This window comes from Mercenaria mercenaria, chromosome 1, assembly GCF_021730395.1.
Source record: "Mercenaria mercenaria strain notata chromosome 1, MADL_Memer_1, whole genome shotgun sequence".
In the NCBI taxonomy this organism is placed as follows: Eukaryota; Metazoa; Mollusca; class Bivalvia; order Venerida; family Veneridae; genus Mercenaria; species Mercenaria mercenaria.
Genome location: NC_069361.1, coordinates 1354942 through 1499120, shown reverse-complemented (window position 1 = coordinate 1499120; position 144179 = coordinate 1354942). Strand labels below are relative to the sequence as shown.

The window sequence follows — 144179 nt, the reverse complement described above, 5'->3', positions numbered from 1 at the left end:
CTTTTGGACTGTCTTGTTGACTTAAAATTTGCCAAACTTATGGTTTTTATACGCCCGTTTGAAAAACGGGACGTATTATGGGAACGCCCCTGGCGGGCGGGCAGCGTCCACAGACTTTGTCCGGAGCATATCTTCTTCATGCATGGAGGGATTTTGATGAAACTTGGCACAGTTGTTCACCATCATGAGACGGAGTGTCATGCGCCTAAACCAGGTCCCTAGGTCTAAGGTTAAGGTCACACTTAGAGGTCAAAGGTCAAATTCAAGAATGACTTTGTCCAGAGCATATTTTCTTCATGCATGGAGGGTTTTTGATGAAACTTGGCACAATTGTTCACCATCATGAGACGGAGTGTCATGCGCAAGAACCAGGTTCCTAGATCTAAGGTCAAGGCCACACTTAGAGGTCAAAGGATACAAGAATGAAAACTTTGTCCGGAGTATTTCTTCTTCATGATTGGAGGGATTTTGATGTAACTTGGCACAATTGTTCACCATCATGAGACGGAGTGTCATGCGCATGAACCAGGTTCCTAGATCTAAGGTCAAGGTCACACTTAGAGCTCAAAGGATACAAGAATGAAAACTTTGTCCGGAGCATTTCTTCTTCATGCATAGAGGGATTTTGATATAACTTGGCACAAATATTCACCATCATGAGACGGAGTGTCATGCGCAAGATCCAGGTCCCTAGGTCTAAGGTCAAGGTCACACTTAAGAGGCCAAAGGTCAGATGCAATAATGATCTTGTCCAGAGCATTTCTTCTTCATGCATGGAGGGATTTTGATGTAACTTGGCACAATTGTACACCATCATGAGACGGAGTGTCATGCGCAGGTCCCTTCTTTAGAATTACTTCCCTTTGTTGCTACTATAAATAGCTTATATTGTAACTTTTTCATTACTAGTTGTAGGGAAAAATCGAGACCACTTTTCTGTAGTACAACATGCATGTTACATCCAATTTTGAGGTGTATTTTGACCTATCTCTCCCTGGTGAGGATTTTTATGTGGACTTTGAAAATCTTGGGGGTGGGTGGGATTTTTTTTTTTTTTTTAGGATTCACTTCCCTTAGTTGTTACTATAAATAACTAATATTGTAACTTTTTTATAACTGACCGTAGGGAAAAACCAAGACCACTTTTCTGTGGTACAACATAGATGTTACTTTCAAATTTAAGGTGTATTTTAAGGTATCTCTACCTGGTAAGAAGTTTTTTGTGTGGATACAAAAAAAAATACAAAAGAATTACAATAATTACTACACAACCACAGAATTAAAATTCCATTTGCAAATACAGGTGCTAGTGTAAAGAAATTTGTTATGACGGGCGTATATTGTGACATCCTGGCACTCTTGTTGGACAATAATTTGTATTAGGCTTCAAAAATTTAAATACATTTTGGTACACAGGCATAATATCATAAAAATCAGATCAAGTTTGACTTTGCCTTCAAACCACCATTTTTATAGGCCCGAAGGGAGCGTATTATGTTATGATGACAGTCTCCGTCTGTCCGTCCATCTGTTAGTAATTTCAAGTCAACTCTATAACTCTTGAGAGCCTTGAAGGATTTCGTAGAAACTTAAAACAAATATTCAACACATCTAGACGACATGCAGAGCACATGTTTTGGATGGCTTGTTTCAAGGTTCTAGTTCGCATTTGTTTCATGTCAGCTCTGTAACTCTTGAACTGCTTGTAGGAAGCTTGGCACAAATGTTCTCCACATTGAAAGGATGTATAGAGTGCATGTTTAGGAGGGGTTGCTTCGGGGTCAGGGTTTCACTTAGGGGTCAAAGGTCATACCTTCGGATTGCATTGCGGTGCTCTTGTTTGACGATAGTTATGGCCCCATTCCAACTGAAAATTTGCCAAACTCATGCCATACTTCCATGACAAGGTCTTAATGAGGGGTATTATTTAAAACTCCTGTGACAGTTCTTGCTACTTTAGGGATTTGCTTCGAACTTGAAATAGTTATTTCTCATCATCACAATATATGACACAAGCACAATAACTCTAGCACCAATATTTTATGAGTTATCCACCCTTTTTACTTAGAATTTCTGGTTATACCCCCACAAAACGAAATTTGGGTGGGTGTGGGGGGGGGAGGGTTATATAGGAGTGAGCTTGGCGGTCGGTCCGTTGGTAGGTCAGTTGGTTTTCATGGTTTCTGGATGATAACTCTTGAAAGACTTGACCGATTTAAATAATTTTTGGTACACGGAACTGATGTAACATCAGAAAATACAGGTCAAGTTCAAATTTGGGGTCAGTAGGTCAAAGGTCAAGGTCACAGTGACCCTGAACAGTTTCCGGATGATAACTCATGAAAGGCTTGATCGATCTAAATAATTTTTGGTACACAGATGTAACATCATAAAATACAGGTCAAGTTCGACTTTGAGGTCTGTAGGTCAGAGGTCAAGGTCACAGTGAATCGGAACAGTTAAACGATTTCCGGATGATAACTTGAGCATGCTCGGGTCTAGGATCATAAATTTTTGTACACAGGTGTAACATAATTGAATACAGGTCAAGTTCGACATTGAGGCTAGTAGGTCAAAGGTCAAGGTCACAATAACATGAAACAGTTAATCGGTTTCTGGATGATAACTGGAGAATGCTTAGGCCTAGGATCATGAAAATTAATAGGGAGGTTGGTTATGACCAGCAGATGACCCTTAATGATTTTGAAGTAGTAGGTCACAGGTCAAGATCACAGTGACCAGGAACATTTAAACTGTTTTCGGACAATAACATCAGAACGCTTGGGACTAGGATCACGCAATTTAATAGGGAGGTTGGTCATGACCAGCAGATGACCTGTATTAATTTTGAGTTCCAAAGATCAAAGGTCAGAGTGACCCGGAACATTTAAACCTTTTTCGGACAATAACTTGAAAATGCTTGGGCCGAGGATCTTGAAACTTCATAGGGAGGTTGATCGTGACCAGCAGATGACCTCTATTGATTTTGAGGCCAGTAGGCCAAAGGTCAAGTAAGTTCAGCTTTGACATTGGCTTAGTTCTGTGACAAGGCCATATTGTAGGGGTATAATTCATCACTCCTGTGACAACTCTAGTTTTACACAAATGGTCCTTGTGTGACCCGCTACCAAGATTGTTCATGATTTATACCGATTCGGCAAAAAACATGGCCGCCAGAGGGCATGGTCACTTTTCCCTGTATGTTTTTACTGAAAACTTTAAAAACCTTCCTGTATGAAACTGCTTGGTCGATTTTAGAATAATTATTATTATACCCCCAAAAAACGAAGTTTGGGGGGGGGGGTATATAGGAGTGAGCTTGGCAGTTGGTTTGTCGGTCGATCCGTTGGTTTTCATGGTTTCTGGATGATAACTCTTGAAAGGCTTGACTGATTTAAATAATTTTTGGTACTCAGGTGTAACATCAGAAAATACAGGTCAAATTCAAATTTGGGTTCAGTAGGTCAAAGGTCAAGGTCACAGTGACCCTGAACAGTAAAACGGTTTCCAGATGATAACTCATGAAAGGCTTGACCGATTTCAATAATTTTTGGTACACAGGTGTAACATCATAAAATACAGGTCAAGTTCGACTCTGAGGTCTGTAGGTCAAAGGTCAGGGTCAAAGTGACTCGGATTAGATAAATTGTTTCCAGATGATAACTTGAGAACACTTGGGCCTAGGATCATAAATTTTGGTACACAGGTGTTATATCTTGAAATATAGGTCAAGTTGTACTTTGAGATCAGTAGGTCAAAGGTCAAGGTCACAGTGACTCGGAACAGTTAAACGGTTTCCGGATGATAACTTGAGAATGCTTGGGTCTAGGATCATAAATTTTTGTACACAGGTGTAACCTAATTGAATACATCTCAAGTTCGACATTGAGGCTAGTAGGTCAAAGGTCAAGGTTAATGAAACAGTTAATCGGTTTCCGGATGATAACTTGAGAATGCTTAGGCCTAAGATCATGAAAATTGATAGGGAGGTTGGTTATGACCAGCTGATGACCTCTATTGATTTTGAGGTCAGTAGGTCAAAGGTCAAGTAAGTTCAGCTTTGACATTTGCTTAGTTCTGTGACAAGGTCATATTGTAGGGGTATAATTTGTCACTCCTGTGACAACTCTAGTTTTACAAAAATTGTCCTTGTGTGACCCTCTACCAAGATTGTTCAAATTATTTTGATTTGTTAAAAAACATGGCGGATTGATCAAATTATTTTGATTTGTTAAAAAAGATCTTCTTGTCTGAAAGTTCAAGGACTGGGCCTTTGATATTTGGTATGTAGCATTGCCTGGTGGATCTCTAACAAGTTTGTTCAAATTGTGCCCCTGGGGTGAAAAGAGGCCCCGCCCCGGAGGTCACTTGTTATAATTATAAATACTTCAAAAAAATATCAGATCACTCTATTTCCTAGACTGTTTAATAAAAATTAAATGATGACCCCAAAGGGGTTAGGGATGACTTGACTGTGACCTTGACCTACTGAACTACTTTCTTGTTTTTAGCTCACCCGAGCACAAAGTGCTTGGGGTGAGCTATTGTGATCACTTAACGTCCGTCTTCCATCCACACTTTCCTTTAAACAAAATCTCCTCTGAAATCATTTGGTGGAAGTTGATGAAACTTGGCCTGGATGTTCCTTGGGTGGTCCCCTTCAAATGTTGTTCAAAGAATTGAATTCCACACAGAACTCTGGTTGCCATGGCAACTGAAAGGAAAAAGTTAAAAAATCTTCTTGTCCAAAACCGCAATGCGTAGAGCCTTGATAATTGGCATGTGACATCATCTAATGATCCTCTATGAAGTTTGTTCAAATTATGCCCCTGAGGTGAAAAGAGGCCCCACCCCCGGGGTCCCAAATTTTACATTGACTTGTATAGGAAATTTTTTTAAAAATCTTCTTGTCTGAAACATATATATATATATCATTGCCTTGTGGTCCTCTACCAAAATTATTCAAATTATTACCCTGGGTTGAAAAGAGGCCCCACCCTGTGGTCACAAGTTTTACATAAACTTATATAGGAAAAAACTTTAAAAAATCTTCTTGCCTGAAACCACAAGACGTAGGCTTTTGATATTTGGTGTGTTGCATTGCCTAGTGGTCCTCTACCAAGATTGTTCAAATTATGCCCCTGAGATGAAAAGAGGCTCTGCCTTGGCGTCCCAAGTTTTACATAGTTTTATATAGGACAAAATTTTAAAAATCTTCTTGTCTGAAAGTTCAAGGCCTAGGCCTTTAATATTTGGTATGTAGCATTGCCTAGTGGTTCTCTAACAAGATTGTTCAAATTATGCCCCTGGGGTGAAAAGAGGCCCCACCCGGGGGTCACTTGTATATGAGTTATATAGGAAAAAATACTTAAAAAATTATCTGATCAGATTTCCTAGACTGTTTAATTAATTAGGGGTCACTGGACTGTGACCTTGACCTACTGACCTACTTTCTTGTTTTTTAAGATACAGCCTTGAACTTTGGATGACATATGCAATTTTTGCACACCGATCTTAGCACTGACTTTCAGTGACCATGAGTGTGACCTACTTTTTAATATTTTAGCATCAGTTTGACATTTGAAACATGTAGCTCGTATTACTCAGGTGAGTAATCCAGGGTCATCATGACCCTCTTGTATGAGTTATATAGGAAAAAATACTTCAAAAATTATCTGATCATATTTCCTAGACTGTTAAATTATAATTACCTGATGACCCCAAGTTATTAGGGGTCACTTGACTCTAACCTTGACCTACTGACCTGCTTTCTTGTTTTTAAGATGCAGCCTTGGAATTTGAATGAAATATACAGTTTTACACACTAATCTTAAAACTGACTTTCAGTGACTATGCCTGTGACCTTCCGACCTACTTTCTCAATATTTTAGCGTCCGTTTGACATTTGAAACATGTAGCTCATATTACTCAGGTGAACGACCCAGGGTCGTCATGACCCTTTTGTTTAAGGTACAGCCTTGAAATAAGGATGACATATACAGTTTTGCATATTAAAACTGACTTTCAGTTACCTTGAATGTGACCTACTGACCTACCTTCTTAATATTTCAGCATCAGTTAGCCATTTGAAACATGTGGCTCATATTACTCAGGTGAGCGATTCAGGGTCATCATGACCCTCTTGTAAATCAATTTTGCACAAATGGTGACCCTCTACCAAGATTGTTCATTTTTTTCCGATTCATCAAAAAGCATGGCTGCCAGGGGGTGTGGTCACTTTTCTTCTCTGAATCAATAATAGCTAGAGCTTTGATATTTGGTGTGTGATATCAGATTTGTAATGTCTACCATAATTGTTCAAATCATTGCCCTAGGTTAGAAAATGTGTATGACATGTATATATATTATATAGGCTAATGCAGAAGAAACCTTACTCTGTACTTTAAGTACAGAGTTAGGTTTCCTCTTTAATATACAAACACACTTGAAGCCTTGTACACAGGTGAGCACTTTAGGGTCAGTTACCCTCTTGTTTCTTTTCTAGGTCAATTACCAACCCCACTGAGTCAAGTCCCATAACTCGGACATGTATTTTGGGCAAATTATGCTTCCTTTGGATGTAGAAAATCCTGGTTAACGTTTTGAATGCAAGTTACTATCTTCAAATCAATGCAGATATTGAATTGAAATTTTACATGTGTCTTCAGGGTTATAAAACTTATATAGAATGAAACTCTATAGATATTCAAACATTTAGGGTAATATTCCTGCTTCTGGGACAGCAATACGAATAGTCGAGCATTTCCTGTCTTACGGACAGCTCTTGTTTGTAATAAAGCGACTGTATAGCAAGTGAAAAATTGGCATTTCTAAATTGATGCCTAAGAACTTTGATGACTGAACTTTGAAGTCAACCATTTTTCTGATGATGATGATGATGATGATGATGATGATGATGATGAAGAATTCTCTCTTTCAGTTTATTGCCAGTGGTCATGCGACCCCTGCTGCTGATGCTTGAAGACTATGGTAACATTGACCTTAATGTAATCCAATGTTTGTCCAGTCTGACACATTACTCTTCCCCAACACATTCAGTGAGAAGCTATGTGAACAACTGTTGGTGAGTGGAGAAAAAGCAATATCAAAAAAGCCTGTTAATGTGGTCTTCAGAATGATCTAATACAGGGATATTTCAGTGTTACCTTAAATAGATTTATGAATTTTTACAGATTTTGAAGTGGAGAAAAATGGTCTTTCAGTATTTTCATCTCATACATAGGGGAGACATATTGTTAGCTCACCTGAGCCAAAGGCTCATGATGAGCTTTTGTGACCGCTTAATGTCCGTCGTGCTTAGTGCATCGTATGTCTGTCAACAATTCCTAAACAAATATTTTTTCTTGAAAACCACTGAAATTACTCCAAACTTCACAGGAATGATCCTTTGGTGCCCCCCTTTCAAAATTGTTCAAAGAATTGAATTCCAAACAGAACTCTGGTTACCATGGCAATGAAAGAAAAAACTTAAAAAATCTTCTTGTCCGAAACCACAGGGCCTAGTGTTTTGATATTTGGTATGTAGCATCATATAGTGGTTAACATTGTTCAAATTATTCCCCTAGGGTCAAATATGGCCCCGCCCCAGGGGTCACATGATTTATATAGACTTATATAGCAAAAAACGTTCTTGTCTGAAACCACAAGACCTAGGCCTTTCAGGGTTCGCACAGGCCTTGAAAAGTCCTTGAATTCGATGGTAGTCCTTGAAAACTCCTTGAAAATGACAAAAACCCTAAAAAACCTGGAAAAGTACTTGAATTTTGAAAAAAAACTCCTTGAATTTGACCTTTCACTCCTTGAAAATATTCTTTCTGTAACTTCGCATTGCAAAAAGAATTTAAGGCTTAAAGTAAATCGGAGAAAATGAAAATAAATTCGTGAAATTGCAGGATCGGGTCACTCGTATGCTATTATAGTGGTCTACGGCCACACTTTATGGATATTTACAGAGTGCTATTTCTACTGTATCACCGTTTGCATGTTTCCGTTTCCGTTTAAAAAAAAAATATACGGGGAATAACAACTCGCAATTTTTTCTTAGCTATTTGCGATTGTTTCCAGTGAAATAAAATGAGTAAGAAAAATAAACATGTTTACTCAAGTAAGCGGGGGACAAAAGACGAATATAAACAGTGGCTGAAGCCCTATAGAGCAGACAGAATGAAGTGTATTTGTACGTCGACTTTAACACCGACTTTAAATAAAATTTGTATCTTGTCGTGTGACAAAAGTTTGAGGTATCATCTGATCATTAGTAGGAGTGCGCTAAAAAATCACAAGAAAAGTGTTAAACCTCAGCAAAATAGTGAATCACATCAATCTAATAATCGAATTACGTCATTTTCAAAGGTGTGACAAGTGGTGGTTGTTTTATTTTTGCATTACATAATAAAAGTTGTTCAGATTAGGCCGTGGTTTTGAAAAAAAATAGTGCTTGAAAAATTGTAAAAAGTCCTTGAAAAGTACTTGAATTTTGTCTCTGATATTCTGTATAAACCATGCCTTTGATATTTGGTATATTATAGCATTGCCTTACTGCCCTCTATCAAGATTGTTCAAATTATGCCCCTAGGGTGAAAAGAGGACCTGCCCCAGGGTTACCAGGTTTCACATAGACTTATATAGGAAAAACTTTAAAAATCTTTTTGTCTGACACCGCAAGGCCTAGGCTTTTGATATTTAGTATGTAGCATTGCCTAGTGGTCCTTTACCAAGATTATTCAAATTATGCCCATGAGGTGAAAAGAGGCCCCGCCCAGGGGGTCCCAAGTTTTTTACATAGAAACTTATAATAGGGAAAAAACTTTAAAAATCCTCTTGCCTGAAACTGCAAGGCCAAGGCTTTTGATATTTGGTATGTGTTGAATTGCCTAGTGGTCCTCTACCATAATTGTTAAAATTATGCCCCTGGGGTGAAAAGAGTTTTACATATACTTACATAGGATTTTTAAAAAAAAATCTTCTTGTCTGAAAGTTCAAGGCTTAAGCCTTTGATATTTGGTATGTAGCATTGCTTAGTGGTTCTCTAACAAGATTGTTCAAATTATGCCCCTGGGGTGAAAAGAGGCCCCGCCCTGGGGTCACTTGTATATGAGTAATATAGGAAAATATACTTCAAAAATTATCTGATCATATTTCCTAGACTAATTATTGTACCCCCCGACAACAAAGTTGTAAGGGGGGGTATACTGGTTTTAGGTTGTCTGTCTGTCTGTCTGTCTGCCCGTCTGTCCGTAGACACAATTTTGTGCGCACCATCTCTCCTCATCCACTTGACATATTTTTTAATAAAACTTCACACAAGTGATCAGTTACAACAGTAGTTGTGCATGGGGCATGTTAGGTTCTTTCCGAAAAAATAATTGCAGAGTTATGGGACTTTGTTTTTTGTTACTATACTATATACATAGACACAATGTTGTGCACACCATCTCTCCTGATCCCCTTGACACAATTTAATGAAACTTCACACAAGTGATCAGTAACAATAATAGTTGTGCATGGGGCATGTTTGGTTCTTTCAGAATTTCTTTTTGCAGAGTTATGGGACTTTGTTTTTGTTTTTTTTATTATACTATATACATAGACACAATCTTGTGCGCACCATCTCTCCTCATCCCCTTGACACAGTTTAATGAAACTTCACACAAGTGATTAGTAACAATAGTAGTTGTGCATGGGGCATGTTAGTTTCTTTCAGAAAAAAAAATTGCAGAGTTACGGGACTTTGTTTTTTGTTACTATACTATATACATAGACACAATCTTGTGCGCACCATCTCTCCTGATCCCCTTGACACAATTTAATGAAACTTCACTCAAGTGATCAGTAACAACAGTAGTTGTGCATGGGGCATGTTTGGTTCCTTCAGATTTTTTTTGCAGAGTTACGGGACTTTGTTTTTTTGTTACTATACTAAATACATAGACACAATTTTGTACGCACCATCTCTCCTCATCCCCTTGACACATTTTAATGAAACTTCACACAAGTGATCAGTAACAACATTAGTTGTGCATCGGGCATGTAAGGTTCTTTCATGATAAAAATTTGCAGAGTTACGGGACTTTGTTTTTTGTTACTATACTATATACATAGACACAATTTTGTGCGCACCATCTCTCCTCATCCCCTTGACACATTTTAATGAAACTTCACACAAGTGATCAGTAACAACATTAGTTGTGCATCGGGCATGTCACGTTCTTTCAACAACAAAAATTGCAGAGTTTTGGGACTTTGTTTCTTGTTAACATACTATGTACATACAGTCTGCATATGCAATCTTGTGCGCGCCTAATCTTTCAAACCCTTGCACATAACTTAATGAAACTTTACACAAGCCAGAATTACATTCAAAATGCTCACCTACATGTATAATTGTTCAGTTGGAAACTCTCCAGAATATCTTTCTGAACTTCTCGTAAAACAAACACAGACAAGGAACTTGCGTTCTTCAAATTCCGTTACTGGGTGTTTCGTTGTTCCTTTCAACAAGCGCAAAACGTTCAGCGACAGAAGTTTTGGTACTGTTGGACCTAAACTCTGGAATGAATTGCCTCTCGAAATAAGGAACTCAGACACAATAGATGTTTTCAAAAAGAAGTTGAAACTCATTATTTTGGAAATTACTATGCACTCTTTTAGAAACTGTGACTGTATTTTTCTAAGAAATTGAAGTAACGTGAACTGGATGATTTTATTGTGTAAATACATTCGATTTCTTACTTGATAACAAACAGCTGTCTTACCGTATCTTAATGTTCTAATATTTTATTAATCTTATCTGATGTGTGATCTTTTTTTTTAATGCTTACTAAATAGTTTATTCACAATGATATTTATGCTCATTTATGTTATATGTCATTAAATATCTTACTTTTTTGTCGTATTTTTATGTATTTGTAAAACGCCATTGAATATGTTTTCCGTAAAAATAGGCGTTTAATCAAATTAAACAGTTTCAGTTTCAGTTTCAATGATCAGTGCCAACCCTAGTTGTGCATGGTGCATGTTATGTTCTTTTAGATAAATACTTTACGTGACCAAGTCCGTACCATGATATGATTTCTCTCAAAACACAAAGGCGTAGTTACGATGTGGTTGTCATAAGAATTGTAAATATGAAAAACCCAGGGTAAATATAGATTTTTTAAAGCAGCATGCCTCCAGCTTTGGCTAAAAAATAATCTTTATTTCAAATTGAAGGTTGGTCTTATTATGAACATTAGAATATGAATTTTTGTTTCTAAAATATTTTAAAAGTTCCAAATCAAGAAAAAAAGATGACCAGGTCTGGAATCGAACCCCGGACAGCAACGGCAATGAAGACATTTTCCCGTCGTCACAACAAATAGTGCTATAGCTGAAGTAGTGAATAATGACTTCAAATTATAGATGTTTATAATGGAGACAGTTTACATGGAGTAAAAGCGTGACAAACGCTTTTTGTTTTTCATCGTAAAAAGTAGTAAAAATAGCAAATTCTCATGTGTTTCCGTAACAAAAAGTTTGTCAGTAATTTTAAAAGTTTTAAAGCCTTCTTAAGAAATATAGCATTTATTTCAAGATATTAAAAAAAAATTTTTTTGTTGTCGAACGATCTGGAGGCATGCTGCTTTAAACTTATACATACAAAATGTTGCAAGTAAGGCTCTGATTGGCTAGCGGAAGGGTAGTCAGAACGAGACTATCAATAGCAAGTCTTCAGATCCAATGTGCATTGCGTTAATTGGAGATGTACTTTAGTCAGATTGGCTCTAAACTTAGTATACAGTAGAAATGTTTAATGGCCAATAAAGGACAAAACAGAACAATTTTCAATGTTTTAACATACAACTGTAGAGAATATATAAGAAGTGTCCAAGCACCTTAGCCATACCCTCAAGTATCGTAGCGTTTTTAGCTCACCTGTCACATCGTGGTGACAGGGAGAGCTTTTGTGATCGCCCTTCTCCCGTCGTCCGTCCTTCTACAATTTCTTGTGAAAACCATAGAGACCACATTTTGCAAGCAATTTTGATCAGACTTGTATAATACTGGTATTGGCATGATATCTCTGTTCCTTTCGAAAACTGGCCAGATCCCATCATGGGTTCAAGAGTTATTGCCCCTTAAAAGGCCAGAATTTGCGTGCATGCGTGTGTCAATAATTTCTTGTCTGCACGATAGTGGTTTCATTTATGATTTTATTTTAACCAAACTTGCGCACAACTTGTATCACCATAAGATCTTGGTTCCTTTCTTGAACTGGCCAGGTCCCATTATAGGTTCCAGAGTTATGGCCCCAGAAAGGGCCAAAATTAGCTATTTTGACCTTGTCTGCACAATAGCAACTTCATTTTATGTTTTGATTTTGACCAAATTTGCACACAAGTTGTATCACCATAAGATCTCGATTCCTTTTTATATGCCCGAAGGGACGTATTATGTTATCGCCTCATTGTCCGTCTGTCTGTCTGTCTGTTGGTTAGCAATTTCCCTTCTGCACTGTAACTCTTGAACCCCTTAAAGGATTTCAAGGAAACCTGAAACAAATCTTCACCTCATCGAAATCATGTGCAGAGCGCATGTTTCGGATGGCTCACTTCAAGGTCAAGGTCAAAGGTCATATGACTTTGTTTTGTGTGTATATTGCTCTGCATTTGCATTGCATTGCAGTGCTCTTGTTTTTGTTAGGCAGATCCTTCTTTTGTTCACTTACAATATTTTTATGCCCCCGAAGGGAGGCATATTAGTTTTCAACTGTCCGTTCATTCATTCGTTAGTCACAACGTTAACTTTTTGCATGAAGGCACTTTACTCGCGAACCACTGCACCCAGGACATTGAAACTTCACATGCTAATAGTACTTATTGAGTACACGACCCCTACTGACTTTGGGGTCACCAGGTCAAAGGTCAAGGTCACCAGGTCAAAGGTCAAGGTGCTGCGGGGGCATTTGTCACCATTAGTGACCCTATCAATAAGAACAATATCTTGATGTAAAACGATAGCACACAGAAGTTCCACTTGGACTCACAGACATTAGAAGAAACTTGACATGTAACATTATAAAACATTACAGAAAATATTAAAGAATGTGGCATTAACATTAATTTAATGAACTCTTACAATTAAGGTGTCGATAACTGACAATTGTCGGTATTACCCGACATTACTTTATAGCTAATATGAAAAAAGTATTGATGTTATTCTTCATTAGATACATACTAAACGATACCTCAGCACTGTACACATGAAATGTTTGAATTTTCTTCTAAAATTAGTATGAGAAACTTTAATTTTACCAGAGTACATTTGTTAGTATTGAAGAGCAAAGAATGACAGAAGTCCTCTATAAAACACCTTTTAACTCACCTGTCACAAAGTGACAAGGTGAGCTTTTGTGATCGCGCAGCGTCCATCGTCCGTCCGTCCGTCTGTCCGTAAACTTTTGCTTGTGACCACTCTAGAGGTCACATTTTTCATGGGGTCTTTATGAAAATTGGTCAGAATGTTTATCTTGATGATATCTAGGTCAAGTTTAAAACTGCGTCACGTGCCATCAAAAACTAGGTCAGCAGGTCAAATAATAGAAAAACCTTGTGACCTCTCTAGAGGCCATATTTTTCATGGGATGCATGAAAGTTGGTCTGAATGTTTATCTTGATGATATCTAGGTCAAGTTCGAAACTGGGTCACGTGAGGTCAAAAACTAGGTCAGTAGGTCTAAAAATAGAAAAACCTTGTGGCCTCTCTAGAGGCCATACTTGTGAATGGATCTTCATAAAAATTGGTCAGATTGTTCACCTTGATGATATCTAGGTCAAGTTCGAAACTGGGTCAACTGCGATCAAAAACTAGGTCAGTAGGTCTTAAATAGAAAAACCTTGTGACCTCTCTAGAGGCCATACCCTTGAATGGATCTTCAGGAAAATTGGTCAGAATGTTCATCTTGATGATATCTAGGTCGAGTTTGAAACTGGGTCACGTGCCATCAAAAACTAGGTCAGTAGGTCAAATAATATAAAACCTTGTGACCTCTCTAGAGGCCATACTTTTCATGGGATCTGTATGAAAGTTGGTCTGAATGTTCATCTTGATGATATCTAGGTCAAGTTTGAAACTGCGTCAACTGCGGTCAAAAACTAGGTCAGTAGGTCTAAAATTAGAAAAATCTTTTGACCTCTCTAGAGGCCATATTATTGGTCTGAATGTTCACCTTGATGATATCTAGGTCAGTTTCGAAACTGGGTCATGTGCGGTCAAAAACTAGGCCAGTAGATATAAAAAAAGGAAAACCTTGTGACCTCTCTAGAGGCCATATTTTTCATGAGATCTTCATGAAATTAGTGACAGTGTTCACCTTGATGATATCTAGGTCAAGTTCAAAACAGGGTCACATAGCTTCGAAAATAGGTCAATAGGTCAAATAATAGAAAAACCTTGTGACCTCTCTAGAGGCCATATTTTTCAATGGATCTTCATGAAAATTGGTCAGAATTTTTATCTTGATGATATCTAGGTCAAGTTCAAAACTGGGTCACATGAGCTCAAAAACTAGGTCACTATGTCAAATAATAGAAAAAACGATGTCATACTCAAAACTGGGTCATGTGGGAACAGGTGAGCGATTCAGGACCATCATGGTCCTCTTGTTGTTAATAGTTGAACATGCATCAGAGGGGCTCCTGGGGTCTTCCTCCTTTACCAAGGAAAGCTGGAAAGTTACCACAGGGCCTATAACTGTATGAGTAAGACATTGAATTGCAACAACAACAACAAAGTTGAGCTTGTATTGAAAGAGGGGGAGAAGCATCACTGCCTATAAATCTTAATAAATGCTCTAGCTGGTGACAGATCTTCCTCTGTAGTTTTTGCTAAGTATAAATTTAGGCTAAATAAAAAGAATTGTTTATGTTTTACAGTACCTACCGGGTCACAAAGATGGTCAGCCATTCAGAGATGTGATGAAAACACAGGTGCTTAAACTGGATTCCATGCTTACAGGAAATGCACAGGTATGCATTGATGGTTTCAATTCTGGTTTTAACGTCAGTACAGTCTGAAAACATACTTGTTACCATCTCCTAGTACGCTATTTTCAGTTCCATACTACACTATATTTAATTTTTAAAAACTTCTTATCTATACAAATAAAATCTGAAAAGTAGATCCCTCTGAAGCACCGAGAACAAGGCAAACAGTCGGTTTGATTGAGTCTGTTCATGAGCAGTAATTGAAAATGCAACACTGCCCACACCCCCTAGCACCGGCTTAAGCAGTATTCATGCATATTTTCATGTTAGAATTTCTAGGTTCATAAATTATGTATGTGGTAATTTTGCAATTCATTTAGCAGGGTATATCTCTTCACTGCCAGTAAGAGGATACAAGAAGGGAATGTTCCCTTAAGTATTACATAGAATACATTGGGTCTGAAGTATATTGGTCTCCACCTCTTATTCATGTTTGGAAGTTGTCTGTGACTCTCAGATGCTCATTGAATGCAGAACACTTTGCAGGTTATCTGACATAACTGAATAACTCGTGGGTCCATATTAATCAAAATTAGAATTAAAGATTAAAATGATAAATTTCCATTTTGCTCTGGTATCGTCAAATACTCATAAAGTGCAATGAAACTTTGCAGGAATGTGCAACTAATGATGGCTCATAAAATATACTATAGACATTGTTTTGGCAAATGAAATATTTGCCATTCTTATGTATAAATCAAAGTTTCAAACTTTAAACATTGATGAATATGGATGCTGAAGTATGGTGTTACACACATACCAAGCAACAAACATAAAGATATCAACCAATATCATAAGTCAGTAGGTCTTACTACTTATTTTTTTCCAGTCAAGCATTGATAGTTGTTTGAACTGACTTCTGTGTGGATCAAGCTGAGCTTACTTTGACAATACATCAGCAGCAACAGAGTGTGACACCTGCTGTACAAGGGGAACTCTAGTACCTGGGCATAGTCAGACATGAGGATGAATGGTTGTCAAACCATCCTCAGTTGGTAAGTTTATTCATATAGATTATATTGTTTGTGTTTTTAAAGCACAGACAGGGAGTTGGAGTACCCGGCTATAGTTTCACATACACTCTCAAACATTAAGATCAAATTGAATTAAATAAAAAAAAAGTTATTGTCAATGTAAATAAGCCATGTTTAGCTTTTTACCAAATGAAGGTGATTGTTTCTTTAACCATCCATGCGTGCTAAGTTGAGTTTTCATCGTTGGTGTTGCTAGATGTGTTTTTCAAAGCACAATTAAAAGAGAACTAAGAAATATCTTTGTATAGTTATCACTCTTGCCAGACATGAAAATAAAATTTCTAAAATTTCCCAGCTATTCAGTTGATATTGACTTTTGTTTTCAATGTGCATGATTCTGCCTTTGCGACCAGTGTAGATCATGATCAGCCTGCACATCCATGCAGTCTGATCAAGATCTGCATTGTTAGCCATTTAGTCAGTTTCTGTTTGGTAAGCATCCCTTTTAACAGTTAATGATACCATCCAAACTGAAAGACAGACAAGTCAATTATAGAAATTTAGCAGGGTAAGGGTGAAATACTGGTATGCTTGAGGACTGCTGATGTATCATTGACCAGTGCTTAGTGGAAAATTGTGAAAGCTGTGGTCAAATCTCTTACCAAGGAAAGTGTGGAAAATATGTTCCCTCCTTGATATTGAAACCAGAAGTCATTTTGATATTCCTGTAACTAACTTAAAGTTTGGATGATTTACAGGTACCGGACAGACTATACACTTTGGAAAGTCCCATCCCTGGTTGTCAAATGTTTGCTGATTTATTTCAAATAAATAAAAAAAAACTATATGGTCAAGTGTTAGTAACAAGCTGTGTACTCAAATGTTTGTAACATACTGAATATTAAATGTACAAAAACAAAAACAAAAATGTGCTAAAACAAGTGAAATATATTTTTAGCTCACCTGTCACAAAGTGACAAGTAAGCTTTTGTGATCGCGCGGTGTCCGTCGTCCGTGTGTGCGTCCGTGCGTGCGTAAACTTTTCCTTGTGACATCTCTAGAGGTCACATTTTTCATGGGATCTTTATGAAAATGGGTCAGAATGTTCATCTTGGTAAATTCTAGGTCAGGTTCGAAACTGGGTCACGTGCCGTCAAAAACTAGGTCAGTAGGTCTAAAAATAGATAAACCTTGTGACCTCTAGAGGCCATAATTTTCAATGGATCTTCATGAAAATTGGTCAGATTGTTCACCTTGATAATATCTAGGTCAAGTTCGAAACTGGGTCACGTGCGGTCAAAAACTAGGTCAGTAGGTCTAAAAATAGAAAAACCTTGTGACCTCTCTAGAGGCCATATATTTCACAAAATCTTCATGAAAATTGGTCAGAATGTTCACCTTAATGATATCTAGGTCAGGTTTGAAACTGAGTCATATGCGGTCAAAAACTAGGTCAGCAGGTCTAAAAATAGAAAAACCTTGTGACCTCTCTAAAGGCCATATTTTTCATGGGACCTGTATGAATGTTGGTCTGAATGTTTATCTTGATGATATCTAGGTTAAGTTCAAAACTGGGTCACGTGCGGTCAAAAACTAGGTCAGTAAGTCTAAAAATAGAAAAACCTTGTGACCTCTCTAGAGGCCATATATTTCATGAAATCTTCATGAAAATTGGTCAGAATGTTCACCTTGATGATATCTAGATCAAATTCGAAAGTGGGTCACGTGCCATCAAAAACTAGGTCAGTAGGTCAAATAAGAGAAAAACCTTGTGACCTCTCTAGAGGCCATGTTTTCCATTGGATCTGTATGAAAGTTGGTCTGAATGTTTATCTTGATGATATCTAGGCCAAGTTTGAAACTGAGTCAACTGCGATCAAAAACTAGGTCAGTAGGTCTTGAAATAGAAAAACCTTGTGACCTCTCTTGAATGGATCTTCATGAAAATTGGTCAGAATGTTCACCATGATGATATGTAGGTCAAGTTTGAAACTGGGTCACGTGCCTTAAAAAACTAGGTCAATAGGTCGAATAATAGAAAAACCTTGTGACCTCTCTAGAGACCATATTTTTCAATTCTTCATAAAAATTGGTCAGAATTTTTATCTTGATAATATCTAGGTCAAGTTCAAAACTGGGTCACATGAGCTCAAAAACTAGGTCACTATGTCAAATAATAGAAAAACGACGTCATACTCAAAACTGGATCATGTGGGAAGAGGTGAGCAATTCAGGACCATCATGGTCTTCTTGTTAGGCATAAATTTCTATTTTTGATTGATGTCAAATTGAAATTCATAAAGTTTGATTTTGATGTTTGAGAGTTCAATTTATAGACTCATCTATTGAATAGGGAAAACGGCATGTTTTAGCTTACTTACATAGAAAAGGACTATCGATGAAAAACGATGATGCACGTCAAGTTTTTTTTTTTTTTTTGATTGGTCAATTTCCCTTAGAGTTATTGCCCTTGATTTAATGAAAAATCTGTGTTTGCAGAAATTTCTCAGCAACTAGCAAGTAGAATTTCATAAAACTTGAAATAAACATTAATTAACATACTGCGATGATGAGCGTCAAGTTTTTTTGGGATTGATCAATTTCCCTTAGAGTTACTGCCCTTGATTTAATGGAAAATCCTCCTCTGCAGCCATTTCCCAGTAACTAGCAGGTAGAATTTCATGAAACTTGAAATAAATATGAACCAACATACTTTGATGATGGCCGTCATTACATTTTTAGCTCACCTGAGCCAAAGGCTCATGGTAAGCTTTTGTGACCGCTCAATGTCCGTTGTCCTGCGTGCGTCATGCGTCCGTCAATATTTTCTTAAAAAATCTTCTTCTTAAAAACCACTAGGCAGAATTACACCAAACTTCACAGGAATGATCCTTAGGTGGTCCCCTTTCAAAATTTTTCAAAGAATTGAATTCCATGCAGAACTCTGGTTGCCATGGCAACCGAAAGGAAAAACTTTAAAAATCTTCTTGTCCAAAACTGCAAGTCGTAGAGCCTTGATATTTGGCAAGTGATATCATCTAATGGTCCTCTATGAAGATTGTCCAAATTATGCCCCTGGGGTGAAAAGAGGCCCTGCCCCGGGGGTCACAAGTTTTACATAGACTTATATAGGAAAACACTTTAAAAATCTTGTTGTCTAAAACCAAATGACCTAGGTCTTTGATATTTTGTATGTAGCATTGCCTTGTTGTCCTCAACCAAAATTGATCAAAATTATGCCCCAGGGGTGAAAAAAGGTTCTGCCCCGGGGGTCTCAAGTTTTACATAGACTTTTATAGGAAAAAAAATTAAAAATCTTCTTGCCTGAAACTGCATGACCTGTGCTTTTGATATTTGGTATGTTGCCTTTCCTAGAGTTTATCTACCAAAGTTGTTCAGGTTATATCCCTGGGGTGAAAAGAGGCCAAGCCCTGGGGGAACCAAGTTTAACATAGACTTATAGAGAAAAAAAATCTTCTGATAGTTCAAGGCCTAGGTTATTGATATTTGGTATGTGGCATTGCCTGGTGGATCTCTAACAAGTTTGTTCAAATTATGCCTCTGGGGTGAAAAGAGGCCCCGCCCAGGGGATCACTTGTTATAATTATGGGTTATATAGGAAAAAATACTTCAAAAATTATCAGATCATATTTGCTAGACAGTTTAATTCTAATTACCTGATGACCCCAAGCAATTAGGGATCACTTGGCTGTGACCTTGACCTACTGACCTACTTTCTTGATTTTTAAGATACAGCCTTGAAATTTAGGTGGCATAACAGTTTTGCCCACCGATTGCAAAACTGACTTTCATTGGCCATGAATATGACCTACTGACCTACTTTCTAATATTTTAGCATCAGTTTACCATTTTAAACATTTGGCTCATATTACTCAGGTGAGCGATTCAGGGTCATCATGACCCTCTAGTTTCATTTTTAATATTCCATCAATATTTATAATCAATATTTGATTTTGTACCCTCACCAGGTCTACCCCGCTTCCTCCCCCGCACCCCCCTCCCCCAACCCAAAAAAAAACATTCATTTTCTGTTAAATTGATTTTGACTAATGAAATTATTTTCTTCTTAGTAACATCCTTAACTTTTTGCCGGATATATTTTTTTGCCATTCCTCACCACAAACCCTTTCGGCAGGGGATACTTATTAATCGAATTTGCTTGGTTCCAAATTACTTGATAAATTTTAATAGTAACCACATGATGTTTTAGGCAAATATTGATGACAAAATCCCATTCTTTGCACAATGAGTAACTTCCGTAATTAGTTTCTTTAAGAAAAGAATAGAAATAAAGCGATTGATTATAAGACACTTGGATATACGTTTTTGTTCAAATGGCCGATAATCGAGAATATATATATCTGTACGGTAATCGATAGACACGGCTCAATACGCATCTGTTTGGTAATTGATAGATACAGGGATAAACATATCCTTGGGGTAAAGGGTTGAATAATTTTTAGCTCACCTGTCACAAAGTGACAAGATGAGCTATTGTAACTGCTTGATGTCCGTCGTCAGTCGTGCGTCGTCCGTCAACAATTTCTTAAAAATCTTCTTCTTAAAAACCACTGGGCAGAATTACACCAAACTTCACAGGAATGATCCTTGGATGGCCCCCTTTTAAAATTGTTCAAAGAATTGAATTCCATGCAGAACTCTGGTTGCCATGGCAACCGAAAGGAAAAACTTTAAAAATCTTCTCGTCCAAAACCACAGGGCCTAGGGCTTTGATATCTGGTGTGTAGCATCATCTAGTTGTCCTCTACCAAAATTATTCAAATTATCCCCCTAGGATCAAATATGGCCCCACCCCGGGAGTCATGGTTTATATAGACTTATAAAAGGGAAAACTTTGAAAATCTTCTTGTACAAAACCACATGGCCTAGGGCTTTGATATTTGGTATGTAGCATCATCTAGTGGTCCTCTACCAAGATTGTTCAAATTATTCCCCTATGGTTAAATATGGCCCCGCCCCGGGGGTCACATGGTTTATATAGACTTATATAGAGAAAACTTTGAAAATCTTCTTGTACAAAACCACATGGCCAATGGCTTTGATATTTGGTATGTAGCATCATCTAGTAGTCCTCTACCAAAATTGTTCAAATTATCTCCCTAGGGTCAAATATAGCCCAGCCCCAGCGGTCCCCAGTTTTACATAGACTTGTATAGGAAAAAAAGTTTAAAAATCTTCTTGGTTTGTAGCATTGTCTTATGGTCCTCAACCAAAATTGTTCAAATTGTACCCCTTGGGTGAAAAGAGGCCCTGCCCTGGGGGTCCCAAATTTTATATAGACATATATAGGAAAAAGCTTTAAAAATCTTCTTGTCTGAAACCATACGACCTAGACTTTTGATATTTGGTATGATGCATTGTCTAGTAGTCCTCTACCAAAATTGTTCAAATTATGCCCCTGGGGTTAAAAGAGGCCCCGCCCTGGGGTCACTTAGTTATTATGTGAGTTATATAGGAAAAATACTTAAAAATCATCTGATCCTATTTCCAAGAGTGTTTAATTATAATTACCTGATGACCCCAAGTAATATGATGTCACATGACTGTGACCTTGACCTACTGACCTACTTTCTTGTTTTTTAAGATACAGCCTTGAAATTTTGATGACATACACAGTTTTGCGCACAAATCGTAAAACTGAATTTCATTGACCATGAATGTGACCTACTGACTTTCTTAATATTTTATCATCATTTTGACATTTGAAACATGCAGCTCATATTACGCAGGTGAGCGATCCAGGGTCATCATGACCCTCTTGTTGGTACACAGGACCTGGTGTAACATCTTAAAATACAGGTCAAGTTTAACTTTGAGGTCAGTAGGTCAAAGGTCAAGGTCAAAATGACCTGGAACTGTCGAACAGTTTCCAGATGATAGCTTTAGAACGCTTGGGCCTTGTATCATGGAAGTTGATAGGGGGGTGGTCATGACCAGCAGATGGCCCCAATTGATTTTGAGGTTAGTAGATCAAAGGTCAAGGTCACAGTGACCTGTAACAGTTAAACTGTTTCCAGAGGATAACTTGAGAATGCTTAGGCCTAGGATAACAAAACTTGAGAGGGAGGTTGATCATGACCAGCAATGACCGCTATTGATTTTGAGGTCAGTAGGTCAAAGGACAAGGTCACAGTGACCCAGAACAATTAAACCGTTTCCAGGCGATAACTTGAGAACACTTCAGCCCAGGATAATTAAATGTTATAAGAAGGTTGGTTATGACTAGGATCATGCAAGATGATAGGAAGGTTGTTTATGACCAGCAGAAGACACCTATTGATTTTGAGAAACAGTTCGACTTTGACATTGGCTTACTTCTGTGACAATACTCTGTTTAGGGGGTATAATTCGTCACTCCTGTGACAGCTCTAAGTTTGAATTTGTTGCAATGCATAAAAGTTTGCCAACTGAATTCTTTAATTTGCAAGCACAAAAAGAGGCAAGTTATTCTGTTTAAGGGAATCCCTTTTTGACTTGCAGACTGGCAGCCGACCTTGCCTATGTAGCTGATATGTTGATTCTGTCTTTCAGAGTTACTCTGTGGAACGGAAGAGGAAGGCCTTTTACAGATTTGTGGAAGTCTTTCATGATGTTTCATGGAATTAAATCTGCAAAGCTAAGGTATTTTGTAGTTTTTGTCATTGGGTCACTTTACTGACTAAACCTTGCTTTGTGAAACAATTAACATAAGCTCTGTAGAGCTTTTTAACAACCCTATTTTAAGAACAGTTAAATTTAATCATACCTTACTCCAAGCAATTTGCTAGTACCATTTACAGCTGGGTCGACTGAGGCAGTCGTGATAAAGTGCCTTGCCCGAGGACACACAGCATTGGGAGTAGCCAGGATTCGAACAAGGGGCCTTCACCTCCGTAGGAAAGCGTCTTAGCCCTCTCAACCACTGCGTCCACTTAACATTAAATATATGTTTATGATGTAGTTAATAAATAAGATAACAAGGCACACATTCAGGAGTTTTTTTAGCTACTCAGTTCAGTGTAAACTGTTTTCGCAAGTAAGATGGTTTTAAACAAAAGTTTAATTATTTATGACGCTGCTTACAAATAAGCTGACATGAAGTCCAATTTTTAGCTCACCTGTCACAAAGTGACAAGGTGAGCTTTTGTGATCGCGCAGCGTCCGTCGTCCGTCCGTGCATAAACTTTTGCTTGTGACCACTCTAAGGTCACATTTTTCATGGGGTCTTTATGAAAATTGGTCAGAATGTTCACCTTGATGATATCTAGATCAAGTTTGAAACTAGGTCAGTAGATCTAGAAATAGAAAAACATTGTGACCTCTCTAGAGGCCATATTTTTCACACGATGTTCATGAAAATTGGTCTGAATGTTCAACTTGATGATATCTAGGTCAAGTTTGAAACTGGGTCACGTGCCATCAAAAACTAGATCAGTAGGTCAAATAATAGAAAAACTTTGTAACCTCTCTAGAGGCCATATTTTTCATGGGATTTGTATGAAAATTGGTTTGAATGTTCATCTTGATGATATCTAGGTCAAGTTTGAAACTGGGTAACATGCAGTTAAAAACTAGGTCAGTAGGTCTAAAAATAGAAAAACCTTGTGACCCCTCTAGAGGCCATACTTGTGAATGGATCTTCATAAAAGTTGGTCAGAATGTTTACCTTGATGATATCTAGATCAAGTTTGAAACTGGGTCACATGCCATCAATAACTAGGTCAGTAGGTTAAATAATAAAAAACATTGTGACCTCTCTAGAGGCCATATTTTTCATGGGATCTGTATGAAAGTTGGTCTGAATGTTTATCTTGATGATATCTAGGTCAAGTTTGAAACTGGGTCAACTGTGATCAAAAACTAGGTCAGTAGGTCTAAAAATAGAAAAACATTGTGACCTCTCTAGAGGCCATACTTTTCAATGGATCTTCATGAAAATTGGTCAAATTGTTTACCTTGATGAAATCTAGGTCAAGTTTGAAACTGGGTCACGTGCCTTCAATAACTAGGTCAGTAGTTCAAATAATAGAAAAACCTTGTGACATCTCTAGAGGCCATATTTTTCAAGGGATCTGTATGAAAGTTGGTCTGAATGTTCATCTTGATGATATCTAGATTAAATTTGAAACTGGGTAAACTGTGGTCAAAAACTAGGTCAGTAAGTCTAAAAATAGAAAAACCTTGTGACCTCTCTAAAGGCCATACTTTCGAACTGGGTACTTTCAAATGGATTTTCATGAAAATTGGTCAGAATGTTCACCTTGATGATATCTAGGTCAAGTTCGAAACTGGGTCATGTGCCGACAATAACTAGGTCAGTAGATCAAATAATGAAAAAACCTTAGCCCTCTCTAGAGGCCATATTTTTCATGGGATCTGTATGAAATTTGGTCTGAATGTTCATCTTGATGATATCTAGGTGACCTTGTGACATCTCTAGAGGCCATATTTTTCAAGGGATCTGTATGAAAGTTGGTCTGAATGTTCATCTTGATGATATCTAGATTAAATTTGAAACTGGGTAAACTGTGGTCAAAAACTAGGTCAGTAAGTCTAAAAATAGAAAAACCTTGTGACCTCTCTAAAGGCCATACTTTCGAACTGGGTACTTTCAAATGGATTTTCATGAAAATTGGTCAGAATGTTCACCTTGATGATATCTAGGTCAAGTTCGAAACTGGGTCATGTGCCGACAATAACTAGGTCAGTAGATCAAATAATAAAAAAACCTTAGCCCTCTCTAGAGGCCATATTTTTCATGGGATCTGTATGAAATTTGGTCTGAATGTTCATCTTGATGATATCTAGGTCAAGTTTGAAACTGGGTCAACTGCAGTCAAAAACTAGGTCAGTAGGTCTAAAATTAGAAACATCTTTTTACCTTTCTAGAGGCCATACTTTTCAATGGATCTTCATGAAAATTGGTCAGAATGTTCACCTTGATGATATCTAGGTCAAATTCGAAACTGGGTAATGACTAGGTCAGTAGGTCAAATAATAAAAAACCTTGTGACCTCTCTAGAGGCCATATTTTTCAATGGATCTTCATTAAAATTGGTCAGAATTTTTATCTTGATAATATCTAGGTCAGATTCAAAACTGGGTCACATGAGCTCAAAAACTAGGTCATTATGTCAAATATTAGAAAAAACGACGTCATACTCAGTTCAAAACTGGGTCATGTGGGGACAGATGAGCGATTCAGGACCATCATGGTCCCCTTGTTTTTTATACCATTAACATTCAGAAACAAATTTCGCCCACCAAAAATAAGTTTAATCTTTCTCAGAAAGCAGAAATATTCAAAATTACAGTCAGTGTTGTCAGATACATATTTGTAAAATGAGATACTGCTTCAATTTTGAAATTGAATGTTATTATCCCCGGCCGATGAAATCAGGAGGGGAGTATTGAAATGGCGTGCGTATGTCCGTCCGTCCGTCCACAGCCATTTCTTAGTAACTAGCAGGTTGAATTTCATAAAACTTGAAATGAAAATGAATCAGGAATACTGTGATGATGCCCGTCAAGTTTGTTTTTTTTTTGATCGGTCAATTTCCCTTAGAGTTCTTGCCCTTGATTTAATGAAAAATGCCCAAAATGTCCGTCCGCAGTCATTTCTCAGTACTTGAAATAAACATGAACCAGCATACTGCGCTGATACCTGTCAAGATTTTTTTGGATTGGTTAATTTCCTTTAGAGTTATTGCCCTTGATTTAGTAACAAATGCCCCAAAATGTCGGTCTGCAGCCATTTTTCAGGGACTAGCTGGTAGAATTTCATTAAACTTTAAATAAACATGAACCAACATACTGCGGCAATGCCCATCAAGATTTCTTTTTGGATTGGTCAGTTTCCCTTAGAGTTACTGCCCTTGATTTAATGAAAAATCCATGTCTGCAGCCATTTCTCAGTTGTAAGCTGGTAGAATGAAACTTGAAATAAATATGAACCAACATACTTCAATGATGGCCGTCATTTCTTTTTTAATTTGTCAATTTTCCCTAGAGTTATTTCCCTTTAATTAGTCCCCTACTGGTTGAAAACCAGTTTCGGGGACTATAGGAATGTGTTTTTCTGTCATTCTGTCATTCCGTCCGTCCGTCCGCAATTTCTTGTCCGGTCCATTACTCCTATCCATGAAGGGATTTAAATATTACTTGGCACAGATGTTTCCCATGATGAGACGATGTGTCATGCGCAAGACCCGGACCCTACCTCAAAGGTCAAGGTCACAATTGGAGGTCAAAGGTCAACAGGGCTTTTCTCCTTTCCGGTCCATAACTCTCCCATCCATGAAGGGATTTTACTATTACTTGGCACAAATGTACCTCATTATAACGCAATATGTCATACCCAACTTTCAGATCACTAGCTAAAGGTCAAGGTCACACTTAGCAGTCAAATGTTAGTATGGCATGAACAGGGTCTGCTTCGTGTCCGGTCCATAACTCTGTCATTCATTAAGGGATTTTAAGATCACTTGGCACAAATGTTCCCCATGAGGAGACGACATGTCATGCGCAAGACCCAGATCCCTAGCTCAAAGGTCAAGGTCACAATTGGGGATCAAAGGTCAACAGGGCTTTACTCCTTTCCGGTCCATAACTCTTCCATCCATGAAGGGATTTGAATATTACTTGGCACAAATGTTTCCCATGATGAGACAATGTGTCATGCGCAAGACCCGGAACCCTACCTCAAAGTTCAAGGTCACAGTTGGAGGTCAAAGGTCAACAGGGCTTTTCTCTTTTCCGGTCCATAACTCTCCCATCCATGAAGGGATTTTAATATTACTTGGCACAAATGTACCTCATAATAAGGCGATATGTCATGCCCAACTTTCAGACCCCTAGCTCAAAGGTCAAGGTCACACTTGGCAGACAAATGTTAGCATGGCATGAACAGGGTCTGCTTCGTGTCCGGTCCATAACTCTGTCATTCATTAAGGGATTTTAATATCTCTTGGCACAAATGTTTCCCATTAGGAGACGACATGTCATGTGCAAGAGCCAGACCCCTAGCTCAAAGGTCAAGGTCACAGTTGGAGGTCAAATGTCAACAGGGCTTTTTTCCTGTCCGGTCCATAACTCTGCCATCCATGAAGGGATTTTAATATTTCTTTGCACAAATGTTCCCCATGATGAGATGACGTGTCCTGCGCAACACCCAAAACCCTGGCTTAAAGGTCATGGTCACACTTTGAGATTAAAGGTCAATAGGATTTTTTTCCTGTCCGGTCTATAACTTTGTCATGCAAGGCAGGATTTAAATATCTGTTGGCACAAATATTTCCCTGGATGAGACAACATGTCATGTGCAAAACCCGGGCCCTTAGTCTAAAGTCAAGGTCACACTTAGAGGCCAAAGGTCAGACACAAGAATGACTTTGTCAAGAGCATTTTTAATCCCGGAGGGATTATAGGAATGGTCTTCGTCCGTCCTTCCTTCCTTCTGTCCGTCCATCCTTCCGTCCATAACAAAATCGTGTCCGGTCCATATCTCCTAAACCCCTTGAAGGATTTTCATGAAACTTGGGTCAAATGATCATCTCATCAAGAAGATGTGCAGAACCCATGAGTCAGCCTTGTCGGTTCAAGGTCAAGGTCACAACTCAAGGTCAAAGGTTTGAGCCTGCCATTTTGTGTCCGCTCTATATCTCTTAAACCCCTTGAAGGAATTTTATAAACTTGTGTCAAATGATCACCTCATCAAGACGATGTGCAGAACCCATGAGTCAGCCATGCCGGCTCAAGGTCAAGGTCACAACTTAGGGTCAAAGGTTTGAGCCTTCCATTTTGTGTCCGCTCTATATCTCCTAAACCCCTTGAAGGATTTTCATCAAACTTGGGTCAAACGATCACCTCATCAAGGCGATGTGCAGAACTTATGAGTCAGCCATGTCAGTTCAAGGTCAAGGTCACAACTGAAGGTCAAATGTTTGAGCCTTCCATTTCGTGTACGCTCTATATCTCCTAAACCCCTTGAAGGAATTTTATAAATCTTGGGTCAAATGATAACCTCATCAGAACGATGTGCAGAAATTATGAGTCAGCCATGCCAGCTCAAGGTCAAGGTCACAACTAAGGGTCGAAGGTCTGAGCCTTCCATTTGGTGTCCACTCTGTATCTCCTTAACCCCTTGAAGGATTTTCATCAAACTTGGGTCAAATGATCACCTCATCAAGAACTCATGAGTCAGCCATGTCAACTCAAGGTCAAGATCACAACTGAAGGTCAAAGGTTTCAGCTCTGTATCTCCTAAACCCCTAGAAAGATTTTCATGAAACTTTGGTCAAATGATCACCTCATCAAGATGTTGTGCAGAATTGCCATGTCAGTTCAAGGTCAAGGTCACAGCTAAAATCAAAGGTTTACCCTTTCACTATCTATAGCAGTGGCGGGGGATTTAGCTGTCTTTCAGACTGCCTTGTTTCTTCATGCATGGAGGGATTTTGATGAAAATTGGCACAGATGTTCACCACTATGAGACAGATTGTCGTGCGCAAGAACCAGGTCTCTAGGTTTAAGGTCAATGTCATACTTAGAGGTCAAAGATTAAATTTAAGAATGACTTTGTGCAGAGCATTTCTTCTCCATTCATGGAGAGATTTTGATATAACTTGGCACAAATGTTCATTGCCATGAGGCACCCTTGTTTTAAGAATTACCTCCCTTCGTTATAACTATAAATAGATTATTTTGTTACTTTTTTATTACTGGCCATAGGGAAAAATCGAGACCACTTTTCTGTGGTACAACATGCATGTTACATTGAATTTTTCATAATTGGCCAAAATAAATACATATGAAAGCAACTATAGGTTTTTATGTATAAAAACTTTTTAATCCAAGTGTTTTGTTATAACATATTGTATATATAGTACATAGTATTGTTTATACATCATTGACATATATCAATTCATTATGTTATACTGCAGTAGAAACAATAAGGTGCCTTCCAGTAGCGGAGTTTGTATAGCATGGCAATACTTCATTCACTTGTTGTTTAAAAATCCACAGATTTGTACATAACAAACAAACCAGTTGGTAAATTTCATTAAACTTCTTTCATTATTTTCATTTATTATAAACATGTGAAGTTGTGTACCCACACCTGGTCACCACCTTGGTCACACCCTCTTCCCTTCCCAATTTCACTAGCCCAAACTTTAATACCTTAAAATACATAATTTTTGCACCATATAACATTTTGTTTTACAGACATCTCTATTCATGTTTGAAGTAATAAAAAAGACATACAGTACATGTTTGCCATGTTTTGGAAAAATTTTAACTTTAAATACTCCAGTCCAGATCAGCATCGTCAGAGTCAAGATCACACTTAGAGGCCAAAGGTCAGATACAACAATGACTATGTCTGGAGCATTTCTTCTTCATGCATGGAGGGATTTTGATGAAACTTGGCACAAATGTTCACCACTATGAGACGGATTGTCGTGCACAGGGACCAGGTCTCTAGGTTTGTGGTCAAGGTCATACTTAAGAGTTCAAAGGTTAAATTTAAGAATGACTTTGTCCAGAGCATTTCTTCTCCATGCATGGAGAGATTTTGATGTAACTTGGCACAAATGTTCATTGCCATGAGGCACCTTTTTTAGCTCACCTGTCACGAAGTGACAAGGTGAGCTTTTGTGATCACGCAGTGTCCGTCATCCATGCGTCCGTCCGTCCGTGCGTAAACTTTTCCATGTGACAACTCTAGAGGCCACATTTTTCATGGGATCTTTATTAAAATGGGTCAGAATGTTCATCTTGGTAAATTCTAGGTCAAGTTCGAAACTGGGTTACGTGCCTTCAAAAACTAGGTCAGTAGGTCTAAAAATAGAAAAACCTTGTGACCTCTCTAGAGGCCATAATTTTCAATGGATCTTCATGAAAATTGGCCAGAATGTTTACCTTGATGATATCTAAGTCTAGTTTGAAACTGGGTCACGTGCGGTCAAAAACTAGGTCAGTAGGTTAAAAAATAGAAAAAAATTGTATCCTCTCTAGAGGCCATATATTTCACAAAATCTTCATGAAAATTAGTCAGAATTTTCATCTTGATGATATCTAGGTCAAGTCTGAAACTGGATCATGTGCCATCAAAAACTAGGTCAGGAAGTCTAAAAATAGAAAAACCTTGTGACCTTTTAGAGGCCATATATATCAAAAACTCTTCATGAAAATTGGTCAGAACTTTCAACTTGATGATAGCTAGGTCAATTTCGAAACTGGGTCACGTGCCATCAAAAACTAGGTCAGTAAGTCAAATGATAGAAAAACCTTGTAACCTCTCTAAAGGCCATATTTTTCATGGGATCTGTATGAATATTGGTCTGAATGTTTATCTTGATGATATCTAGGTCAAGTTCGAAACTGGGTCACGTGCGGTCGAAAACTAGGTCAGTAGGTCTAAAAATAGAAAAACCTTGTGACCTGTCTAGAGGCCATATATTTCCTGAATTCTTCATGAAAATTAGTCAGAATGTTTGCCTTGATGATATCTAGGTCAAGTTCGAAACTGGGTCATGTGCCATGAAAAACTAGGTCAGTGGGTCAAATAATAGAAAAACATTGTGACCTCTCTAGAGGACATATTTTTCAATGGATCTTCATGAAAGTTGGTCTGAATGTTTATCTTGATGATATCTAGGTCAAGTTTGAAACAGGGTCATGTGCGGCCAAAAACTAGGTCAGTAGGTCTAAAAATAGAAAAACCTTGTGACCTCTCTAGAGGCCATACTTGTGAATGGATCTCCATAAAAATTAGTCAGAATGTTCATCTTGATGATATCTAGGTCAAGTTCGAAAGTGGGTCACGTGCCATCAAAAATTAGGTCAGTAGGTCAAATAATGAAAAAACCTTGTGACCTCTCTAGAAGCAACATTTTTCATGGCATCTGTATTAAAGTTGGTCTGAATGTTTATCTTGATGATATCTAGGTCAAGTTTGAAACTGGGTCAACTGCGATCAAAAACTAGGTCAGTAGGTGTTGAAAAAGAAAAACCTTGTGACCTCTCTAGAGGCCATACCCTTGAATGAATCTTCATGAAAATTGGTCAGAATGTTCATCATAATGATATCTAGGTCAATTTTGAAACTGGGTCACGTGCCTTAAAAAACTAGGTCAATAGGTCAAATAATAGAAAAACCTTGTTACATTTCTAGAGACCATATTTTTCAATGGATCTTCATGAAAATTGGTCAGAATGTTTATCTTGATAATATCTAAGTCATGTTCAAAACTGGGTCACATGAGCTCAAAAACTAGGTCACTGTGTCAAATAATACAAAAAACGACGTCATACTCAAAACTGGATCATGTGGGAAGAGGTGAGCGATTCAGGACCATCATGGTCCTCTTGTATTTTGTACATGTGTGTTTGTTTATTCTGAATGTTTCTAGTTTTACAACATCAAATGTGCTTTGAAGTTAAATGTGCTTGTCTATTGATCATTTGTATTTGTTTGATAATCGTATATTTGTTATAAGATGAAAGTACATGTATAAATGTTTTTTATTAAAAACTGATATCATAAATTATGTTGTTTATTTCCTTTTTAATAGAATGACTTCTGATAATTTATAGTATTCTTCTAGCTTAAATATGGGTCAACTGTGTCATACACATCCTGTACATACCTCGCTAAAGCTCATTGAATAAACAAAGATGGCCGCAATACTGATGGCTCGAACTACCGATCTCTTTTAACTCATTTTCACGGTCCGTTTGAGTTCGAGACTTTCTTTTGATAATATATCTTTGGTTTCATAAACTTTGGGTCCCTTTAAAATCTTTGGTTTAAATGTCTTTCTATTAATTTAAAATCAGGGGCTCACTATCAGTTCTTTAGTGTCATTAAAAAAACTTTCTTTTGATTATATATATTTGGTTTCATTAACTTTGGGTCCCTTTAAACTCTTTGGGTTCATTCGATGTCTATGAATTTAGACTCTTTGGTGTCATTAAAGGACATTCTTTTGATTATATATCTTTAGGTTCCTTTCAACTCTTTGGTTTCATTTAATGTCTTTCTTTGATTTAAAATTTTTGGCTCACTTTCAATTCTTTTGATTTATTAAAAACTTTCGTTTGATTATATATCTCTGGTTTCATTGACTTTGGGTCCATTTAAAATATTTTGTTTCATTAAATGTTTTGCTATTAATTAAGAATCTTTAGTGTCATTTAAGGACTTTCTTTTAATTATATATCTGGAGGCCCCTTTAAACTCTTTGGTTTTATTTATTGTATTTCTTTTAATTAAAAATTTTTGCCTCACTTTAGATTCTTTTGTATCATTAAAAATCTTTTGATTTCATTAAATGTCATTTTGTTAATTTCGAATCTTTGGTGTCATTTAAGTACTTCTTTTTGATTATATATCTTATGGCCCATTTCAACTCTTTTGCTCACTTTCAGTTCTGTTGTGTCATTAAAAAACATTCTTTTGATTATATATCTTTTGTTTCATTAACGTTGGGGTCTTTAAAATATTTTGTTCCATTAAATGTCTTTCTTTTAATTTGGAATCTTTGGTGGATTTAACGGACTTTCTTTTGATTGTTTTACTTAAGGCCCCTTTCAACTCTGGTTTCATTTAATGTCTTTCTTTTAATTAGAAATCTTTGGCTTACTTTCAGTTCTTTTATATCATTAAAAATCTTGATTTTATTAAATGTCATTCTGTTAATTTCGAATCATTGGTTTCGTTTAAGTACTTCTTTTTGATTCGATATCTTAAGGCCCCTTTCAACTGTTTGGTTTAATTTTATGTCTTTCTTTTAATTTAAAATCTTTTGCTCACTTTCAGTTCTTTTGTGTGATTAAAAAACTTTCTTTTGATTACATATCTTTAGTTTCATTAACTTTGGGGCCTTTAAAATATTTTGTTCCATTAAATGTCTTTCTATTAATTTGGAATCTTTGGTGTCATTAAAAGGACTTTCTTTTGATTATATATCTTAAGACCCCTTTCAACTCTTTGGTTTCATTTAATGTCTTTCTTTGATTTAAAATCTTTTGCTCACTTCTTTTGTGTCATTAAAAACTTTCTTTTGATTATGGGTGCTTTTGTTTGTAACAAACTCAGTTCGGTTTCAAACCGGTTTGCCAAACTTTTGATTTGTTTTGATCTCGAAAAGGTTTGTGTCATTTGTTTTCAAAAAACCGCTAACCGGATTGTCAAACCGACCAAACTGCCTCTGGAGGCGGTTTGTTCAGTTTGTTGTATCCGAAATTTATTGCAGTTTGAGAAAAATGACGGACCGTGTGGACCAAAATGGAAACGGGTAAGAAAAAAATTAAGAATTGGTTCATTTCAGGTGAAAACCCGTGGTAATCTTTATGCTCAGCCGAATTCATTTGTCAATAATTACTTCTAAAAACATTCTCTTTGATTGGCATACATCGTTTTCATCAGTTTCTCTAACCATCGAAATATTCCATTCATTTCGTTCCAAGATTATTCGACCTCCAACAGTCCAAAATCCGAATACTGTTATAAAATAAAGTTTTAATTTATAGTAAATGTGTCTGTTTCTGAAGGATAACATACATATGTAATATTTTGTATTTAAATAAATGTCTCTGTTGCTAAGCAAGGGATCACTTCTTGTAGTGTAAAGAAACACACTTGCTTTTGTAAGAATTCTAGGCTCAAGTCCTAGCAAGAAGCCCTATGCACATTGACATAACTTTATATGCACATTAACATCATTAGTATATAAATACATATGCAAAGCAGTTCTCGAGCCTGACTAAAAGATGCAGTTTTCAATTTTAAGAGCAAAATGAGTATTTTTTTTATTTTTATGCATACAACTATTCATATCAATGAACATTTCATTTTCCAACTAAATTTTCATTTTTTTATCCCTGACAAGATATTAATTGAAAATAAATGGACTGACAGCTCTAGGATCTGTTAGCTTATGCAGAAAAATGGCCGAAAAACACTGCAAAGTCATAAATACTTGTGGGGGACTAATTTTCATGGATTTCATAGTTGTGTAATTAATTTCTAACAAGCCGAAAAATACCATCGTTTTTACCTTAAAAAGTTGAATTCCATAAATTTGTGTCCCCATGAAATAGCCATTTCAATATAGACAAAGCAGTTATCAACAACAAAAATAAGAGCTGGTGGAGGACAGCAACGCTCGACTATTTAACAGCCTTGTCGCTTGAATGAATAAGAAAGTCGAAAAAGGGGCATAATTTAGTAAAAAAGTAAAATAGGGTTATGGAACCTGCATAGTGCTTATCAGCTCATGACAGTGGACAAGTGTATGAAGTTTCAATCCATTCCCATTAGTGGGTACTGAGAAACCAGCTTACATATAAGAATTTAACCCAAAAACTCCTAAGTTCAAAAAGGGGCATAATTTTGTAAAATGCAAAGTTGAGTTATTGACCCTTTGCACTGCATGTCATATCATGACAGTGAAGTAGTGTGTGAAGTTTCAATCCTTTCCCATTAGTTGATACTGAGATACCAGCTTACATACAAAAACTTAACCAAAAATTTCTATGCTGAAAAAGGGGCATAATTTTTTAAAAAAGCAAAATAAAGTTATGGGACCTGCTTTGTGCATGTCAGATCATGACAGTGAACAAGTGTGTGAAGTTTCAATCCATTCCCATTTGTGAGTACTGAGATACCAGCTTACATACAAAACCTTAACCAAAAAATTCTAAGTCGAAAAAGGGGCATAATTTTGTAAAAAAGCAAAAGAGAGTTATGGAACCTGTGCAATGTAAGTCAGTTTATCACAGTAAATAAGTGTGTGAAGTTTCAATCCATTCCCACAAGTGGTTACTGAGATACCAGCTTACATACAAAACCTTAACCAAACATTTTTAAGTCAAAAAAAGGGGCATAATTTTGTAAAAAAAGCAAAACAGAGTTATGGAACCTAAGCAATGTAAGTCAGTTTATCACAGTGAATAAGTGTGTGAAGTTTCAGTCCATTCCCACAAGTGGTTGCTGAGATACCAGCTTACATACAAAAACTTAACCAAATCGGGACGCGGACGCGGACGCCGACGCATGAGCGAGTGCAATAGCTCTACTATTCTATGAATAGTCGAGCTAATGACTATTAAGTCTGTAAAAAGAGCTGATCCTTGTTGTCAGATGCTGTACAATTTATTACAATGCTAACTTCGGAAACAAGTTTGCACAAGTTTGTTTCAATTGATAATGCATTGTCTCGTTAGTGTCTTGATGATGGTGACTTTCTCCTTGTAACTCACAGGTTCTGTTGGTTGTTCTGACTGAGCTCCTAGTAATAGCCAGTTTGTCTGCCTCTTCATTGCCTGCAAGTCCACAATGGGATGGAATCCACTGAAGTGCTACTTTGTAGGTTATACTCAGGCTCTGCATTCTCCTGGCTAGCTGCAGAGCTTTATTGTTGATCAGAGCTTCCATGACAGACAGTGCATCTGTGAGAAAGAGGATTGGAAGCTTTCTTCCGCCGAGTCTTCAATCATTGAGACGCCCTTCATGAGTGCTTCAGTTTCTGCCTTGTAATTTTTGCAGTGTTTTCCTGTGGCTGCGTGTAGTGTAGAGAAATTTCAATTCACCAAAATACATATAATTATATACATAAGTATCGATTATGTTTAATAATGTATATCCATGGTTTCTGGTCCCCCTTAATACAGTGACATAAAAGTTCAAAGTATTAAGTATTATCTGATCAAGTCATGGGTGTCATTGGATGCCATCCAACTCATTGTTGCCAGATTTTGGATGTACAGTGTGTCATCAGAAAAAAATGTCAGAGATTAAATATGTCAACCATTTTTTGAAGAATCTTAATTAATATTTATTTAAACAAGTTTTTGTGAGGTAAGATACACTCGCTGGCCTAAAATACAACTGGTAACTTAAATCAGTCCAGCACCAGAGTCAGAGTATATGTGCTTTGCTTGAACTTTGAGTAGTATAACGTCATTTATTTTTGCACATTAACTACATCACAACTGTCAAACTTTGCTGAGTGTGTCTAAAACAAGGAAACAGCAATGATTTCGATTTAGGAGTTATCCCTGTTACAAAACACTTAATCTCTAATTTTCAGCAAATTGAAATAAAAAAAAAAGTGCTGGATAGTGGATACAGTTAAAATGATTACATCTCAGTCTTAGTCTTTGTGGCCGGATGGTTAGAGTAGTTGATTTTAACCTTTAGCATGCTAGATAAATTGTCGTCTGCTGGAAATGTCGTCTGCTAAAATTGTAAAGTTCATTCAATTTGCTCCAAAATTGGAAGAAGTATTGTCAGAGTACAAACAGCTTGGAACCTGATCAGACGATATAATCGGCGTCTGATCTGGTTCCAAGCTGTTTGCAAAGGCTGTTAAATTAAATTGTAAGAGTACAAACAGCTTGGAACCTGATCAGACGATTTAATCGGCGTCTGATCTGGTTCCAAGCTGTTTGCAAAGGCTGTTAAATTCGCCTGCAGCAGGCTAAGGGTTAAATTATTTGTCCTTCAATGCTGTGTGTTCGAAACCTTGCTCAGGGTGTAGAATTCTTTCATGTGTGGTTTCAAGTAATCCAGCTGACTTAAAGGACAGTGGCTTAACCTAGCTGCCCGCCCATGCCTTAAATAATGCTTTGAAAGTTTATATATGACCTATAATTCTGTCAGTCTGACAATAAACTTAACAAAAACAAACATTTGTATCCACTCAATTGGTCTAATGGCTTATGTTGTTGAGTGCAAAAGGCAGTGACTCAACTGTCTATGCCATAATTAGCCTTGCTATATACACATGTTAAATAGTGTCGGCACATGAGAAGTAGTAATAGTAGTACATGTTATTTAATATGTTTGGCTCTTAGATACAAAATCTGTCTTTTATCTCCATTTAGAATAAATTTAATCACCAGTTTTTCTAGATTCGTCATTTTGTTTATACAAACCGCCTAACTCATTTTAACAGAAACCAGTTTAAGTTTATCATTATTTTTTATCCAAACCAAAACCTAAAACCCAAACCGGATTTTTGCAAACAAAAGCGCCCTATATATCTCTGGTTTCATTAACTTTCCATTTAAAATATTTTGTTCCATTTAATGTCTTGCTATTAATTACGAATCTTTGGTGTCATTTAAGAACTTTTTTTTAGCTCACCTGTCACGTAGTGTGTGAGCTTTTGTGATCGCCCTTCGTCCGTCGTCCGTCGACAATTTCTTGTCTGCACGATAGTGGTTTCATTTATGATTTTATTTCAACCAAACTTGCACACAACTTGTATCACCATAAGATCTTGGTTCCTTTCTTGAACTGGCCAGATTCCATTATGGGTTCCAGAGTTATGGCCCCAGAAAGGGCCAAAATTAGCTATTTTGACCTTGTCTGCACAATAGCAGCTTCATTTATGATTTGAATTTAATCAAACTTGCATAAAACTTGTGACACCATAAGATCTCGGTTCCTTTTTTGAACCGGCCAGATCCCTTAATGAGTTTTAGAGTTATGGCCCCTGAAAGGGCCAAAATTAGCTATTTTGACCTTGTCTGCGCAATAGCAGCTTCATTTATGATTTGATTTTAACCGCGCTTGTATCACCACAAGATCTTGATTCCTTTCTTGAACTGGCCAGATTCCATTATGGGTTCCAGAGTTATGGCCCCTGATAGGGCCAGAATTAGCTATTTTGACCTTGTCTGCACAACAGCAGCTTCATTTATGATTTGAATTTAATCAAACTTGCACAAAAACTTGTGTCACCATAAGATCTTGGTTCTTTTCTTGAACTGGTTCCAGAGTTATGGCCCCAGAAAGGGCCAAAATTAGCTATTTAGACTTTGTCTGCACACTAGCAGCTTCATTTATGATTTGATTTTAACCAAACTTGCACACAACTTGTATCACTATAAGATCTCGATTCCTTTTTATACGCCCTAAGAGACGTATTATGTTATGGCCTCGGTGTCCGTCTGTCTGTCTGTCTGTTTGTTGGTTAGCAATTTCCCTTCCGCTCTGTAACTCTTGAACCCCTTGAAGGATTTTAAAGAAACCTGACACAAATGTTCACCTCATCGAAACGATGTGCAGAGCGCATGTTTCGGATGGCTCACTTCAAGGTCAAGGTCACACTTAGGGGTCAAAGGTCATATGACTTTGTTTTGTGTGTATATTGCTCTGCATTTGCATTGTATTGCAGTGCTCTTGTTAGCTCACCTGTCACATAGTGACAAGGTGAGCTTTTGTGATCACACAGCGTCCGTCGTCCGTCCGTGCGTAAACTTTTCCTTGGGACATCTCTAGAGGTCACACTTTTGTGGGATCTTTATGAAAGTTAGTCAGAATGTTCATCTTGATGATATCTAGGTCAAGTTCGAAACTGGGTCATGTGCCTTCATAGAAAAACATTGTGACCTCTCTAGAGGCCATATATTTCATAAAATCTTCATGAAAATTGGTCAGAATGTTCATCTTGATGATATCTAGGTCAAGTTCGAAACTGGGTTAGGTGGGGTCAAAAACTAGGTCAGTAGGTCTAAAAATAGAAAAACCTTGTGACCTCGCTAGAGGCCATATTTTTCATGAGATCTTCATGAATATTAATCAGAATGTTCATCCTGATGATATCTAGGTCAGGTTCGAAACTGAATCACGTGGGGTCAAAAACTAGGTCAGTAGGTCTAAAAATAGAAAAACCTTGTGACCTCTCTAGAGGCCATATTTCTCAATGGATCTTAATGAACATTGGTCAGAATGTTCATCTTGATGATATCTAGGTCAAGTTTGAAACTGGGTCACGTGGGTTAAAAACTAGGTCAGTAGATCTAAAAATAGAAAAACCTTGTGACCTCTCTAGAGGCCATATTTTTCATGAAATCTTCATGAATATTGGTCAGAATGTTCACCTTGATGATATCTATGTTAAGTTCGAAACTGGGTCATGTGCGGTCAAAAACTACGTCAGTAGGTCTAAAAGTAGAAAAACCTTGTGACCTCTCTAGAGGCCATATTTCTCAATGGATCTTCATGAAAATTGGTCAGAATGTTCACCTTGATGATATCTAGGTCAAGTTCGAAACTGGGTCACGTGCGGTCAAAAACTAGGTCAGTAGGTCTAAAAATAGAAAAACCTTGTGACCTCTCTAGAGGCCTTATTTTTCAATGGATCTTCATGAAAATTGGTCAGAATCCTGGTTAAAATTTTGTGTGCAAGAAACTGTCTCTAAAACCAGGTATGCAGATTTTGAAAAAAACTGTCTCCCTTCTTCGACAAATGTAAAGTTCAGATAAAAGCAAAATGAGAAGAGCTTTTATTATTGTCTAATGAAAAATACCTCTTCAAAATGGACAACATAATCTCTTTGTATCTCATACTTACATTCACAGAATTGTTTCTGTGTTTCGTGTTGTCTGAAAGGATTAATTACAGTTTAAGACGAACTCAGAAAATCACAAATACTGAGATAAGGTTGGATGCAGTTGCACGCGATATCGCAGTTTTTAGACTTGATATCCTTCAAATTTGGGAACATCCTGATCAGCTGAACATATCTTGTTTAAAAAATTGTGATTCGTCGTTTGACGACGTTAGAAGTAAACAAGAGTGAATTGTCAGCAAAACTGATCATGAGATGAGACTGTATTCTGCATTTAAATTTGAAAAGAAAGCAGTTTGCAATAATTTACATAAAATTGACAACAATGTAACTAATTTTCAATAGCAAATATTAGCAGAAATGAGAGCGAAGTGACAAGGTGAGCTATTGTGACCGCCAGTCGTGCGTCGTCCGTCAACAATTTTAAAAAAAAAATCTTCTTGGCCTAGGGCTTTGATATTTGGTTTGTAGCATCATCTAGTGGTCCTCTACCAAGATTGTCCAAATTATCCCCCTCGGGTCAAATACGGCCCCGCCCGGGGGGTCCCAAGTTTTACATAGACTTTTATAGGAAAAAAAGTTTTAAAATCTTCTTGTCTGAAACCACAACACTTAGACCTTTGATATTTGGTTTGTAGCATTGTCTTATGGTCCTCAACCAAAAATTTTCAAATTGTACCCTATGGGTGAAAAGTAGGACTGGGACGATTACTCGGTTAATCGGATTCGATTACTAGGTGAAACCGGTTTCAATTTTGCAAAACCGCTAATCGTTCTCAAACAATAAACATCACGAACTTTATCTTTATACATTTCTTTGACCAGCACATAGACCCGCAGTATATTTCCGCTAAAACAAATCAACTTGAATATAATCAGTTGTCTCGGATTTGCCTGTCATGATATATCTAAAACAAAATACAATAAAATATGATTTATCAATTATTATACTGCTTCCAAACAATCAAGTCCATAAGTTCCTGATGAAGTCAGCTGATGGAAGTACCTTTATACGGTCGTCAGGAAAGAAAACAGCATTTCAAATATGGCGGCCGATTAACCGATTCGATTTGATTTCATACAAATGATTAACCGGTTTCAAAATTTTGAAATCGTCCCAGCCCTAGTGAAAAGAGGCCCTGCCCTGGGGGTCCCAAGTTTTATATAGACTTATATAGGAAAAAGCTTTAGAAATCTTCTTGTCTGAAAGCATACGACCTAGGCTTTTGATATTTGGTATGATGCGTTGTCTAGTAGTCCTCTGCCAAAATTGTTCAAATTATGCCCCTGGGTTTAAAAGAGGCCCCGCCCTGGGGTCACTTAGTTATTATGTGAGTTATATAGGAAAAATACTTAAAAAATCATCTGATCCTATTTCCAAGACTGTTTAATTATGATTACCTGATGACCCCAAGTAATATGATGTCACTTGACTGTGACATTGACCTACTGACCTACTTTCTTGTTTTTTAAGATACAGCCTTGAAATTTTGCTGACTTACACAGTTTTGCACACAAATCGTAAAACTGAATTTCATTGACCATGAATATGACCTACTGACTTTCTTAATATTTTATCATCATTTTGACATTTGAAACATGTAGCTCATATAACTCAGGTGAGCGATCCAGGGTCATCATGACCCTCTTGTTTTATTAAATAGTACTAAACTAAGCAAGAGAATTTTTGACAGTCAAAGGCATGCATATACAAAAACTCAATGAAAAAATACGAACAATTAATAAAACTGTTAAAAGTACAAAATATCTGTAATTTCACTTAAATTCTGTCCAGCAATGAGTTTTTAATCTGGTTTTAAAATTGGCATGGCAAATATCAAATGGTGGATGGGCAGGTATGTGGCGTCAAACTTTGATTTCCACTCAGTTGTGAATCACTAGATATAATTGTTAAGGCGTCCGCCTCGGTATCGGGAGGTCGAAGGTTCAAGCCCCATGGGGAACGTTCCTCCAGGGGATGTTTGTCATGGGACTCATTCTGAAATGGCCGGTTCGTGAGCCGCGAGCTAGTTAAATGAATGGTTACCAACTTCTATCCGCCTGGCGCCTGACATAGTGGTAGAAGTTGGGAGGTAATTGGTACGCACAATAAAAGGTGTCTCATAAGCCAAATTGGCTGGCCCTTTCAATAGGGGTGACACTATAATAAACAAGACCTTTACCTCATAATTGTAAAAATGATTATCTTCTACCCATTTTAAACATAAAAATACAATGTTTTTCCATACGAGTGAAAGATAGATATTCTAATTAATAAATTATGGTCTTCGTCCGTCCTTCTGTCTTCAGTCCTTTGGTCTGTCCGTAACATTTTTTGTCTGCACTGTGTCTCCTAAACCCCTTGAAGGATTTTTATGAAACTTGGGTCAAATGATCACCTTACCAAGACAATGTGCAGAATCCATGAGTCAGCCATGTATCTCAAGGTCAAGGTCACAACTCCAGGTAAAAGGTTTGAGCCTTCCATTTCATGTCCTCTCTGTATCTCCTAAACCCCTTGAACGATAATCATGAAACTTTGGTCAAATGATCACCTTATCAGGACAATGAGCAGAACCAATGAGTCAGCCATATTGGCTCAAGGTCAAGGTCACAACTCAAGGTCAAAGGTTTGAGCCTTCCATTTCGTGTCCACTCTGTATCTCCTAAACCCCTTGAAGGATAATCATGAAACTTGGATCAAATGATCACCTCATCAATACAATGTGCACAACCAGTGAGTCAGCCATGTTGGCTCAAGGTCAAGGTCACAACTCAAGGTAAAATATTTGAGCGTTCCATTTCGTGCCCACTCTGTATCTCCTAAACCCCTTGAAGGATAATCATGAACCTTGGGTTTTATAATCACCTCATTAAGATGATGTGCAGAACCCATGAGTCAGCCATGTTGGCATAAGGTCAAGGTCACAAAAGGTCAAAGGTTTGAGCCTTCCATTTCGTGTCCGCTCTATATCTTCTAAACCTTTTGAAGGATAATCATAAAACTTGTGTCAAATGATCACCACATCAAGACGATGTGCAGAACCCATGAGTCAGCCATGTCAGCTCAAGGTCAAGATCAAATATCAAGGTCAAAGGTTTGAGCCTTCCATTTTGTGTCCTCCCTGTATCTCCTAAACCCCTTGAACGATAATCATGAAACTTGGGTCAAATGATCACCTCATCAGGACAATGAGCAGAACCCATAAGTCAGCGATTTTGGCTCAAGGTCAAGGTCACAACTCAAGGTCAAACGTTTGAGCCTTCCATTCCGTGTCCACTATGTATCTCCTAAACACCTTGAAGGATAATCATGAAACTTGGATCAAGTGCTCACCTCATCAATACAATGTGCAAAACCAATGAGTCAGCCATGTTGGCTCAAGGTCAAGGTCACAACTCAAGGTCAAAGGTTTGAGCCTTCCATTTCGTGTCCGCTCTGTATCTCCTAAACCCTTTGAAGGATAATCATGAAACTTGGGGCTAATGATCACCTCATTAAGATGATGTGCAGAACCCATGAGTCAGCCATGTTGGCATTAGGTCAAGGTGACAATTCAAGGTCAAAGGTTTGAGCCTTCCATTTCGTGTCCGCTCTTTATCTCCTAAACCCCTTGAAGGATAATCATGAAACTTGTGTCAAATGATCACCACATCATCAAGACGATGTGCAGAACCAATGAGTCAGCCATGTCCGCTCAAGGTCAAGATCAAATCTCAAGGTCAAAGGTTTGAGCCTTCCATTTTGTGTCCGCCCTGTATCTCCTAAACCCCTTGAAGGATAATCATGAAACTTGGGCAAGTGATCATCTCATCAAGACAATGTGCAGAACTCATGAGTCAGCCATGTCAGCTCAAGGTCAAGGTCACAACTCGAGGTCAAAGGTTTGAGCATTCCATTTCATGTCAGCTCTTAAATAGTATAAGAAATGAGGGTATAGGCGCAGTTTTTTCAATTTTAATTAGCCACCATCTTTTTAAAAATCCAAAGCCGACCAATTAAAAACAGAAAATAAACAGATTTTCATAGTACTTTATGAAAATTTATAGTAAATTATGATTAAACATTTCTGCCAAATTTTTACCAAAATCCTGCCAAGTGGCAACAATGCGGCAGTCCCTGTCAACTTGACAAACTTTTGGCAAACTTTTGGCAGATTATTTTTATTGATAAAATGTAAAGGTATTTAAACTTATTTTGAATTAAAGAAAGAAGATTTACTGATAATATAAATCCTCATTATGTTAGAGCAAAAAATGGGAGAAAAATTATAATGGCTACCTGTTCATCTTGTGGAAGAATGAAATCAAAGTTTGTTAAAAGTACTACAACGGGGAGCAAAGCTTCCCACTCTGAGCCTAAGCTCACAGCAGGTAATTTAGATATTCATAAAGCAATGTTACCTTTATTACCTATAAAAGGTATAACACTCCCAGGATATAACTATTGTGGACCAGGAAATCCTTTAGATAATGGACCTACTGTTAATGAACTAGATGCAGTATGTATGGACCATGACTTTTGCTATGACAGTGGTGTAAAAAAAGGTACATGTGACAAGCAAATGCTTTCCAACTTAAATAACACTAAATCAAAAACATTTTGGAAAAGATTGCAAAACATTTAGTTGTAAAACCTGCAATTAAAACGAAATATAAACTTGGGCTTGGACAAAAGTCAAAAAACTGGAAAAGGGGGTGGAGTATTTACTAAAAAAGACCCCCGAAATAACTGCAGAGCCGGTAACTCTGAGCCACCGCTGGAGTGATGAATTAGGAGAAGAATTACATAAACCAATTAAACGAAAATTTACGAAACGAAGAGTTATTGTCCGTGACACTGATGATATTTGGTCTCCTGATTTAGTTGATATGCAAGCTTTTTCAAAATATAATAAAGGTGTAAAGTATTTATTAACCGTTATTGATATATTCAGCAAATATGCATGGGTTATTCCATTAAAGAATAAAACTGGAGAATCTGTTACTGAAGCATTTGAAAAAATAATTTTAAAAGGTAGAACACCAACAAATGTATGGGTAGATGAAGGAAAAGAATTTTAAAATAAAAAGTTTGAATCATTTTTGAATAAAAATAAGATTAACATGTATCATACATTTAATGAAGGAAAGGCTGTAGTAATCGAAAGATTTAATAGCAGTTTAAAAAGAATAATGTGGAACTATTTTACAGCAAATAATACTTATACTTATTTAGATAATTTACAGGAAATGGTTGATAAATATAACAAAACAAAACATTCTAGTATAAAAATGACACCAACTGAAGCCAGTAAACACTTAAATAAAGGTACTGTTTACTTTAATTTATATGGTAATTTAAAGATACCAAAGAGTAAACCAAAATTTAAAATTGTTGAACGAGTTCGCTTAAACAAACTTAAACGACATGTTAAAAAAGGATATACACCAAACTGGACAGAGGAAATATTTATAATTTACGGATTTAATAATACAAATCCCAGAACATACACTATAAAAGATTTAAATGATAAAATAATTCAGGGTTCATTTTATGAACAAGAACTTTTGCATACTAAACAAAAGGTTTTTAGAATAGAAAACGTTATTAGACGGGACTATAAGAAAAAAAAAGCTTTAGTAAAATGGAAAGGTTATAGTGAAAAATTTAATAGCTGGGATCCGTTTAGTGAATTGGAAAAAATTTAATTTAAAAAATATATTATATAAATGAGTAATAAAAATCTAATTTCTAGTAATGGAATAGAAACAATAGATCAATTAATTATTCACTTAACAAAACTTGCTGCTGCTTACAGAAAAAGTTATCAGTTTTGTGGAAGAGTAAGTACTGGATTATATATTACAGGAGGTATCTTTGGTTGCACAGCTGCATTAGTACTTGTTCCAGCTATTCCTATATTTGTAGCAGTTGCTGGCGCTGTTCCATCAGTAATTACCATATTTACTAATAGACTAAAACTTGACAACAAGAAATTTATTTTAAAAGCACATCATCACAAAATAAAACAACTTATAACAAAAGCACGAATTGGAAAGGTAAATAAAGAAGATCCAAATAAAGTGTTTCAGGATATTTTTACAATACTGTTAGAAATGCAGAAAGAAAAAAACTATTCAATGCCTCTTGAAATGCATATGAAGGAATTTAAACCTAACGGATATAAAAGTAAAAAAGAAGAAGAGCTGTATTAAATTTAGATTGCAAGGACTGCGTCCTCGGAGACCACAGGTCTACTGGATTTATTTCTTTACGTGCGTTTTTTAAAAGTATATAATGGTTAATAGAAAGGTAAATAGAATGATTGTGCCAAAATTGTCTAGCACTTTAGGAGAAATAATGAATGAAGATAGAAATTCATATAAAAAAAGTTCTTAAAAGAAGAAATGTTATTAAATCAAAACTTGATCAAATAGTTAGCGATGAATATAAAAATCATGTGATTGATAAATTACAAAATGTTATAGATCCTTATCTCCTTAGGAGTAATTTATTTGAATGGGATTGTGGTTGTTAATCCCCCGCCGTGGCGGAGGGATTATAGGAATGGTCTGCGTCCGTCCGTCCGTAACAAAATCGTGTCCGGTCCCTATCTCCTAAACCTCTTGAAGGATTTTCATGAAACTTGGGTCATATGATCACTTCATCAAGACGATTTCCAGAACCCATGAGTCAGCCTTGTTGGTTCAAGGTCAAGGTCACAACTCAAGGTCAAAGGTTTGAGCCTGCCATTTTGTGTCCGCTTTATATCTCCTAAACCTTGAAGGATTTTCATCAAACTTGGGTCAAACGATCATCTCATCAAGACGATGTGCAGAACGTATGAGTCAGCCATGTCGGCTCAAGGTCAAGGTCACAACTGAAGGTCAAAGGTTTGAGCCTTCCATTTCGTGTCCGCTCTATATCTCCTAAACCCCTTGAAGGAATTTTATAAAACTTAGGTAAAATTATTACCTTATCAAAACGATTTGCAGACATTATGAGTCAACCATGCCATCTCAAGGTCAAGGTCAAAACTAAGGGTCGAAGGTTTGAGCCTTCCATTTTGTGTCCACTCTGTATCTCCTAAATCCTTTGAAGGATTTTCATCAAACTTGGGTCAAATGATCATCTCATCAAGAACTCATGAATCAGCTATGTCGACTCAAGGTCAAGGTCACAACTAAAGGTCAAAGGTTTCAGCTCTGTATCTCCTAAACCCCTTGAAGGATTTTCATGAAACTTGGGTCAAATGATCACCTTATCAATACGTTGTGCAGAATTCATGAGTCAGCCATGTCAGTTCAAGGTCAAGGTCACAGCTAAAATCAAAGGTTTACCCTTTCACTATCCATAGCAGTGGCGGGGGATTTAGCTGTCTTTCAGACTGCCTTGTTAGTGTTAGAAGAGGAAAATGCCGGAAGGTTATGTGATTGTCCAAAACCAAATAATCATCGAAACAACCCTAAAAAAGTTATTGCAACCGAATGTGATACTAACGAAGAAAAAATATATAAAAAAGCACTTACGCAGCATTTAAAGATATTAATTCTGGGCTAATAAAAATGTGCTGCGAAGAGAAAAACAGAGTAAAATGTGGAATATCAAAAACTAACGGGAAAAGATATAAATTTAGATATTTTACTTCTTCTTAATTTTAATCCTTTTTTGCTTAACGATTTTTTTCTAAATATAATATATAGATGACTGTTAGAGAAATTGAGAAATCTACAAAGCAGTATTATAAGATATTTGAAATTAAAATTACATATAGACAGGATCCGGAAAATCAATTATATTTAAATATAGAAGACTCATTTAGTATTCTTAAATCTGAAATTAAAACTTTAAAAGATATAAAAATAAATGTTGTTTTAAAAATAACTTCGCGAAAATGGATAAAACTGATACAATATATAAATCAGCTTATTTTCAATCAAAGGCTTTGGAAATTATTATCACAAACGAAATAAAAAACACTTTACGTCAAAAAAACAAAGAAAAATTTCAAACAGGGAATGCCACGTACCAAAAGCGCAGCCTCCTCAAAACGAACCCCCAGCACGCAAACGCGTGCACCACACACACACACACACACACACACACACACACACACACACTCAAAGCTTACACATCAGGACAAAACGAACAACACACACACACACACACACACTCAAAGCCAACATATAAGGACAAGACGAACAATAAGCATACACACACGCGCGCACACAAAGTCAACACACAAGGACAAAACGAACAAACAAAGGAACACAGTGGGGCACCGCCTTGGAACGGTCAGTGGCAAAAACACCACTGGGGAGCTTAAACCGGTTTATGGTGCGCACCCAACCTCACTCTTACCACCACCATGTTCCAAAGACATGGGACAGTGTAAATAACAGTAATCCCCTCCAGGTGAATCTCTAACACACGTAATGGAAACAAAAAGGCATGGCATGTAAAACACAAAAATGCTCGTGTATAAATATATAAAAAGCAAACCTTAAGAACCAAAAACGTATGTACTCAATGCCTTTTCAGAAGACAGAGCAACAAGAGAAACACCCTTAAGGGCCCGACGAAACAGGCCAGAAGACAAATATCAAAACAGTTCAGTCCTGGTAGGATTTAAAAACTGCTCATCATAGAGTCTTCCCCCTCTTCCGTCAGACGCAATCAAAGAGGGAAGCGTAGTGTCCAAATGTAAACGGGTTGAACACTAAACATGCGGTATGTCTCAAAACAGTTGTGTCGTAACCTCTTTTAATAAAACGTTTGATAATCTTTCCAAATACATTTCGAAAATTACAATGACCCAAGATCTTACGAAGTTTGTAAACCACATCCCCATAAAAAAAACGGGTTTAGAAATACCTTCTCGCAGAAGTGTCTTTAAATTACTATTGAATTTTAAAACTAAATCAGAATTACGATAATAAAATTTAGTAAAATATTTACGCAATTTGTAATAACGGTAGCCTTGCTGAAGAAGTTTACTTGTAATATATTGATTACGTTCATTGAAATGCTTGACATGACTACACGCTCTGGCAAACCGAATTAATTGAGAAATATATACCCCATAAGATGTAGCCTGAGGTACATCCCCATCCAAATAGGGAAAATTTACAGTACTAAAATTAAAATCATCCCTCTTGTCATAAATTTTGGTATGTATAATATTGTCATAAATAGAGAGATGTAAATCTAAAAATGAAGCATCAGTATCCGAATTGTTAGTTTTAATTAACTGAAGCTCCCTAGGATAAATAGTACCCACCAAATGACCAAAAAACGGATTATCCATATTAAGAATATCATCCAGATAGCGTGATGTATTATTAAATGCAGTTATAATATCTGCTTGCGTATCTGGAGAAAAGCTCAACATAAAGTCTCTTTCATAACAATGAAATAATAAATAGGATTTGTAATAGGATTTCAGAAGGAAGTGGTTGGAGAATAGAGTCAGTTGATGCTCATTATATAAGTATATATAAATATAATCCATTAGCTGCTTCTAGTTATTTAGAATTACCAAAACCATTACAACATCATAGAAAAGGATTAATAAATATAAATAATGATGATAATGTATGTTTTAGATGGTGTCATTTGGCTTACAAATTTCCTGTTGAAAAAGACCCTCAAAGAGTTTCAAAATATAAAAAAACATATAGAAGAACTCAATTATAAAGGAATAAAATTCCTGTTACAATAAATCAAATACCTAAAATAGAAGTTTTAAATAATATTTCATTTAAAATATTTGGTTATGAAGAACCTACAGGCATTTATCCGTTGTACATATCAAAATATCAATATTCCGAAAGGTGTGACATGTTGCTAATTAATAAAGATAAGATAAACCATTATGTTTGGATAAAAGTCTTTAATAGATTAATGTTTAACAAAACCAAAGATCAACATAAAAAACATTTTTGCAAATCATGTTTACAAAATTTTACTCAAGAAAGAATATTAAATGAACATAAACCAAATTGTTTAGCTATTAATGATGTTCAAGCTGCAAAAATGCCAAAAGAGGGAAGTAAAGTACAATTTAAAAATTATCATAAAGGTTCAGCAGTACCTTTTGTAATTTATGCTGATTTTGAATCAGTAACTGAAAAAATATCAACTGCTTTACCATCACCTGAATCTTCATTTACTGAGCCATATCAAAAACATTTAGATTGTGGTTATGGTTATAAAGTTGTTTGTTGTTATGATCGTTAAGCAAAACAGAATCAAAGCAGTACATAACGAGTGATTAGTTATGTAGAATATCACATGGGAGCGTGTGCATGATGTGAAGTTTCTCGATGTTGGCCTTTATATGTGTCCCCGATTAATGAAACTCTTTGATTTCATTTAAGCAAAATAGAATCAAAGCATCGCAAGGGGGCATATGCGTCTTCTATCGATGTTACCCTACATTCCATACATGTGCTCCACCAGCGCTGTGCTTAGTGACTTGCAGCTATGTTTGTTTAATATATATCTTCTGAAACAAAAAACATGCGTCGGCGTCCGCGTCCCGATTTTGGTTAAGGTTTTGTATGTAAGCTGGTATCTCAGTAACCACTTGTGGGAATGGATTGAAACTTCACACACTTATTCACTGTGACAAACTGACTTACAATGCACAGGTTCCATAACTCTGTTTTGCTTTTTTACAAAATTATGCCCCTTTTTCGACTTAGAAATTTTTGGTTAAGGTTTTGTATGTAAGCTGGTATCTCAGTACTTACTCATAGGAATGGATTGAAACTTCACATACTTGTTCACTGTCATGATCTGACATGCACTAAGCAAGTCCCATAACTCTACTCTTTTTTTTCAAAATTATGCCCCTTTTTCGACTTAGCAGTGTTTGGTTAAATTTCTGTATGTAATCTGATATCTCAGTATCCACTAATTGAAATGGATTGAAACTTCACACACTTGGATTGAAACTTCACACACTTGTTCACTGTCATGATCTAACATGCACTGTGAAGGTCCCATAACTCTACTTGGCATTTTTACAAAATTATGCCCCTTTGACTTAGCAGTTTTTGGTTAAGTTTTTGTATGTAAGCTGGTATCTCAGTATCCACAAATTGGAAAGGATTGAAACTTCACACACTTGTTCACTGTCATGATATGACATGCAGTACAGAGGTTCAATACCTCTACTTTGCATTTTACAAAATTATGCCCCTTTTTCAACTTTTGTATTCATTCAATTGACAAGGCTGTTGAATAGTCGAGCGTTGCTGTCCTCCGACAGCTCTTGTTTTCTATTCTACTCGATACTTTCAATCTAGCTTCATGGAAATATTTTTAAAATTATATCTCCTAGTTAAGAATAAGAGAAGGGACCAATGATCCTTATTTGTAAAAACATTATTCTTTTTATCTGACAGGACTTACAAAATTGTGTTTTCTATCTTATAGTTAAGAATAAGAGAAGGGACCCATGATCCTTAGTTGTCAAAACATCATCCTATTATTTATTTATTTTGTTGGGTTTAACGTCGCACCGACACAATTATAGGTCATATGGCGACTAAAACATCATCCTATATATCTGAAAATTGTGTTTTTGTTTTGTGGAAGTTGACACAATGGCTGTTCTTAATAAGTAGCCTTGGGGGCCTCCGTGGCCGATTGGTTAAGGTCGCTGACTTCAAATCACTTACCCCTCATCGATGTGGGTTCGAGCCTCACTCGGGGCGTTGAATTCTTCATGTGAGGAAGCCATCCAGCTGGCTTACGGAAGGTCGGTGGTTCTACCCAGGTGCCCGCTGTAGATTTGTTCGTTAGTTTTCGAAACGCTATAACATACTGTAATCCAAAGACCGTCACGCAGAGGTACATCCTAGATGGTATACATGTGTAGCTTTTGAATTCTGAACCTTTCTAGAACAGTCCTCACTTATATGCCAACCCTGCTAGAACAATTGATAATCCTCTAGTTGAACTTTTCTGGGTGTTGTGGCTGCAATAAGTGCATTCTGGTACTGTACGATATGCATTGCTTGTAGTCGTCTGTTTCTACGATATTATTTTCATATCCTTCTAATCTACGCTTGATAATTCTTTTGATTTACTAATTTTTCACCACAATTTAGCAATTCTTGGAAATATGCTTCAATTTACAATTATAGAAAAAAACTTGACACATAGGAAACATATTAGATAATATTGGAGTTGAACTGTCGGAGATCTGATTACTTGGAGAATAGCGTCTGATACCCTGGTGAGCAGTAGGACCACAATGACCCTTTTGTTTGTTTTATCTTTCTTAAATGATAAGCGCAGTTTGGGAACACCAGGAGCGCATTTATGTACACAATGATTTTGTAGTTACTGTTGAATAAACATGGTTTGGAAAACATCGTCTGCTACTGATTAAGTCATACCTAAGCGAGTCAGTCACCAGTGCCTTTGATTAGGCTGCGTTGACCTACCCTCCATTGTTCTTATTGTTCAGAGTGCACAGACCTTGACTTACCCTCTATTTTTCTCATTAAATCGTCTGCCCAGATTCTAGATCGATATCGGGGATATATTTTACTACTTTATTGCATGTTAAACCTAGCTCTTTGTGTAGAAAAAGATCTGAGGAGATGCACATAACTACTTATGGGAGAGAAGCCATGTTCACGTGACTGATACACGTGATGGAAACGCTAATATTGTGTAGGTAGACATCAGGAAATACATACTTTTACTTTCATTTTACCAAACAGCTTCGACTATCTTTTTGAAGCATATAACGTAGCTTAAAATATCAGCAGACATTCTTCTTTACAATCAAGCATCAATAAAGCTGATATTTGGCATGAAAATAGCCTTTACTAGTCGGGAAAATTGCACTATATATTAATATGGACTACATTCGAGTAGACCACGGTGGCATATTTGGCGAATAACTACCTTCATGTCTTTGATACAAGCTCCTGTGAAAGTGAAGGCTACATACACACTTCTTACCAGAACAACATGTTTTTCTTCAGATTATAATTTGTTAACAGCATATTGAAATGTTTCAACCTTTCTGTGCTTTCAGCGCTTTGATTTATCATATGACCAGAGACAATTCAGATTTGTTAATGAAATTCCATGTAACTCAAAACTAACTTTCTACTTCGAAGTTTCGCTTTTATTAGACACATACAACTAAGCTAGAAAACTACATGTGCTTTATTCAAATTAAAATATATGTATAGATCTACATGCTAGGGACTTTAAAGCTAAAAATTTGACTGAATAAATTGGCAAGTGTTCAGTCTGAATACGGTTAAACCACTGATCATTTCATTGTTTCATAAAACACTTGATATAATTAAGATTAAAGTGTGTTAAATATATGACTACATTAATCAATATGTATATTTAAACCGCCACGTAATCGGCCTGAAATCATAATGAATAACGAAAAGGAAGTTAACCTTAAGTATTAAATAGCCGTGGGAGTATTTTATAGTAATCAAACGTTTAAACTGGACTAAAATCTTAAGCAGTATCAAACAAGTGTGTAACTGGATTTGTGGAATATGATGAACCCGATTGAAAAAGCCGCCATTCTTTCACTTAAACAGGAGTTTATAGAAAGCGTGGAACCAATGACACTGGTTTCCAGTCTTTATAAAAGTGACTACGTGAAGAAAAGTTTTTATAAAACCGTTCAGCTTCTCTTTCGAAATGGAAACAAAAGAGAAGAAATAATCTGTTATGTAATAGACAGTTTCCCGTTTCAAGTAGGATTTCCGTCACTAGTAATCACGTTGGATAAGTGTCGTTATTACAAACTGGCAGCCCGTTTATTTTTAAAACTCTTTGAGTTTAGTAGTGACTTTCGGATTCATAATTCAGAGTCGGCAAGTAGGGCAAAACAACTGTTTTTCCGCAATTTGAAACGAATGGTACATGACTCCCAATTTAAAAACCCGAGGAAGGCATTGAGGTATATGGCTGTGCGGTGTAAAGCAGACCTAGACAACGAAACAGACGAGTACAAACGGCAGTTACTGGCCGATCGTTGTGTAGCAATTATAGGTGTTGAAATAGATGCCTTTTATGACTCACTTGCCTGCGAGAATGAAATAACACAGAAAGAAATGTTTTCTGAAATGAGAAAGCTGATTCCTCACACAAGCAACCCGTTGATTACGGATACAGTATATTACACAAGACAGGCTAATATGAATGCTTTTCATGGGAACATCCAGCATGCCGAAGATATGCTTATTCAGGCAAGGACAAGTGCATTCACTATTCAACATTGCCTTGAACTAGTTAACATGCTATATGTTGAGGTATATGTGAAATTATGGGAGTTTGAAATTAATCCCTCGAAGTCAGTATTAGATTCTATCATGATGTGGGGTCGCATTGGATTAGAAAGCCTTGAAGCAGAGAGCGAAGCGACTAAATTACTGTGGCGGCGGATGTTTATATTGCGGATGGTTTTTGCTTTGTTGGGAATAGGAAACAGGGCAAATATTATTCCACAATATATCGTAGATCCTGTGTCTTTACAAGAAGCACAAACTTTACTTGCAGTGATTGACACAAACTGGAATGATATCGAAGTGAGAAGAGAGATGTTCTACTGTGTTGCAAGAGCAAGGTTAAACGAACAAATAGGTCGTTTTGAAGAAGCGAAACATTACATAGACAGGGCGAAACGTCTGGCTGTACAAGGGAGATTTCTTGAAAAGATACCTTTTATAGATGAATTCGCTACAATGATTGACAGCAGAATAGGCACTTCTAGCATAGATTCGTCAAATACCGCGGAAGTTATCAACATGACATCCTTACCTAGACCAGGGTCACCAGCGTCTGTAGCTGGAAATAGTCAAACACAGGTGAAGTGTCCTGATCTTAATAAAGGGTTAAGATACTCATTAACATCGAAAAAAGACAGCAGCTCAAAGATATGCCACAATATGCAAGAAATTAAAACGACAGAGTGCAGTGAAACATTTTCCAGATGCACGAATATAGAATGTAGGGAGTGTCGTTCTGTGCCACGCCTAGAAACATTTAAGTGCATAGAAGAGTCCAGTCTGTTTCAGAAGGAACACGTCGGTCAGTTGGGAGCAATCAATCTATATCAGGCAACTGAATTTAGTAACAGTGGACGAGAATATCGAAGCTCGAATGGAGATGATGATTTGAAAATCCAAACTCTGAAGTGTTGTGATAGTGTGTCAAGCTATAACAGTTATTTAGAGCGTGACAAAAACTGCTACAAATGTGGTTATAACCCACACGTTCGCGACAAAGATAATGCTATTGAACTGATAGAAGCCCCTACAAAACAACAGGGAGTTGAAGCACGTCTCATTGAAGAGCTGAAATTATCTGGAGGAAACCTGGTTTTAACTTCTGTTAAGGAGGTTACAACAGAATGTTCCCAAACTTTAAGTTCATTTTTAAAATATTCCATCACCGAGGCTAAAGTGGAAGGAAGAAGCATCGATTCTTTTTCCCATCTTCAATCAGTCCACAGCGATGATACAGAGCCGACACAAAGGAGAATATCAATGAGGCACTTGCTGCACCAATGCCATGAGGGTGTTGACTTTGGGAGTGTGGCTTTATTTGAAGACCGGAGTGAAGGTGAGGGAGCTTCCCATACCCAGTTGCAAACGGTTCTATCAGACAATACACAGGTTCTGCCAGCAAAAACGGGTTTAAGTACTGACGATGCACGTGACATCAGTCGTTTTGATGAGGAACAGTTTTGTTGTGATATTGATGACGAGGCTTTATTTGGCGACGGCTGATTAGACAGAATCAAATAAGACAATGTATATGTTTTCGTCAATGAATATCTATTTATATTTAGTTAGAATGATTAAATCTCATAGTAACTTTACATTAAGTAAAATATGTTATACATAAACGTATATGAGACATATTAATGTCCGTTTATAGCTTGCATTCTCAGTACATCAATATGGAAGATAAAGCAGTTATCATTCAAGTTGATTATATGTAACTTTATCATGTCTGTACTGATTATTACAAAATTTAACTAGGCACCTGGGGTCTTCCTCCACCATTAAAAGCTGGAAAGTCGCCATATGACCTATCATGTGTCGGTGCGACGTTAAATCCAACAAAAAAAAAACAAAAAAAAAAAAAAAAAAAAAAACTATATAATGATAGTATAAACTGACTTAATCTATGGTACAAACAATTTCATTCAATAAATATTGAGAGATCTACAAAATTTAACTGTGTTTAATTTTGTATAACACGCGTTTATTTGCTCACTTAAGATGTGCATTAATTGAAGCCACGTCTCCAGTGATTTCAAGAAAGTCAGAATACAGTCTGTTCGGAAGGCAATGGCAAATCTTTTAACTATAAGTTCCAGATAAATTGCCTTTGTACTCTCTGTAAACTACGATATAATTTAATGTTGCCATTTCATAGTAAAACTCATTGCTGTGGACATCGGTATTATGGCTGAAAGTAAACCGTTAATTGTTACACTATAGCGACAGTTGACGAAATTGTACATCACATGGATACTAATAAAGAGGAACGCATTTAAATTGGATGACAAATAAAATAACGGTTTTATGTCGATAAAAGGCTCAGCTGTCCTTTTTGTAACGGTTGAAATGAAGTTCATTAAATCCTGACTCGTATTCATGAAAGCTTAGACTCAAGAACGGCAAATCTTCAATGTGCTATAACTTTGTCTACAGCAAATTCATACTGCTGTTTTGCTGAGTCATCATTTACTTGAGAATGAAGATTCGTGCAAAGTTTCTTTGACAATGACAAAGCAAACGAAAATATAGCACTTGAATACGAGCCCAAGTGTTGTGGCTTTCCAGAGCATCAAAAATGACTTTCTGTATTACTTTTTACATGCTAAAAGCTGCAAAGTTCAACCTTATTTGTGCAGAACGGTTTAATCCAAATAACAGTACTTCTAACTTATTATACCGGCATGTTGCAATCTTTAATTCAATATTTTTTTAATAATTTAAAGCATTACTTGAAGGTATTTTGTCTTAAACGAGATAGGTGTTGAGGTTGGATGACGAGTATATAACAGTCAGAATGAGTAAAGGTTCGTAGACGAGTTTTTGCCTTCAGTACGTCCCGGTCCTAGGTCACCTAGCATAGAATATTTGTGGAAGGGAGAATCGTATTTTCTATCTTCAAATGCCGTAAAGATCTTGTACAAAAAACAAACATTGTGACAGATTCATGAGCATCGGATAGGAATTGTGGCTTCTGGACAGTTAAAAGGTTTTCTATGATTGGACATATTTATAACCTGGTTTTTGACCCTTGATGATATAGATTAAAAAGTGACCTAGATTTTATTGCGAAATCATTCTGATCAGTTTCAAAAAAGATCAGGTAGGAGATGTGGTATCTGGAGAACTGAAAATGTTTTTCTAAGATTTAACCTACTGGTCTAGCTTCAGACCTAAACTGACCCATTTAAAAATTTATGTCAACAGATTTATTTGGCAGATCCTTCTTTTGTTCACTTACAATAATTATTTTTTAATTACTTCCCTTTTACGTTACTATAAATAGCTTATTTTTAGTAACTTTTTTATTATTGGCCGTAGGGAAACCCCGAGACCACTTTTCTGTGGTACAACATGGATGGTACCTCCAATTTTTAGGTGTATTTTGACATATCTTACCTTGTAAGATTTTTTTTTTCTTTTTGGTTAAATTTCTTCCCTTTGTTGTTCCTGTCCTTTGGACTTAGATATTTTTTCTGAGGACCTTCTTGTCCTCAAGTGCAGTGATGACAGGTGAGCGATATAGGGCCATCATGGCCCTCTTGTTCTATTTTATTATCACAGCAGCGTTGTTTGTGCCGTGTGGCGGCCGTAAAGTCTCCCCTACATTCAATCAGCGCTGTTTTATTCCGATCTTTTCAGATCGTTCAGCACGACTTTTATGTCGTGTTATTGGTACTGTTTAGTTTCTCAGCATGATCATTTCGGCCTGGGTGGTTCAAATACTCCCGCTTTCATAGCCTTTTATATCTTGGATATGGTGCCTGTTTTTTTAATTTTGTCTTTTGACAGTTCCTGTGATATACAGGCTCCATAACCTCAGATCCCCTTTCTAAATTCCAGTGTTTAGTTCTGCCCATTGTTTTCTCGTCTGGGGCAAACCCATTACTTTATCTGAGGACAAAACGCTGCTCTTCATGGAATTACACGCCACAACCCGTGTATCATTCAAGGTTCCATGTGCACCGCCGTTTGAAAACATCTGCGGATGTCTCTAAATTGCTTTTTGTACTTTTAGCACGTGTAAATGTCGAGTTCTGCTCAACCCGGGGCTAGAGGGCGTAGACGGTAGCATGCATTTCCACTACCGTCCATGAACAGGCTCAATCAAACCGAGTCTGCAACATTTTCGTTTTTGTCGTGTTGAGCGACCTGTGAATGTTCCACTTTTTCTATTCTATAATACACAGAAGCAAAACTTTTGACAATGTTTTATGAAGATCAAGCAGAAAATATTACCTGAAGTGTTAAGGTTTTTTACCCCGAAGGGAGGCATATTAGTTTTCAACTGTCCGTCCGTTCGTTCGTTCGTTAGTTAGTTCGTTAGCCACAACGTTAACTTTTTGCATGAAGGCACTTTACTTACGAACCACTGCACCCAGGACCTTCAAACTTCACATGCTGATAGTACTTATTGAGTATACCACCCCTACTGACTTTGGGGTCACCAGGTCAAAGGTCAAGGTCACGGGCCAACGTTAACTTTTTGCATGAAGGCACTTTACTCGCGAACCATTGCACCCAGGACCTTCAAACTTCACATGCTGATAGTACTTATTGAGTACACCTCCCCTAATGACTTTGGGGTCACCAGGTCAAAGTTCAAGGTCACAGGGGCCAACGTTAACTTTTTGCATGAAGGCACTTTACTCGCGAACCACTGCACCCAGGACCTTCAAATTTCACATGCTGATAGTACTTATTGAGTACACCACTCCTACTGACTTTGGGTCACCAGGTCAAAGGTCAAGGTCACAGGGGCCAACATTAACTTTTTGCATGAAGGCACTTTACTCGCAAACCACTTCACCCAGGACCTTCAAACTTTACATGCTGATAGTACTTTATGAGTACACCAACCCTACTGACTTTGGGGTCACCAGGTCAAAGGTAAGGTCACAGGGGCCAACGTTAACTTTTTGCATGAAGGCACTTTACATGCGAACCACTTCACCCAGGACCTTCAGACTTCACATGCTGATAGTACTTATTGAGTACACCACCCCTACTGACTTTGGGGTCACCAGGTCAAGGTGCTGCGGGGGCATTTGTCACCATTAGTGACAGCTCTTGTTCTATGAATCGATTGAGTGACCTAGTTTTTGAGCTCGGGTAACCAATTCACATTATTGGTCAAGATTTCATAGAGACAAACATTCTACCAAATATTTATGATCAGGTAGAAAATGTTTTTTTTCCAAAGATGACCAAGTTTCCATTTCGTACAAGACTGTATGCTGACGGAATTCCATTATAATTGGTCAACAGTAAATTTGTTAACACATGACACACTAAAATAGACACATGGTAATCAGAATTGCTCAACTTGAGCACTATTTGTTTATATTTTTGTTTGTTTGCTTGTTTGTTTTGGGTTTAACGCCGTTTTTCAACAGTATTTCAGTCATGTAACGGCGGGCAGTTAACCTAACCAGTGTACCTGGATTATGTACCTGTACAAACCTGTTCTCCGCAAGTAACTGTCAACTTCCCCACATGAATTATCAGAGGTGGAGGACGTATGATTTCAGACACAATGCCTTTTATTAAATCGTCACGAAGAACATACGCCCTGCCCGGGGATGGTACTCGCGATCCGTAGACCAACGCTCTCCCTACCGAGTTAAGCGGGTGGGCTTGTTTATATTTTAGTTGGGTTTATCTTTTCAGGAATGGGCTGGTACTTTGATGAGGAATGAGGAATTCTGCATCACAAACGAGTTTCTGAGCCCACATAGATGATGGGCAAGTGATTCAAAGCAAGCAACATTAACCACTTGGCCACACAGGTCAAGAGTTAATAAAGAGCAAAAACCAAACTTTTATCATACATTGTAGTTCCAGGCAACCATGGGCATAGTGAACAAAACGTTATATGTGTTATTGCATTGTTTTTCAAAACTATGCACCTAGACATCTAATCTGCATAAAATAAAAACGGAAATTCTATTACAGTAACAGTGAGCTTTATCATAGTAACCTTCAAGGTGCACCTCTACACTAAGTTTCATTGAAATATTTGAACTGCTGCATAACGTACTGATGACAAGAAGCCATGAAACAAGAGCTGTCACAGGAGACAGCGCGCTCGACTATTACGACGCTGGATAGTGAAACTGGGCACATCTGAGGAAGCTTGAGCTGTCACTGGAGTGTATAATATGGATGGAGATATTGGACAATCGTTTGAGTCTGTGTCAAAAAGTATTAACTTATAAGAGAGTTAAAGATAAAGTGTATCAAAATATTAAATAAATATACGGGATATGGTGAAAATGCATCAAAATTAAACTGAAATTCGTAGCAAAAGGGGGACATAATTTTTGAAATATTGTTGCAAGAGTAATGGACCTTGTGTCAAATGATGTGGGTGATGATGTGGAACAATTACTTAAGTTTAAATCAATCCATTTAGTAATAACTGAGACAGAGTGAAAGTGCACCAAAGATAATTTGTGAAATACTGGTACAAGAGCTATGGTCCTTGTGTCATATGATCTGAGTGATGATGTGGAATAACTATTTAAAGTATGATTCCAATCCTCTCAGTAATAACAGACATAGAGTGAAAATTCATCAAATTTAACCTGAAATTCTAAGTAAATAGGGTAGATAATTCAAGAAAAAAAAGTTATAGACCTTGTGTGATATGATGTAGTTGATAAAGTGGAGTAACAATTTTAAGTTTGAATCAAATCCATTCAGTAATAACTGAGATAGAGTGGATGTGCATCAAAACTTTATCTTGAAATTCTAAGTAAAAAGGGGGGATAATTCATGAAATACTGGTTTGTGAGTCATGGCCCTTGTGCCATATGATGTGGGTGATGAGGAATAACTATTTTAAGTTTGAAACAAATCCATCAAGTAATTACAGAGATAAAGAGAAAGTGCATCAAAACTTTAACCAAGGTGCAGATACAAGGACGCCGACGCTGGGTCGTGTAGGACAGCACTTCATACTCCGTAGAGTCGAGCTAAAAAACAATCCCAGCCTTTCTTTTTTAGGATCACAAATGGTCATGCAATGCTTCTATTTTATATCGTTTGCATACATTTACATTTCAAGTTGCACAGCAACTGAAGTAACACTAGATGCCCATGGGCAACATTTCGAGCCCACCAGCTGTCAAAAGGACTGAAAGTTGCATGCGACACTCTGTCTCATTTAGGCAAACATTTATGCCAAATAAACAAAAAAAGAGTGTTTTATGCATGGCAAAGTTACAACCCGGAAAAGCTTTAAAATGACATTTGACCTTCAACTGTGACCTTGACCTTCGAGACAGGAACCTTGGATTTGCGCATGACACTTCGTCTCATTTATGCCAACTATAAACAAGATTGCTCCATGCATGTCAAAGTTAGGGTCCATACAAACAAATCCGGACGGTGCACGCACATACACTGTACAGACATTTGGACAACTCTTTGCTTCAGCAAGCAGGCTTGACAAAAAACAATTCTATTTCAGCTATAGTGACATTGACTTAAGCACACTACATCAGTGTTTTCCAAAAGGTTTGTGGAGGATTATCATGGCCCCTTCATGTTTTGCTTTGGTGTCATTTTCAATATTATAATTGTTTAAAAAAGGGGAAAGAAAAATAAATGTAAACAAATAGGCCTTTGTGGGGTTGCTGTTTATGGTTAATGTTTTCAATAAAAAGCCAGTGATGTTTGATAAAGCAGGGTTTCAAGCAGGAACCTCAATGCTACTAAATTCCAAACGGCACTTTCTTCGTGCACATAGCTGACAGAAAATATGTTTCTGGATCCATTTTCTTGAAAGTTTAACTTTTATTTTAAGGTGTATCAAACTTTCTACTAAGTCTTCTTTGTAATGTAGTATAAACAGACCTACAAAATATAGTCACTTAATTGTATTCGATAAGTAAACTTTGGATATTAATTCGTACTGATGTGAAAAACAGTGCTTATTTAACTAGATTGGGTACAAAATTTCATTTTGCTGTAAATTTGGTCACAGGTTCATTTGTCATCAGTCAAATATGCAGAATTAGTTTGGGAGTCCTGGCCTCCGTGGCCGAGTGGTTAAGGTCACTGACTTCTATCACTTGCCCCTCACTGACTTCTCAACAAGTAACTGCCAACTTCCCAACATACATCAGAGATGGAGGACAAATACTTTCAGTCGCAATGTCTTTTATCAATCATCACAAAGAATGTATGCCTTGCCTGGGGATCAAACTAAAGACCTTGTGATCTGTAGATCTGCGCTCTCCTTGGTGCAGCAAACATTCATCAAACCAGGACTATGCTATTTCTGCAAAACCATCTGATTTTAGAATCTGGTATAGGCAAACTTAAGACCAAGTTTACAATTCAGAAATCTATTTTTATTTAAGAATTTATTAGTAAAGCAATCCGTTAATTTGAAAGGTTTTGACATATAAAACATGAAAAAGACAATTATAAATAATATTAAAGGAATCTCATTAACTGTGGTCCACATTAGAGACATTAAAAATCCAAATGTAATTTTAAACATGTGCTTCCTTAAGCTATACATTGGCAACTATTAAAAACAGAATGCATAAATTCACAATGAATTCACAAAAGATAAACAGTGCATGGAATAAGCAAGTTTGTTTTTTAAAGATAGTAAGGAACCAAAGAGCTTTAAATATTTCACTACTTCTCTGATAGACCAACGAACTTAAAAAGTAACTTTTTTAGTTACTAAAGTTGAAACATCATTTTTCTGGATTTCCACTTGTGAAGCCCATTCACTATATTAAGAGCATTTATGTTTTTATGTATAGGGCTTCCAATGAAACAGTAACAGGTGTACCTGTTTAATGGGCACCAATCTGTGTTGAAAAACTGGAGCACTTTCATAAGTCATGACTCCAGATTATCACAGAGAGAAAGCATACCAGTCACTACTAGTACTTAATAGTTTCAGATAAATAAGAGAAGGGATACCTGCCATTCATGGTAAATGTCAATATTCTTGAAGATTATCACAATAATTCATCAATCAAGAAAAATAAAACAAAATTTCTATGTATTTCATTGCTTCTATTATATGCCTTTTTTGAAAGACAATTACACTTTCTCAGTGGAATTGGCAACTGCCTGTTTAATCCTTACAAATATACACCATTCCTAACAGATGGCCCAACTAAGCAATTTTTTGGAAACAATAAAATTCTTAACTAAAGGATGTCTCTGAAAATATGTTCTCCAAAATTCTTGATCAAATGTAGACTTGTTCACTAGCTAGCCTGTCCATGTAAGGTTTAACTAATTCACTTGTTGCAAAATTGAATACCAGTCCAAATGTAATTGAAATCGGCAGTGCTGGTAAGGCTTTCCTAAATATGGCAAGGAGCAGCAACGTAAAACACAGACCCTGAAAAATATGTTTAAGATTTAAATGTAAACAAGAAGGCCTTGTATCGCTCACCTGAAGAAAGTAGGTCAGTAGGTCACATTTGTGGTCACTGAAGTCAGTTTTAAGATCGGTGTGCAAAACTGTACATGTCATCCAAATTTCAAGGCTGTATCTTAAACATGACCCTGAACCGCTCACCTGAGTAATATGAGCAACACGTTTCAAATGTCAAACTGATGCTAAAATATTAAGGAAGTCAGTAGGTCACATTCATAGTCAATGCAATTCAGTTTCATGATCTGTGTGCAAAACTGTACATGTCATCCAAATTTCAAGGCTGTATCTTAACAAGAGCTGTCGGATGACAGCGCGCTCGACTATTTGAAGAATGGGGTCAAAATTTTTCCATAGATTTTCAGACAAAAGAAAAAATGGATTAAACAAAAAATGTTCCTGTATTTGTGGATTTCGATTAGTCTTGCACTAAATGGCAATGTGTGACCATGATGGCAAATTTGTTAAGTTATATGTTAGGCAAAATATTGACTTGTATGAAAAATTTAACTAATTTCCAAGTCCAAAAAGGGCCATAATTCAGTCAAAACTCTTGCCTACAGATGGAAATCATGTTGATAAACTAGTTTTAAAAGTTTCAAAGCCACAGTTCAAATAGTTTTGACAAAAGGCTGACTTGTAAGAAAAACTGAACAAATTTCGAAGTCCAAAAAGGGCCATAATTCAGCCAAAATAGTTGTCGGAGTTATGTACTCTTGCCTACAGATGGAAATCATAATGATAAACAAGTGTTTAAAGTTTAAAAGCCATATGTCAAATAGTCTCTACAAACATGGACATATACAAAACAGAACCAATTTCCAAGTTCAAAAAGGGCCATAATTCAGCCAAAAAAAAAGACAGAGTTATGTACTCTTGCCTATTGATAGAGACTATTACACTGAACAAGTTATAAAAGTTTCAAAGCCATATGTCAAACACTTTACACAAAATATAAACTGGTACGAAAAACTTAACCAAGATTTCTATGTCAAAAGGGGCCATAATTCAGCCAAAATGCTTGATGTAGTTATGTACTCTTGCCTAAAACTGGACATGGTGATGGAAAAAAAGTGTTGAAAGTTTCAAAGTTTTATCTCAAAAGACTGTCAAAATGTAGACTGGTATGAAAAACTTAACCAAGATTTCTAAGTCAAAAGGGGCCATAATTCAGTCAAAATGCTTGAGAGAGTTATGTACTCTTGCCTATAACTGGACTTGGTGATGGTAAACAAGTGTTGAAAGTTTCAAAGCTTTATCTCAAAAGACTTTGTAAAAATGTGGACTGGTACGAAAAACTTAACCAGGGTGTGACGCTGATGCCGTGGAGAGTAGGATAACTCTACTTATTCTTTGAATAGTCCAGCTAAAAAACAAGAAAGTAGGTCAGCAGGTCAAGGCCACAGTCAAGTGGCATCATAATACTTAGGGTCATCAGGTAATTATTATTAAACAGTCTTGGAAATAGGATCAGATAATTTTTCAAGTATTTTTTCTATATAACTCATATAATAATTAAGTGACCCCGGGGTGGGGCCTTTTTTAACCCCAGCGGCATAATTTGAACAATTTTGGTAGAGTACTATTAGGCAATGCATCTTACCAAATATCAAAAGCCTAGGTCATGTGGTTTCAGACAAGAAGATTTTTAAAGTTTTTTTCCTATATAAAACATGGGACCCCCAAGGCAGGGCCTCTTTTCATCCCAGGGGTACAATTTGAATAATTTTGGTTTAGGACCATAAGACAAAGCTACAAACAAAATATCAAAGGTTTATGTAATGTGGTTTCAGACAAGAAGATTTTTAAACTTTTTTTCCTATATAAGTCTATATAAACTATGTGATCCCCGGGGCGGGGCCATATTTGACCCTAGGGGGATAATTTGAACAATTTTGGTAGAGGACCACTAGATGATGCTACATACCAGATATAAAAGCCCTAAGCCCTGTGGTTTTGGACAAGAAGATTTTTAAAGTTTTTCCTTTCGATTGCCATGGCAACCAGAGTTCTGCATGGAATTCAATTCTTTGAATAATTCCTTTGAAGTTTGGTGTAATTCTGCCCAGTGGTTTTCAAGAAGATTTTTTTAGACATTGTTGATGCATGACGGACACATGACGCACATCAAGTGGTCACTCACAATAGCTCACCTTGTCACTTCGTGACAGGTGAGCTAAAAACAAACAAGAGGACCATGATGGTCCTGAATCGCTCACCTGTCCCCACATGACCCAGTTTTAAACCGAGTATGATGTCGTTTTTTTCTATTATTTGACATTGTGACCTAGTTTTTGAGCTCATGTGACCCAGTGTTGAATCTGACCTAGATATCATTAAGATAAAAATTCTAACCAATTTTCATGAAGATCCATTGAAAAATATGGCCTCTAGGGAGGTCGCAAGATTTTTTATTATTTGACCTACTGACCTAGTTATTGATGGCACGTGACCAAGTTTCGAACTTGACCTAGATATCATCAAGGTGAACATTCTGACCAATTTTCATGAAGATCCATCCAAAAGTATGGCCTCTAGAGAGGTCACAAGGTTTTTCTATTTTTAGACCTACTGACCTAGTTTTTGACTGCAGTTGACCCAGTGTCAAACTTACCCTAGATATCATCAAGATGAACATTCAGACCAACTTTCATACAGATCCCATGAAAAATATGGCCTCTAGAGAGGTCACAAGGTTTTTTTATTATTTGACCTACTGACCTAGTTATTGATAACACGTGACCAAGTTTCGAACCTGACCTAGATATCATCAAGGTGAACATTCTGACTTATTTTCATGAAGATCCATTGAAAAGTATGGCCTCTAGAGAGGTCACAAGGTTTTTCTATTTTTAGACCTACTGACCTAGTTTTTGACCGCACTTGATCCAGTTTCGAACTTGACCTAGATATCATCAAGGTAAAAATTCTAACCTATTTTCATACAGATCCCATGAAAAATATGGCCTCTAGAGAGGTCACAAGGTTCTTTTATTATTTGACCTACTGACCTAGTTATTGAGGCATGTGACCCAATTTCGAACTTGACCTAGATATCATCAAGGTGAACATTCTGACCAATTTTCATGAAGATCCATTCACAAGTATGGCCTCTAGAGAGGTCATAAGGTTTTTCTATTTTTAGACCTACTGGCCTAGTTTTTGATCGCAGTTGACCCAGTTTCGAACTTGACCTAGATATCATCAAGATCAACATTCTGACCAACTTTCATACAGATCCCATGAAAAATGTGGCCTCTAGAGAGGTCACAAGGTTTTTTTATTATTTGACCTACTGACCTAGTTTTTGATGGCACGTGACCCGGTTTCAAACTTGACCTAGATATCATCAAGGCGAACATTCTGAATAACTTTCATGAAGATCCATTGAAAAGTATGGCCTCTAGAGAGGTCACAAGGTTTTTCTATTTTTAGACCTACTGACCTAGTTTTTGATCGCAGTTGACCCAGTTTCGAATCTGAACTAGATATCATCAAGATAAACATTCTGACCAACTTTCATAAAGATCCCATGAAAAATGTGATCTCTAGAGCGGTCACAAGCAAACTTTTACGGACGCATGGACGGACGACGGACGCTGCGCGATCACAAAAGCTCACATTGTCACTTTGTGACATGTGAGCTAAAAAGTAGGTCAGTAGGTTACATTCCTCATGACTAAGATTCGAACTTGACCTAAAGACCATCAAGGTTAACATTCTGACCAAGTTTTATGAAGATACAGTCATAACTGTGGCCTCTATAGTGTTAACTAGCTTTTCCTTTGATTTGACCTGGTGACCTAGTTTTTGACCCTAACTGACCCAGATTTGAACTTGACCTAAAGATCATCAAGATTATCATTCTGGCCAAATTTTATTACAGTATGGTAATAAATGTGGCCTCGAGAGTGTTAACAAGCTTTACCTTATTTTTGACCTGGTGACCTAGTTTCTGAATCCACTTGACCTAGATTTGAACTTGACCTAAAGATCATCAAGGTTAACATTCTGACCAAGTTTCATAGAGATATTTTCATAAATGTGGCCTCTAGATTGTTAACAAGCTTTTCATTTCATTTGACCTGGTGAACTAGTTTTAGACCCCACCTAAATCAGATTTAAACTTTAACTAAAGATCATCAAGATTATCATTCTGACCAAGTTTCATTAAGATATGGTCATGAATGTGGCCTCTAGAGTGTTAACTAGCTTTTCCTTTGATTTGACTTGGTGACCTAGTTTCTGACCCCACCTGACTCAGATTGAAACTGACCTAAACTTCATCAAGAATAACATTCTGACCAAGTTTCATGAAGATACAGTCATAAATGTGACCTCTAGAGTGTTAACTAGCTTTTCCTTTGATTTGACCCAGTGACCTAGTTTCTGACCTCACCTGACCCAGATTTAAACTTTACCTTAAGATCAGCAAGATATGGTCATGAATGTGGCCTCTAGAGTGTTAACCAGCTTTTCCTCTGATTTGACCTGGTGACCTAGTTTTTGACCTCACCTGACCCAGACTTGAAACTGAACTGAAGATCATCAAGATTAACATTCTGACCAAGTTTCATTAAGATATAGTCGTAAATGTGGCCTCTGGAGTGTTAACAAGCTTTTCCTTTGATTTGACCTGGTGACCTAGTTTTTTACCCCAGATGACCCAATATCGAACTTGTCCAAGATTTAATTGACAGTAACATTCCGACCAAGATTCATTAAGATTGGGCCCAAATTGTGACCTTTAGAGTGTTAACAATCAAGTCGGACGGACTGATGACGGACACAGGGCGATCACAAAAGCTCACCTTTGAGCACTTCGTGCTCAGGTGAGCTAAAAAGCAATTAAGTCAGATAAATAATTCAAAAAGTCAATTATATCGGGAATTAGTCATATTCATATTAAATGAAATTATATTTCTATTACATGCATAAGTACTTGAGATCTGTGAAGTAGACCTTATACCTGAATCCTACAATAAATATCTAGGTTTACAATAGCTTATGTATACTCTGATGTACACAGGATGGATACAGTTAACTTCTAAGCATACTCACAATAAGAATAGCAACAAAACAAGCAAGTGTTGTGTTCCAATCTCCATATGATGACGCTTTGCCAACCAATACACCATAAAATATAAAATCTCCTAGACCCAGCTTTATACCTCCTGTTGAAAAAAAAATTGTGTGTTTAATATGGAGTAAATACTGTGTTATAATATGGAGTAGTATTAGTGCCAATTAACCCAAAATTTCAACTTAGTAACTAGCTTTCTTATCAATAATTTTTTAATGTTTGTCCATATGCTAAGGGCTACTTTAACTCACTCTTAGATAGTCAAATGTATAGTGGATACATCTACCTATATATACATACCGGTATGTTGCATCCAGCATGTAGGGACTCATGAAGATAAGGTCATAAATATGACTTCTAGAGTGTTAACAAGCTTTTCCTTTGATTTCAGCAGGTGACCTAGTTTCTGACCCCACATAACCAAGTTTAGAACTTGGTCTAGTAATCATCAAGATAAACATTCTGACCAAGTTTCATGAAGATAGAGTCATAAATGTTGCTTCAAGATTGTTAACAAGCTTTTCCTTTGATTTGACCAGGTGACCTAGCTTTGAATTTGCCATAGATATCATCAAAATAAACATTCTAAGTTTTATGATGATAAGGTCATAAATGTGGCCTCTAGGGTGTTAACAAGCTTTTCCTTAGATTTGACCTGTAGACCTTGTTTTTGATCCCAAATGACCCAGTTTCGAGGATCATCAAGATAAACATTCTGTGCAAGTTTGTGTCAAATGAAAGCATAAATGAAACCCCTATATAGCTGGAACAGCCAAAAAAAAAATTTTGTGTTTCAGGGGCCATAAGTTATTAACTTTAGAACCCATGACGGAATCTAGCCGGTTTTCAAAAGGAATCGAGATCCTATTGTTACTTAAGTTGTATGTAAGTGTCGTTAAAATCAAATGTAAAATGTCACTTCTGTCGTGTTCACAAGGTAAAAATTACCCCTCTCTCAGGGGTCAATTAGGGGCATTAACCCCGGAACCTATGATGGTTTCTCAGGGCCCTCCGTGGCCGAGTGGTTAGAGTCGTTGACTTCAAACCATTTGCCCCTCATCGATGTGGGTTCGAAACCTCATTTGGTGTGTAGAATTCTTCACGTGAGGAAGCCATCCAGCTGCCTTACGGAAGGTCGGTGGTTCTACCCAGGTGCCCGCTCATGATGAAATTGTGCACGGAGGGGCACCTGGGGTCTTCCTCCACCATTGAAGCTGGAAAGTCGCCATATGACCTAAAATTGTGTCGGTGCGACGTTAAACCCAACAAAATAAATAAATAAAATAAATATGATGGGTTCTGAAGGATTTATCATGGAATCCAAGATCTATTGTTGTTTAAGATATCTTGCAAGTCTGTATCAAATCAAACCATAAATGAAGTCTCTATATGGCTGCAAAAGCCAAAATAGCAAATAACTACAAATAGCCATAACTCTGGAACCCATGAAGAGATCTGACCAGTTTTCGAAAAGAACTGAGATATTATGCTGATACAAGCTGTGTGAAAGTTTGATTAAAATCGATTGCAAAATGTGGTCTGTATAGTGTTCACAAGGCAAAATAGCAAATTTTGGCCCTCTAAGAGGCCATAACTCTGGAACCCATTATGGGATCTGGCCAGTTTTTGAAAGGAACCGAGATATTATGCAAAAACAAGTTGTGTGCACATTTGATTAAAATCGATTGTAACATGTGGTCTCTATTGTGTTCACAAGCCAAAATAGCAAATTTTGGTCCTTTACGGGGCCATTACTCTGGAAATCATGATGGGATCTGGCCAGTTTTCGAAAGGAACCTAGATATTATGCCAATACAGGTTGTGTGCAAGTTTGATGAAAATCAACTGCAAAATGTGGTCTCTATCGTGTTCACAAGAAATTGTGGACAGACGACTGACATGCCGGGATGAAGGACATTCACAAAAGGTCTCCTTGTCACTACGTGACAGGTGAGCTAATGAAATATAAATTACTACATAAATCTTCTACATGTTTTGTTCGTAATATATTTACAGCACGAGAATCATCTTGGATTTTTCAAGCAACGGTAAAAATACTGGAAATCCCTGTCTGATATGCAAGAAAAGACCGTTATTTGCATTAAAGATGATCTGCACTGTTCTCTATTCAGTGAGTACCTTTTTTGGTTAGCACTCCTTTTAACAGTAAATGGGAAAGATGGACAAGTTCATTTTAGAAATTTAGCAGGGAAAGGGTTAAAAGTCTACTTGACATGAAAATATAATATCAAGTTCAGGAAAAACCTAGAAAGCTTACTTTCTTCTTGTTCCTCATCATTGTCTGTCTGCGGACTGCTCTCATGTTCTCTGTTTTCTTCCCTTCTCTGCCTTGTACCATCCCAGTTTCCAAGGGCACTTAATGCTGTTCGTGCTTGTGTGGAGTCGATACTTGCGTCTGACATGTTTCCCGTTCTTGTTCTTGGAGCTCTGTTTGCAAAACCACCATCATCACTATCAGTACCAGCATCACTGTTGGCAGCATGGGAATTCTCAAATACAGCTATGAATTGAAACATTTACAAGTTAACTCACTTTAATCTTAACATTACTTAGAATATTTCCCCCCAAATGTATTAATTTGTCTTGATAAGACTGAGCTCAAAGAACTATTGCACTAATCATCTTTTATTTTTCTCATGACTTACCTTTGTATTTTTTTCATTTGATATATTCATACTATTTGTTTGTAAACACTTCTGAAGAGGACAGACATAAAGTTTTATTTTAAAGCATTTGAGCCATGCCATGAGAAAACCAACATAGTGCATTTGCGTCCATCATGGATCCAGACAAGCCTGGTCATCCGTGCAGTCTAGTCAGGATCCATGCTGTTCGCTAACGATTTTCCTAATTGCAACAGGCTTTGAAAGCAAACAGCATGGAACCTGACCAGACTGTGCAGATGACCAGGGTGGCCTGAATCCATGCTGGTCACTGGTCGCATATGCACTATGTTAATTTTCTCATGGCGTGGCTCATTTGTTTTCTTTGTATTAATTTTAGCATAAAAAAACTAAGCATTCATATATGCCTGTAAAAGAAGCAGCAGAATACAGATATGTCCAATTCATTCAATGATCAATTCAGTTTAAAAAAAGGAAAATCCTCGGTTGGAGGTTACAAAGTTGAGTTCAGTGACAAGTCTTGAAGGTTACAAAGTTGACATCAGTGACCAGTCTCGGAAGTTACAGAGTTAAGATAATCTCGGAAGTCACAGAGTTGAGATCCGTGAGCAGCCTCGGAGGTAACAAAGTTGAGATCAGTCATCAGTCTTGGAAGTTAAGAGTTGAGATCAGTGACTAATCTTGGAGGTTACAGAGTTGAGATCAGTGACCAGTCTAGGAGATAACAAAGTTCAGATCAGTGAACAGTCTCGGAGGTTACAAAGTTGAGACCAGTGACCAGTCTCGGAGGTTACACAGTTGAGGTCAGTGACCAGTCTCGCAGGTTACAGAGTTGAGGTCAGTGACCAGTCTCGCAGGTTACAAAGTTGAGATCAGTGACCAGTCTCAGAGGTTACAGAGTTGATATAATCTAGGAGGTCACAGAGTTGAGATCAGTGACCAGTCTCTGAGGTTAAAGAGTTGACATAATCTCGGAGGTCACAGAGTTGAGATCAGTGGCCAGTCTCAGAGGTTACAGAGTTGAAATAATCTTGCAGGTCACAGAGTTGAGATCAGTGACCAGTCTAGGAGATTACAAAGTTGAGATCAGTGACCGGTCTCGCAGGTTACAGAGTTGAGATCAGTGACCAGTCTCGCAGGTTACAAAGTTGAGATCAGTGACAAGTCTCTGAGGTTACAGAGTTGACATATCTCAGAGGTCACAGAGTTCTCAGTGTTCACAGAGTTGAGATCAGTAACAAGTCTCAGAGGTCACAGTTGATATAATCTCGGAGGTCACTGAGTTGAGATCAGTGACCAGTCTCAGAGGTCACAGAGTTGAGATCAGTAACCAGTCTCAGAGGTTACAGTTGATATAATCCCGGAGGTCACAGAGTTGAGATCAGTGACCAGTCTCAGAGGTCACAGAGTTGAGATCAGTGGCCAGTCTCAAAACTCAGTATCCGACTGCTTGACTCTTTGATAACTTTGACCAGTATAGTGTTTTTTCTCATTTTCTTAGTCTAGCCTTCATAAAAAAATACAATTTTATAACCTCAGAACCAGATGATGAAACTTTAATCACAGGAAAACACAGATTAGAAAAATAGTTGAAAACATGTTTAGCACCTTAAGTTACATGCAATAAATAGTTATAAATCAACCAATGTATAGCTGGTTATAGTTAAAGGAAACTGTAATATGACTAGGTTTTATCATAAACACTAAATTACATTCCTGTAGTGTATCTATTCTCACTAAAACTGTTAAAACGTAGTGGAACCAACTTCCATTAAATTTAACATTTTTGGAAGATAGCATAAGAGCTCATATCTAGAATTTTTAAAGTTTTCATATAAATTTGAAAGTGAATATCTGAAAAGGGGGTGAAAAAGGGTCATATGTCAGGAAAATGTGATTCTAAGATAATAATGTAGAAAAACACTAGTTCGGTAGAGGTTTATCATATTTCAGATGACTTACGGTTACTGTAAAATGTTGTTCTCAACTTTCCTGAAATGATTGGTCAGTCCTTTTGATATCATTTACCTTAGTGACCATGTTATTGTGAACATCATGTTTTATAATTCTTCAACTAGTGGCTATTTAATTAATAAAAGTGTATGTTAAGGTAAATTGTTTAAATTTCACTACAGCATCTGCTATTACCAAAAGCGGAATGGCTAACTCCAATATTTATAAATTAAGAGCAATTAAGAGTTATCAATCTCCTATAAGATTTGCAGTTTATATATATAAAGTACCTGTGACGTGTACTTTCCTTACTGGACCAGTTATTTCTTCATCAATTTCTCACATACATGTACTGTGGAATCACTTCTGTTCAGGGTAAAAAAAAATGGTTTCAGTAAAATTATGGTCATTTTTTTTTTTATTTTACAACTTACCATCACTATCTTCAGACGGCCTTTGTTGTTTCTTTTTCTTCTTCTTCTTAGCTTCCCCCTCTGGATGGTCTGAATCAGCACCGAGCACTGTCTGCCACATGATTGTAGCTGTAATAAACATAATCATTTGAATTTAAATGCTTTATTACATCTACTTGTCATATTTATCCTGCTTTCTTCACCATGATTATAAACTTTTTTGTCTGGGTTGAGACAATCTTAATTTTTATGTATACATTTCTTTTGTATGTGAGTTTCAAAGCTTAAACAGAATATTAGAGAGTGTGCAACTTTGGAAGAGGACCATATTATGCTCCAGGTATCAAAAGTTCTAGAGGCAGTAGAAGTTGATGACATGAATTAGCAGAATGTGACAGATGACAATCAGTCAAAACACTATATACCTTAGGTACTTCTTAGGTCTTTAATATTGGTGGAAAAAATACACACAGTACTGGAACGGGCAAAGGGTGTTTCGAAGGTCTTTTTTATAATGACTATCTGCAGAAGTTGTTTAAGCGTATTTCTATATTTAGCTCAAGGGCCACTAAAAAGGGGCCAAGTGTCCACATTTGAATACACATGGGAGTTGACCTCACAATGATGCTACAGACAAAGTTTAATGGAGATCCATCAAACAGTTCAAGAGAAAAAGTCAAATAAAGGTATTTCTAGTTTCAGCTCTTGCAACCCCTAAAAGGACTCAAGTGCCCCCATTTGAATAGAATAAAATCGGAAAGGACCTTACAATGATGACACACACAAAGTTTGATGAAGTTCCATCAAGCTGTTCATGAGAAAAGTTGTTGAAAGGTATTACTATACCCTAAAAGGAGCCGGTTTCCTCGACTGAACAAGTTTGGGAGAAGACCTTATAATGATGCTACAGACCATGTTTAATGAAGATCTATCAAGCAGTTCATGAGAGAAAGTTATTTAAAGGTATCTCTATATTTAGCTTTATTGACCCCTAAAAAGGGCCAAGCACCCCAATCTGAACACAATATAGACCATATTTAATGAATATCCATGACGTCGTTCATGAGAATAAGTCATTAAAGGTATTTCTTTTTTGTTCTAGCTGCCCCTAAAAGGGTCAAAGTGCCCTCATTTGAACAAAACTGGGAGAGGACCTTATAATGATGCTAAAGACAAAGTTTGATGAAGATCCATCAACCAGTCCAAGAGGATAGGCTGTTTAAATGTATTTCTATTTATAGCTTTGGTGGCCTCTACTAAAAGGAACCCAACAACCCCATCTGAACAAAATTGGGAAAGGACCTTACAATGATGCTCAGACCAAGTTTCATGAAGATCCATCTAGCGGTTCATAAGAAATTTTTAAAGGTATTTTTAACTGTAGAGGCCCCTTAAAGGGAACAAGTGCTCAAATTTGAACAAAATCAGGACAGAACCTTAAAATGATGCTACAGACCCAATTTGATGGGAAGAAGTTCTTTAAAGTTTTTCTACTTTTAGCTCTAGCTATCCTTAAATTGGGCCAAGTGCCCCAATTTAAATAAAATTGGGAGAGAACTTTATAATGATGCTATAATTTTCTTGAAGATCCATCAAGCAATTCATGAGAAGAAGTCATTAAGATGGCTTTTCTATTTCCAGTGGCCCCCCAAAAAGGGGCCAAGCTGAAACATTTGAACAAACTTGATAAAGGACTATGCAAGGATAATACTGACCAAGTCTGATGCAACTCTGACCAGTAGTTTCAGGGGAGATGTCATCTGAAGAAAAATGTGGATGGACGGATGCCGGACAATAGCTCACAATGAGCATTTCGAGTAAGCTAAGAACATATCTGTTGTAATTTTTTAGGCAAAATGAAATTAAAATTTTAATTCAAATGAGCTGTCACTATTGCTGACAAATGCCCCCGAAGCTTGCCCATGAATGCTACAGTTGTCTGCGCAAAATATGCCAGGATAGTTAAGGTTTGAATCATTTTGTGACCTTGACCTTGACCTTGACCGAGACACCCAGGTCATAAGTGCAACACATCTTCTCAATATGGTTAACAATTTTGTCAAAATATTTTCAAATCCCTTGATAAATGGCAGAGTTACAGACCAGACAAGAAACAGACCATTTTAACCTTTGACTTCTAAAAGTGACCTTGAACTAAGAGCTAGGGGTCTGGGTCTTAAGCATGACAATGTCATCTCATTATAGGGAACATTTATGCCAAGTGATTTTAAAATCCCTGCATCAATGGCAGTTACGGACCGGACAAGAAACAGATGACTTCTAAGTGTGACCTTGACCTTGGAGCTAGGGGTCTACGTCTTAAGCATGACACATCATCTCATTATGGAGAACATTATGCCAAGTTATTTCAAAATCCCTTGATGAATGGCAGAGTTATGAACCAGAAAAGAAACAGACCATATTACCTTTAACCTTTAAGTGTGACCTTGACCTTGGAGGTAGGGATCTGAGTCTTGCGCATGACATGTTGTCTTATTATGGTAAACATTCATGCCAAGTTATATCTAAATCCCTTCATGGATGGCAGAGTTATAGACTGGACACGAAAAAGACCCTTTTAACCTTTGACCTCTAAGTGTGACCTTGAACTTGGAGCTTTGGGTCTAGGTTTTGTGCATGACATTTTGTTTTATTATGGTAAACATTTATGCCAAGTTATTTCAAAATCCCTTTATGGATGGCAGAGTTACAGCCTGGAAGAGAATTAACATACACACACACATGCACGCATGGACTGACGGACGGGCAGTGTAATTTTAATATGCCCACGTTTGGGGGCATGAAAATGAAAATCATTTCCCCAACATCAGTACCTTTCTTATTCGGCTGCAATGGCTAATATCGGGACTGGTTATAAATCATCTGTCCTGCTTAATTAAGACTTTTAACTGTGTTTCTGAATCTCTATTCCTAGTACTTTGTCACATGGCAATAAGATTGTCATTGGGTTTATAAAGACATTTAAATTCTGAAACAAAAAGAAATAAGGAAATACTGCTTCCCTTCTTTCTTGTGAACTAACATGAAAAGATTCAATCTGGAAACACTGATTCCCAACATTGCATCAAATCTAAATGAACAAATATGAGCTGGAAGTACTGGTTCCCTTTTTTCCTTGAAAACTTACATGAATAAATAAGAGCAGGAAAAATTGGTTCCCTTCTTTCTTGTGCTGTCTCTACCAACATTCTTAATGGTCCTTTGGGACAAAGCACTGCTACAAGATCTGTAACAAATAAATGGGTAAAAAACAATAATTACAACATACCTTTATTGTACAGAGTATTTACAGTTTACTGTGATTTAAAAAATTAAAGCTTTAATTATTGTGCTTAAATGATTTATTCTAACACTGCTAGATCTGTTTTGTCAGTTAAACAATGAAAGACGTAAAACATTGTATATTCTTTGATAAACAATAGCTGATAAGTAAACTAGCGAGAAAACATTGTGATGTCAATTATGATGTCAAACTGCTTCATAACATCCAGTTCATTACTACTCAAGTGAATAAAGTTTAGCATAATTTTCATTGTATTTCAATCAATATGTTAAAATAAAAATTAAACCTTCTTGTGATAAAAAGTCTGATAACCATATTTTGTTGTTCAATTCCTGCACATCAGAAATAGTAGTTAATCAGACAATATGCCACAGGAAGGCCTTGATTTCATATGCAATGCTTTATTTTGAAGTGTTTTTTCTTTGTAGCTTTGCAAAATGCAAACGCCACCTTGATCTTAAGATCAAAATAAAGCTCCAATATAAGGGCTTTAAAGCTCAACATTTTGAAGAATAATTGTTACCCAAAGTAAATGTAACAGGGTTGAATTTATTACAATTATATTTATTAAAGGGAATTCCTGTAGTTTTTTATGCGCATCTTTCTGCGCAGCCGATACTTTCTATGGAAAACTGAAGTGAAGTCAACGTTTGTTGAAACATGTGACAGACAATCTTAAATATGAAGAAACTTAAATGAAATAACATTTTTGATAAGTTTTATCAGTAATTAAATGTTGATACTGGTTTATGTTGTATTGACAAGTATCATGTCTGACAGGTATCTTGCCATTTTTGTGGTTGTGTTTTCACATCGCATTTTAGTACAAAGACAGTGTTGTTAATATAATGTAAGACAATTGACTTAGTACTGATAAGACAATATCACCTTTCACATTATTTAGTATTCAATTATAGAAAGAATTAAGAATTTTTAAAACTTTTTTTAACTTCTAGCAGATTTACATGTAACCAATTTGGTCAGGTTCGTGCCATTTTTCGTCCGAACAGGTGTTGTATTCAAGCGGTCTTAACATAAATTTAGCCTGGTGACCCATGTATTTTAAGATATTTTTATACTCACAATACAATTATTTATAAGTAAGAAAAACAGGAAAAAATTCTATGAAACAGTTTTTTCAAAATTTAAAAAAATATTCTTCACTATGGGTATTTTTCATTGAAAAAAGTTCACAAAAGTGAATATGAAACAAGATTTATTTTTTCATTTGTACCCATAATTGTAAGGATATAGTATTACAAATATGACTATGATATCAAGTAAGTATATGATAAAATCTGTAAAAAGAATAAACCTTATTGTGCTGTCTTGATATATATTTTGGTTGGTATTTATAAAAAAAAAGCAGAAAATTATGTTTGTTTGTTTGTTTTGGGTTTAACGCCGTTTTTCAACAGTATTTCAGTTATGTAATGGCGGGCAGTTAACCTAACCAGTATTCCTGGATTCTGTACCAGTACAAACCTGTTCTCCGCAAGTAACTGCCAAATTCCCCACATGAATCAGAGGTGGAGGACTAATGATGTCAGACACAATGTCGTTTATCAAATAGTCACGGAGAACGTACGCCCCGCCCGAGGATCGAACTCATGACCCCGCGATCCGTAGACCAACGCTCTTACCTACTGAGCTAAGTGGGCGGGCTCAGAAAATTATGAAAATGTTGAAAAATTGCTGACAGTTTCAGCAACAGTGGGAGTGTTCAAAACAATTTTTCACAAAAACAAGCCTGGTCACCCAGAGTTTTTATTTGTTCATTGTTTTCAGCACAAATTTTCCTACCAAATATGTGAATTTGAAAAAATTCTATGAAAGGAAAAAACCTATAGAAATTCTCTTTAACTATCGGTTAATACCTAATCATATTTCTTTCCGATTAATTCCTGCTTGTCGTCTCTCTACTTTTACTTTCGATTTTGTAGTTATTTTTAATTCCCGCTCTTTGGTCATGTGATTAGTCATGTGGTCGTTTTATACCTGTTGTAAGTCATTCTTTCGCCATAGCTGACAGAGGTCAGACATGTTTTATTTAGAGCAGTGGAATGTTTGTGTCTGAGTTTTCTAAACTCGGCATGCAGTGTGAGATGTAGACATTGTACCTTTCGTAAAGTAGATACAGGTAATTTGTAATGACTGGAATGATTTGTTTATGGTCTCATATTTATAATTTCGGCTTCGAAACATATTTCCATTATTTTGAAAATGGCGGTCGATTATCTGTTCTTCTGTCACTGAACATAATCCAGCATGTATTTAATCTGAAATGTTTGTTCACAGTAACCGGAGCACAGACAGAGAGAGACATGGTGTGTGATGTGTATAGTTTCCAGAGGGTTTGGTCCCATCAGATCAGTAAGTGTTGAAAATGTCCATTGACGTGTTTGGTTAAAAAAAATGTATTGATCAGCTGTGTTATCTACATGTATAATTTTAAGGTTTCAGACCGCTATACTATGAATTTAATATGTTTTAATGTTTTATGAAATATATGTAATACTCGAATGACTAGATTTTAATGTATATGAGTAAGGACAGAATGACAATGATAGGTTTGATGAATTACCATATTTGTTCTAATTAATTTCTGTATTTGTTCAAATAAGATATTTGGTAATTGTATTAGGATGTGTATAATATGTTTATTTTCAGACCTGAAAGGTTTTGGTATCTGTCAGAGATTTGTATACTGGTACTGTAGTTGGAAGAATGATGCTGTTAATGTATTGTATGAACTGGTAATATTAAAAGTATGAAAGATCGAACATGTCTTCTTGGATGTGTTTGACCTATAGTATTAGACACAGATCCCAAGATTACATAAATATACTATAGCTCTCAAACATTGGGGTTATCAGCACAACCCTTTTAAGAAGACAAAAACTGCCTACAAACAGGAAAAGAATGTGTTAGACAATTTTTGAAAGAGCTGTCAGAAGTGCAGCATGCTCAACTATTCAAGAAAATGACAGGAAACAATTAAATCAATAGTAAAATTGTATAGATTATTTTTCTCTCAATGTATAAGAAAAGATGTACTGTGGGGGCAGGGGAGGTAGAGTGGTTGAGGAGAATAGCTCTCCTTATTCTCTTAAATTAAACAATCACAATACTTTCCTGGGGAAAAAATATGAACAAAAGACATAAATGCCATTTACCCCATATCACCATGACTCCCAGTACCACCCAGAGAGTCCAGTCTGGTAGATATTTGATGAAGACAAGGGACATAAGTGCACAGATTGTTATAAGATATCCTTGCTGTAGGAGTAGTGGCCCCTTCCAGTGTATACACATCATCCCTAGCACACCAAAGTTCCACATGAGTAAAGCAACTGTGATATAGTCCATAGGCACATTGTAAGCTTGGAGAATTACTCTGGAAAAATAAAGAAATGGAAAACTTAATTAATAATTCAGCATTAATAAGCAGCTACTTAGACAGAACTAACTTTAAAGTCAAGTTACATGTACATATCTTATATAATATAAGTTTTACCCAATTTATTGCTAGACAAAAATAATAAATTCTTGGCATCTACAATTCATTTAACATTTTTTCCATGAATTTCAAGTTTCTTATGTTATGAGATGTGCTCATACACAAGGTGGAGATGAAAGCACTTTGTCAAAGCAGCTAGGACTGTACATACACAAGGTGGAGATGAAGGCACTTTGTCAGTGCAGCTAGGACTGTCAGTGCAGCTAGGACTGTACATACACAAGGTGGAGATGAAAGCACTTTGTCAGTGCAGCTAGGACTGTACATACACAAGGTGGAGATGAAAGCACTTTGTCAGTGCAGCTAGGACTGTACAAACACAAGGTGGAGATGAAAGCACTTTGTTTGTGCAGCTAGGACTGTACAAACACAAGGTGGAGATGAAAGCACTTTGTCAGTGCAGCTAGGACTGTACAAACACAAGGTGGAGATGAAAGCACTTTGTCAGTGCAGCTAGGACTGTACAAACACAAGGTGGAGATGAAAGCACTTTGTCAGTGCAGCTAGGACTGTACAAACACAAGGTAGAGATGAAAGTACTTTGTCAGTGCAGCTAGGACTGTACAAACGCATGACACTCCTCACTGAGGTTAACATTCATGCCAAATACATGTATAAACAAGATTCCTTAATGCATGTCAATTTATGGGCTGGACAAGATCTGACATGACCTTTGACCTCCAACTGTGACCTTGACCTTTGAGATAGGAACCTGTAATTTGCGCATTCATGCCAAATATAATCAAGATTGCTACATGCATGTCAAAGTTATGGTCTGGCTAAACAAATCTGGACACACGCACGGACTGATGCACGCATGCACATACACTGAACAGCCATTTGGACAACTATGTCTTCGCTTCTGCATATGGGCTCGACAAAGAGGACTAAACTTTCCTTGGGTAGAGATTATTGAATTGCAGGTAATTCAATTTAACTGCTATTACTCAAGACTGTATTTAACCCCTGATAAACTAGGACAGACTTACCCCAGGTAAAGATACGCAAACAGGAACAGGAGTAGAAGTGACGACAAAATCAACCAGCCATGTATCACCTGTTTCAAAATAAACATATCTGTATTAATATTGTACAGCTTTTTCCATAATTAACATACAAGTTATATGATTAACATATTATGTAAAAGAAACATAATATTATTCATTCTACCCACAAGAGGTCCTACATGATTCTGCAGTACTGAGTGCACAGACAGACAAACAGAAAAGAGAGATGAGCAACAGTGTGATTATTGGATATTAATCTCATCTCTATCAAGGCCATTAACAAACGATGAAAGCCAATGTTTTCCGATTCCTCAGCCTTTTTTTAAGCCAAATTCCTCTTTCATATACCAAGTATAGTTTAACTCTAGCTTGTCAATCTTAGGGGTGACTATTGAGGCCAATTTTGACTATTGCAATACTATCGATATTGCTTAAAAACTATTGTGATACTATTCTATTGCAGGTTACTATTGCAATAGTTATCGGCCATCATATTTTATACAGTAAAGCTACCAACTGGCATTGTTACACAGTGTAAGAGACGGCACTGTTTATAATTGCTGTTAACACACATTGAGATGTTTGTATAAATGAAATGGACAGAAATAATTCTAACATTAAATATTTCTTGCCTTCCTTGGCTTTGGAACAATAAGTAAAACAATAAACCTATGCAAGGTATACTCAAACGAATCGGCCATTTTGTTGCGAATGTCAACATGTTTAATATCCCAAAGCATCGAAAAAGACGAAAATTAACGGATCGGATTAAGGTGTACCAGCACTAAATGATGGGCCCTATCGAACAGTTTGCTGTATAATACATGTAGCCTTCTTTCTCCATGTCCATAGTATATTTTCTCATCGCAATGCATCGATAGTTCGATGTATCGTTACACCCCTATTCAATCTCCTATATAATACTGAACAACTGAAATAGGCAAACATCAAGCATGATATCAACATTGCATGACATATGGATTATGCCCCCTGAAAATCCTTGACAGAATAATATAGGAGTGATCGCCCTGACGTCACGCATCAACACCTGTTTATCTGGTGGTGGGTAAAACAAAATAGTTTTACATCGTTTGTGTATGGGATCGGAATTTTCAATTCTTAACAACTTCTTCGTTCATTTATGGATTTTAAAAATTCAAAAAGTTTTGAAATGCTTACGATTTTCATATTTTCTTATTCAAATATCTTTTGAAAATGAATAACCGTTTTAAATGACATATGATTTTAATAGCGGCGTAGCGATGCTCCAAACTTTTAGAAAAAACACTGTAAGTTAAGCGTTCATAATTAATCCATTTTATTTCGAAATAATGATTAAAAGTTATCAATAAATTGCTTGTTTTATATTCTTTCCATTGATCAAAAAATTATTGATATTATTTGTATTTTAAGAAAGTTTAAGCCCTTAGAAAAACATCACTGTTAACAAAAAAACATGGACGCTCGGCGTCTGCCCACCCGATCTTTGTCTTATCAGTTCTAAAAATAGAATATACAACGGATTTGTGTACAAACACGATCTCTCCTATTGCAAAGTTCAGAAAAGGGGCATAACTGGAGGGCCATTATGGCCCTATTTCACTCAAATGACTCAAATGGGTGCATGTTGCTTGTAGTCTAAAAGTTGATTTTAACACATGATATGAGAAAGGCAAACATTCATCATCTCACAGGAGGTAAAGTATGCAACATATGATCACATATGCATTATCAATGTCTGGTGAAAATTTTATTATGACAATATGCCTGAAAATGAGGATCAAAGACTTACAGCTTAAATTCAATTTCTCAGCCACAAAATGTTTCTCTTTTTCAGTAAAAGTGATTCCATTATAGTAGCATTGACCTTGACACCCAAATTTGCAAGAAATAATTTTAGAATTGGGCCAGCAGTACCTGAATATTTTTACAGTTTTTTTTCCATATATGTCTAAATAAAATGAAAGCATCACATGACATGGCAAAAGGGCATGATTTGTACAAATTTTGCTGAGACTTACTAGGCAATTCTACATACCAAATATCTAGGTTTTTTGGGCATTACAGTTTTAGAGGAGAGTATTCTTAAAGGACAGGATATGATAAGAACTAACAAGAGCACCGCCTTGCGGGTGCTGACGCTCATCTGATTTTTTTTGTGTAATAGAAATATTGTCCTACCCACGATTATCTAAGTCTAAAAAGGGCCATCATTCTTGCAAAAAGCAGGATAGAGTTATGTTTCTTGATGTACAGTGTCCACTTATGATGGTGAAAAACTGTTGCAAGTTTTAAAGCAATAGCTTTGATAGTTTATGAGAAAAGTCGACTTAAACATAATACTCAACCAAGAAAATGATTTTCTAAGTCCAAAAGGGGCAATAATTATTGCAAAAAGCAGGATGGAGTTATGTTGCTTGCTATACAGGGTCAGCTTATGATGGTGAACAAGTGTTGCAAGTTTCAAAGCAATAGCTTTGATAGTTTAAGAGAAAAAGTTGACCTAAACATAAAACTTAACCAAGAAATCTGATATTTTCTAAGTTCAAAAGGGGCCATAAATCTTGCAAAAAGCAGGATGGAGTTATGTTTCTTGCTGTACAGGGTCAGCTTATGATGGTGAACAAGTGTTGCAAGTTTTAAAGCAATAGCTTTTATAGTTTAGGATAAAAGCTGACCTAAACATAAAACTTAACCAAGAAAACTGATTTTCTAAGTCCAAAAGGGGCAATCAATAATTCTTGCAAAAAGCAAGATGGAGTTAAGTTTCTTGATGTACAGGGTCTGTTTATGATGGTGAACAAGTATTCCAAGTTTCAAAGCAATAGCTTTGATAGTTTAGGAGAAAAGCTGACCTAAACATAAAACTTAACCAAGAAATCTGACATTTTCTAAGTACAAAAGGGGCCATAAATCTTGCAAAAAGCAAGATGGAGTTATGTTTCTTGCTATACAGGGTCAGCTTATGATGGTGAACAAGTATTCCAAGTTTCAAAGCAATAGCTTTGATAGTTTAGGAGAAAAGCTGACCTAAACATTTTACTTAACCAGGCCACACAACTAAAAATAAGAAACTGACTGAATCAACGTTTGACAGGTCTAATAATAATTCTGCATTTCGAGGGCTCAGAGCGAAACTAGTCTAAGCGTATATAGAAATAGAAGCAAACAGACTAGTTTCGCTCTAAGCCCTCGATTTGGGCTCAGAAAACTGCTGACTTACTGTTTTTCATAAGTGAACATCTACGTTAAATAAAAGAAGTACAAAACACACGTTTATAACTTATCACGGACATACAGTGAAAGAATAATTTGACTAATTATAGAAATAACGTGGATAAATGGTTTATGAACTCATAGCTGAAAATACTAAGAAGGTAGATGGCATTTGAAGATTTTTCTATTTCATGTTCTTGTGGGTATACCTGCAGCGAAAAGTCACCAAGTCCTCTGACTGCTATGTTTTTTGACAAATCAAATTTATTTGAACAATCTAGTTAGATTGCCACAAAAGGAACATTTCTGTGAATTTACCACACACTCTAGAGGCCATGGTTTACCACAAACTCTAGAGGCCATGTTTTTCGACAGATTGGAATAATATTCAGATGAGCTAAAACAAATTCAGGAACACAACTCTACAAAATGTGCATGACTTACTGTTGCTGAAAATGTTTACTAAGAAAAGAAAAGCTATATGTCCTCATTAAAATGTAATTATGACCTCATTAACTGCATTTGCATCTATGAAAATGTTGAACACATGTTAAAGATAGGCATGAAACAAGAGCTCCGCCAAGCGGGGCAATATATGCCCGAAGGGTTACATCATAGGATGGGAGCAAAATTTAAAGAACTTGACTGTTGTAGCCCAAACAACAAAAGGAAAACTTCAAAAAACAAATCTAAGTCCACAAAAAAAAATATTCAAAGTCCACAAAAAAAATCCTTATCAGGTACAGGTATGTAAAAATACACCTAAAAATTGGAGGTACCATCCATGTTGTACCACAGAAAAGTGGTCTCGGTTTTTCCCTACAGCCAATAATAAAATTTTCAAAATAAGCTATTTACAGTAACATAAAAGGGAAGTAATTCAAAAAAATTTATTGTAAGTGAACAAAAAAGAGATCTGCCAAATAAAAACAAGAGCTGTCCGTAAGACAGCCAAGCTGGACTATTCGAAATATTGTCACAGAAGCAGGAAATTATTACCCAAAATGTGAAATATCAAAAGAGTTTTAAGTTAGAAAGGGGACATAATTTGACCAAAATACATATCAGAGTTATGGGACTTGATGTTATCAACTAGTTTTATAACCCCGAAGAAACATGTTAAGTTTCAGTTCAATATCTGCATTAGTTTTGGGGATAGTAACTTGCATGTAAAACTTTAACCAGAATTTTCTAAGTCTAAAAGGGGGAATAATTTGCTCAAAATACATGTTAAGAGTTATGGAACTTGACCCAGTGAGGTTGGTAATTGACCTAGAAAAAAAATAAATAGGTTTCAAAGCTATATGCCTTTTGGTAATAGCTGTATGTACTTGCACGCAAAACTTTAACCAGGATTTTCTAAGTCCAAAAGGGGGCATAATTTGCCCAAAATACATGTCAGAGTTATGGGACTTGGTGCTATCAACTAGTTTTATAACCTCGAAGACACGTGTGAGGTTTCAATTTAATATCTGTAGTAGTTTTGGAGATAGTTACTTGCATGTAAAACTTTAACCAGGATTTTCTAAGTCCAAAAGGGGACATAATTTGGCCAAAATACATGTCAGAGTTATGGGACTTGACCCAGTGAGGTAGGTAATTGATTTAGAAAAAGAAAAAATAAGTTTCAAATCTATATGCCTTTTAGTAATAGCTGTATGTACTTGCACGCAAAACTTTAACCAGAATTTTCTAAGTCCAAAAGGGGACATAATTTGGCCAAAATACATGTCAGAGTTATGGGACTTGACCCAGTGAGGTAGGTAATTGATCTAGAAAAAGAAAAAGTAAGTTTCAAATCTATATGCCTTTTAGTAATAGCTGTATGTACTTGCACGCAAAACTTTAACCAAAATTTTCTAAGTCCAAAAGGGGACATAATTTGGCCAAAATACATGTCAGAGTTATGGGACTTGACCCAGTGAGGTAGGTAATTGATCTAGAAAAAGAAAAAATTAGTTTCAAATCTATATGCCTTTTAGTAATAGCTGTATGTACTTGCACGCAAAACTTTAACCAGAATTTTCTAAGTCCAAAAGGGGGCATAATTTGGCCAAAATGAAGGTCAGAGTTATGGGACTTGGTGCTATCAACTAGTTTTATAACCCCGAAGGCACATGACTGTGAAGTTTCAATTCAATATCTACATTAGTTTTGGAGATAGTAACTTGCATGTAAAACTTTAACCAGAATTTTCTAAGTCCAAAAGGGGGCATAATTTGCTCAAAATACATGTTAGAGTTATGGAACTTGACCCAGTGAGGTTGGTAATTGACCTAGAAAAAGAATAAATAAGTTTCAAAGCTATATGCCTTTAAATGATAGCTGTATGTACTTGCATGCAAAAACTTAACGAAGGTGTGACGCCGACGCCAATGCCAGGGTGAGTAGAATAGCTAGACTATTCTTCGAATAGTCGAGCTAACAAGAGCACTGCAATATACACAAAGCAAAGTCATATATGACCTTTGACCCTTAAGTGTGACCTTGACCTTGAAGCGAGTCATCCGGAACATGCACTCTGCACGTCGTCTCAGTGTGGTGAACATTTCTGCCAAGTTTCTTTGAAATCCTTCCAGCAGTTCAAGAGTTACAGAGCGGACACGAAACAAACTGATATGAGTTTTGACCCCTAAGTGTGACCTTGACCTTGAAGCAAGTCATCCAGAACAAGCACTCTGCACGTCGTCTTGGTGTGGTGAACATTTGTGTCAAGTTTCTTTGAAATCCTTCAAGGGGTTCAAGAGTTACAGAGCGGACATGAAATTGCTAACGGACAGACGGACGGACGGACGGACACCAGCGTCATAACATAATACATCCCTTTGGGCGTATAAAAATGATCTAACAGGCCCGTTTAAGACAGGTGTTTTCCAACCCTTGCAACACTGCAGACAAAAAATCTCACTAGCACTTGGTTTTCCATTCTCTACCGTCCCTATGGACTGAAAACTCTGTCCAAGTCAGGCAGATCTGTAAGATCCTTATATACATACCTTGTAACACCTGTATTTACAGAGAAGCAGAAGAATTATTGTCATAACTATGACCACGGCCAGTAAGATCCTTATAAACATACCTTGTAACACCTGTATTTATAGAGAAGCAGAAGAATTATTGTCATAACTATGACCACGGCCAGTAAGATCATAGCATTAGCAAGTGACTGCCATACTTTGGTGCCTGTGTCAGTATCAGGTTTATCTGCATCATGGAATGGTGTGTATATGCTGAAAAAAAATATAAAAATAAATTATGGTCACTTAATAAACACAAAAAATACTGTCAAACTGTACAAGTCAGACAACTAACAACAGGCTTTACAGCCAGCCATTACAAACAGGAGGACCATGATGGTCCTGAATCGCTCACCTCTTCCCACATGACCCAGTTTTGAGTATGAAGTTGTTTTTTTCTATTATTTGTGACCTAGTTTTTGAGCTCATGTGACCCAGTTTTGAACTTGACCTAGATATTATCAAGATAAAAATTCTGACCAATTTTCATGAAGATCCATTGAAAAATATGGTCTCTAGAGAGGTCACAAGGTTTTTCTATTATTTGACCTATTGACCTAGTTTTCGAAGGTACGTGACCCTGTTTTGAACTTTACCTAGATATCATCAAGGTGAACATTCTCACTAATTTTCATGAAGATCTCATGAAAAATATGGCCTCTAGAGAGGTCAAAAGATTTTAATAATTTTATACCTACTGACCTAGTTTTTGATCGCAGTTGACCCAGTTTCAAACTTGACCTAGATATCATCAAGATGAACATTCAGACCAACTTTCATACAGATCCCATGAAAAGTATGGCCTCTAGAGAGGTCAAAAGGTTTTTTATTATTTGACCTACTGACCTAGTTTTTTAAGGCACGTGACCCAGATTCAAACTTGACCTAGATATCATCAAGGTGAACATTCTGACCAATTTTTATAGAGATCCATTCACAAGTATGGCCTCTAGAGAGGTCACAAGGTTTTTCTATTTTTAGACCTACTGACCTAGTTTTTGACTGCACATGACCCTGTTTCGAACTCGACCTAGATATCATCAAGATGAACACTCAGACCAATTTTCATACAGATCCCATGAAAAATATGGCCTTTAGAGAGGTCACAAGGTTTTTCTATTATTTGACCTACTGACCTAGTTTTTGACGGCACGTGACCCAGTTTCGAACTTGACCTAGATATCATCAAGATGAACATTCAGACCAACTTTCATACAGATCCCATGAAAAATATGGCCTCTAGAGAGGTCAAAAGGTTTTCTTATTATTTGATCTACTGACCTAGTTTTTAAAGGCACGTGACCCAGTTTCAAACTTGACCTAGATATCATCAAGGTGAACATTCTGACAAATTTTTATAGAGATCCATTCACAAGTATAGCCTCTAGAGAGGTCACAAGGTTTTTCTATTTTTAGACCTACTGACCTAGTTTTTGACCGCACATGACCCTGTTTCGAAACTGACCTAGATATCATCAAGATGAACATTCAGACCAATTTTCATACAGATCCCATGAAAAATATGGCCTTTAGAGAGGTCACAAGGTTTTTCTATTATTTGACCTACTGACCTAGTTTTTGAAGGCACGTGACCCAGTTTCGAACTTGACCTAGATATCATCAAGATGAACATTCAGACCAACTTTCATACAGATCCCATGAAAAATATGGCCTCTAGAGAGGTCACAAGGTTTTTCTATTATTTGACCTACTGACCTAGTTTTTGAAGGCACATGACCCACTTTCGAACTTGACCTAGATATCATCAAGATGAACATTCTGAACAATTTTCATGAAGATCTCATGAAATATATGGCCTTTAGAAAGGTCACAAGGTTTTTCTATTATTTGACCTACTGACCTAGTTTTTGAAGGCACATGACCTAGTTTCGAACTTGACCTAGATATCATCAAGGTGAACATTCTGACCAATTTTCATGAAGATCTTGTGAAATATATGGCCTCTAGAGAGGTCACAAGGTTTTTCTATTTTTAGACCTACTGACCTAGTTTTTTTGATGGCACGTGACCCAGTTTCGAACTTGACCTAGATATCATCAAGCTGAACATTCTGACCAATTTTCATGAAGATCTTGTGAAATATATGGCCTCTAGAGAGGTCACAAGGTTTTTCTATTTTTAGACCTACTGACCTAGTTTTTGATGGCACACGACCCAGTTTCAAACTTGACCTAGATTTTATCAAGCTGAACATTCTGACCAATTTTTATGAAGATCTTGTGAAATATATGGCCTCTAGAGAGGTCACAAGGTTTTTCTATTTTTAGACCTACTGACCTAGTTTTTGACGGCATGTGACCCAGTTTCGAACTTGACCTAGATATCATCAAGATGAACATTCTGACCAACTTTCATAAAGATCCCATGAAAAATGTGACCTCTAGAGTGGTCACAAGCAAAAGTTTACGGACGGACGGACGCACGCAGGCACGGACGCACGAACGGACGACGGACACAGCGCGATCACAAAAGCTCACCTTGTCACTTTGTGACAGGTGAGCTAAAAAGGAGTAGAAAAATGGGAATAAATGTGGCAAAAAAGTAGGAAAATGTGATGAAACAAGAGTGCCAGAATGTCACAATATACGCCCGTCACAGCAAATTTCTTTACACTAGCACCTGTATTTGCAAATGGAATTTTAATTATGTGGTTGTTTACAATGTTTTTTTTAAAGAAATTATTGTAATTCTTTTATTGTTCTAAGTCCACAAAAAAAAAAATCCTTACCAGGTAGAGATACCTTAAAATACACCAAAAATTTGAAAGTAACATCAATGTTGTACCACAGAAAAGTGGTCATGGTTTTTCCCCACAGTCAATTATAAAAAAGTTACAATGTAAGTTATTTATAGCAACAACTAAGGGAAGTTAAAAATAAAAAAAAAAAATAAAAAAAAAGAAGTCCACACAAAAATCCTTACCAGGTAGAGATAGCTCAAAAAAACACCTCAGAATTGGATGTAACATGCATGTTGTACTACAGAAAAGTGGTCTCAATTTTTCCCTACGACTAGTAATGAAAAAGTTACAATATAAGCTATTTATAGTAATAACAAAGGGAAGTAATTCTAAAGAAGGGACCAGTGCATGACACTCCATCTCATGATGGTGTACAATTGTGCCAAGTTACATCAAAATCCTTCCATGCATGAAGAAGAAATGCTCCGGAAAAAGTCATTCTTGTATCTGACCTTTGGCCTCTAAGTGTGACCTTGACCTTAGACCTAGGGACCTGGTTATTGCGCATAACACTCCATCTAATGGTGATGAACATTTGTGCCTAGTTATATCAAAATCCCTCCATGCATGAAGAAGAAATGCTCCGGACAAAGTTTTCATTTTTGTATCCTTTGACCTCTACGTGTGACCTTGACCTTAGACCTAGGGACCTGGTTCTTGCGCATGACACTCTGTCTCATGATGGTGAACAAAGTGCCAAGCTACATCAAAATCCTTCCATGCATGAAGAAGATATGCTCCGGACAAAGTCATTCTTGAATTTTTCATTCTTGTATCTTTTGACCTCTAAGTGTGACCTTGACCTTAGACCTAGGGACCTGGTTCTTGCACATGACACTCTGTCACATGATGGTGAACAATTGTGCCAAGCTACATCAAAATCCTTCCATGCATGAAGAAGATATGCTCCGGACAAATTCATTCTTGAATTTGACCTTTGACCTCTAAGTGTGACCTTGACCTTAGACCCAGGGACCTGGTTCTTGTGCATGACACTCCGTCTCATGATGGTGAACAACTGTGCCAAGTTTCATCAAAATCCCTTTATGCATGAAGAAGATATGCTCCGACAAAGTCTGTGGACGCTGCCCGCCCATCCGCTCGCCCATAAGATAGATCTTCTGTAGTATTATATAACTAAGTAATCATAACAGATTCAGCTTGTCCTTTTAGCATATCAACTTCTCACTGATACTCTTCCTAAACAGCTTGAAAATTGTAAGTGACAACCTTTTTCTCTAAATATCAGAGAAAGTATATAGTATATAGTAAGTATTCAGAAAGTATATAGTAAGTATTCAAGAAAAGTTAAAAAGGCTTATAATTCTGACAAAATGCAATGAAAGAGTTATGGTTCTTGACCTACTTACTAATCTAATGATAATAAACAAGTGTGCAAAGTTTCAAAGCTACAGCTCCTGTAGAATTCAAGAAAAGTGGACCTAAATAAAAAGAAATTCAAATTTTCCAAATACATAAAGGGCCAAAGTTAGATATCAGATAAACTGCATAATTATCAGATGTATGGCTCATGGCCTACGCACTCACTAATGATGATAAACAAGTCTGCAAAGTTTCAAAGCTAGTGTTCTTATAGTATTCAAGTCAAGTGGACCTAAACAAAAAAATTTAACCAAGATATTCAAATTATCTAAACAATTTTAACCAAGATATAAAATTTTTCTTAGTACAAAAAGGACCATAATTCTGACAAAATGCAAGTTAAAATTATGGTTCTTGATCTACTTAATCATCTAATGATGAAAAACAAGTGTGCCAAGTTTCACAGCTGTAGCTCTTAAAAGTTTTTTGTAAAAAGTGGACTAAAACCAAGACAAGAGGGCCATGAAGGCCCTGTATCGCTCACCTGACCAATTGACCTAAAGATCATCAAGATCAACATTCTGACCAAGTTTCATTAAAATATGGTCATAAATGTAGCCTCTAAAGTGTTAACTAGCTTTTCCTTTGATTTGACCCGGTGACCTAGTTTTTGACCCCACATGATCCAGATTCAAACTTGACCTAAAGATCATCAAGATTAACATTCTGATTAAGTTTCATGAAGATACAGTCATAAATGTGGCCTCTAGAGTGTTAACAAGCTTTTCATTTGATTTGACCTAGTGACCTAGTTTTTGACCCCAGATGACCTAATATCTAACTCGTCCAAGATTTTATTGAGGGTAACATTCTGACCATGTTTCATTAAGATTGGGCCAAAATTGTGACCTCTAGAGTGTTAACAAGCTTTTCTTTTAATCTGACCTGGTGACCTAATTTTTGACCCCAGATGACCCAATATCAAACTCGTCCAAATTATTGAGGGTAACATTCTGACCAAGTTTCATTAAGATTCGGCCAAAATTGTGACCTCTACAGTGTTAACAAGCTTTTCCTTTTATTTGACCTGGTGACCTAGTTTTTGACCCCAGATGACCCAATATCGAACTCGACCAAGATTTTATTAAGGGTAACATTCTGACCAAGTTTCATTAAGATTGGGCCAAAATTGCGACCTCTACAGTGCTAACAAGCTTTTCCTTTGATTTGACCTCGTGACCTAGTTTTTGACCCCAGATGACCCAACATCAAACTGGTCCAAGATTTTATTGAGGGTAACATTCTGACCAAGTTTCATTAAGATTAGGTCAAAACTGTGACCTCTAGAGTGTTAACAGTCAAATTGTTGACGACGAACGGACGGACGGACGACGGACACAGGGCCAACACAAAAGCTCACCTTGAGCACAAAAATCCTAAGTACAACAAGAGCACTGCCTTGCGGGTGCAGACGCTCATCTGATTTTTTTTGTCTTTGATAGTTTAGGAGAAAAGCTGACCTAAACACAAAACTTAACCAAGAAATCTGATTTTCTAAGTCCAAAAGGGCCCATAATTCTTGCAAAAAAACATGTAGAGTTACAGTACTTGCTGTGCAGAGTCAGTTTTTAATGGCGAATACCTGCTCCAAGTTTTAAAGCAATAGCTTTAAGCAGGTTTTTTTTTCAGTATTTTGAGAATGGTACCGGTACCTGTGCTATTGGGAAAAATCGCATCGTTTTTGGTCAAATTGGGAAATGTTTATGAAGCACATTTTATAGTAGTTAATTCAAAATAACAACTGAAAAGGTTCTGAACTATGTTTAATCATCAACACTGTCATTCAATTATCACTTTACAGAGCAATCTCTGTTTTTAGCATTCTTGAACTTTTCAATAACATGAGGATGAACGTGTTACTGTAGATTAACTCGTCCGTAATGGCAGTTTGCCAGACCCAACAGAGACAGACCTCTCTTCCACTTTATTGCTTGGCGATGCACCCTCTTTTTCTTGAACATTCTGTTGTTTTGAAAGCATTTCATAGATTCTTTTCTTCTTTTCCAACTGCCTTAATCTTTTTCAGTAGTATTTGCTGTTGTGCCACAGTTTATCAGTAAAACAGGAATTGATGCAAGTAACAATCGTATCTCCAATAACAGAGTAATATTCTGATTCATCCCTAATTCGGCATGCTTTGACAACAGTAGTTACGAAATGTCCATGTGTGAAAACAGATGGAGAGTATTTATATTTATGGCACCTATAAAATCTACGCAGTCGTAAAAAACACAATGCAGTGCATTCACGGCAGATTTACTTTCAGTTTTAATTTTTGGAAATGGTTATTTTTTTACTGACGATTAGGAAAACTGGACACTTTTTGGTACTCGGAACGGTACCGTTTATCGGTACCGCTCATATAAGGAAATAAAACCCTGGCTTTGACTGTTATGGAGAAAAGTTGACCTAAACACAAAACTTAACCAAGAAATCTCATATTTTCTAAGTCCAAAAGGGGCCATAATTCTTGCAAAGAGCAGGATGGAGTTATCTTTCTTGCTGTACAGAGTCAGCTTTTGTTTGTGAACAAGTGTTGCAAGTTTTAAAGCAATAGCTTTGATAGTTTAGGAGAAAAGCTGACCTAAACAACTGTGGCCTCTAGAGTGTTCACAAGCTTTTCCTTTGTTTTGACCGGGTGACCTAGTTTTTGACCCAACATGACCCAGATTCGAACTTGACCTGTAGATTATCAAAACATACATTCTGACTAATTCTCATGAGTTTCAAACTTAAATTGTGGTCTCTAGAGTGTTAAAATGATTTTCCTTTGATCTGGCCTATTGACCTAGTTTTTGACCCCACATGACCCAGATTCAAACTTTACCTAGAAATGATTAAGACAAACATTCTGACCCAGTTTCCTAAGGATTGAGTCACAAATGTGGCCTCTAAAGTGTTCACAAGCTTTTCCTTTGATTTGACCAGGTGACCTAGTTTTTGACCCCACATGACCCAGATTCAAACTTGGCCTAGAAATTATCAAGCAAAACTTTCTGACTAAGTTTCATAAGAACAAGAGGGCCATGATGGCCCTATATATCGCTCACCAGAGTTGATCTGGCCTACTGACCTAGTTTTTGACCCCACATGACCAAGAGTAGAACTTGACCTATAGATCATCAAGACAAACATTCTGACTAAATTTCATAAAGATTTGGTTACAACTGTGGCCTCTAGAGTGTTCACAAGCTTTTCCTTTGATCTGATCTACTGACCTAGTTTTTGACCCCACATGACCCAGTTTCGAACTTGACCTAGAGATCATCAAGACTAATATTCTGACCAAGTTTCATAAAGATTGGGTCACAAATGTGGCCTCTAGAGTGTTCACAAGGCAAATGTTGACGGATGAGGCACGCCGACCGACGATGGACAATAACCAGTCACAATAGCTCACCTTGAGCACTCTGTGCTCTGGTGAGCTGAAAAAACACCCAACTACAATGTAAATACTTACAGATATGCTCCATTTTTCTGTGTGTAAAATGAGACAGAGCTGATAGTTGCCACAACAACAGCCATACATAATGTTACTGGTACGAATAACATGATCACATGCTTGGCACCATATTGTAACGTCTCTTCTTCCTCCTCTTCGGCGGTCTCAGATTCACTCCGCTGCTGACGTTCACGAGACGGTCTCTGCTGTGCATGGCGGCTTACAGGCCGTGTCTCCACCTGGAATATAAAGGGAATACATTTTTTTATTTTGATTGTTAAAACTAGGGATGGGAACGAATGTTCGAATATTCGAATATTCGAAAATCGGTCGAATATTCGAATATGAAAATCAAATTCGAATATTCGTAAATTATTGTATATTTTTTTTTTCAAAATAAGTTTCATTGATTTTGGGCAATATGAACCAGACATACAGAATAAAACCATGTCATGTTAGTTTATCACGTATCAAAAGATGTCCAATTAACAAGAAAATAGCAATGCATAATTGACAGGGGCCATCGTTACTTATTAACAGTTTGCAACAGGCGTCAATGTGTCAGATGCATGTCAAAAGATGTCCAATTAACAAGAAAATTGCAATGCATAATTACCTGGGGTCATCGCTACGGATTAACAGATTGTATTAGGCGTAAATGTGATATCTTTTTATCTATTGTTCATTTTCATTGGCGCCTGTTTTATGTAACAAGTTGTAGATTTTTTTTTTTCGAAAACAATACCAAACTTGTAGATATTGTCGATCTTTTCACAATATTTTGTACGACGTTTCAGACCATCCGCAGAATCGGTTTTCATCCGCAATCGGCCGTATTCGAATTAAATTTTGAAGTAGTTAATAATAAAATCAAGAAAAACGTATGACTGATGCACAAGTTCATGTTGAAGGAGGTTTAAGTCTGCCTTACTTGCATTTTACACGACGATTTTTACACGCCGATTGAAATTTTTCAAAATGGCGGCGGTAAAACAACAGCGCGTCACGTGTTTAAATGGGACGACCTGCTATTTTTAGATAAAATTGCGACGGTCTAAATTATAATCGTTTTGATTTTTTGTATTATTTTGAAGCTAAAACACTGAATTAGTTAAATATGTTCATGATTATACTGACAGAATCGTGAAATAAAACGCTAGGATCGGCGGGTTTCGCTATGTAGGATCGGGTTACCCGAAACAAACATTTTTTGGCCTTATTTACGATGATCCACGCTTTAAACAAATGAATACGTTGTGTATATGCCAATCACTTAATAAGAATTTAAAGCTTCCATTAAAACTAACCGAATATTCGAATATATTCGAATATGGCAAACCGAATATTCGAATATTGATTTCAGTATTCGTTCCCATCCCTAGTTAAAACCAAGGTCTACTGCTATCCTGAAATTCAGTATTGACTAGTTTTTCAATCTGTTTACTGTGTCCTGTAGCATCTTTCAACAAAAAGCAGGCAATGGGAATATCTCCAATAATACTTTTATACAGTGCTTTATTCTTGCCTCAAAAGCCATGAGACATTAGGTGAGAAAGTGCTATCTAGAGGACCTGCAACTATTAGAAATATGATATTTCATTCCGTATTTTTCAGTGAAATATTGGAACATTGTTACAATTGTTACAATTCTAGTATTACTCGACCCGTTAGCAGCCTTTGATACCATTGATCACTGGACTCTGTTGCATCACCTTGAATATCATTTTGGTATTGCAGGCAAACCACCTGGGTGGGTGAAGTCTTATTTAGAAGAGCACTACCAAACTGTCTGTATTGATGGAGAGGTGTCAAACCCTGTCTTGATGAAATATAGTGTTGCCACAGGGCTCAGTACCAATGGACCAAAGTTCTTTACCATGTACACAAAACCTGTTGGTGCAATTTGTGAGAATCATGGGCTCAATTATCATTTCTATGCTGATGATGGACAATTATATCTGTCATTTAAGCCAACAGAGTCTGTTACTAGCATTGAATCCTTACAACGAGTAGAACATTGTCTCAATGAAATAACCACCTGGATGAATAAAAACATGCTAAAACTGAATGCTGAAAAAACCGAAGTCATTGTCTTCACGTCAAAACAAAATAAACAAGCAAATTCAATGAATTGGTATCCCCTGCCGAAAGGGTTTGTGGTGAGGAATGGCAAAAAAATACATCCGGCAAAAAGTTAAGGATGTTAGTAAGAAGCAAATAATTTCATTAGTCAAAATCAATTTAACAGAAAATAAATGCTTTTTTTTTCGGGGGTGGTGGGGGGAGGGGGGGGGTGCGGGGTTGACTGGGTGTGGGTACAAAACTTCACATGTTGATTTTAAATATTGATGGAAAATTAAAAATGAAAAAAAAAATGGGGTGTGTGTGTGGTGGGGGGGGATGCATGATCGGGTGGTGGGCATGACTGGGTGGGAGTGAGGTGGGGGAACGGTACAACTTAAAGCATGTTGATAAATATTCATGGAAGGTTTGAAAAAAAAAAATCTAAAAAAGGAAAGAAAAAAATTTTGTTTTGGTGGGGGGGTTGGGAGGGGGAGGGGGTGTGACTAAGGCAAGGTGGTGACCAGGTGTGGGTACACAACTTCACATGTTTATAATAATTGTTCATGGAAAAGAATGAAAGAAGTTTGATGAAATTCTACCAATTGGTTGGTTTGTTATGTACAAATCTGTGGATTTTTAAGCAACTAAAGGGCAATAACTCTAAGGAAAATTGACCAATTAAAAAAAAAAAGATGGGTATCATTGAAGTATGTTGGTTCATATTTATTTCAAGTTTCATGAAATTCTACCAGCTTGTTACTGAGGAATGGCTGCAGACGTGGATTTTTCATTAAATCAAGGGCAATAACTCTAAGGGACATTGACCAATCCACAAAAATAACTTGACGGGCATCATTGCTGTATGTTGGTTCATATTTATTTCAAGTTTCATGAAATTCTACCTGCTAGTTACTGAGAAATGACTGCGGACGCACGCACGAATGCACCCACCAACGGACAACGCAATTTCAATACCCCCCTCCAGATTTCATTGGCGGGGGATAAAAACTCACTGATAACATTACAGTGAAAGTTGGTGAATCTACCATAACACCGTCATCCAGCGTAAGAAATCTAGGCGCAATCCTTGATTCAAAAATGGACATGGAAAAGCATATAAGTGCCGTATGTCGATCTTGTTATACACAGTTGTGTCAGATACAACATATAAGGGACTAAATCACCTCCGATGCCACAAGGTCACTAGTAAACTCCCTGGTTACTTCACGTCTGGATTACTGTTATGGTCTTTTGTATGGCATTCCAAGGTCTTGTTTAAACAAACTTCAGAATGTTCAAAATGCAGCTGCACGTATATTTACGAGAACATGCCGTAACGAGCACATAACACCAGTGCTTAAAGAACTACATTGGATTCCTGTACCATACAGGGTGGAGTTTAAGATTCTGACCCACACCTATAATGCTCTTCATGATCATGCCCCTAAATACATCAAGGACAAGCTTGATATATACAGACCTTCAAGAAATTTAAGATCACAAAATTCAAATTTACTTGTGCAAAAATCACGTACTGTAAAATACGGTGACAGAAGTTTCCGACAAGCTGCACCAAGACTGTGGAAAGCTTTACCTTATGACATAAGAAACTGTGAAACACTCTCATCATTCAAAAAATCATTAAAAACACATTTATTTGTAAAATACTATGGACAGAGACCATGCACATGTGATAGTCAGACTGTGACTTTGTCAGCTTACCAATCTTAATTCTTTACTTAGTCTCATTATGAATCGTATTTTAAACACTTCAGTGTTGTTTTCTACGTAAACCTGTTTTAGATGTAATTTGTGTTTAATCAGACAATTTGTGCTAATCATAGTCATATGCATAGATATATTGCAAGTGCGATATTGTTTTAATTTTCATATAGTAACCTGTGTGTACCATTTAATCATTTTAATTATTATTTAATTGTTTTAAACACGTATCTTAATTTGCAGAATTGATCCATATCATTGTTTTATTTTCATAACTATCTATTGTACATGTATGTCCATTCTATTGTTAAGCACTTTTGAACATATATTCTTTTGTATGAAAAGAAGGCTATACAAATATGGTATAATAATAATAGTAATATTACATGTAGAAATATTTTTACAAACCGACTATAAATAAAAATTTGTAGAAAGAAATATATCTGGTATTTACCAAATGAAAAATATCAAATTTTAACCAACAAGAAACTATTAAATGGGGAAGATTTAAGTTTAAAAAAACAGGAAGAAAATTTGTCTGTTCCACATGCAAATTGTATCTTATATTTTATTATCAGTAAAAAGTATTTCAATCTTAAACTGAAACAAACAAAATATCCTCAATATTTTACTTCAAAAGCAACCATTTTGTCCAGTAGCAAGGTTGCAATATACCCTCTACTTGTGCATATAAACAATACATTAACCACAATTTATAAAGAATGGAAAGTGTCCTTACAATATTCATATGAATTATTGCACTGTACTTACAGAAACGTCTCCATTTTCCTCCATACGTGAATGCAAAGCAGAAGAAGCCATCAGTCGGGTAGTCTCGTCTGGTTCCTCCCCGTCACTCTGTGTTCCACTCATGAAGATATTTACATCAGTTACTCATCATTGTACTGCACTGAAATTGTATAAGACCATTATATATATTGTCCATCATCTTTCAAAATACTGAACCTGTAAGTCTGATTGGATATTTAGCATCAGGCAAAAATTTATGCAGCATATTGTCAGAAAACATCAAACCACTAACACAAATCGAGGGCTGAGCGCGAAACTATTGTAACTGTATATGAATAAAGAACAAGATACAATAGTTTCGCGCTCAGCCCACGAAATATCATCTGATAAACTATCTAAACAAACTTGACTGAGACCAGGAAATGTAAATAAGATGGCCTAGCCATGATGGCCTCAGACTACTCATTTGAGTTTTACAGTTCAAACTGGTAACATAGTTTTGGTAGAGACATCCAAGAAACAGTTCTACCAAATCATTTAGAAAGTTGACCAGACCTGCAGATTTAAAGGGTTCCTAGTACAACAAGAGGGCAGTGATTGCCCTATTTCTCTCATATAACCCAAATATGTACATGATTTCTTGGTAGAAGACCTTTACACAATGCTACATGTCAAATTACAAGTGACACCACGGGTAAGGCTAATTTGACCAAGGGGCATTATTTGAACAAACTTGCTAGAGAACCACTACACAATTTTTCAGGCCAAATATCTAAGCCCCATGGCTCAACGTTTTAGACAAGAAGATTATTAAATTTTTTCCTATATGAAGTCTATTTAAAACAAGTGAACCCCAGGGCAGAGCCAATTCTAACCCCAGGGGCATGACAAATAATTAAGCTTTTGGTCTTACAGTTTTAGGGAAAAAGATTTTAAAATGTTTTGTTATATATGTCTGTGAAAAACAAGTGAACCCTGGGGCAGGGCCACAGAGGCATGATTTGAACAAATTTGATAGAAGACCACTACACAATGGTGAAAATTCTGCAAATAATCAGAATGTTAAAAAGAAACAGAATCATGCTCCCCAGTCAAAGCCATCAGAATCTTAGGTCTAGTTAAAAAGTTTGATGCTAATAAGGCATAATTAGAATTTTAAAACTAAGAAACAAAGAAGAATCTTCTCTTAAATGGCATTAGTCAATAGTGAGACAAGCTGCTACTTGTATTCTATATATTTTATTATTATATATTTTATACCAAATTTATATAGCGCCCTTTTTTAAACACGTTCAAAGGCACTTTACAAATTCATCCTCTACTTAGTACAGTCATAGAGCAATCTGACCAGAGGGACAGAATATAACAAGAAGGTCATGATGACCCTGGATCGCTCACCTGAGTAATGTGAGCTGCATGTTTCAAATGTCAAACTGATGCTAAAATATTAAGAAAGTAGGTCAGTAGGTCACATTCGTGGGTTACTGAAAGTCACTTTTAAGATCGGTGTGCAAAACTGTTCATGTCATCCAAATTTCAAGGCTGTATCTTTAAAAACAAGAAAGCAGGTCAGTAGGTCAAGGTCACAGTCAGGTGACCCCTTATCACATGGGGTCATCAGATTATTACAATCAAACAGTTTAGGAAATATGATCTGATAATTTTTGAAGTATTTTTTCCTATATAACTCATATAACAAGTGACCCCGAGGGCAGGGCCTCTTTTCACCCCAGGGGCATAATCTGAACAATTTTGGTAGAGGAACACTAGGCAATGCAACATACCAAATATCAAAAGCCTATGCCTTGCAGTTTCAGACTAGAAGATTTTTAAAGTTGTTTCCTATGTAAGTCTATGTAAAACTTGAGACCCCCAGAGCAGAGCCTCTTTTCAACCCAGGGTAATAATTTGAACAGTCTTGGTAGAGGACCACAAGGCAATGCTATATATGAAATATCAAAGGCCTAGGCCTTGCGGTTTCAGAGAAGAAGATTTTTGAATTTTTTTTCCTATATATGTCTATGTAAAACTTGGGACCCCGCTGGCAGGGCCTCTTTTCACCCCAGGGGCACAATTTGAACAATCTTAATAGAGGACCATTAGATTATGTCACACGCCAAATATCAAGGCTCTACGCCTTGCAGTTTTGGATAAAAAGGTTTTTAAAGATTTTTCCTTTTGGTTGCCATGGCAACCAGAGTTCTGCATGGATTTCAATTCTTTGGGCAATTTTGAAAGGGGGCCATCCAAGGATAATTCCTGTGAAGTTTGCTGTAAATCTGCCCAGTGGTTTTGAAGAAGATGTTTTTAGAAATTGTTGATACACAACGGACGACGGACATCGAGCGGTCACAAAAGCTCTAATAAAGAACTAATACAGCCCCCAGAACAGACAGTGAGAAATCATTTTTAGATACAGGCCTGTCCAGCTAACTTAGCCTAGCTCTTTGCGAATAGACAGTCTGGTTCTAGCATCGATACATGTGAACCGTCTTTCCAGGGAAGAACCAGTACAGGCCTCTTAGTTAGGTGGTAGACACTCAAGAGCATCTCAGAAATTTCCAGTGCTTGGACCTGGACCTTGTAATAAAACATCATAGAACAAACCATGGCATGTTTTGCTTGTGAACATGACATCTCACATGCCCCTAAGGGGCATTCCCTGTTTTTGAAAAGGAAGTGTCTAACTGTCCAGTAATCGGACGACTAGCCAGGGGTTTTCTAGGAGTACAGTTATAAATCAGTTTGATTATGAATTAAGATCTTTTAATGCAAGTATTGTAATATACCTTAAATAATACTCTGCTAAATCTGATCAATATCTGTCTTAACAACAGCTGTCACTATTAGTGACAAATGCCCCCAGGCCCTTCCCCAGAAATTTTTTAAGGCGCTGGGGTATAGTTTGTGTGGCGGGATAAGGGGTGGGTGCGGGAGGGGTACCCCCTCGCGTGTTTGATTTTTTTTAAAAAAATCGAACCCAAATGGTGCTTTTTTAAGTATACCATATGCAAAAAAACACAACAACATGTATTTCATTGCTTCTACATTTTCACATAATGATATAACCATCAATATATCATATAGTGTTATTTCTAGAGCTCAAAAAGGGCAGGGTGCTGCCAAAATGGGACAGAGTGCTGTCCGAAAGGGGCAGTGTGCTCTTTTCGACCTGAAAGTTATCATAGCAGTAGTTGCATTTCTAGATGTCTATAGTTAATATGTATTCCATTTATCTTTATTGCACACTTAAAGGAAATGTCACAGAATAAATTTAAGCGGTAAATCTTCCCAAAACCAGTAACAAAGTTTACAAAGCCTTTTTACTTACTTTATAGTTTAGGCTTAACCATTCAAGCCTTTCTCTTAAAAAATGTCACCAAGAATGTCAACTTATTCATATGAATATGAAATAGTGGAGGGCCTTAATATATTAGCTTATTAATCTTGAAACCAAGATCATGTTGTAAACAACATAGTTAAAGGCCTGTTTCAGGTCAAATTGTAAACTAATAATTATCACAAGTCATGTTGTATTGATCAGGTCTTTCATCAATATTTCATTAACAGAAAAGTACTATTACAGTTAGGTTAAAGTTTACTAAAACGCATATCCAAAATATACTATCCGGATACCGGTACACTTTCGGGATGTTGTCTGAAAGTAGTTTTTACTCAGTTACATGACCTACTAGGGTAAACCAGAGATAGTTCCTCAAATTTTTGATGTTTCTCATCCTTAAAAAATACACCGTCAGCTTTTTTTGAAGGAAATATGGAAAAATTGCATACGACATCGGGAGTAATAAGACTCGTGAACGGACATTCTAAACGTACTTTTACTTTCGATATTCATTAAAATTTGTGCATTTTCTAGTTTAAATTACAGTAGAATCAAACTGCATTGATATATACTTGTTATTATACTAAACAACGGTCTAATTTAAATTTTGCACAAAGAAATCTAGGGCACTTTTCACGTGCTTGGTAATCAGCTGGCCGCTTACGCACCCCTTTTTGACATTTCACAGGATCCATACTATTTATCAATTAGTTTTAACACTTCATTGATTCTCATTACCTGTGTGCACTCGCCGTGATGTAATTTGCTGATCAAAAAAATCGTCGAGGCATGTCAACAGGGAAATTACATATACACTACACATGAGGTATCTCACGGGGATGAAATCGCTTACTGATTTAATACGCCGCGCTAATAATTGAGGCACCGCGCGGGATATTTAAGCGCTGCGGGAAGCTGTATTTCGTGTTTTAAGCGCCGCGGTAGCGCGGCGCCTTATGCGGCTGGGGAAGGGCCTGGCCCCCGAAATGTGCCCAAGAATGCTACAGTTGTCTGCGCAAAATATGCCAGAATAGTTTAAGTATGTGACCTTGAGCTGAGCAACCTGGGTCATAAGTGTGACACACCTTCTCAATATGGTTAACATTTGTGTCAAGTTATTTTTAAATCCCTTGATAAATGGCAGATATGGACCAGACAAGAAACAGACCATGTCAACTTTTGACTTCTAAGTGTGACCTTGACCTTGGAGCTAGGGGTCTGGGTCTTGCGCACGACACATTTTCTCATTATGGTAAACATTTATGCCAAGTTATTTCAAAATCCCTTCATGGATGGCAGAGTTATGGATCTGATACGAAAAAGACCCTGTTAACCTTTGACCTGTAAGTGTGACCTTGACCTTGGAGCTAGGGGTCTGGGTCTTGTGCATGACAAGTCGTCTCATTATGGTGAACACTTATGCCAGGTTATTTCAAAATCCCTTAATGGATGGCAGAGTAACAGCCCGGACAAAAATTTACACGGCCGGACGCACACATGCACACACACAGATGGACATTGCAATTTTAATGGGGGCATGAAAATGCTGCTGATTACATATCAAATTACTGTCACTGTTTAAAAGTGTTCCAGTGTTGTTGTTGCATGATAGATGTACTCAGACATATATATAGACAAACAGAAGTTTCAAAGATGATGGTAAAAATGAAGAGCACATGGTGCACAGGAAGTAATGAGAATTTTTAGAAATTTCTCTTTTGACATACTTATGACATGTCCAGATTTTATTAAACATGGTCATAAAAAAGAAGAATTGGTGTTTTTAATTAAAAGGTATTTGTTTCTTAACAATGTGACCTATTTGTACATTTTTATGCTTCCCAAAGGGCGAGCATATAGTTGCCGCTTTGTCAGTCCTTCCATCCATCTGTCACACTTTTGTCTGGAGTATAACTTGAAAAGTATTACAGGCATTTGATTGAAACTTCACATAATCATAGAGGCCATTGAGACAAAGTGTAATGTCAAAGAACTCTACCTTACCTAGTTTTTGAATTATCTCCCTTTATTATACAAAATAAGGCTTGTCTAGTCAGGGGTGTAACTGTTTTAAGTTATGTAACCTATTTCAGTTACTTTTTCAAGCATTTTATAACCTGTATTAGTTATAAAATATAGTTAACTCAGGTAAGTTATTAAAAAAAAAGTCTTTTTGCTGTTCTCACAAAGTGACCTTTAAAGTGAAATTAGTAGCAAACTGTGGTTAATCAAATTCTCTTTTAGTCTGAGCATGACCTGATAAGCATAATGGGATATTAAGAGTTTTATAGCTTAAAAGCATTTGCGTAAAACTTTATCAACCTTGCGTAAAACTTTATCAGCCTTGCGTAAAAAATTTTACTGCCTAGCTGGAAAGATAAAAGGTCAAGGATTCAGGAAATAATTGCATTAGTCTCATTCATAATGAGGAATTGGCACAGGAGGGCTTTGTAAAATTTTATGATAACTGAAACAAGTTATGGAAGTTTAAGTAATAACTCAGATGGGTTATAAACTGCGATAACTTGAAACAGTTACACCCCTGACTGTTGTCTGGAGCATTACTTGAAAAGTATTAACGGCATTTCATTGAAACTTCACAAAATGATAGAGGCCATTGACTGGAAGTGCAGTGTCAAGGAACCATAACTCTCCCTTACCTAGTTTTTGAATTATCTCCCTTTATTATACAATAAGGCTTGTCCGCAGCATTACTTGAAAAGTATTAACTGTAGTATTATCATAAATGTGAACCTTTACTGACCCCTTTATGTAATTCATGTCTGCGAATGCTCAACTTCTAGAAATACTTTAGCGCCACATGTTAAGGCTATGCAGAATAAGTTTATATCTTGTGCTGAACACTCATCGTGTTTTTAATTACTTAGTTGTATGATTGCACTTGATTAATTTTATATAAATATCCGGAATAACAATAAAACATTAACGGCATTTCATTGAAACTTCACAAAATGACAGACTGTGTGACAGAGGCAAAAATTACACTTAATGATGTGTCCCTTGGGCCATCCTTAAAAAATTGTTTGTTTGCGGTAACGCGACCGACTCACGAAAATCGCCGCGACTCAAACAATTTTTTAACCCAAAACTCGGAATTTTTTTTTTATCGGTGCCATGTTTTTATTCTTTCCTGTTTCGTTATTTCTTTTGGGTAACTATTTTTATTTGTATAAGTTTTCCTAGACAATGTTCGTTGAGGTTCAACTACATGAATGATCGTTATGACCGATAAGAAACAAAATGTGTGAATGTTAAGCTTTCTGTATACCGCTAATTAACAAGTGACACAAATACGATAATAGGCTGCTCTTCTATGCATTGTTTATCAATTAACTTTTACACATTGATCAATAAATACCTTTGGCAATGACGGACATTATTGTACCAAATACAAACTGCGAAAAGCCCACGTGACATCTGCCAGAAGCTGATTAATATACCAAGCTCCGCCTACTGCCATACTTCCGCTTATGGCGGCGAACAATATTCGAATTCAGCGGGATTTTGATTGACAAGGGGCAGTTCTTTCGAACTCGTGACGCATAAAAGAAAATTTCCTCGGGTCAAGCCGACGCACGGGAAATTTTTTTGTGTGGGTCAAATACGAGCTTTTGTCAATAAGTGCGAGTGACACCCAGAACCTCGGGTCTACCGAACGCCCTGCCGATTTCCTGATATACTACAAAAATTCATGCAAAAAGTTGTTTAGAAAATTCCACATGGACAAATCGTGGTACATAGTGTTATCTGTGCAATACTGCAGACGTATTTAACCGAGTTTTAGATTTGTAAAATAATAATTTTTCTCGTACGTAAAACATCTGGGATAGATAAATTCTTGGATATCGTTCTGTCATAATTTCTCAAACAATTTCGCAAAGAAATAATAATTTTAGCTTCGATCTTTTGTCGTTGCATAATCTTTTTAATCTGCCAGAGGATAAAACTGCAGTGACACTGCACAACTCACTTGGAAAGGCACAATAAACGTCAAAAATATTAGACAAACAAAATTTTCTTACCTGAAAATTTATTTATAAAGTTAAACATCCTTTCAATGCAATGACTAAAACCAGCGAAAGAAATCCATAATGTTTACGTTTCTAGATTTTCCTATTTGCGTGAAATTAAATATCCATGGGTCCACTTTTTCCTATTTTTCAAAACCCAGACTTTAGAAACATAGTTATTATTACTGAAACTTTCTGTGGCTTAAATAATGTAACTGAAATTCGTGCAAATTTTTGACACCTGCCATCAGAAACTGGGTTTAATCTGTTTGACAGCTGTTTCTTTTAATGTGTGCCGACAGTAGCAGATCAAAGAAGACACTAGCCGACGTGTATTATGTGTGATGTCATAGTGATGTCACTGCTATTGACATGTATTTAATTCAAGAAGTGACTGTGAAATGCTTTTATGGGTTTTTGTGTTTTGACTTTGAGTGCATTAGCACTGGAAGCTTGATTTATTTTTGCTGATATGGAATTAACCTAGCTTTTTTTAAATGTATTCATATTCAGATTAGGCTTTTTCTTGGTTAAGGCAATCATTGCAAGAGTGAAAAAAAACTTTAATTGGCAGTTTAATCACATTAGATTCACAAGGATAAGAAATTAGGTTTACATTGATAAGTATATTTAGTTCCATTTTCAACTTGCATGTCATGGCGCTATTAAAAATCTTTCAGCGTTTCCCTAAAATCACTCCACCTCTCCCTAAAATCTCTCCACTTCTCCATAATCTTAGCTGAGGAAGAAATGACTTCTCCCTAAAATATTAACATAGCTTAAGCCCTGAGTAAACAATGTAAAGCAATTAAGTATTGTCTTAAAATTACATGATACATAGGCTTTGAAGGAGTGCGGTGCTAGTAATCAGACTCCGGTCTACAGGGTATTAAAATATCGAAGATTTTGCTATGTACTTCAATGCTGAATCCTAAGGAATGTAATGTTTTTTTTATTACCCTAGCCAGTGCAAAGACATTCAAAAGGTCTGGCCAATTATTTTTGTTTAATATATTGATAATCTTAAATTTTTAAGTTCATATGGAGATAATAAGCTCTGTTTCTAACTGGTGTCAGGCTATCTGTTGTTTTTACTGTTATTAAAAAGGTAATATTACTAGTAATATTAGTATTCATGCTTTGTGAAAACTTCCACCCTTGCAGATATGTTACAATCAAGTTAGCATTCTACAGAGAAGTGTTAGTACCCAGAAGGTGTATAAACCAAAGGGTTACAAAAGAAAATGCAGGTGTTGTACAATTAGCATACAAAAAAAAACCAAAAAAAAAAAAAATCCCTACCTACCTACTCACACTAAAAATTCTGGGTCGCGTTACTGCAAACAAACAATTTTTTAAGGATGGCCTTGCTTTAAATATCTCCCTTTATTCAATTTTCTTCTTTTTATTATCTCCATTGTTGTTTTTTTTGTTTCTAACACGCTATTCCCCATATTGGGACAAGCACATGCATCGGGGAGCATCATTTGGTTTTTCAGGTTCCTTGTCAACATTGACATTTAGGGGTCATTTTGGAATATGGTGTGCTAAAACACACAAAAATGTGCGTCAAGGAAAACCCTATAGAATATAGTCATTCGTTGGATCTGAATTAGGTAAACTGTGGAATTGCATACCTTTTTTATCCAAGTGAACGATAGTGTAGCAATATGCCGTCAGAATGTATCCGAGTCGCCAAAACAACGATATCCTATGTTCCACATTGTTTGGCAAATGATCGACATCGATATAGCACACTTTATACCTTCTAAAAAGTACTGTTTTGATAGTTGAGATTTTTTTTTCAGGGTTGTATCAGGAGTCTTGTAGGGCGGGGATATTAAGGAACACCTGAGAATGTCAGAATGTTTTTCAGGGTTGTATCACAGGAGTCTGAAATTCTATCAATAAGACCATAGAAGTCTATCTTTACAAAAAATACCCCCTATATATATAAAATAAACACCAGGAATGAAATGTCAAAAACCTAGGGTAGCCTGAAAATATGAATGAAATGCAGGGTGATCGAAATTTAGCGAGCGCGGCGAAGAAATATCACTTAAATACACCTACCACACTCGACAGTGTTCAAATCTGATACACTTTAAGAGAGTAATCAGACAATTTCTGAGGTTTTCAGAGATTTTTCATCTGTCGCCGAAGCCATTCGCTGATGTCACAAGAATAACAACAATTACAGCGCCGATATAAAGATACAGTGAAAAATATTCATTTTAATTTTTTATCCTTTAAAATTTGTACACCGAGTAGATAAGTATAAGAATATTTATCTGTTTATATCAGTCTATAATATTCGCTAGATACTTTTGCAATAATAAGATAATTTACAAAATTTGACTGGGAAAACCCGTAAAGGGAGGTTACTCTTGGGAGAATCCATTTTTTTGGGGCAGCGGAATATCTAAATTTCAGTAGTAAAATTGAATACTTGGTGTACTATAATTTTTTTATATGAATAGAGCAATATGATAATGCCTTTTAAGTAATTTGAAGGTAAGAAAGTACGGGAATCGCTACTTTTTTTATTTTTATCCCGGCGCTGTAATTGTTGTTATTGTTGTGACGTCAGCGAATGGCTTCGGCGACAGATGAAAATCTCTGAAAACCTCAGAAACTGTCTGACTACTGTCGTAAAGTGCATCAGATTTGAATACTGTCGAGTGTGGTAGGTGTATTTTAGTGTTATTTCTTCACTGCGCTCGCTGAATTCCGATCACCCTGCGTTCCACTGGAATTTTCAGGCAACCCTGGGTTATTGACGTTTTATTCCTGGTGTTTATTTTATATGTAGTGCTCGCGTACGGTCTGGTACGGCCTACGGGGTGATAGCCTGAACCCGGAACACAGCAAGAGTGATTTCCCTTGGCGCGGGCAGCACGAAAAGACGTTGCTGGTGTTGCTAGTCAATATTATTTGGCTATTGTCCCGAACAGCATAAAGTACAGACTGATTCCACCTGGTAAGTTTCCCACAGTTACAATATTGGTGGCAGCGGTGCATTTTGAGCCCATATTTCGCCGACCAATAAATCGCTACCGAACTTCTATTTTTAGGCTTGGCCAACTTGCCAGTCTAAAAACGGTTGTGACTTGTGTTGGAAAAGAGACCGGGTGAGGCGTAATTGAATTTTAGTTTGATTACGTTCTAGGTCTAAAAACACTTATTTAAGTGTAATAGGTTGAATAATTGAAAAATTATTCGACATTTCCAGACAGTTTGTTGGGACTTATACAATCGGAAATCCCTATAGTTGGCATAGTAGTATACCTTGGTTGAAGTTTAAGGATCCTTAAAAGCTTTTTTTTGGGTCAGTCTGGAATTGAAATAATTAATTTATTTCTGATTTTGTTGTTTGTTATTTTGATTTTTATCAAAGATGTCACAACAAAAGAGTCCAGAAGGTAAGTCAGTTACATCTGGTATTAGTGCACAAGTGGTTTCAATTAATTTTGCTACCCTTGAGCAATTGAGAATGATGCCTGGAATTAATACAAAATTGCCAGTGCAATTTTGTCGGTGCGTGAGGCGACGGGGAACATAACCCCGGAAGTTTTGGGTCCGTGTTGTGTCGTAAGGAATTTACAGAGTCTGAGCTGGGTCGAATTGATTTTCCCCAGAATAAACTATGGCCACTTCAGGACAGTGATAAGGAGCCTGAGGCTAGAAAAGACCCCTGTGCTTGGTCACATGTTAAGACCGGAAATACTCTAGCTAGGCCTGGGGACTTGATCACCCCTAGACCCAGAATGCATGCTGTATTTCTGGTATGCACAGGCCGTTATTGAAAACTCCAGCTGAATTCCTTGGGACACCAGCATCGGGCAGGAATAAGGTATCGTTACCAGAAACGAAACTGAATTTCAACCTTGGTGAAGGTAGCACTCCTTTTGGTCATGATGGTAATGCCAATGCAAGTAGACCATCATCAGATGGGGGAGTGGGAGCCGACTATAGTCAGCTGGCAAAAAAAATTTAAGTTCTTTGCAAAAGCATTTGGCATTTGATGGTAAGGGCAGCTGGGAAGCTTTTGATTTAAGTTTTCCAGATATGCTGAGGCATGCGGATGGCCCAGATGCTGAGAAATTTGAGGGCTTGTGCTGGTGTCTTACTGGCAAAGCTATGGACTATTATGTACTGATACATGATAGTGGTGAGGTGAACTCTTACCAGGGTTTACATAGTAAGCTTGAGGCGCGGTTTGGTGAGCACGAGTTGCCAGCTGCGGCTCAATTGCAATTTCAACAGGCTTGCCAGGAAGAGGGCGAGTCGTTAGATGATTTTGCAGACCGGCTTTTGACACTTGCAGAAAGAGCGTTCAGAGGCCTGCCAGATTCATTTGTGACTAATCAGGTCATAAGTCGTTTTTGTCAGGGCCTGTTAGATAAGGATGCAGGCATTCATGTGTTTATGCTTGATCCTACGAGTATCCAACAGGCCAAGCAGGTAGTCCGTAAATACCAACAGGCACACATGGCTATATTTGGTATGTCAAAGCACCAACCTAAGCCGTTCGAAGAGGAGGAATGGTGCGAAGAGGAGGAACGTATTTTTGCAGTGGGAGAAATGGCCGGTAGCACACAAGGGGCACCAGATAATAGGACTGTCATTGAGGCACTTAAGCAATTAGAGCTTAAATTTGAAGAAGTCATGACAGTCAGATCCAGTAGAGGTGAATCTGGTGAACTACCATAGAGGCTTTATAAAAGCAAAATCTGTTTTATGCTTTGACAGGCAAACTTCAGTTTGTGTGGCGGGGAGAGTGGGTCAGAGCTTTTGAAGTTTTGATAAGAGGCTATGATGCAACCGCCAGGGTTAGCCTTGCCGACGGGGATAAATAAGTTGATACTTGACACCGATGCATTGAATAATTTGAACAGTGCATTGGTACCATAGGTCCAGGTCGGCAAGGAGAAGGTCATTGCATATGGTAGTTATGTTCTTATTTGGTAAACTGTATTGTACGGGAAAGACCACTCAAGTTTAAGGTGATTCATGGGGTTCCAAGAGCCTCAAGGTTAACTGGTGAGACGGTGGCCGGAGGAGCTGTCTCAGTTGAATATTGTGCTGCAGCATGGGGGAGGTCGTGAGCATGATAAAGCTAAGGCAATGTCTTGAATGCCGGTTGGAGGCATTGCAATGAGTATCATGCTGGGGACACGACTGGAGCAGTTACCTTGTGGCAGGTTTTAATTACTGTTAAGAGACAACGAAAGTTGGGGTCCTTTAACCTTGTAGACGACGCAGTGCCGTTGGTCATAGGGGACACCGAAGCTTCCATCATAGAGCGTTTGAGGGACCTAGGACCAACAAGGGCATGGGTACGACGGTCTACAGGTTTCTTGATGTAGACGACGCAGTGCCGTTGGTAAAGGGGTTACCTGGAGTTTACATCACAGATCATCCGGGAAACCTGAGACCAGCAATGGCATGGGTACAACTGTCTACGGGTATCACGATGGAACCACAGATGACACTGAGGGTAAGAGTGGCAAGCCAGTCCTTGCAATAGTAGTCTCAGATGCGGGATGACCCTTCTGAGAAAAGTAGCCTACCAGATGCTGGTATGGATTTAGACTACTATGAGGTAGTAAGCTTCTTTGTGGTAGATATGTTTAAACATGCTGTTGTAAACATGAACATGGTGACCACAAGGAGGGTTGTGACTGAGGCTGTTAAGGGCCTTGGTAATCGGTAATACAGTCACGTCTGGACAGTCAGTTCAGTGCCTACTGTAGGACAGCCAAGTTCACAGTCTGAGGTCCTATCCCGGAAAGGACAACAAAAGACTTGTTGTGCTTAAGGGTGCGACAGTACCTCTGATCTACAAAGGGTCTGGGGTCTAGCCTTCAGAATTCCATTCGGTACCGGATCTAGGAGCTCTGAGGGATAAAACTGGACTGTATAGTTGGTGGTTCTCAGTGGAGCTGAGTAAAGTGTTGAAACAGGATTAGAGATTGCTGTTTGTTTTGGATTGGTAACGAGGTAGGACAGATCAGGCATGGTCCGATCTGTTTCGTGCCAGTCAAGCGGCTGAGTCAAATCGGTAAAACAAGGAACAATTTCTTCTGTTAGATTGTGTTTTATGTTAGTGTGACTAAGGTCAAGATGGCATTCATCTTGGTATGGGTGAAAAGTCTGAAGGAGGAAGCTATTGAACTCAGTCGTGGCTTAACTTCTTTGGGACATCGGACTAAGAAACAGATTAGTCCCGGGGAAAGCCTCGTCCTAGAGACCCTTGACGAGGAACGTATGCCTCACACAGTTTTACTAGGATAGGGGAGGCACCACAAGGCCTGTCACAGAGGAGATTGAGCTCTGCTTGGGGCTAGCAGTAAGGTTACCTAGGCCCCCACTGTTAGGCAAAGCTCAGGTAGAGGCAACTGTGTGAGGTAAGAGTCAGCCGCCTGTTTGACTAAAGGTTGTTTTATGGTAAGTGTTCGGCTGCTGACCATTCTTGGAGTAGGAACAGTTCTTATGATAGCAATGACTATCTATAGAAGAACTGAGTCTGTTTAAGCCATAGGGGCTGATCCTGGTGCACTATGGATGCGGAGATCCATGGTCGCCGGTAGCGGTGGTATTGTGGCTAAAGTGACACAATACTAGTACTGGTTTAAACCCAGGAACATCTCATATTTATGAGCAAGAGACCATGGTATACTTCCATGGTCTAAGGGACCATGGTATATCTCCATGGTCTAAGACACCATGGTCTACTTCCATGGTGTAGGGACTACCTCCTTTCAATAGGACGGGGAGGAGTGTAGTGCTCGCGTACGGTCTGGTACGGCCTACGGGGTGATAGCCTGAACCCGGAACACAGCAAGAGTGATTTCCCTTGGCGCGGGCAGCACGAAAAGACGTTGCTGGTGTTGCTAGTCAATATTATTTGGCTATTGTCCCGAACAGCATAAAGTACAGACTGATTCCACCTGGTAAGTTTCCCACAGTTACAATATATATATATAGGGGGTATTTTTTGTAAAGATAGACTTCTAGGGTCTTATTGATAGAATTTCAGACTCCTATGGTTGTATCAGGGGGTCTTAGGGTGCGGAGGGGGTGACCAATCAATGTGCCCAATACCGTGGAAAAAATAATAAAACTTCCTGCCTGAATAATTTACCTGAGTTTTTCAATTTAAGTATTAATATCTTATAGCAGATGGTCTGTACTATGCTTGCAGCAAGGTTTCTTCTTTGCTCTTTGATAGATAAAAGCGAAAAAAAAACAAATTATATTTTCCCTACTTCCTGCTTTTTAAGAGGCGTTTGATTGATTTGTGTATGGGATAGAATATATTCTTGTGCAGCGGAAATGAAACCGGTAGGGATAGAGTGCGAAATGGACTCCATTTCGCGAAATGGACTTTACGTCTATGATATGGAGTTTTATTATTTAAATTACGGTTTTAATTTCAAATATATCTGTATTTTCTTAAATGAATATGATAGAGGGGAGTTAAACCTACGTGATGTTTATTTTTGATGATATATTGGTCAGGTTAATAAAAGAAAATTTACGTTTTATCAAGACCGTGTCCTACGAAATGGACATTTTCAATCAAAATCTTATACAAAATGGACTTTTATTTTTTTTAATTGCGGCATTAACTTCAAGGATATATGAAATTTCTTGAAGATAGTTTTCAAATAATAGATAAACCTTCACATTGGTCATTTTAAATGATATATTTATCTTATTTATAACCAGAATAATACAATTAAGTAAGACCGTGTCTTACGAAATGGACATTTTCTTGCCAAACTTGTACGAATTGGACTTTTATTTTCTTTACTGTTACTTTAATGTTGATGATATCGGTATTATCTTTGACAGATATGATAGATTGGAGTTTAAGGTACATGTTTGACTCTGTTAATAATATGTCGATCTAATTTTCAATGGAATATTACTATTTATTGCGACCACTCCTCGCGAAATGGACATTTCCTGCCACACTTCTACGAAATGGACTTATATATTCTTCATTGTGTCTTAAATTGCAATTATATTGGTAATTCATGAAATAGATAGGAAACATAAAAGATAAACATATACGTTGATTATTTTTGAATCACGCAATGTGTGCCAAAATATATATTTTTAATGTAAAGTTTGGTTTTAATTTCAAGTATATATCAGTTTTACCTTGATAAATCACAGATTATCTTTCTCATATTGTAAAGCCCACATATATCAATAACACCATATGAAACGGACAATTATTTTACAAAATATTGTACGAATTATAGTGTTCTTGTGGTTTTAATTTCAATGATATTCGTATTTTATACGGAACAGTTTAGATAGTTTAAATGATGACTTTATTTTTTATGATATAGATATGTCCCTTAAAAGTTACAAAGAAATACTTTCAAAATTTATCGACGGTGTTTTTCCAAGTCATAAAGAGTTTATTTAATTGTAATCATAAAAACTACTATTAATTTGAATTGCCGCAGTTATTTCTTTTTCTTTTTCCTTTCTCGCGTTAAATTGCCCGATGATTGGATTGGAAATGAAACAAATGTGCGCATTGGTTATACCTAAGACAGGATCTACTATTCCAGTTCGACAGAAATCCAAACAATTAATATCTCCAGTATTCCAGTCAGGTTCATTTCATGGATGTGATTACCCCAAACTTAAAGTCCCAACTTTTACTACCATGGCAATAAATTTTGTAGGAGGAGATTATCAAATAACAAAGCTACTCTAGGCTGTCTGTCAGCTAAAAAATAGCTCACTTTCAATTATTCACAAGCAATTGTAAACAATGGGCAGTTGAAGAAGAAAACCTGATGAACTTTGAGGGCTACAAATTTATATTATTCATATTTTGTGCAGCTATATCAGAATCAAACTTATGAATAGTTCAAAGTTGAGACTGGCATTCCTGACATTTAAACTTTTCATGTAAATTAAACAGTGAAACTTCAAAATCTAACAGTCATTAAACTTTTCTGTCGTAACTGATAGGCCCATTAATTGAGAGAATCTAGCAATCAATGTAGAAATAACTATTAAAGTCTGGGATGTAGAACAATACACACAAATTAGCAAGTGTTTCTGTGATAACGTCTTAAAAATGATAAGTTATTTGATATAATGTATCACATTGTGTCTGTAGTTTAGTTGTTCTCTACATTTTTATTCAAAACCTGTTTTAAATAACACAAGACAGTCTGAAAGGCAGATAAATCCCCCGCCACTGCTATGGATAGTGAAAGGGTAAACCTTTGACCTTTAGCTGTGACCTTGACCTTGAACTGACATGGCTGACTCATGAACTCTGCACAATGTCTTGATGAGGTGATCATTTGACCCAAGTTTCATGAAAATCCTTCAAGGGGTTTAGGAGATACAAAGCTCAAACCTTTTACCTTGAGTTGTGACCTTGACCTTGAGTTGACATGGCCAACTCATGAGTTCTTGATGAGGTGATCATTTAACCCAAGTTTAATGAAAATCCCTCAAGGGGTTTAAGAGATACAGAGTGGACACAAAATGGAAGGCTCAAACATTTGTGACCTTGACCTTGACCCAACATGGCTGACTCATAAGTTCTGCACATCGTTTTGATGAGTTGATCATTTGACTCAAGTTTTATAAAATTCCTTCAAGGGGTTTAGGAGATACAGAGCGGACACAAAATGGAAACTAAAACCTTTGACCTTGAGTTGTGACCTTGACCTTGAGTCGGCATGGCTGACAATGGGTTCTGCACATCGTCTTGATGAGGTGATCATTTGACCCAAGTTTCATGATTATCCTTCAAGGGGTTTAGGAGATACAGAGCAGACACAAAATGGAAGGCTCAAACATTTGACCTTCAGTTGTGACCTTGACCTTGAACCGACATGGCTGACTCATGGGTTCTGCACATCGTCTTGATGAGGTGATCATTTGACCCAAGTTTCATGATCATCCTTCAAGGGGTTTAGGAGAAATAGAGCAAACACAAAATGGAAGGCTCAAACATTTGACCTTGAGTTGTGACCTTGACCTTGAGCCAACAAGGCTGACTCATGGGTTCTGCACATCGTCTTGATGAGGTGATCATTTTACCCAAGTTTCATGAAAATCCTTCAAGGGGTTTAGGAGATATGGAGCGGACACGAAAGTGTTACGGACAGACGGAAGGACGGAAGGATGGATGGAGACCATTCCTATAACCCCCCCCCCCCCCCCCCCCCCCCCCCCCCCCACCACCATCATTTGTGACGGGGGATTAATAAAAAATATAACTGAAGAAATGATTGTGAAATTCTACTCAGTTTAAAAATTTGAAATTACTTTTCTAGCCAGAGCTTTACAATGCACTCTAGGTGTTAATTCCATTGATACATGAAGCCTTCTGCTTACCAGGTTTGTTGATAACATTTAACCACGTGGGAATTGTTTACATTCTCTATTTCTCTAGGGTTCATGACCTCATTAGCTCCTCCCTGCAGCTATTATTTTATCAGAATTTTGGTTACATCTTGGTGGAATTAAACATGTTGAAAAATTTCACCTAAACTGTTGGCGAGTTAAACTTTAAATACGTGTATTATTTTGATAATTATTAATAAGTAAATGATTAATATTTATATACATGTAGGTACATTTTGATTCTGGTAAAAACAAACAAACATGGGTGCATTTCGAGTTCTAATAAAAAAACAAAACATGGGTACATTTTGACTTTCACAAGCGGGTACTTTTTGACTTTTAATTTTTGGGTACATTTTGGTTTGGGTACGTTTTGACCTGCACCCCTTTTTAAGCTTAATTTTACGGCCTTTCAGCGTCATAGGTAACACCTAATTTCATATTACTTTTTCTATAGTAGCGATATACTCGACTTTGTATCCCGTTTTCGAATGATACACCGATTTCGCCTGATTGGTACTCTTTTCAGTCTCTGAAAATTTGATATGCTAGAAAATCTACATCTACATCTACGGTGTACGGCGCTTGTCTGTGACATACTATTAAAAATGAGCAAGCTCAATAGGTGCAAAGTTAAAATGAACTACATTTACTTAGATTAAAAAACATAGATATAGATTAGAAGGTTACAGTTGCCAGCCTCTCAGTGAATAGAATCAAACTGGAGCTGGATTGTATGTGTAGGGGACGGCCATTCCAGGAAAGACTTGTTCTTGGAAAAAAGATACAGAATGGTATTGCGTTTGAGATTGTGGGATCACTTAATTCAGGTTTCTTGTAGGTTTGAGGTGGTTATGGTCAACTGCAATAAGACGTATTTTATTTATTTTTTTTAGATATATATAATAAGGGAATTTTTGATGTGGCGTTGTTCAATGGATTGCCGGATGAAATCTTTAAGCATTTGGGTAACACTGCTTATTTGACCATAGTCGTTACATACGTATCGAGCTGCAGATCGTTGTACTCGTTCAATTTTGTATGTGAGGGATTTTTGCCAAGGGTGCCATATTGAGGAACAGTCGGACATAGGTGTTGTAAGCTGTTCCTTTACTTTTCTGTTGTTTGTTTTGACATTTCTTTTGATGAATCTAAGTGAATTATTTGCTTTCGATGTGGCCTATAATTACTAGCCTTGGATTTTTGACCTTTCTTGTAAACTGGTGCAACTATTGCTCTCTTCCAGTCTTTCGGGACTTGACCTGTTTCAAGAGATAGTTGGAATATCTTTGTAATGATTAGGGCTAGTTCTTGGTGAAGCTGTTTTAGTAATCGTGGGGAAATTTTATCAGGACCAGAGGCTTTATTTGGATCAAGCCCCATTAGAAACTTGTCTACGCCCTCAACAGTTATGAGGATCGTTGGCATCTCTGGTGCTGATTTGAGGTTTGTTCCTTTTTTGCTGAGTTGTTTCGGGCTTAGGGGTTTGGACTTGAAAAGACAGATTCGAACTGTTTATTGAGGATGTTTGCATTTGTGACCGGGTCGGTATGAGTTGGACCCTCATACTTCAAGGGGGCTACAACCAGAACTCTCTGTTTTGTTATGTTTAACAAACGAGTAGATTTTTTTGTTCCTACCCGGTTTGGAGTTGCCAGTAAAATGACCGATTCCAAACAAAACCAATAGGAGGTTCGTATTTCCTTTTAGATCCTACATTTTAGGGCCTTAAATGTCGAAAAAGCGTTATCAGGTTAGTGGATTTCAGGTAGCAGTTCGTAGTTTCCTGCCTTAGATGCAAATTTGTCAGGTCAAAATTTGAAAGCAAAGGTAATTAAGTCTGAAAATGGAAGGCCTTGTTTTCCTTCAAAATGATATTCAATGCGGATAATGTGCTTTGATGCTCTAGAATGGACAATAATTTTAAAACTTCTGACAAGCATCCATCTGACCTTATCGGAATTAGTGTCCTGAAGTCCTGAAATCTACTACAGCTGGAAAGAACTCTTTTAGGTATGCAGCCCCTTTACTCTGGAACTCTCTCCCTGAAGCATTTATTGTTATTATTCTGATGTGTTGTATGTACTTCTGTGCTTTTAATACTAGTTTGTACGTGCTAAATATAGTGATTGTTTCAATCATTGTATTTTTGTTGCTTCTATGCCAGCATAATATTTTTGTCATGATAAATAATTTATATTGTCATGTATGTTAGAATGTCTGGCATATGTTTGTAGCAGCCGCCACTCCTGCATGTATTTTGCTTTCTGGTGCTACCTGTTTAATTCAGTTCAACTTTTTGATACACTTGCTTATTGTGTTTCCTGTAGAGCTTTCTATGTTGCTTTTATGTTATTGCTCTTCTCCTTCCATCACTGGTGCCCTTTATGCTTACTCTTTTTACCGTAGAAAGCCTATCTGGTTGGATAGATTATACATACAAACGTCAGTAAGAGCCCTGTGATAATGATTGCTTGTGCACAAAATTTGTTTTTGTTTTAAGATATATGTACTTAAAATGTGACCTCTTCGCACTTAAAAGTTTATGTATTGTCAATTTGTTAAAAATCTTTAAGTTCTTTTGATGGTACCTTTAACTTTACTCAGTACTGGATTTGATATTTATTTCACTTTTGATAAGCTCTCATATGATACTTGCTTCTTTATAACCATGTCTTAATTTGTCTTGTCTTTTAGCAGTTTGTTTGTGCCATTGGTGTACATAAGGATATTATGTAATCTTGGCATAATTATATTGTAATTATTTAAACTCTTGGTATTAAATAATTTAGTATTTATGAATTTTGCAGACTATTATGTGGTAATTTGTTTTAAACTATGTACTAATGGAATTATTTTACTTACAGCTCTTATATATGTTGCTAGGTGTTTGTACCTGTTTTTAGTAGTCGGTTAAAAATCTCAGTCAGAGCTTATGTACAATACAATACGTACAATACAATACAAATTTTATTTAAAGTCGGTGCATATATGTAAACAGGAATACGTTAGCTATGTATAGCTATTTACCGACATAAAGTAAGAAACTAGCATAAAATACTTTACCACATAATAGTCTAATTGTTTTATTTTTACATATATTTGTCGGGAAATAGCTTTAAGCTAATTTTTTTGTTATATATAGTATCCGACGTTAAATAAAGTTTCTTGTATCTTGTATCTTGTCTGCATAATTCATAAATATTAAATTATTTAATACCAGGAGTTTAAATAAGATGTGTTTTTGTTATATGTTTGCTGACTTAAAAAAAAAAACTTATCTTATCTTATCTTTTGAAGCTGGTCAGGTTGCCCTTTCTCATAGCATTGTGTTATCTTTTACTCTGCCGCGTTTTAGATAAGATGAGATAAGATAAGATTTAATGAGAAGGCAAGATAGCAAACAAGTACAAACATAAGTTAATGTGAGCAAATATCAAAACAATTGTATAAAAAGCTGCAATATTCAATATGTATGTGAAGTATTCTTTCGATATCAGTATGTTCCTATCGCATGAAAGTGGATATTCATCCTTGTTTACATATCAAATAATGAATAGCCAGATTTAGAGGTTTTCAGCCTATAGAACAGTCGGATTTAGTTGTGTTCAGCCGCGAAATAAAAATCGAACGCAGCGGCGCTCGTTATCTTCGTGTGGTGTGAGAATTACTATTAGACGTGGAAATAATTTTGATATTTTTTTTCATGTTCTTGTATACGTTAAAGCGTTTGCAATGCCAACGATTGTGACACAGGTATTACAAAATAAAAAAAAACAGCTATACCTTTGATTTTTTTCTTACTTTCTGCGGACGCACAAATAATCACAGGCACGGGTCCAGTGTATCCCGCTACAACCTATTTTCGGACACAACCCGTATTCGGCCGGCCCCGGTAATGTTTTAGAGTGGTGGAACCTATGCTCGCGGTATTTTGTACATATATTATCTTTTTAAGAAACAAGAAAAAATTATTGTTTCGATTTGACTATACAAAAACATAAAGTTATCCTCCTATTATCGAAACATATTGTTGATGTGCGTCATCACGTGACATAGTCGTCTCGTGAGCTATCGACACGGCATGAGTGAAAAGTTGAAAATTCGCCCTGAAGGGAACCTATGCTGGCGGCATGTTATATATATTAAACTAAGGGCGAAAAAAAAATTCAGCAGGCTAAAAATGAACAAACAAGCATATGCGAATATAATATTTAGAACATTACTCATTTATTATGTGAAAAAACAAAAAAAATGAGGATAAAATTTAGTATGTGCCTCTATGTGTATATTTCCCTTACAGAAATGGAGTCACTATTAGAACAAAGCTTTAACACGTATAATAATGCTATAATATGAACTAAGGCAAAGCCTCAAAGCGAGCTCAAAGAAATCGGATTTATCTAAAAATATTATACATCATTTATTTGTCACAAAGAAACTATTCACTAGTCACAAGAATTCAGGAGAACCTGTTCACTATAATGAAAAAGTCTACATTTAGTGTCACCATGCCTATAACAGTGAATATCATACGTTGCAAAATTTATGGGAAGCCGGTGTCACGGTGACGTCATTACCGCGTTCCCGTTTCTTTCTGCTTATTAATGACAATTTTTCCATTTTCTGGCCGATGCTTGATCTTTTAAATGCAAATAATATTTTTTTCAAACAACTGGAAATCATTCTTTCATTATTGTTGAGTGATGAATAATTTTTAGCAATTGAATCAAGTTCTGTATTCACTCCGGAAAGAAGTACTTCCTGTGAGCACCAATCCGCTAGGGTGCGCTTTTTTAAAACTTCTGACGAAACTTTTCAAATCCATCACCAAGTGTGAAAGTATACTTGCGTTACCGTAAAGCTCGATTCTCGAGCAGGCCCTTTGGGCCTGCTCTTCGAGCTCGCTATAAAACAGAATGTTCAGGTATTAATGATTCATACAACGACCATGAATAACTCGCTAATGTTTCCGACACTTCTTTTGTGTGTAGGAAAATTACTCCTCCCTACATCTCAGAAAAAGCCATTTGGACTTTGTCAAAATACTAAAATCAACATCGATCTTTTCATGGTTCGACAGGCACTCGTAGTGTAGCCAGGCGTCACATTCATCACATTTTGCTCTTAAAAGAATCTTACATCTGACTGTAATGTATGATTTTTAAAAAAAACTAACTTTAGTTGGGTTATTTTGACATATTTGTCCGAGATTTGTGCGACGGATACAGATTGCGTTAAATGTATCGGCTGCTGTATACGTCACGTGAGCGGCACGCGCGGCTATCGCTACGTTTGTTGTAAAGGCATTTCACCACTGATCGGTGTTGAACATAGCATGATGAAATATTTTTATCTGTGCTTCTGCAGAGAGCGTATTCATTGAAATACCGCGAGCATAGGTTCCACCACTCTAGTTCTCCTAGAAAACACGCCCCTTCCAGTTTCCTACACGCATGCTTTGTTTACAAACACCATACAAATGTCACGCTGGTAGTTTTGAAGAAAAATAGAAATTAAAAGGGTAAGCAAATGATAAAAACTTACATACTGTTACATTTTTATTTTTTTTACTATTACCAAAATATCACGTACAAAATATGTGTTTTTTAGAAATAAATCCAATGTTTTCATGTCGAAAGCTCTGTCCTCTGACAGATGAAGTTATTTTACAGGCTCCGCCCCCACTATCAAATTTTGCAAAAGTATACTTCACACAAAAAGTTACCACTTATAGACCCGTGTACCTTACGAGGTTTTCTTAATCAATTGGTTAATGAAATTTTAATTAGTGGTAGTAAAGTTTTTTTTCTCAGTTTCTTTTCAGAATCATGTGCCCACTAGGGGATCATACAGACCTTATGATGATAATATGTAAGGGATGGGTACACTTATCATATTGTATGTAACAGTGAGGGTAATCGGAATAGGAGACACGTTCCTGTGTCCCATTTGTGCTGATCCCACCAACTAACTCCATAAACTAACACTGAAAATACTTTATAAATACGTTTTGGGTAGTTTTCTTGATACTAACAGTTATAATGAATGTTCTAAATTTGTTTAAACTGTTTCTGACTTTTTGTATCGTAAACTTTGGAGCGCAGTATATTTTGAAGCAGGTGTCCGAAAACGGGTTGTACAACTTCCGGTTAATGGAAAGGTAGGTCAGCCATGTTGGAAAGGATATCTAAAACATGCTGCGGGATGGGGTTTGTTTACTTGCGTATTTTTTAGGATAAATGATTGTTGAACAAAACTCCAGCATTTATAATTGTTGTATATTTTCCACGTAGCGAAACCGTAGCGATATACCGTTAGGTGTCCGAAAACGGGTTGTACCAGGATATATTTTTTGTTTAAAATAAAAAAATCCTTTTTTTTCACACAAATATACTTTTTATATGTTAGTCAAATGAAAAAAAAATCGATGACCAAAAATCCAATCACAGTATCGTATACATTGAAAAGGTGAACTGTGCGAGCGTAACGCTATGGGAAGTTACTCTGCAAACTTGTAGAACATTCCAAAATCGGAGTTTATACACTTGCAGCCGCTACCTGCATGATCGCACCTTCGAAACATTTAAAGCCTTCCATAAATACTAAACTGACCCCATAAATTGCTTTAAAAAACACAGTACAAGTCTCTATAGGAGCGAAATGTTTCAGTAACCCTCAGTGATTTCATTCCGGATAGCGGACGTGTTCCTGGTTTTTATCACTTTGTTTGGCAGCTGAAATCGCCGGGGATAGCTATAATATTTCGCTCCTAGAGACTTGTATTGTGTTTTTTTTAAGCAATTTAATATGGGGTCAGTTTCGTATTTATGAAAGGCTTTAAATGTTTCGAAGGTGCGATCATGCAGGTAGCGGCTGCAAGTGTATAAAGTCCGATTTTGGAATGTTCTACAAGTTTGCCGAGTAACATGCCATAGCGTTACGCTCGCATAGTTCACCTTTTCAATGTAAATGATACTGTGACTGGATTTTTTGTCATCGATTTTTTTTTCATTTGACTAACATATAAAAAGTATATTTGTGTGAAAAAAGGAATTTTTATATTAAACAAAAAATATACACTGGACCCATGCCTGTGCAAATAATATGAATTAAGGCACCGCCTAGAATTGGGATTTTATCTATGCTCGACCAGCCAAGTGCTCGACCACTATTTATAAATGTACATGTTTATCGAAATAAACCTTTGAACTCACAATTGTTGTGTATTTATTTCCTTCCCAGCATTCTTGTATGACATCATAAAATAAATATGTTTTGCTGTTATTTTGATATCGAAATAGGTAATTAAACTATTTTTACACATTAACATTTATTTATCATTAATATCTTCAAAAATGCACATGCTGCCTGAGCTGAAAATTAGAAAACCTTGAAATGACTTCTCATGAACCACTTGATGGATCATTTCCCAAACTTGGTCTGTAGCATCCTTGTAAGGTCCTCTCTCAAGTTTGTTCAAATGGTTCCACTTGACTGATTTAAGGGGTTGCCAGAGCTAAAAATAGAAAAATCTTTAAATGACTTCTTCTCATAAAATGCTTAAACTTACTGTGTAGCATCCTTGTAGGTCCTCTATTTGGCATCGCCTTATAATCAGGATTCAAATGATCTTGTTCTTTTTTCAGATTGAAATAGCTGAGAAAGATATACAGGCATGTGAATCAAGATTAGATGCAATAGACAGAAAAATCAGAGTATCAGACTTGACAGATACACAGTTGTAAGTATATGTCTGCCCATGCCATCATTCCTTTTTATACGCCAGATGGGACGTATTATCTTATACCCCCGGTATCCGTCTGTCCGTCCTTTAGTAATTTCGTGTCCCCTCTGTAACTCTTGAACCCCTTGAAGGATTTCAAAAAAACTTGACAAATGTTCACCACATCGGAACGACATGCAGAGCGCATGTACTAGATGGCTCACTTCAAGGTCAAGGTCACTCTTAGGGGTCAATAGTCATATGTGTTTCGTGTCTGCTCTGTAACTCTTGAAACTGCTTGAAGGATTGTAAACAAACTTGGCACAAATGTTCACCACATTGAGATGTATATGCAGAGCGCATATTCTGGATGGCTAGCTACAAGGTCATGGTCATACTTATGGGTCAAAGGTCATACCTTCAGGTGTATATAGCTCTGCATTGGGGTGCTCTTGTTAAGCTTTAAAGAAATAAAGAGCTGAAAATATGATTTTTCAGAATGTGCTGTGGTTCAGTAAGTTTTGCTACCCAAAGAAAACTAAGGTATAAAGTACAATTACTGATCAGTTATTCAGAGGTTCCATTAATTTATATTTAGGTAGAAGTAAGTTGCAACATGGAGTGAGGTCTGGGTGTCTGCCAATTTAGAATTTTATTTGCTACAGGAAAAGTAGCTTGGGCTTCAGATTAGTGTAGCAAACGGAAATCCCCAAGTCCATAATGAAACCTAATAATTAACAGAATCTGAAAATACATAACTGAAAGCCTTTGAATGATGGACTCTTAAAATTTATAAGGGTGTATGCATCATTTTAAACCTCTAATAGAAAAGAATTCATATGACAGTCCTTCAACTGTTGTCAATATTTTTATGACCCTGGAAACCGGTATATAGTAATCCAACCATCTGTCAGTCTGCTTCCCGTCCTTGCTTGACGAGAACATAACTGAGCAGTTAAGTAGAGCATTGTTCAATAAACATAACTATACTATGGTACTATATAAGATAATGACTTGAAACTAAAAATCTATCTTTGCCATCTTCATCTGCACATGTGGTAACAGTCCCAGTAACTCTAATTTGTGTTCTTTGTGTACCCCTTGGTGTATCTTCCTTTTAAAGTAGAGGTCTCTTATTGAGACATAAATTCATTTTACTGTCAAATCACCAAATAGTGGAGCGTGCTGTCTTACGGACAGCTCTTGTTTAGCTTGACTATTTGAAGAATAGATGGAACTATAATATTGGACTCGGCCATGCGTCGGTGTCCCGATTTGGTTATAGTAATAAGTTTTTGCATATGGGTGGTTTTCAAAATAATGCAGCTTTTTCTTTTCTCTCACCTTACTTTAATTCAGTTTAGTTTTAGAATGTATATTGGGACAAATTATATCCAACTCAATGTAGTCAATAAATGTGTGCAATTTCAGCTTAATGACTCAAACAGTTTTAAAGTTATTTTAAATTATATAGCTAATTTTGTCCCCTGTGCACCCAAAAAAGTGTGACATTTTAAATGAAGTATAGTTTTCAACTGTGGCTTACTTTTTAAAACCATGCTTTATTGTTACAGCTTTGGCTTTTTTGTGTAACTTAAACTCTGCACATTTAAATAAAATACTTCTTTTCATTACCTACATCTTATTGTTACCAATATTTCACATCTTGTGATGGAACCCCCTTCACAAAAAATAGTGAAAAAAATACTAAATTTAAATGTTGAACACTACAATTTCATAACCCTATTACTTTTCTAAAGTCTTAATGTTTTTCTAAGATCTTTATCCTTTCAGCTGTGAAGACACAGTATGATTTTTTTCTTTAATAAATCAACTTTCTCAGAAACTTGATGGATGTCTATACACCTAAAAATGTCCCCTGTGCACCTTTTCAGTTGTTAAGAGTCAGATTTCTTTTATTCTTTAAATAAAATGGGATTTTACTTTATTTTCCTTGAAAGGGAGTAACAACAGATACAAAAGCAGCGTTCAACTTCACATATTACTGACTGTTAAACATTCACAGAGCCAAAAGTGATGTCCCCTGTGCACCCTTTTTTGACATATATCAATTATCATAGCATTACAGTAATTTGTGGTGGCAGTTCTATATTCTTAGCAGTGTGAATGCAAAATTTAGGCATTACTTTATAATTTAGCATTATATAAGAAACCCTGGACAATTTAAAATTCATTGTTTGCATTTTCTTCTGAAGTTGCCAATTTTCAAGTTTAAAAGTGGAAACATCAATTTTATTGCTTCTTAAGCTCTTAAGTTTACCTAAATATGTAATGTTCACTAGTAAATATTGTGTAGTTAAAAGAATTTTACTTACCATGAACATATTCTATGAATAAATATTTTGATACAATTTGTCCCCTGTGCACCCTTTTTAGTAACATTATAAAGTATGTATGAATTTTACTATTCCATTTTATCATGCATGGCATTTTGTCATTTTTCTACTATGAATAAGCATTGCATGTAAACTAAATGATTTCAATGTGTTAGTTATGTATATAGTCACTTATTTTTTCATTTAAAGCATTACATTCTGTTGAATTTTCATGTTTTTGTAGTGAAATTTTTCAATTTTGTAGTTATTATGTGGAATAAACTATTTTTTAATAGTATTTGTCTAAAGTTGATTACCATTAGTCTTTTTATGAATAGAAAACTAATAATGGATGAATATTACACTGATCTTCAGTATGTGTCCCCTGTGCATCTGTAAAATAACTCAATTTTGAGCTGACAATTCTAGAAATTAGAATTACTGGACATTCTTGAAATTTGGCATGTGGTTTATAAACATGCAAAGTGAGAGAAAAAAATAGGTTTTATAATTATATGTTAGTTATTTTGCATTCAGCAACAACTTTTCTAGGTAAAGTTTTATTTTCATGTCAGATTTGTGCAGAAAGGGTGATTTTAAAAACCAATGTCCACAAACATATGATTAAATAAGTTTCAAACCATACACATACACCCATTACTTATCATTTATGTTGAAAAAATTACTGTTATACATATTTCCTTGTCATAAAACACTGCAACATTTATCACCCATCTTATGGGAAAATCACTGAACTTTCAAATTAAAGGCTGAAATATTTTCTTATTGGCATGTCTCAACACTTTCTGAGAGTTATTTCCTTCAAATTTGAAGTATTTGCTATCATAAAAAATAGGTGACCACCCTAAGAAATAAGTTTGAATTTTCAACCCCTATGTCACACTTTTGCTTCATTATTTTGAAAACCACCCATATAAGCTAGTATCTCAGTAACCTCTTAATTGAATGGATGGAAACTTCTCAGACTTATTCACTGTGGTAAACTGACTTGCATTGCACAGGTTTCATAACTCTACTTTGCATTTTTACAAAATTATGCCCCTTTTTAAACTTAAGTTTTTGTATGTAAGCTGTTATCTCAGTTTCAATTTACAGGAATGGATTGGAACTTCACACACTTGTTCACTGTGATGATCTGAAAATTAGATCACTAATATGGCAGTCATGCATATGCTACTTTTGTCAGGATCTCTTCAATAACTGCAGGGTTGCCCTTCAATTGTTATATCTTTCAAAATATAGTCCCCTCATTCATAAAACAGCCCATACGATTTTCTGAATTTGTTTGGGTAATTGTGGTCAAGGATGTTGGATGTAGGTAACTTAAAAGAACTTTTTAAGTTTGGATTACATTTGTGGCTGTGAGAAATAAAAGTTTTTTTACTGTTACTAAAAATAGAAGAGCAGTGTTGCTAGGTCTGTTCAGTATCACATAATTATACACTTCTTGTGCACACGTCAGTTTGCTGTAATTCCTGTTTCTCAGACCTGTCATATATAGAACTGTGGATTATTTCTGTACTTGTATTTTAATTTTAGATGTTTTTTACAGACAAGCATTGCAAAATGAAGAAAAGGAGCTGAAAAAGGAAAAAAAGAAACATGGTAAATTATTCGTCTCTTAAATTTTTAAAGAAGATAATTATGCAGCTTGACACTACATCTGTGATTCTTATTGCATCTTCAGCGTACATTATGAGATTTTGGCACTCTCCGTCATCACCTTTGTATTAGAAATGTCTGAACTTAGAAAATGAGTGGTCAAATCAAAGGTTTTTATCCTGAAACAAAAAAGTTATCGCTTTTTTTTTTTCACTTTTACAGCACTTCAGCTGGAAATTTTGAAAACATTTTTTTACTGAATTTTTCATTGAAACTGTTATCATTGTATTGGAAATGTTCTAAGAAAATAAGTGGTAATATCAAAAGTGTTTATCCAGAAACAAAAAAGTCATTGCATGTTTTCAATTTTATCCACAAATTGAATTGCACTTGCAAATGTCATATATGACGTAAAGTCTGCATGCTGTTGCTCTTTCCAACGACTTTTTCCCAATTTTCTGAGCAGGTAGGATAAATAGAATATTAGATTACTGTCTGAAAAAAAGCTAGTTTATTAGGCTCGTCTACGAAAAAATATAAGGCTTGGCAGAGCCTCGCCTAATATATTTTCTTCAACTTGCCTAATAAATTTAAATTTATCAGACAGTAACCGAATATTTTCTATTAATATTGCACGTAAAATGTTATAGTTAGAGCTATAAAGGGAGGGATTAAAAACAATACATTCAATAAAACATTCAAGTATATTCAGCAACATTCAAACCTTTGACAAATGTTAAAGAAAGTAATTATCAGAAATAGGATTTAACAAGAAATTAATATTAGGTTATTTAACATTGTTCTGTACAATACGGAGATATATTTGGACTCGTACCCAGCTGAGAAAACCATATTGGACGAGCTGCAAGGCGAGTTTATTATGGTTTTCTCAGCTAGGTACGAGTCCAAATATATCTCGTATTGTACAGTACAATGTTAAATAACCTTTTTATTCTATATCTATTTTATCTTACTATAATAATAGTTTAAATTAAAAATGTTTCACTAAATATTGTATTCCTGCCTTTTCTAGTTTTTCCCAGCTTGGTATGAGTGCAAATATATATTATACAGAACAATGTTAGACCTTAAATAACCTTTTTATTCTATATTTATTTCACTTCATACGTAATATACGTAATTCATTGAATGTTGTTTTTTCTTCGTATCATCATTAAAATAACTATATGGTGCAACCTCCCTACAACAGCCATTTGACAGTTTGGGTGGTAATAATACTTGGCTGAGATTTTATGCCCACAAACATTGTCGGCAAGTTTGGTTAAGATCCGATGAAAACTGTTCGACTTAAAAGAGCGGACAAGGTTAAATTCCCTGTTTTTCGAGTAATTCAAGGACTATAATCAAAGAGTGCCTGGTACAATTTGGCTGGTTATCGAAATTGGCCGCAAGTTTGGTGAAGATCCGACGAAAACTGAATTATAGAGCAGACATGTTTTGGATGCTGACCGCCCGTCCGCTACCATTCATAATCTTCTCTCTCTGTTTCTTAACCGTTAAATAAAAACAGCTGAGGTAGCTATTCAGACAGTCAGGGCTGATACCAATTTCTAGGTTTTGTCCGGAACGGCTTCTTTTAGCGACTTTTCAAATATTCCAACATCTGATGATCCTTTTTACTGTATTTTCAAGTTTTTGATTATTAACGAACGTTTTAATATCTAAATCAGATAGCATTGTTATCCCTTGAATCGTTTTTGTGTTTTGTAAACAAAAAAACTCGAATTAAATCCAGATTTCAAGACACATAATCAAACTCTGTACATAGAGCGCCATTTTCTACAGGATTTTTTGTACGCGCGTGCGTCCAAATACAGAAAATACAGGATTTTTGTACGCACGTGCATCCAAATACCGTAATATATTGTATGGTCACGTGTTGCAAATGAACGTTCGCGATTGGATAGATAAAATAGGTATAGAATAATGTATTTTATGTCCATGTTGGAAAATGTGACAGCAACATTTTAAACAAAGGCATTATGAGCCTTTAATTCTGCGTAAAAATGCCTACATTATAATAAACACGTTTGATACTTGGTTACAAGAAGAAGAAAAAACTAACCAGTTTTGTCTGCCTTATTTTGATTATTTTATTTGATACGGTCTTTCTTTTATTTTTCAGAAACCACATTAAGTCGACTACGGAAAGAAAATGGGAAAAGTGCTTTTATTTCTTTTGTTATCCTTGGACTTATTGTGATTGTTTATTATACTTTTTGGGGTTCTTGAAATAATTTGCTGTTATTTTATTTTAATATTATTTTCAAAAGAAGTGAGATAACAGTGATCAGCTTCAGATTGAATAATACTGCAACAGTGTTCAGAATGAGTTTTACCACAAAAACAGTGTTCAGAATGAGTTTTACCACATATGACAGTGTTCAGAGTAAGTTTTACCAGTGCTCAGAATAAGTTTTACCACAAAAACAGTGTTCAGAATAAGTTTTACCATTGTTCAGAATAAGTTTTACCATTGTTCAGAATGAGTTTTACCCCTGATCAGAATGTGGGTTTTACTATAGAAACAGTATTTGAAATGAGTTTGACAATGAAAACAGTGTACACAAGTTTTGCTCCAAGAATGGTATAGGGAAGCTAGTGTTTATTTTTATAATGTATCTTAATATTTAGTAAACAAACAACTTGTATTTCACAGATGAATATTACAGAAATCAAATTGTTTACTGTGGTAGGTGGAATTCCTATTCCATATTTTGGATTATTTCCACTAGTTTTTCTGGACACAGATAATAATTTGTTCTTTGTTTATTTTCATATTTAACTATTAAAATGCCAGATATAGATAGATGTATATCAGGTACCAGTAATAATCATAACAGTAGCTTGGTATTGGATGTACTTGGATCTTGTAATTTTGCACTTGGCAGGTGCATGACTTCTGTGATTAATGCCTCAAAAAAGTACTCTTGAACTGAATACAACATCCTAGATAAAGCTACTGTTATGGCTTATTATATTTAGCATGATACATTCAAGCAGCAACACTGGTCAGTTTGTCATTAAGATAAACATATCATTCAGAACATGCCTGAGTGGTTTCAGATGTGATACTTGCCAAATACACTATACAAATTTTCTGATTGGTCTGTAAAAACTTTGTATGTAATTGGCTCAAACATTTAGCCAATAACAGGTACTATTCCTGTAGCAACACCCGCCAGTTTAGCTCAATAGGGAGAGGGCAGATATATGGATCGCAGGTCCCCATACGTGGCATATGTTCTCCATTCTGACGATTTAATAATAGACATTGTGTCCTCCACCTCTTACGCATATGAGGAAGTTGGTAGTTACTTGTGGAGAACAGGTTTGTACTGGTGCAGAATCCAGGAACACTTGTTAGGTTAAATGCCTGCTGTTACATAACTGAAATACTGCTGAAGAATGGCGTTAAAGACAAACAAGTTCTAAATCAGAGGAAGCCAAGACCCCTGTCTTGTTTGCAATTGTGACCAGTTAGGAGTTTTGTTAAGGGTAAAGTGCAGTGATAGAATCTAACGTACATGTAAGATATATATTATGTAAACTATAATTTTGTACTGCTGGGCAGTCAAAGAATAGTAAATAAAAAATGATAACTGAACTGTTAAATGTCTTTGTTTTTATGTTGCAATGCCCTTTTCATTTTTGTACAGATATGCATGCATCTGTTCTGTTCTGTCCGAGGTTTGACATTGTTCCACTGAAAAGTTCAGTTTGGGAAGTGACGTAACCCCTCTATTTACAAGAACAGTGTGTATCAGTGGATAGTTTGAAGGTGTTCTGAATATGGAAAGTGATATGAAATAAGAATATCATGGAACTGTAAACACATACTACAGTACAGGTTTTAGTACAGTTCTGCACAAAGTGCTCAGACTGAGCCATTATGATTGCTCACTGTCTTCCACACTTTTCTTCAAACGACATCTCGGCCTCCATAGCCGAGTGGTTAAGGTTGCTGACTTCAAATCACTTGCCCATCACCGATCTGTATTCGAGCCTCGCTCCGGGTGTTGAATTCTTCATGTGAGGAAGCCATCCAGCTGCCTTACAGAAGGACGAGTGTTCCACTCGGGTGCCCGTTCGTGATGAAATAAAATCGAACGACATCTTCTGTGAAGCCATGTGGTGGAAACATGGACTGGATATTCCTTGAATGGTCTTCTAAAATTGTTCAAATGACTGCTTGGTTGCACGTAGGGGGTTGCCAGGGCTAAGAATAACTTCTAAACTGCTGTTTCGATTTTGAAATAGTTACACACAACTGGTCCATCTGCAACCCTAACAAGTTTGTTCAAATTATTCCAGTTTATCTAAAAAATGGCCATCAGGAGAATTCGCTTTTCCCTGTATGTATTTAGTGGAAACTTTCAAAATCTTTTATGTGTGAAACTGATGGTCCAGTTTTGAAATAATTTCACACAAATGGTCTTTGTGTATCCCTCTACCAAGACTGTTCAAATTATTCTGATTTTACAAAAGACATGGTCATCATGGGAATTTGCTTTTCCCTGTATGTATATAGTGGAAACTTTCAAAATGTTTTATGTGTGAAACTGATGGTCCAATTTTGAAATAACTCCACACAAATGGTCTTTGTGTATCCCTCTACCAGGAGTATTCATATTTTTCTGATTTTACAAAAGCATGGCCGCTAGGGGGCGTGATCACTTTAATACCTAAATGTATATAATGGAAACTTCCAAAATCTTATCTTCTTGTAAACCACATCTCCTCTAAAACTCTTTGGTGGAAGTTGAAACTTGGCATGGATGTTTGTTGCATGATCCTCTACCAAAGCTGTTCAGAGAATTTCATTCCATTCAGAGTTCTGGTTGCTTGGTTTCCATGGGAACCGAAACGAAAAACTTTAACAATCTTTTTCTCTATGTAGCATTGTGTAGTGGTCTTCTACTAAATTTATTCAAATCACGCCCCTGTGGTTAAAATTTGCCCTGTCCCAGGGTTCACTTGATTTACATAGACGTATATAAGAGAAACTTTAAAAATCTTCCCTAAAACCGTAAGACCCAATGCTCAAATAATTGGCTTGTAGTATTGTGTAGTGATCCTCAACTAAGTTTATTCAAATAATGCCCCTGTGGACAAAATTTACCCCGCCCAGGAGTTAACTTATTTTACTTGGACTTAAATATGAAAAACTTTTTAAAATCTTGTCTAAAACAACAAGCAAACCTAAGGGTCTAAAGCTTGGATATTTGGCATATACTGGTAGCACTGTGCTCTACCAAGAAATCATGTACTCATTCGAGTCAGGTGAGTTGTAATGGGCCGTCATGGCCCACTTGTTTTTTTTTTTTTTTTTTTCACCATCTTAAACAGTGAGATAATCAAAGTAGTAGTTTCACTGTTACAAAACTACACTTGAATATGAAAAAAACAAAAGATTTTAAACGTATATAAGAGAAACTTTAAAAATCTTCCCTAAAACCGTAAGACCCAATGCTCAAATAATTGGCTTGTAGTATTGTGTAGTGATCCTCAACTAAGTTTATTCAAATAATGCCCCTGTGGACAAAATTTACCCCGCCCAGGAGTTAACTTATTTTACTTGGACTTAAATATGAAAAACTTTTTAAAATCTTGTCTAAAACAACAAGCAAACCTAAGGGTCTAAAGCTTGGATATTTGGCATATACTGGTAGCACTGTGCTCTACCAAGAAATCATGTACTCATTCGAGTCAGGTGAGTTGTAATGGGCCGTCATGGCCCACTTGTTTTTTTTTTTTCACCATCTTAAACAGTGAGATAATCAAAGTAGTAGTTTCACTGTTACAAAACTACACTTGAATATGAAAAAAACAAAAGATTTTAAACCTTGTTCCAGTGCAAATTCTTTCAACTATCTCAGTTGTGTCAAATGTTACTTGTACAATCTGCCATCCACACTTTTCTCCAGATGACAACTGGTCAGAATTGCACCAGTCGAGGTCAATAGCATCCTTGCATGGTCCTCTGTCAAGTTTGTTCACATGTTTCAGCTAAGGCCCCTTCTAGGGTCCACCAGAGCTAAAAACTAAAAAAATAACATTTAAATGGCTTCTTCTCATAAACACTAGGATGATCTTTATCAAGCTTGGTCTAAAGCATCATTATAAGGTCATCTCCCAATTTTCATAAAATTGGGGCGTTTGGCTCTTTTCAGGGACAGCAAAGGCTTAAAATAGAAATACCCACTCACTTTTAGAGGCCTCTAGAATTAAAAATATAGATACCTTTAAACAACATTGCTTGGTCAATAGCATCACTATAAGGTCCTGTCCTAATTTAGTTCAAGTTGGAGCGAGTTTTAGGGGTCGCTTAAGCTTAAAGAAGAAAAACCTTTAGACGACTTCCTCATAAAACCACTTGATGGATCTTCATCAAACTTGGTCTATAGCATCATTAAAAGGTTCTCTCCCAAATTTGTTCAAATGGGGACGTTTGGTCCCATTTAGAGGCCTCAAACGCTGAAATACAAATACACAACATTTCTTCATGAACTGCTGAATGGATCCTCTTTAAACCTGGTCTGTAGCATCATAAGTTTCACTCCCAGACTTGTTCAAATGGGGGCACCTGGCCCTTTTTAGCTCGACTATTCGAAGAGTAAGTAGAGCTATCCTACTCACCACGGCGTCGGCGTCACACCCTGGTTAAGTTTTTCGTACCAGTCCACATTTTGACAAAGTCTTTTGAGATAAAGCTTTGAAACTTTCAACACTTGTTTACCATCACCATGTCCAGTTATAGGCAAGAGTACATAACTCTGTCAAGAATTTTGACTGAATTATGGCCCCTTTTGACTTAGAAATCTTGGTTAAGTTTTTCGTACCAGTTCATATTTTGACAAAGTCTTTTGAGATAAAGCTTTGAAACTTTCAACACTTGTTTACCATCACCATGTCCAGTTATAGGCAAGAGTACATAACTCTGTCAAGCATTTTGACTGAATTATGGCCCCTTTTGACTTTGAAATCTTGGTTAAGTTTTTCGTACCAGTTCATATTTTGACAAAGTCTTTTGAGATAAAGCTTTGAAACGTTCAACACTTGTTTACCATCACCATGTCCAGTTGTAGGCAAGAATACATAACTCCATCAAGCATTTTGGTTGAATTATGGCCCCTTTTTGACTTAGAAATCTTGGTTATGTTTTTCGTACCAGTCCACATTTTGACAAAGTCTTTTGAGATAAAGCTTTGAAACTTTCAACACTTGTTTACCATCACAATATCCAGTTGTAGGCAAGAGTACATAACTCCATCAAGCATTTTGACTGAATTATGGCCCCTTTTGACTTAGAAATCTTGGTTAAGTTTTTCGTACTAGTTTATATTTTGTGTAAAGTGTTTGACATATGGCTTTGAAACTTTTATATCTTGTTCAGTATAATAGTCTCTATCAATAGGCAAGAGTACGTAACTCTCTCGTCTTTTTTGGCTGAATTATGGCCCTTCTTGAACTTGGAAACTGGTTCTGTTTTGTAAATGTACATGTTTTGTCAAGACTATTTGACTTATGGCTTTTAAACTTTAAACACCTGTTTATCATTATGATTTCCATCTCTAGGCAAGAGTACATAACTCTGACAACTATTTTGACTGAATTATGGCCCTTTTTGGACTTTCAGATTTGTTCAGTTTTTCTTACAAGTCAGCGTTTTGTCAAAACTATTTGAACTGTGGCTTTGAAACTTTTAACACTAGTTTATCAACATGATTTCCATCTGTAGGCAAGAGTACATAACTCTGTCAACTATTTTGACCGAATTATGGCCCTTTTTGGACTTGGAAATTAGTTAAATTTTTCATATAAGTCCATGTTTTGCCTAACATATAACTTAACATATTTGCCGTCATGGTCACACGTTGCCATTTAGTGCAAGACTAATCGAAATCCACAAATACAGGAACATTTTTTGTTTAATCCATTTTTTTGTTTAGTCTGAAAATCTATGGAAATATTTTGACCCCATTCTTCAATCAATTCTTTGAATAGTCGAGCGCGCTGTCATCCGACAGCTCTTGTTAGGGGCCGCCAGAACTAAAACTAGAAATACCTTTAACGAACTGCTTGATGGATCTTCACCAAACAAGGTTCTTCCCATTAACCGCTGTATGCAGAAATCCTTACAAAACGCCCTAAGCCTGCTCTAGTGGTCTGTGTGTATTATTTCCCCTGAAGAAGCATATAGTGTTTGGATGGTTAGTCATCTGTCGCAATGACATGTAATCGACTTCTGCTCGACACGTGTAGCATAATATGGGTCCTCTTCCAAAGCTGCATATTCTCTAGCCTGTTTAAGCTCAGAAACTCAAGGGGAGCGATCTAGGACCATCATGGCCCTTTTGTATCATTTTTATGAAATTTTATCATACCCTCGCCTCACCCCCGGTCACAACCATCAAACCTTTGTTATGAAAGAATCTATAAAGGGGACTGTTTCTTTAGTACAGTATATACATATCATTTCCAGTTTTACATTTCATAAATATTGGGTCTGAACCTTCACAATTCTATCTTGGTAGACATGGAGAGGTAAAAATAATTTTACAAACTTGCTTTTCTAATAATTTCGGATAAATATTACAATTGTGAATACAAATCTTTGACTCTGAAAATACCGCCAGTGAAAATCTTAAAGGTATTAAGCATATAATGAAATTGATCAGTTGTTAAAGTTTCGTACAAATCCATTGCATGATCAAAATCTGATTGACATTTATTGAATAAGATCATATTTCGTTAATTCTCCATTATTTATCTGATTCGGACTTTCTCTCACCATTTTAAAAAGCAGGCAAGCGTGTGGTTTTTTTTTCATTCAGTACTGCGAATTGATGGTACATAAGTATCAATGATTTCAACTGATGACAGTGTTCTGACATCTTACTGTAAAACTCGCAAAGGTTGACTAAATGACCAGATAATTGTCTCGATATTTGTCTAGATAACGCGAATATGTTCGCGACCCTTAGGTCAGAAATATGCGCCATTATGTTCAACGTTCCTACATATTATAGGGTATAAAATTAAACCGTATACGATCGCAACAGTGAAATGCTAAATCTTTTATTTCTGGTTGTTTGACGGGTATTACTGCAACAGAGCCCTGACCGGGAACCGAACCCCGGACCTCTCACGCCTAAGGCGGACACTCTACCAAGCCGCTATAAAAGCTAGCTCAACAGCAAGGAAGTATAAGTGCACCCTTACACTCAATCCTACTACATACACCCCCTCTATTTAGAATTCGTCTTCGAATTCTATGAATTTGAACCTCTATGGGACGCCAATGTTACATGACTGAAAATATTTCAGCCCTAACCCTGGACCTCTCAAACTTAGGCGGACACTACTACGTCGCTATAAAGTGCACCCTTATACTCAACCTTACTACATTACTATATTGCCATGTTAGACAGATATAACCCAAGAAAAAGACGATGCTCTTAATAGTTTACCAAAGATATGCCCAAAAAAGATATATACTTGCAGTATTTTTCTATTATCTCTTACTGTTTCGCACAATATGGTCCTTGAGAGGAAATGAATGATACAGCAGAAATATAATATCATGTTGATGTTGAGTCCAAATGAATGAATTAAACAAATTATACTGTAATTGGCATTTTCCCCATTTAAATGAAAAGAAAATGGAAAAAAAACTTTATGTGACCCAATAAACAAAATACTTAACGAATTAGCATACCTTTATCTTTTATCAAATTAACTCGATTAAACGATTAATCTTATGTGACGTTATCAAAAGATTTAAACTACGTGCTTAAATTGCATTTGAGATTTAAAATGCAACATTTTGAATAATTAAATCCTGAATTGTTATTGAAATTAAGGTGAGTGCTCTCGAATTATTAACAATAAAGAAAAGAAAAGAAGGCGCCGCACTGAAATTTTGTATTAAAATGTGGAGTTATTAAGTTGCAAACTGGAGTAAGCAAGACGTTATGTATGTCTGTTGTAGTGTACCTTTTTCCTGGAATCAAAAATGGACTACTGAAATAAGGTATTACTTATTATATATGTAAACATTGGTTAAACATAATGTACTATTCCCGACCTGAGCACATAGATCAAAAACGAGTATAATAAACACTTGATCAAGAATTCATATTTTTCGGTGATGTCATCTACTGATTTTCGATCACTGATATTTAATATTTTTAATCGCGATGCAAATTTAAGGCATCAGTTTACACATTTTGAATAAAAAGATAAATTACTTATAGACGTATATTGTGCTGAATGAAAATTACGTGCTTCAAAATTAAGTCAATTTGAAACATATTCAAATTGAAGCCACCAATAAGTTTGGAACGCCACACTATTATGTTAAGAAACTATGCTGTGGTGTTAACTTCTCAAAACAGTGTTTCCTTATGTTAACTTGCCATGTTATCGTCTTCAAGTATATTAAACATGCCAGTGTGTTGTTATGTCAAAATCATATCTTATCATGTCAAGGTGACGTGTGATCTTTTCTACTGAGCGTATTATTATGTTTAAAAGGTGGTCAAGATCAGATAATATTTTAACAAAATGACACAGCTTTTTGACATAAAAAACACTGTTTTGACAAGTTACCATCACACTTTGACATGATAACATGCCTAGTTAACATGATATGACACTATGTCGACGAATTAACATCGCACTTTGTCATGATGACATAACATTTTAATATAATAATACACTGTTTCGACAAGTTAACACCACAATTTGACAAGCTAACATAGATTTGTAACGAAAGATCACACCGCCTTTTGACAAGATAGCATAGCGATAGACAAAATAACACGGTAACTTAACAAGATAACATAGATTTCTAACATAATAACACGCTCTGTAGACAGGATCATACAATACTTGAATATATAATAATATAATATATAATATATAAGAACATAACATAGCTTTTTATCATAGTATAACGCTCTGTAGACAAGATCACACGTTGACATGATAATATGGCTAGTTCACATAATAAGACACTGTTTAGACAAGTTGACACCACACTTGGACAAATTAATATAGCTTTTTAACATAATAAGACACTGTTTCGACAAGTTAACACCACGCTTTGGCATAACAACATATAGCTTTTTAACATAATAAGACACTGGTTTGACAAGTTGATATCACGCTCTGACATGATAACATGAAATGTGGTGTTCCATAAATAAGATCCACAAAAATGACGTCATGTTACTTGTGTTTTATTGCAGCTTTTTCTATTACTTAATTTTGCTTTCTATTTTACAGTGGAACTAGTTCTTAAACTGTTGTGTTGTGTACAACTGGGTTGTACCACAAAGAATAGACCCGAGAAAAGGCGCGAATACATTGAAGTAACGCCGAAAGATGTCCGTTAACGTCCTACCAGATATGGATGAGCCCCGTCTCAAAGCCCTTGGAAAACAGTTGAACCGGAACAGGAAATCATCAATCATTAGTACGGGAAAAATGAAAGACAATCTTGACGTGTATGTCAAGAGTTTGAATAAGGCACAGAAAAGTTTAGACGGGAAATTTCACGTTAGAAGTACACGCCTTAAGAAGAACTTAGCACGGGTAAGGGGGACGCAGAAAGTACTAAAATCGAGAAGGGAGCAGTCATTTTGGGAGGATAGTGAGGAATATCCGTACGGAGTATATAATGGAGAAAAACTTGATTCATTACGAAGAGAAGTTGATAATGTAATCGAGCGAAAACATCCAAAATATCGCAGACAGAAGAAGGTGGAACAGCACCTTCGAGATGGTAAAAGTATGGGGAAAATTCTGGAAGAAGACGATGCAAAAATGCAGTTTAATATGATAATGTCAAAGGACAGGAAAAATCCATATCTGAAAAGAGAAAATCCTTTAACAAGAACGTTTTTCCATAGAGCAGTACCGAACAGAATTGAAGCTTTCTTAGACAATCTTCAAGTAGCCAAAAAGGTACAACACGAAAGACAAAACGTTGAAAAACTGGACATTACAACAAGTAAAAAGCAATCAGAAAATGATTTGGTGCAGCATAGTAGGACCCCGAATTTACGGGTTGAACAACTGCGATTAAATGACATTGAAAGTCCAAACGATTCCGGTGTATGTACGCCCAGTGAGTATTCAGAGGAGGATGTTTTTACCGCACCTTCCCCAGTTCATTTCAGTTTACCACCAATCACTGCGAAAAAAGAGTTTGTTACTAAAAACCGATTAAAAGAGAAGTCAAATTTAACGCTTCCCAACCTGTCTGTACGCCGTGCGACTAAGGGTGATATCAGTGCGATCAACACAGACCGAATGAAAAATGACAGATTAAAGAGTAGACGAGCCACAACATTTATGTTCTGAACTTCTGATCACTACAATGGTTGTGCATTTTGTCCATTGGCAGGCAACGTTACTGTTACAAAAGTAAAAATATTTATACTCTTTGTTGTAATAAGTTAATGATCAACACAGTCTTACTTCCCTTATCGGTACAGTAGATGTAGTAGTATGATTGTTTGACAATATTTCTGCGTGGAGGATGTCACAGAAAGTGTCAAATAGGGTTTACCATAATGGGGTTTTCCTTAAATTTGGAATTTATACTCGTTTATTGAACTTCCAAAGCTTGCCATAAACCGAATTAAATCGTGAAATAATAAATTAAGGTATATATTTTCATCACTCATTTTGGTAAGTGCACATATTTCGTTGCAGGATTTTTTCGTAGACTTCATGTTTTTACAAATAGATTAACCAGTATTGCAGCTTGGCTTTTCATTAGCCTGAACATATAACTCGCTTGTATGACTAAATCAACTCAGATGCAATGGTTTATCACTTTATCGAAATACAAGCAAACTGCTCGATTCGGAAGGACAATATGAATTTATTAACAGCCCTCTCAGAAAAAATAAGCTGTAGATCCACGAATGTTCCAAACTGAGTTTGTCTCATAATAAAACGTTCGTAAGTTGTTTTGTTTTTGTTGAGATTATAGAGTCACGCCGACACAATTTAGGACATACTATGGGCTTTTGATGGTGGAGGAAGATCCCCAGGTATGCCTACGGGATTGTTTGGGGGTATGGGGGGGGGGGGTCACCTGGATAGAGCAAACGGCCTTCCGTCAGTCAGCTGGATGGCTTCTGCACATGAATAATTCTACACTCAAAGGGAGGTATCTAACTCACTGCGATGAAGGGCAATTGTTTCTAAGTCTGCGACCTTTGAAGCCCCATTTTGATAATTGGAGCAAATTTTGTTCATCAATAAGCATGCGAGTTTCTTTTTATCAAAGGCAATATTTTAGAAACTTTAATGGCTTTTTATACGATGAAGTTTTACACCAAACTAAATTTCTTCGTCGGCTATGGTATGTCGACTTTTCACCCCGTTACTCCGCCAGGCGAAATCACAAGAAAGACTGAAAAAGTTTAAATGTTAAATGGCGGAGGCGCGGAGCGTTAATTCGCAGGACTAAAATTGGGTGATCAGCGTGAACACTGGGCGAAAAGTCGAAATTTTAAAATTCGGAAGACGGGGTCGCGAGGCGAAAACTGTACGTAAACAGAACGCTAATTTGCGTCTTTTCACTCCGCGACCCCGCTATAATGTCTCTTAATTTTCATCTTTTACCATATGAAAAATATATGCCCCGGTAATTAGTGTGTTTTCGTCCTGCGTCTCCCTTGTTATGCAAGTTATCGCCCCCCCCCCCCCCCCCCCCCCCCCCCCCACACACACACACACACACACACCTTCCGTAAATCTCGATTACCACCCCGAACTCCCGCCATTTAAACATCTTAAATCTCGTGTTAATTAAGTAATGTTAATGAAGGTGTCGCGCTACGAAAAACACGCTATTTAGCGGCCCTGTCCGGCATTATGTGCTATTAATAGCGCTATTTTCATCCTACGCCCTCGCTGATTGGCGAGTTTTCGCCCCGCGATCCCACCCAGTTTACGCTTTAAATACTGTCCGTTATCTTTTTAGTATTATCCTAAGAAATAATCAAAGCCTTGGGACGTCTGGTGGGGGCGGATATTGGTAGGTTTATTTTCTGTTTTATGGCAACTATTGTGTACCACAGAGCAAGGGTAAAGCAGAGAATTTACATTTTGTCTGTTAAAAATGTCATGTCACCTGTACAAATGTAACTTTATAAACAAAAACAACAAACAGTTTGCATGCAAATCAAAAACAAAACTTCATCGTGAAATATTAACATTTGTCATAGGGTAACATTACAATATATATATATAAATAAAATGAATAAAGTGGTTGTTGTTTTTCATTTTAATGTTCATTCCTTTATGTCGTAAAATGACAGCTTTAAGATATATATATATTCATCATACAGTATTCCCTTTACTTCTTATTTGGCCTATATATCACCATAACAGTTCTCCCGTTAATCCTATTATATTCCCCTCTACTTATCCATGCTAACCGTGCACTATGCCCTTATGAGTCGATGATCTGGACAAGTGCAATGCATCATTGCACTTGCCATATGTTTATCCTTCCATAAGGACATACATTTGACTTGTATCAAATAAATATTATCTTTGATAATCTTACTTGCAGGTTAGTGATTGTTCATTATTTTAACTTAGGTCTTCCTCAATAAGATAACATTGTAATGTGACATTTTAAATAGTTTTATATCTTTAGTTATCATAATAGCATTGTATATTATCATTCTATTGTTTTGTTATTGAATGCATCATTGGCACTTGCCATATGTTTATCCTTCCATAAGGACATACATTTGTATCAAATAAATATTATCTTTGATAATCTTACTTGCAGTTGCAGTCATTTATTGGTTCAACCCGAATTTCAAGAACTCACAAATACTTGACGAACACCCCTTAGCCGTGAGCAGTACGTTTAGTACATATAGTGAGGATGACATAAATAAATACAAAGTCACCACTTCGTCACATTCACCACTTTTACTTTATAAATATCTCATTTATAAATTGCGCTATTGATAATACTTCTGATCTGTTTGTTACACTCTATTTGTAACAAAGCTAATGCCAAACTATTAAGATATATGTATGCGAACCGTGTAAATATGGCGTCTGAAGAAATTTCTTCTACTCATGATTTTGATTGTACTGATGATGCTGATGGAGTTTTAGATCAGCCAATATCTGTTAATGAAATTGTAGATGCTGTAAAATCACTGAAATGAGGAAAGGCATTTGGAAATGACTTTTTTATTAAGTGAATATCTTATCGAGTCAGTAGACATTTTGTCGTCTCATTTATGTGATATATTTAATAAAATACATGATAGCGGATACTT

At 36.6% G+C, this 144179-nt stretch overlaps 3 protein-coding genes across 6 annotated transcripts; 2 read left to right on the top strand and 1 right to left on the bottom strand.

Moving 5' to 3' along the window:
• The first annotated feature begins 52523 nt into the window (after positions 1 to 52523).
• Positions 52524 to 57359, top strand: LOC123545207 (uncharacterized). Its single transcript, XM_045331554.2, has one exon. It carries the CDS (start codon positions 52937 to 52939, stop codon positions 55175 to 55177), a length of 2241 nt encoding a protein of 746 aa, XP_045187489.2. The 5' UTR covers positions 52524 to 52936; the 3' UTR covers positions 55178 to 57359.
• Positions 57360 to 62019: 4660 nt separating this feature from the next.
• Positions 62020 to 114053, bottom strand: LOC123545205 (presenilin-2-like). Of its 4 annotated transcripts, none has more exons than XM_053537752.1 (12): positions 113891 to 114053; positions 99391 to 99529; positions 94852 to 95072; positions 87310 to 87460; positions 80997 to 81064; positions 79664 to 79884; positions 76332 to 76430; positions 73205 to 73312; positions 72780 to 72809; positions 70451 to 70693; positions 68151 to 68263; positions 62020 to 63053 (listed from the first exon to the last, which is right to left on the bottom strand). In XM_053537752.1, the coding sequence occupies exons 2-12, from the start codon at positions 99490 to 99492 to the stop codon at positions 62898 to 62900; spliced, it is 1512 nt and encodes a 503-aa protein (XP_053393727.1). In that variant the 5' UTR covers positions 99493 to 99529; positions 113891 to 114053; the 3' UTR covers positions 62020 to 62897. The 4 variants fall into 4 exon arrangements, with proteins under 4 accessions (XP_053393727.1, XP_053393729.1, XP_053393732.1 ...); XM_053537754.1 differs by having other exon boundaries at positions 99391 to 99524; positions 113891 to 114049; XM_053537757.1 differs by lacking the exon at positions 113891 to 114053 and adding an exon at positions 108381 to 108395.
• A 24656-nt stretch (positions 114054 to 138709) lies between these two features.
• LOC123545831 (uncharacterized) lies at positions 138710 to 141272 on the top strand. Its single transcript, XM_045332140.2, has 2 exons — positions 138710 to 138883; positions 140140 to 141272. The coding sequence occupies exon 2, from the start codon at positions 140239 to 140241 to the stop codon at positions 141217 to 141219; it is 981 nt and encodes a 326-aa protein (XP_045188075.1). The 5' UTR covers positions 138710 to 138883; positions 140140 to 140238; the 3' UTR covers positions 141220 to 141272.
• Positions 141273 to 144179: the final 2907 nt, after the last annotated feature.

Bases quoted from the DNA above. Each gene is read 5' to 3' on its own strand.
- LOC123545205 (XM_053537752.1), bottom strand. From the start codon at position 99,492: ATGAGTGGAACACAGAGTGACGGGGAGGAACCAGACGAGACTACCCGA. The intron at 79,885-80,996 runs GTAAGTCTGTCC...TTATTTTTCCAG, and splicing joins TTTGCGTATCTTTACCTGGG to AGTAATTCTCCAAGCTTACA. The intron at 73,313-76,331 runs GTAAGTTTTCAA...TGTTTATTACAG, and splicing joins TCCTGCTCTTATTTATTCAT to CTACAATCATGTGGCAGACA.
- LOC123545831 (XM_045332140.2), top strand. From the start codon at position 140,239: ATGTCCGTTAACGTCCTACCAGATATGGATGAGCCCCGTCTCAAAGCC.
- LOC123545207 (XM_045331554.2), top strand. From the start codon at position 52,937: ATGATGAACCCGATTGAAAAAGCCGCCATTCTTTCACTTAAACAGGAG.